Below are 109,719 nucleotides of genomic sequence, written 5' to 3' on the forward strand. Positions count from 1 at the left end.
TAAACGAATGTAATCCTTTTTGTCGACAGGCTGTAGCATAAAACATGTGAAATGTGAAGGCATTTACTGTAGCGATTGGAGATGTGACCATTATGGGACTGGGTAGTTTTTTAATCGGTTTTGTCCAGGACAAATCATATAAAGAAAATAACCCGATCTAAAGTCACTCTATTGTTTCTAACACTTGAGGTGCAGATTAATAAAAATGCTGTGGACTAAAGATATTGGTGTCCAAAGATTAAAAAAATATATCTCTATTTTGAAGTAGATATTAATCTTTAAGGCTTCATGACGCACCTAACAACTACAGCTTAGTATGAATATTTAATCATTCTAAGAGTTTAGACAGTTTAATAAAATAACTGATGTATGTAAAAAAGTTTCCCAATTTATCCCTACAATCACTATTTGACCACAGGTTGACAATAGAAGGTTATACATGAAGTTAATGTACATTGTCTGTCTTCATTAAAGACTTATCTTTATGAATGATCCAATTTTGGGGGGTTTAATTTACTCTAACCATTCCAAAAACACTTTGTACTCTATTAAAAGTAACTGCTAGGAAGGTGTGTGCAGCCATCTTGAGATCTCGACTAAAACTTGTACTGTAATACTTACGTCCTCCAACAGAGGGGAGAAGACAAGCATAGGATTTGCTACAGCCGTGCTTTTGAGAATTATTCATGTCATACATGGTACAGAAAAACAAGGTCAGGAAATATATTCCCTTGTAATGTAATCTGTTTCTCAGATTTCTGAAACGTTTACCTCCTCTATAAATTATGGTCTGCAGACTAATCGTACGACATCGCCAGTGAAAACCTGGATGTTGAGGATGTAGTCGTCCTCATAACATTTGATGCAGCAGCAGAGATAAAAAGAACATGTAATCTCAAACAGACTTTCCCTTTGTGTGGGACGCAGCATTAACCTGCCAATCAATCCCACATCCACAACCATGCTTGGCCCTCAGACACCAACCCACAGACACGTTACAACACTCCTGCCTTGCCACCCCCCGCCGTCACCCACCCCGAGGATTAGCCCCCTGCCCCCACATCTCTGGACACTACCTCTTGCCCTATTATCACATTTGATCCACACCTACCCCCCACCTCTGCCCCTTTGCTTATTCCTCCCTCCCACATGCACCACCAGCAAGGCATGCCCCCTTTTCTTTCACCACTCTCATGGAGAAGAAGAGGAGGATGAAGAGCCGGGGGCTTTCATGGGGAACAATCTGCCAGGGAGACGAAGAATGAGCGGGCACTCAATTAAGGGCTGCCCATTGAGCCTGCGGGGTGAGCCTGAATGTGGGCCCCTCCAAAGGAATGGAGTCCTATGAATAGATTGTGGGCCTTCATGAAATATTAAAGAGCGGACGGATTTCCCACAATATTTGTACACCTCGCTTTGTGGGGATTTCTCCCTCCATTGAGCCTGAAACTGTTAACACATCCGCTCTGAAGCCCAGTCCTCAGACTGAACTAAGGAGCACACGGTCCAGGCATCAAACGCTCCCCACCCTCTACTTACTCTTCTATCTCTTTCCTTTTGTCTTCCACTTTCTTCTCTGGCCTCTCTGCCCTTCGCATTGTCCTGGAGGGCTCTGCAGCAGTTTTAATGACCACCTGTTCATTCTCCAGCTCTGGCTGCCACCACTCGCCAGGCCAAGCTCTGCTATTGTTGGGTCAGGTCGGTAGCTGCTGAGACCTTATCTCCACTTTCATTAGCGCGTCGGCCAAAAGAACGTGGGCAGGTATAAAGCGCCATGACACAATTTTACTGGTTCCTAGAGTTCTTTTACTAAATGTTTACTCCATCTGAACATAAAATGCAGTTTTAAATTTTCTGCTATTTCTTGTTGGGTTATTTTGTAAGATGTTTGAATATTCGGTGTTACAGCAGCATGCCTGGGAAGACATCATTCATGAAATGTTTATGTTACTCCAGTGCTCTTTGCTCTTAATTTGTGTCACTTGAATTTTCTCTCATTTTGTTACACTGTGCCGATATTGCATTATTCGAATTAAGTTGTGAACAAATGTAAAGGAGCAATTGTTGAAGGAGAAGTGTTCAGTTTTCAAAAACTTGTAGAAAAGCAAATCTAGAAAAGTGCATCACGTATTTGTGTTCTTCCCCTTTTACTCTGATACTAAATTAAACCTTGTGCAACCAGATTTTACTAACTAAATAGAGTTTTCTCCAATGGTGGGTCTCAGTGTAAATGCATTTGTACCGTGAATGTGTCAGAGGTTTACTAGAGAACATTACTGAACCATCACATCTTAGGAGGGGGATTCTATCGACAACTATTAGTCCTAGTATTTATGAATGGCTGGCAAGATGAAAGCCACTATTGAAAGAAAGATATAAGTTCTGTTTGAAATTTGTCACAAACCACATTGGGGACACATCAAATATGTAGAAAAAGGAGCTTTTTAGCCTGTATACAATGTTCTATGTGTGTTCAAAAAATTTCCCACTGCACCCTGAATCATCATCTGGTTGGTGTAACATGGAGGTGACAGCATCATGCTGTGGGGATGTTTTCCCTCAGCAGGGACGGGGAAGCTGGTTAAAGTCAATGGAAAGATGGATGGAAGGAAAACTTGACAGAAGCTCCTAAGGTTTTGAGACTGTTGCTGATATTCACCCTCCATCACAACAGCATCAACATTAAACATGCAGCCAGGGCTTAGACCAAAGTCTGTTCCTGTTCTAGAGTGGCCTATTCAAAGTCCAAAGGCGAGAAACTGAGGAAGTGTAGTCAAACTTGAAAATCACTATCTGTCTGACTTCAGCTTCAGTTTTTATTCTGCAACAAAAATGGGAAGGTTTTTTATTTTTCAATATTTGCCAAAAAAAAATTACATCCTTTTATCAATTTCATCCCACACTACGACTTTGCACTATTTTATGTTCTCTGAGACTAAACATGGGAAGGTTGAAGGAGTGTGAAGACTTTGTTCATTTGACATAAAACACAGGAAACAGTCATTGAAGACAATAATATATTGTAATTAAACTGTTTTGTCTAATGTAACAGATTAAAGACTTCCTGTGTGCGCTGTGATCTGCAAATTATAACAATCCTTTTCCAACCATTATACAGTGAGCTCAGCTCATTGGTTTATTAGAAGCTAATCATTAACCTGATTGATTCGCTTCTAATCAATCAGGCTTTTTACGTTAAGACTGTTTATGCTAGTTTGCCCTTCACAGTTTCACAAAACTGGTGGTGGATTATCCAAAGATTTTATTTTATTTTTTTACTTGCCCCCAATAAAGCAAAAGACATCTGCAAGACCACAACCACATAAGTCCTGTCTTTACTGGCTTTACTGAGAATATTCAGAAATTCTAGTATCTAAATGGCTTCATATAGTCACAAGCAAGGTATTATCTTTCCTTTTTGGGATTTGAATTTCATAAATTGGATTTTTCTGTTTGTTTTGGGCTATATTTGGAGTTTAAGAGGGAGTCTGCAGTTTCGTATGAGGTGGCAGAATACCCTATGAGTCAATCCAGTTGACTTCCAGCTGGGCAGCACATTAAAGAGCGGGTCACTTGGCCTGTCCTCCGTATGTCATGGTCTGGGGTCCAGGTTGTCTGTGTAGTCCTAGCACATGAGGGCAGCAGGGTGGGGGGTTTGGAGACTCTTTAAGGGGTTGTGCAGCCAATACGTCAGCATTTTAGGAGGACGGGCCCTGGGATGAACACTGCAGGAGGAGCAGGGGGAAGATTCTCTAAAGAGAAATCAACTTTTCTCAGTGTTTTCTGACCTGTGCTGCATGTCTTCCCATCCTGATTACTCTCCCTCCTCTCTCCTGTCTCTGACAGATTGATTCGCTGGCTCAATTGTTGTTTTATGTCTAACCGCGGCATCTTTGTCCCACCCACTCATTTCACTACAACCTATTTTCTATTTGAACTCAATTGAGACTCGCCGCTTTGTTTTTCCGTCATCTTCTCCCCATCAAAGTCTCTCATGAAAAAAGTTGGTAAGGAGGACGAAGGGGCCGGGGACGAGACAAATCTGTTTGGCTTTTACCCCACACAATGCTTCTCATTTGAATTTCCCCATATATTGCTGGTCACCAGTCTGAATGGTGCCCCTGATGAAGTGTTGTTTTTGTGGCTCTTCACATGAATCCCAAAGACCCCTTGGTGACATTTTACTCCCGTCTTTGACTTCAAAGCTGTATGTTAGGGGACGCGATGGGATGGAGGGCCGAGATGTTACCAGGTCCACCGCTGGATGTTGTTTACCAAACCTGTCACACCCCCACCCGTTTAGGAGCATTTAAACTATGTAGTCCCCACAGCGCCAAACACAAAACATTTTTCAAGCACCAAAGTGCTTTCAGGGTAAGAAGATCCCTTTGTTTTGATGATCTTTATGATGGGATACTCCCTGCAGGGCATCAATCCCATAAAGGATCATTTTTAGTCATTGTGTTTGATGTCTGAGGTCATGGTATAAGGTCATGATCGGCATAAATCTACTCCAATTCCACATGAATGACAGTCCTTCTTGCATGCCTTTTTTCTGGCTCAGAGCAACTACATAAAGCACATTTGAAATAAAAATTGACGTTGGGCTTCAGATTACAAATGTAAAACAACTGAGTCAGTCATTTTGCATAGGATTTCAGATTTATTAAAAATAAAACTCTGTGAGATAAAACAATTCCCCAAGGAGCACTAAAACTAAAGTTATTTCTGCTCTAAGAGGTGATGTTAAGTTGCACTTTGCTGCCCCCTTCTGACAGAATTTTTAAAAACACTTTAGTAAAACTGCCTTTTATTATTGAAGACTTCTTGTCTGGAGAAAGTTAAAAAGTTAAGAAAAATGATTGTGTATTGTTATACATGCAACATAAAATCAAAAAATTTAAAAGAGGCTGCTGCTTTATAAGTCATTACGAAGTCAGAGTCGGGGATTATTTATGATTATGGGATTCAATATATTAATTTGATCTCAAATATTTAAAATTATAAGTTTGAAAACACAGAAGTATGATTTATTTTCCTCATGACGTCGAATGTCACGTCAGGAATACATATGTTAGTGGAGGGCATTGCTCATGTAATTAATTTGTGAATTTAACATCAATGTAATTGCGTGTCTATCGAATTCGACGCATTAAGTATTTTTTATGTAGTAAGGAACTGATGAACAGTCATGTGAACTTTTACTTTGCCTCCAGCACTGAGTTCTCATAATTATCTTGGCTGCTAAGAACATTCTGGCGCATTACCGCCACCTATCGGCGCAGAATGTAAATGCATCAATGTTACCGGTGTGCTAGAAATGAGGGAATCGAGAAAGGTTCTGAATACACAATTATTTCTGTAATTTACTAATTAGATAAAAAATTCAAGCCCTTACATATAGATTGATCAGGCACATCATTAGGAGCAGCTTTACAGCCTCACGTGCAATAAAGCAGCACTGATCTCTAGAAGAATTTGAACCACTAGCTTGTTTATTGGTTTCAAGAATTTCATGATGGACAAAACCTGTGAGGTCTCGCAAAATTTTTGGCTGTAAAAAACACCAAAATGGTTGCATAAGAATTTCTAAACTACCAAAGGTTTCACTGAGGACTGTAGGTGTCATAATCTGGGGGGTGGAAAGAAGAACTCATCATGCAACCCTCCCCCTGCAGAAGGAAAAGCATGTAAAAACCTGTTTAAAACGCTTAGACAATCTTGTGAAACACTAAGAACATAGTCTGGTAGATGAGGCTAAAGCTTTTTTGTGTGGGTGCAATGAAACAAGTCAGAGGTGGGAACATTAGAATGCACTGGGCCTGGTTTTCAGCATTTGTGTTTCACAAGTAAAATGACTTACTGATCAAAGTAGTTTTTTAATAATTTTCTAAAAGTATCTAAAGTATCCTATGTTCCAGAGGAATAAAAATGTGAACAAGGCCTTGAAGTTGGTTAGCCCAGTCTATTGAAGTGCTTCTGGCTCTAAGCCAGCGTTTTATATTCTCCTGCATCCATCCATCCATTGGCTGCACTCTCTTATCCTTGCAGGCTGGTGTGTGTAACAATGCTTTCTCTTTTTTTAACCCTAACTCCACAAGATGGCGGCAGAGAGCACCGGACGCTATTTGTGAGTTAAAGGTACACCAGTTATTTGGGGTCCAGGTGGAGAATTATGCATCACTGCAGCATTGCTGAGCACAACACTAACATGTAGAGTGCTTCATAACGCAGTGCATTGTTTATTTAAAAGATAGGTCAGATGTCTAATTTTTTGTCTTCATCAGGAAACAATCTGTTTATCTTGTGCATTTTTTCTGTTTCTTGAAAGCTATGCGGTTTGCCCTGGCGATAAACTCAGCATTAAGTGCCTACTTGTGTTTTTTGAAAGTTGGGGGGTGGAGACATTTTTAGTTTAATCTGATGGAAGCTGAAAATACTGCCAAGTAAAGTGAAATAAAATTTTGTAAAAGCCTGAGGCAACATGCATTTGTTTAGGCTTGAACCGTGTCTTTTGTTATCTTACAAATGCAATCTCACTTCAGTTGAGTGTGTCTCCTGACAAGTGGGAGAGGCTTTGAGTTAGAAATCATTTGTCAGTGTGCTGTCACAATCATTGCTGCTGGCTCAGGCTGGCCTCTGTATTCCCAGCTGTTCCGTGGAAAAGAGGTGAGAACGTACACGTAATGATCCGGCAGATCTTTGCATAGACAGCCTTAAAGTTGGGGCACGTATGTGGCAGCAGGCTGAACCTGCGAGAGCCAAACCAGGCAACCAGGGCACAATCATTTCCCCTGAGCAGCAGTAACAGGGTTCAAAATCCAAATCGGAAACTAGTTCTAGCATTCTGGGGAAAATATTATAATATTTAATATTTTGTTTGTTTTATTTTGATGAGACGATTTTAGCTTCTACACAGAAGGCTGCCTGAATTTTGCTTTCAAAATGTCAGTGGAAAAAACAAAGTGTAATCTTTGCAATCCATCACTCAGGAATCCATGTTGACTTTATCTTGGCAGAAAAGTTATTTTGAGAAACGACAACAGATTGACACAATGTTATTTTCGCCACAAACCCCATAAGCTGATATCTTTCTCAGCTGTAAAGGCCAACAAGACAAAACGCTCACTGGAGGAAAAGCTTGCAAGTAGAAGATAGACTGGAGGTATTTAGAGTGAACCATGAAATTAAACGGATTTACAATATGTGCTAAAAGTATTCATATTGCTTAAACTTTTACACATTTTGTCAAGCTACCACCATTTTTAAGTGATAGATCAGCATAATTATGCACCACAAAAGAACTGAAAATAACTGGTTTTCAATTTCACTTGTATGCAGCCACCTTTACTGAGATACCACTAGATAAAATCTAGGACAAACAACAGCGTCCATGAGTAAATAAAGGCACTTTCTGAGGAGTCTGATCTTCAGAAAGTGAAGATCAAACTTCACTTTTGGAAGAAAGTGAAGTGTCACTTTTATGCAAGAGTGACAAGAAGAAAGCCATTTCTTATTTTCTGTAAAGCCAAAAACAAATGTGTCTACAGTCCACAGACAGCAGTGAAGGGACAAAGCAAGGATGATGAAGAAGGCAGGATGACAATGGAACTTTCTGCTCCACAAGCAGTGAGTTATGTGGTGTTGAGGAAGACTATTACTAAGTTAGCTTAATTTGGAAAAAGCTTGGCTCTCTTCCTTATGGTCCCGGTTACCTGGCTCTTCCGGCAGGGCAGCGTGTGGCAGCAAGAACAACGATGCGTGATGACGTCACAGAATTACAAAGTTTAATCTCACAACAAGCAACGTATGAGTTAACAAGAAAACTGCAGAGTTACAGAGACATACATTCTTTACCTGAGACAAAAGAATTAAAAGAATAATGGACAAAGAGGGACAAAGACGCGTCTTTGGAGAAGGCTGATGCAAAACAGGACAGCTTTCTGACTTATTATCACTGCGTTCGATTTCTTATAGTAAAGGCGTTCCTCTCCTTGTTAATGTATTCAATCAAGGCGTAGCTCTGTATGACCAATTAGAAGTTACCTTGGAGGCTCATAAAAACTTAGAGCCTCCCTAATTTACGCAAAAGATCAAAGGCCATTTGGTCTCTAGAAGAACAATGGAGCAAGCAGCTGCGTCCTGGTCTTCCGTTCCCCCGGGCCATTTGGGCAAACAAAAGCATAAAACAAGACTTCACAGATACCTGTGAAATTCGGAGTGTCTCCTTCACAAAGTTAAGCTCAGTCAAAGATTATCTTCACAAACCTAATTCTGGTCTACAGCATTCAGCATTTTCCAAAGATTTAAGTCCTTGCTTTATCACATAAAATCAACAGCACAAAATGAGGTAAAATCCCTTTCTAACCCATACTAAACAACACATTTTCATTAAACACATTTTCAATGAAACGCTTTCCATTTGATTCAGATATTATCATAGACAGTACAATTTTCAAATACATTCAGCATTCACCATTCTAAACTTAGATAATACACTTTGGTTAAAAACTTGCTATTAATACTTAGAAAATTGTTAGTGATCTCAACATTCTATGTTGTATTTTAGTTCAAACCCTGCCAGATGTGGTTCTAAAAAACCTTTGATGTTCTGTGAACCATACAGGCTTCTGCCCTGCAATAGATGCTAATTTCGTGGCTTCCTGAGCCCTGATAACAATACTAAAAGATCTCCTTTGATCTGCATCTAGTTCCTGACCTTTGACATTTACTCTGGTGGATAATTTCCTGTAAATTCTTCACAGAACATCTGTTTAAAACTAAGAAATTTATACAACATAGAATGTTCAAGATACCTTTTACACATGAGATAAAATTAACTGTTTAAAGCATTAGAAATAATCATTTTTCTTAACAGTCCCCCTTTTGAGATCTTCAAAAAAGATCTCAACAAATAAATTCATCAAGGCTTCAAATAGAGGAACCAAAAACTATGTAGTAGTCGAACTTATATAGTACACTCAATTACATATCAGTAGCCAAATTATATAACAGTCCCCCTTTTTAAATAGAGCCTCCCAGCTCCACAACTCTCTCATCAGCAAGACCACAAAAAACATCTGATAAAGGGGAGGAGGAGGTGGGCCACTGCGTCTCTCCTCACTGAAACTGTAAGAAGACTTACACTGCCCATCCATGTGTCTGAAGCCGAACTCCATCATCCGAACCTGTCAAATGGAAACCTGTGCCAACCCACAATTTCAATACTTACCCGTTGAACCACAAAATTTCAACCAATTAAATCAAAGAGGAAAACATACCTATGAGTTTAAAAATATGACAAATCATAAAACTCCATAATCACCATAGAACTAAAACACAGTACAAACAACAGCTCAAAGCATAAAATGCAAAAATCATAAACACATAAAATTACAAAACACTTTTTCTTGTTCTTTTTATCACAATAAAATATCCTTCAATAGTCCGTGGAAAAATACGAATTCTTCGTCAAGAAATGACCAAAAATATGCGCAAAAAAACGAGAGTTCGCAATAAACAAGAAAACGCAAGAAAAATTAGTGAAGCTGATGATGATCCTCCTGTATCCATATCCGTCGTCTTCCCGTCGTAATACAGCTCAGTCGACTAACTGAGCGTCCGTTGCTCTACTGAAAATCGGATTATTATGCCTCATTTCAGTGAGATTCTTTTAAAAACAAAAGATGAAATCTCCTTTCCTTCGGACTTGCAAGACATTAGATCCGGATTATTATGCCTATTCCGAGCCCTTTAAGCCTCAGATCTCAGAAACATGAAGTGGTCGTGGCAGAACTCCCTGCTACACTTCTTCTCGGGACAGTAGATCCACGTCTGCTTCTGGCCGTGCCTGGCTGTGCTCCTCAACTGAATCTTGATGCTGCAGGTCCTCCTGTATCACTCGGAGCGCGCGTTGTGGCTCCTCGGCTGCCGTGCACTGACTCCAATGGAACCAGGTGTCTCCTTTCCCCCAGTCGATTCCTGGAACTGGACCTGAACCTGGACGTTCCTGTTTCGTCTGGTATTTCGCGAATTCCGCCGCCAAAATCTGTAACTCGGTAAAAAAAATCTTTATGAGACAAATGTGCAAGTTCACCTGTCCATCCGGGCACCCGAATCCCAGGTCCTGGAAAAATCCGGCCGGTCTGGAACTCGAATGGAGATAACCCTGTTGTTTGATTAATAGACATTCGAACAGACATCAAAGCAATAGGCAAAGCATCCACCCAGTTTGATTTAGTATGTGCACATACTTTGGCCAATTTCTGTTTAATAGTTTGGTGTAGTCTCTCAACTTGTCCTTGTGATTCGGGATGATATACTGTACCGAAAGAATGCTTCAATCCGAGCAGCTGCTCCACTTTCTGCAGATCATGGTTCCTAAAATGAGTGCCGTTATCTGATCTCACCTTCTCTGGAAATCCATGGGCGGAATGTAATGGTTGATCAGACACTTTATGACAGTTTTGCTGTCCTCCTTTTTTGCTGGCCACGCCTCAGGCCAGCCCGAGTATGCATCCACACACATTAATACATACCTGTATCCTCTAACGGGTGTTATCATGTCTGTAAAATCAATAATAATTTCCTTACCCGGTTGTGTAGTCCACGGGAAATGTCCCACTGGTGGCCTAATAGTTGGTTTTGCATTGTGTTGTCCACAAATTTCACATGTTTTCACATGATCCTTGACCATGTCCCTCAAAAATGGATGCCACCAGTGCTCTAGATTTTCCAACATCTGCGCAATACCTACATGTCCGAGTCCGTGAGCTTCCTGAAAAACCTAGATTCTCATATTTGGAGGGAGAATTACTTTACCATTTGGTCCCCGCCAGAGTCCTTCATTGCAGACGGCCCCTCTTGCATTCCAGACTGACTGTTCCTCAGGTGATGCGCCTTTCTGATGAGAAATAATTTTTTCAAGGTGATTTTGTTCGATCTGCTCAAGTTCACTACTCACCATCACAAGAGAAGACGGGTATCCAGCTGCCCTCTTAGCGGCCTCATCCGCTGCCGCATTTCCCGCTGCAACTCTGGTCTTACTCTGATCATGTCCTTTGCATTTAATCACAGCAACGGATCGAGGCAACAATAATGCCTCCGCCAATTCTTTCATTTCAGTTTCATGTTTTATGGGCTTTTGTGCTGCAGTTATAAATCCTGCTCTGAGCCACTGAGGGAGTTCCACATGTACAGCGCTAGCCACATAAGCTGAATCACTGTAAAGATTCACCCTCATTCCCTCAGCTAGTTTCAGAGCTTCAACCATTGCTTTCACTTCTGCTCTCTGTGCCGATTGGGCACCCTGCAGCTGTTCTGCCTTCAAAACACGAAACTCACTGCCCAAGTCTTCCACTATCGCATATGCTGCTCTCAATCCGTCTGTGTCATGTTTAAAACAGCAACCGTCTGTATAAAAGTTTTTCACATCCTCACCTCCTAAAGGAGAAGCTTGTAGGTCAGGTCTTATCTTTTCCTCCGTCTGTACTAATTCCTCACAGTTGTGTGGCTGTCCATCTTGCATTCTGTCAGCCATATTCACTCCACTGTGTACAAAAGTTATATTCGGTGATTCCAGAATTTTGCTCAATTTTTGTTGTCTCAATGTAGTTAATGTGAAATGTTGTGAATTCACATATGCCACCACACTGTGTGATGTCATAACCTGCAATGGATGACCCATCACAATGTGTGCTGTTTTTTGAATCATTTTTCCTACACCTGCTGCATGCCTTGTACATGCAGGATGTCTTTTCTCCATCGGATCCAACATTGCGCTGACATATTGGAGGATTCTTCTATCACCTCCAATTTTCTGAAACAAAACAGCATTTACCGTCAATGTTGTTACTGAAACATCCAAATAAAAAGGCGAAGCATAGTCTGGGATAGCCAACTGGGCAGCAGCAGCCAATTGTTGTTTCAGAGAGATAAAAGCATCTTCAGCCTCCACATTCCAAGTCAGAGCATTGTTGAGCTGACGAATCCCATGCTCCCTGACCAATGCCCGTAAAGGGTCTGTCAGACCAGTATAGTTAGGAACATAGTTCCTACTGTAACCAGTCAAACCAAGAAAGGACAACATTTCCTTCACTGTGCGTGGTTTAGGGTGAGCGAGAATAGCAGATTTGTGACTGGCAGACATCTGAGTGCCAGTCGCAGTGATAATCCGCCCCAAGAAAGAAACCTGCTTCCTAGCAATTTGCAATTTAGATCTACTCACTTTAAAACCCCTGTCAGCCAGGTGTGAGAGTAAACGCCGCGAAGCCTCAATACAAGACTCCAAGGACTGCGCCGCCAGCATGAGGTCATCCACATACTGAATCAAAGTCACACCGTCTGGTAACAAACAGTCTGCTAACTGCTGTTTCAAAACCTGATTAAAGAGCCCTGGGGAGAGAGCAAAACCCTGAGGCACACGCGTATATCTCAGCCGCTGACCCCTGTAGGTGAAGGAAAACACATCCCTGCATTCCTCAGCCAATGGGAGACAAAAGAAAGCGTTAGCAAGATCTACACAAGAGAACCAAGTCTGAGAGGGATCAAGGTTAGTTAGCGCAACATGGGGATTTGGTACTGGCACCGTAGGGGTCAATAAAACAGAATTAATTGCCCGGAGATCATGTGCCATGCGGTATTTACCCGTTCCTTTCTTTTCGACTGGTAAAATAGGAGTGTTCCAGGGAGAGGTGGAAGATTCTAACACACCAGCCTCCAGAAGACCCCTAATAGTTTCTGCTATTCCTTCCTCTGCCGCCCGCCTATGAGGATATTGCGACCTCCAAATAGGAGGGCCTGGTCGTAAATCAAAAGTGACAGGTGCAACATCAACAAGCCCCACATCCGTAGGACCTGTTGCCCACAAACATTCAGGGAGAGAAGCCAACATAGCAGCTGCAGTTGGATGATCAGTCAACTCCCTGCCATGGTGCCTAGGAAGTTGAAGATGTTGCAAAACTACAGAATCCACAGCCGAACACTTTATCCTGTAGGTGTTTGTAGAAGGAGAGAAAAAGAGGTCTGCACTAACAGTTGCCTGCCAATCAGAAACTGCCAGGGAGCGCTTTACCACTCCCCCTAATTCCATGGCCTGGTGGCCAGGATGGAGAGCCAAAGAAATATGTGGAACAGCTTCATCCTGCATTTTATACCAAAACAACTGATCATGAGTCAGATTAACAGCTGCAGCCACACCCTCCGGTGCCACATAAATGTCCTGTGAAAATACAGTCCAGTCTCTACCTGCTAAATGTGTCTCAAACTGCTCCTGAAACCATTCGGTCTGGTCTCGGTCATAAAACAAAGTAACATGGGGCAGATCAGGAGTGGGGCCATACGGAGCGAGTGCTTGAATCCAGGGCTTCCAAAGCAGAAAACAAGACAGGATCCCAGCATGGTCAGTCTTTTCCGGCTGTAAAAGGCCCCAGTATATGTCAGCCAGATGTTCCTCGGCTTGTTGTAGCAAAAACTGTCCATGGGTGTATACTGGAGAACAGGCATGGGAAGATCCATCAGGAAAAGTGACAAGTAATCCATCAGGTCCACACAAAATTGTCGCCCCCAGAGCAATCAACAAGTCCCTCCCTAATAAGTTCACGGGAGATGAGGGGGAGCACACAAATGGATGTGTCACTTTCTGTCTGCCCACAACCGTGTGCAGAGGCGTGGAGATTGGCAGAGTCTGTTTCACCCCAGAAAAACCAACCACTGATATTGTCCGATCAGAAAGTTTATGTGAAGGCATGACAGCATTCATGGTGGAATATGTTGCCCCTGTATCCACCAGAAATGGCAATGTTTGTCCATCAACTGTCACATCAATCAGAGGGTCTGCCAGCACCCCCTGACACAGGTTCCTCGCCGGGGTGTGTCAATATTGGCCAGCCTGAAAATATTGTCCAGGGGCTTGCGGAAGTAATGCAGCATTCGGAGGTTGTTGCAGGTCCGGGAACGCATCATCTGGTGCATAGTGAGGGCACTGTTGAACCCAGTGACCCCCTTCTCCACAATAAAAACACCTGTCTCTGCGACGTCCACCCCTTCCTCGCGCGCCCAACAACGCAGGCATTCCTCGTCTGCCCCCACGCCACCCTGGAGAACCAGACCGAAAACGTGGAGCTGACATATTGGGACCAGGATGTGACACCGGAACAGGAGCCCATGCAACAGCTGTTAACATAGCTTTAGCCTCCTGTCGTTCCTGTTTTGCAAGACTAAGCTTCTGTCTAGCTTCACCTAATTGAAGCTTCAATAATTGATTCTTAAGATCTTCCTGCTCCTTCTCCTTCTTCCTCTCCTCATCCTGAGAAATCTGCAAATTATGCAACAAATGCAGCTCCCACTTTGCATGGTCACAAGATCTTAACTCCGGGTTATTCCTCATTGAAGCAGCGACAGAGGTAGGGACACCATTTAAAACAGCTTGGCGGAAATGTTCCCTCAACAATGTATGAACAGCTGGATGAACCCCTGTTTGACGTCTCCAGATATCTATAGCTTTATCCAAAAATACTTTGGGGTGTTCTTTAGAATCCCATAAAAATTTAGGAATAGCTGAGAGAGACACAGGGGGAAATATATCCCTTAAGGCCGCACCCACACGAGTCAGAAGAGCTGAAAGAAGCGTGTCATCAGGGAAATCCACAGTACCAGCAGTCAGTTCGACGTCACGACAATTTGTTGTCGTTGTGGAACGACGTAAAATTGCTCTAAAATCTCCCAAGGCTAATGTTAACCCCCCTGTCAGTGAATCTAGTGCATGTAACCAAGGAGTAGCACCGTCCACCAAAGATGGTAACTTATCAACAAGGGTCTGTAGATCCCCAAAAGAGAACGGCTTATATTTATGACCCTGTGGAGAAACTACTAAAGGCATAATATTATGAGATGGGCTCACAGCACGTGCTGACCGAGCCCCCGAGTCAACCAATACTTCTGACAGGCGGTCATCATAATCGTCCACATCACATGGCACGTTATCCTCCAGTCGTGAAAGACGTTCCTTAAAAGCAGCAGCAACGGGAGGGACGTCCCTTGAGCGTGGTGCACTCACAGGAGAAGGGGACGGCCCAGTCCCCCTTTTCTGCACGTCAGATAGGTGACGCCCATCTCTATGCAGCCTCGGGGGGGAGGAAAACTTCACAGCATCTTTCAAATGTGGGGGAGAAATCAAAGAGTCATCCCCAATAAACGGGGCCGCCTCAACAAGACGGCCCACCAGTCTCAAATCCACATTTAGTTGTACCTCCCCCTTTTCCTCCTCCCCAGAGGCAGAGGCACCCGCAGAGGCGGGGCTGCTGGGTCGATGTGTAATTTGACCCACACTCGGAGAAGCCGCGTGAGGAGGGAGCGAAAAACAAAGTTTTTCACGCTGGACCCGATCAGCCATAGGAAGACTATCAGAAACAGAGCGAAAATCAACTCGGGATGGCGAAAGTGAAGTCATTAAATCGGGTGTCTCCTTTACCGCAGGAGCAATAGAACTTGGAGGAGGAGCTCTCCGAAGATCCCATTCCGCCATACCCATACGAACATCTAATACTGGATACAACCCCGAGGAAGAGGGATTGTCATCATTATAAGGGGGCGGAAGAGGAGGAACAGTTGGACAAAGTGGCTGTTTAGGCTGTTCAGAGCACACCTCCGGACAATCCACGTGTATGTGAAATGAGTCCGAAGGCTGTTTCACCGACCCCTTCTTAAAAAGATGATCGGTTCCTTGCCAACCCACGAGAAGTTTAGCCCACAACTGTCTGTTACGTTCCGCCTTCTCTAACTTTTTACGCAGTGATTTCCGGCGAAACAGATTAGCTACGTCCCTGTCTATACGCACCGCATCCCTGTCCGCCAAAGCTTGCTTCAAACAGGCATTCAAAATTAAACCCAACGGCTTCTCAGCAGTGAAAAGTTCATCCCGTTTACAGACTGCATGTTCCAACATGCTTTTCAATTCATCCGCCGTCACATCAAGCGAATTCAGACCAAGCTGTTGGTCATAGATAGTAATTAAGTCAGCAATCTGTTCCCGCAGAGTTTTCCACGGACCGGAACCGTAATGGCGAGCAGCGTCAACTCCTCGCAACGCCGTCTCCATAATAAGAATACAATACAATTCAACAAAAACCAACTCAAATCAGCACACACAGCGCCTTTCAAACACAGCGTTCCACACCGCTCACACCGCACAGCTGACCGAAACACGCACACATACACACACACACAGCTCAGCAGGCACACGCCACACTAAACAACAGCTTAGGTCCGAAATCACCACGGACAAACACAGAAAACACAAAACACACTGACAGACAAATTGAAAAGATAAAGAGGAAAGGAGAAAGAGAAAAAGAAAACTCAGGCGCCGGCAATCAGAATGTATTATTTTCCAAATCACAGTATGAGTCCATTAAAAGGCGATTCAGCCTATTTTATACTATAAGTCCTTAAAAGGCGATCCAACCTATTTTATACTATAAGTCCTTAAAAGGTGATTCAACCTATTCTATACTATAAGTCCACTGGAGACGAGTCTAAATCTCCGGGCCGATTCAGGCCCAAACTACATAATACACAACTTTCACAATTCTTTTCGGAGGCCCAGTCATTTATCCCCCAGGAAAAATTCACAGAAAACCTAGCCTTAAAAACAACAGAGGTAACGTTGGTCCAACTGCCTGGATCAGCCACGATCCACTGTAATGTGTATTTTATCCAAATCTATAAACAACAGACTAAATTTAGAGGTATCCCCACACGTCTGCAGTTTCCAATTCTATGAAGTCATACACAGAAAACAGCCGGCAACACGCGGCACTCAAAACAGAAACAATTAAAGTCTCTTACCAGACCGAAGCGTTCGGGCCGAACCGGGCCAGCGCGCGACACAGCCGCCCTGGAAGACTCCAGAACCTTACGAGCCCCCAAATGTTGAGGAAGACTATTACTAAGTTAGCTTAATTTGGAAAAAGCTTGGCTCTCTTCCTTATGGTCCCGGTTACCTGGCTCTTCCGGCAGGGCAGCGTGTGGCAGCAAGAACAACGATGCGTGATGACGTCACAGAATTACAAAGTTTAATCTCACAACAAGCAACGTATGAGTTAACAAGAAAACTGCAGAGTTACAGAGACATACATTCTTTACCTGAGACAAAAGAATTAAAGAATATAATAAGAGGACAAAGACGCGTCTTTGGAAGGCTGATCCAAAACAGGACAGCTTTCCCTCTTGTCCATTATTCTTTAATTCTTTTCGATTTCTTATAAAGAAAGGCGTTGTCCTCTCTCTTGTTAATGTATTCAATCAAGGCGTAGCTCTGTTGTGAGATTAAACTTTGTTACCTTGAGGCTCATAAAACTTGCCTTAATTTACATAAAGATCAAGAGCCATTTGGTTTCCGATAAGGAAGAGAGCCAAGCTTTTTCCAAATTAAGCTAACTTAGTAATAGTCTTCCTCAACAGTGGGAAGGAAAACTAGCTCCATCCCTCATCTGAACCTGATAGAAGTACAAAAACCCACACATGAACAAGAAATACGAAAGACTCATATTTTTGTACCACTGCTCAAAAAGGAGTAGGAAGAAGAAATTAAGTTATGAACTCCTACCCCATGAACTCATGCAACATATTCAGATGGACCCTCATTATTTAAAAAAAAAAAATTAAGAAAATGACATGTTAATTAATTTTCCATCTTATCAGGGTTTACAAGTCTAAATATATACATCCATACATCCATACCCATATGCCTCATTTTACATATACACATTAGGACTATCTCTCACCCATATGTCTGCATCTCGTGAAAATGACCGCCTTATATTTCCTTTTAAATTGTATTGAATTCTGATTTTGTTTTAACTCCTCATTTAACTTGCTCAATAATTTTGCACCATGAATTGAAATACAAAAGCTCTTTCTTGTTGTGCATATACTGCGAATCCTTAATTCTGACACAACATGGTGGAGGCATGTGTGTATGAACATGCATCAGGAAGTTTGCAGCTAAAGGTGTTTTTTTTTAATGAAGGCGTTCAGGCGGGACTGGACTGGTGCAAGACTGGTTGACAGTCAGTCACCGAGACCGCTGCAGAGTGAGTGACATGTTCTCAGAAGATGAACAGGTCAACCGGATTGTGACCTGATCATGACACTCATATTTTCATCGCGTGAGAGACAGCCACACCTAACAATGGGCAACAACCAGAGGCAGAGGAGAGAGAGAAAGAAAGAAAGAGAGAGAAAGAGAGAGATTTATCTTGTATAAGTCACTATTAAACTTACATGTAGTTAATTTGTAGTTTGGTTTACAGCCAAGCCTGTTTGGCTTGTCATTGTTTTTAATCTTGTGGATTAAGGAAGTCTGCTTCTTGAGCATGAAATGACTACGTTCGGCTGAGAACTACAAAACCCGCCGCTGTGCAGAACGAACCCCCATCGCTGGGCTTTCGTTCCCTTTCATCACTGCTTCAGCTTTGCAGGTGTCCTGGAGACGACTCAGGTTTCAGTGCGTGTTCATCCAAGAGCTGTTAGACGTGGGGTTTTTGTTTTGTAATTTCATTCAGAGATCGACTTCCACTGCTGATCTGAAAAGCCATGAGATGGAGGTGATTTGTATCGAATTGTTTGTTGCTCTATTTCATTATTTTTTTAAAAATGACAGGGGGGATTCAGTGAATTATTCATCTCGGTGATCTGAGGCTGATTGATTTCAATAAAATAAATTTAAAAACCATAATTATTTACTATTGTCAACACAGTCCAGCCAGATTCGGAGCAGATGACTTTATGTTTGACTCTTTAATACGACATACGGAATAGTTTGTGGTGAGCTATAAATCCTGCTAAACAAGCCAAGATTATCAGCATGTAAACATCAGGATAAATGTGTCTGATATGATATGTTTGGCTTATATGTAATACAATGTTCTCCCTTAATTTTAAACATCTCCTCTTTCTACATAAATACATTGGTCCACAAGTATTTTGTGTTGTTTAAATTCCTATTTTTGCTAAGCCTATCCTATGCTGCAAGATGCTATTTAAAGCGGACACCTGGTCCAGGTAATCCGTCCAAACAAGCCACCCTTGTTCTTTGTTTTTTTCCTCATTTAAATTTTATCTGTTTGACATTTAAAATGCAATCTGTAGTCTGGACAGTCTGAGAGGGACAGGGGTTCTTTGTTTTTGTTTGCAAGTTTACAAAATGCTGCCATTGACCTCAGGGTGACCTCAGGAGAACTCAGTGGAGTGAATTTATGCTCATGAATTCAGTTTCTTATTGGGATAGTTTTTTTTATTTGAGCTGCTGGTTTTTACTTAACAACATATTGGATAAACTAGCTAAAGGCAGGTAGTTTTTACAGCTGTGTTCTATGTTAAGGAGAAACCATAAGATAGCAATGTGACAACAGACCTGAGAAAATGGAAGTAGCGTAAAATTTTCAGGATTATAACTTTTGGACCTTTTTGGTCTTCAAACCACCGTCTGTCGGATTCTCCCTCCAAGAGTTGAACCACCTGGTCTCTTTAAGGGAGTTGGTGTTCTGGATTGCTGCAGCTCTAACCCGCAAAAGGTATTCTTGGTATGACAGCAGGAAATATCCTGGTTGAAGCAAGTGCAAGAAAAAGGTCAAAATCTTTCTCCTTGGAAACATAAAGGAGCTCAATGTAAAAATACTTCAGATCTACAGTGATTTGCTAAGGTGTTCATGCCCTTTGAACTTTTCCAAATTTTGCCATGTGGCACACTTCAAGACATTTTAATGGGTTTTTATGAAAAATACTGACACAAAGTACTGAAGTGGAAGGGAAACAATGCAGTTTTCGATTTGATTTCACAAATAGAAAATGCTAAAGAAAAGCATCCCCTCTAGCACCACCATATCTTACCAGTTGTTCACAAATTAGATGTACAATTCTTTGCTTATCCATGACAATTTCAGAACTTGTTTTGATTCCTGTAAGCAGACAAAATGTTTAAAACTTGAGGATCATCAGAGATCAGCTCTAAAACGGTTGCTTATCGGCTACAAAACAAGATGGAATCAGTCACTTCCCTTTTTCTTTTCATGGTTCAGTTGTTTACATTTGAAGTTTAAATATTAGCTACCGCTAAGTTCACCTGTAATCAGTTTGGAAGTTCTTCTTGGCTAGGATTCACATAGTCCAACTTTTAATTTTCTTCTTGCTGATAGAAGGTGGTTGTTGTCTTGTGGGACTGAAATCTCTCAATGACATGAGCGGGTCGGTGCACAACATGATCTCAAGCTGCAGTGACCACTTTTCCCCTTGTGAAACGTCTGACTGGACTGACTGATTATGCGATAGGAACACCTTTGACTTTAATTACTACACAGAGTTAAATTTGTCCACCTGGTCATATTATGTACATTACGTGAACTATTCTGTAGGGGCACATTACGTTTTTTTCCATCCAGTTTCATTATGATTCGGCTCTGTTTTCATTTGGTGTCTAACTTTGGGAATCTGTCTTTGGTTTCCTAAAGTTTGTTGTTTTATGTTCACACTTTGAATACAAATAAAAGCTTTGCATTGAGCAAACTCATAATCTGGACTGCAGCCGGCGTCCTGTGTATGGACGCGATTGGTCCTGGTAAAAATGATGAAGATTGGTAATATTCCTAATTCTGAACTACAACACTTCATCTTTTTATCCTACACAATCCACTTTTTGTTTGAACATGCGTTGCATGATTGTAATAAATGTGTTTTGCTCCAAAGATAATAATTTAAAAAATGCCCTATGACTGGGATCAGGGAGGTGTTTGTTTTTCACCTGGCTGCTCCCCAATAGATCATTTCAGACAGACAGACTGCCCGGGCAGAGCGGGCGATCACTATCTGCTTCCATCAGCATATCGACAGGCCCGCTGTTCATACCTCACCGTACGTGGGTGGGAAGTTGAGCGCTGATAACCTGAAAACCTGCTAACGTACTTCTCAGCATGTCCACGGAAAATCCCGGCAGCTTATTGCCACAGATATGTACTGTGTAAAAGAAAATCACCTGCATGGAAAAGAGGGGGGGCGGGAAGAGTCTTTGTGTGTCGTAATAGGTTATATTCATGGATATATTTAGAGTTCAAGACAAACAAAAAACAAAAAGACAACTTGGTCATATTAGAATTACACTTAACAGAGCTGAAACCAAGGCAGTAGTGAACTAAGCTGCCCTAAACTATTCCTCCCATAAAGGTCTAATGATAAATCTACACTTTTACAATTTTTTGTTGGTAAAGAGAATATTGGTAAAAAATGACACACTTTCAGCATAGATAAAATAAAGGCATTTAAACGGGTAAAAATTAAAATATAAAGGACTTGGCAAGTTTGCTCTTTAAAAGTGCTAAATGTCATCTTCACTGTTTGATTATTGTGTTACCATAGTTACAATCTGTTGCTCGAGTTTAATCCTTTCTTTGTGTTGGAGCTCGGTTTGATTACAAATTACACCTCAGCAAAAAATAACCTGTTATCAAAGCCAATTAAACTTGGTCCCCTCTCCCAGATTCTACCAAATCTGTAATCTGTTAGGGTTGATGATGAGCTAAACAGGACGACAGGCCCTAATCTAATTCTGTTTAAGGCCCCTACCTTGAATCTGCCTTGTTTTATAACTCAGTAGAATAGCCTGCTTCAGGCAGTGAACTGAAGCGCTGCTTAAGACCTCCAGGCCAGCAGGGGGCCTCGATGAGCCCCTCAGTTCCCACTCAGTATTCACCTCAGGCTAAATATTTTTATGTAATTCACATAAATGAATGCAAAATTTCATAAACTTAAGCTTGAAAAGAACTGACAATTGTCAGCACAAAGTAAAACTATAAAATTTATGTTCTCTACTATCAAAGTAAAATACAGACACAAACAAATGATGTGTCTATATTTAAATTATTTATCATACATTTGTCTGAAGCAAGATCAAATTTTACACTTGCTGATCTGTTTACAAAAAAATATCAACAGTTTCAGAAACATTTAAATGCTCAAATGTTTCTGAGCATTTACAAAATGCTCAGAAACACAAATGGTAAAATTAGCATTTTCTCTTTTTTGTCTTCATAAGTCAGAGAAATATCACAATATCCACAGCGGATTTTCTGCTTTTGCCTTTTAAGATACTTTGCTCAAATGCACTTTATTTAAATTAAGGAAGTCAAATTTTACGAAACATGATGAAAATCATAACTTCTAACGTTCAATCCATAACCTTAATATATTTCTTTACCACATGACACATAATTTATATGCATGTAATATGTAAAATTAGTACATACCTTCTTTCTTGTGTGTGAAATGTTTTATAAAACTGGTGTTTTTCTTACAGCTGGGCCGAGCTAAATTAACGTGAATTGCAAGCATCAATGAGCATGAAAAAACTGTACAGTTAAGAAAATGTATCTTTATAAATCACAATATGCCGACAGGTTGATTCTCTTCAATAATTCACTTCAAAATGGAAAACTATTACACTATATAGATACAATCATTACTGACAGTAAAATGTTCCAAGGCATCTCTTTTTCTTTTATTGTATATGTATGGCTTACAGCCAATTAAATACCATAATCAAATTTCTGAAAAAAATATACTTTTATATACTTAATATACGTTTAAATATTTACTTTTATATATAAAAGTAAGGTAATAAAATCGTCTGAAAAACTGAATATTGAGTTTTTATTTGCTGAAAGTCAAAATTGTAAACTATGAATTCAATCTGTCTACACATGCCATTCACGTGTTTAAGAAGCTATTCTCTGTGCTTTGTTTTATTTTATTTTATTTTTGGTGTATTTTGCACAAAGGTCATTTTGTGGATAAAGAAAATAAATGTGTGCTGACTGGTTTATCCCTTGAATTACTGAAATAGGTTAGTCTTTAAATGACATTCTAATGAATTAACGTGCCTCTAGTTTAAAAGAAATAAAGTTCAGGTTGCAAAAGTGTTGGAGATCAACAGGAACCACTGCAATAAAATGCAGTAAGTCCTTATTCAGATGGTCACATGCTCATTTCTTGGTCAGCGACATATATATTTTAAAAAATCCGATTTCAAACGAGAGGTATTGTTTCAAGAGTCGCTTCAAAGTCCGAAGTATGTATTTGATTAAAGCGCAATCCTTTGACCCAACCAAAAACATTCTTATTAGACTCACACTCGGGCATAAACAGCGTGAGAACCTGTGTGACATGAAAGAAGGTGCAGACACTCCGCCTACAGATCTGTGGGCGGAGTGTCTGCACCTGTGGACACTCACGCCACTCAAAACACTATTTCCATCAGAGGGATCCACAAGCGGACAGTCTAGCTGAGCCATGGCCGCAGAGGAGAAAACCCTCGGGACTCAGGAAATGCAGCTGCTGGATATCAGCTCCAGCTCTCCCCAAACAGAGTCCAAAGGTTCGGAGGAAACAGAGTATGAGGAGGAGACCGTCCAGCTGGAGAAGCCGCCGTATTCATACGTGGCTCTGATTGCGATGGCAATCAAAGACAGCCAGGATAAGAGAACGACTTTGAGCGGGATTTATGAATACATCATATCAAAGTTTCCATACTATGAGAAGAACAAGAAAGGATGGCAGAACAGCATTCGGCACAATTTGTCTCTTAATGAGTGCTTCATCAAGGTCCCCAGGGACAGCGGTGGGGACAGGAAGGGCAACTACTGGATGTTGGACCCGGCTTTTGAAGACATGTTCGAGAAAGGGAACTACCGGCGCCGGAGGAGGATGCGGAGACCCTATAGACCCGCCAGCCTGCCTTTTATGACAGGAAACCCTATGGAGTATCCAGAGTCTCTCTACCTTCAGCCGTATGTGAGCGGCACCTGGGCGAGTGGGTACCCTGTGCCCCAGGTCATTTCCGGATCCACCCGCGGACTGCCCATCGGCGGTTCTTACTGCCCGCCGCCACACTTCCATCCCTCCGTTTACGGGGCGTACCAACACCGCCACCCGCCCGTGCTGGTTCCACACAACGGGTACCCTTACGGAGGAGTGGCCCAGCCGGTGAGCCCGGACGGTGGCACTATGTCTGTGCCATGCCCGCAGTTCACTTCCTACTCACGGCAAGCGGAGTCGCCGCTGGTTTATTTCTCGGAGCAGTGAGGACTGCATGTTTTCTGACCGGTGGCCGCCTGTTCACAGACTCATGGTTCATTTGTGCCACTATTTCAGGTCAGCTGGCCGACGTCCATGGAGTTGTTGAGTTCACTATTTGATGGTTGAATTAATTAAATCGCACTTTGAAATGTTAGCTCTTACACATTTGTAAGATTTCGTTCTTTTTTGGGCGCAACGGCCCTGGTTTCAAAAAGACATTGAAGTTGTTCAAAATTAAATAGATTAAGCTGCCAGAACGACATGAGATAAATACACAGATTTTTATTTCCAAATATGTAAAGAAAATGGTGTCGACCTACATATTTTATTAACTTTTATTTTTGTATTCAGAAAACTCGGAAATAGGCTGTTTATGTACGTTATTTACTGATTTTTTTATTCTAATTCTTTGAGCTGCTACGTTATTGATGATACTGATGCACAGACTCGTTTATATTGTTTAAATTGTGACTGTTTAAATACCGTAAACATATATGACTGTTTAAATAAAAATATTTTTGCATATTTATTCATTGTCTCATTCCTTTGGGTTCTGAAAATATTGTTCAGTTACAGAATAAATGTGAATTTTTTTTCTAGAAAGCAAAAATATTTAAAGCAACTCAGGGAAGCATCTTTGACTTTAAATAATAAATTGTTGTTTCGAGGCTAAATGGGAAGTTTAGCTGAATGATGCTATTGCTTTCCGCGATTATAAAAATTGACTGAAGTTTCCTGGGAATTTCTTTGGAGATTTATTTGTAGGTTTTTGAAGAGAGCGAGATTTAATTCCAAACAACATGTAAAAAAAAATAGTGATAAATAAAAAATGTAAAAATAGCCATAATCTCAGATAAAGATTTTGGTGCTGCATTTGAGGTACCTCGGAAGTAGTAAATCTGGACGGGAAAAAAAGTAAACAGTTTGACAAAAATATAATGCGTTTATTGCCATTGCTTACCTTAACGGAAATTAGGTCAAACATACCACAATTTTGAATATGTGCCCCATTTACTGAAACTTTTGACTAAATGTTACCCCAGAGAATAGCGAATAAACTGAATGGAACTCATCCTGTAGTTTCTACGTACTTCCGCTTCCTGTAGAGGGGGCGTGAACAAAAGGAATTTTTTTACCGCGTGCGCCCTGGCGCTGTGTTTACCGCTACAGTTAAAACACTACGATAATATTTCATCTTAAAAATGGAGACATTTAACATGCTGCTGTTGGAGTACCCCCAGTTAATGTACGGCGGGGTTGGAGCTACGGCGTTTATTGCAGGCGGAGCGCTGATCTACAAACTAGCTTCTAGGTAAACGCTCCGCTTTTTCGGCCATCTAAAACAGTGTCCTATGGTTTATAACACGGTTAGGAAAAATGTTTTTGCGTTTAACTTGCTTTTAAATAACTGTTGCAACTGCGTAGATGAAGTGTTTATTTGTCAAGAATGCATACGTGCATTTGGTCTCGTGTTTAGTACTAGTCTGCGAACATACGCTAGCCTGTGTGCTAACGATGCTAATAGCTGTACTAACTTATTGTCAAACACTTCCATACAGCTATAATTTCTTCATGTTGCTCAAGTCTGATGCTATCCAGTGCAAGAACAAGGGTGATAAGGTGTTGTTCCTGGCCCATTTCGACCTCATGAGCTCCACAGCTGTCAAACCTGAGAGTTACTTTTTCCATATTTTGTAGCGGAACATGTAAATTAAGAAAATCAACCTTGATATTTGTAGTATTTTTTACTTGTTAAAAATAACGAATCTGGTTATGCATCATAGCTTGCACTCTCCAGCTTTGTCGGATTTCTATTAACATAAACATTAAAAATGGCTTTACATTACCTCTCTTGCTTGTATATATTTACTTATTGAGAATGATTGGAGTTCTTAGTTTTAATGCATTAAATTAACAGGGGAAAAATATCTTAATTTTCATGTTTAACCTGCTGACCAGAGATGACTCACTGAGAGGAAAATTATTCCCCTCTTGCCTGTTGACTGATGCATTTTTAATCCTAAATATGTAATGTTACTGAGGGTGATGAGTAGCTTTTTCCTCAGTTTACACACCATGACTGTCACAACTTTCCACAACTGGAGTTGTTGCCACTTACTCCACTACTTTTCTCTTGCATTTGCATATTTGACAAATATAACAGGTCTTGTTAGCGTAACCTTTTTAAAATGTCTGTAGAGTGTGTTCACATACACCCATGAGTTTATAATTCTTCCACACCTTCCGCTTGTAGCATGCTGCCTCTGGGGCGTAACATGATGGAATGTGCATCAGCATGTTTGGTAAAGAACAGAATCAACTAAAACTCGCTTATTGCTTACAGGAAGAAGCCCGCTCATGCAAATGTAAACTGCTGGTTCTGCAGTCAGAACACAGTGGTGCCTTATGGAAACAGGAACTGCTGGGATTGTCCTAACTGTGACCAGTACAATGGCTTCCAAGAGGTAATTTCCAAAATGTTTTTTTTTTTTTTTTTTTTTTTAGCTTTGGAATCTTTTTATATATATAACATAGATGCATTTTAATGTACTTCCTCTGTTTTCTGTTTTATCTTTATAAGAATGGAGATTACAACAAACCCATCCCAGCTCAGTACATGGAGCATCTTAACCATGGCGTATCTGGAAGCGTTCCTTCATCTGAGACACCGAAGACTCTGCAGTGGGTTAACTGTCAAATGCTGCTGTGCAGGAAGTGCAATAATAACCAGACTGTGAAAATCAAGCAGTTGGCTTCGTATGTTCCCAGGGATGACGTACGTAATCAGTTTGAATGTGCTCAAATTAAAATAAAGCATAAAATTTTCAAGGGGTAGGGGATTCCAAATCTGATCCTTTTTTTGGGGCTTTTCTAGGACAATTACGATGAGGAAATTGATGCCTACAAGCATCACCTGGAGCAGACTTTTAAGTTATGCAGACCATGTCAGACTGCGGTGGAATATTACATAAAATATCAAAACCGCCAGCTTCGTACGAGGCTCCTAACCCACCAGCTCCGGCGCTCCCGAGAATCGGACTCGGGGTTTGTGAAGGTGAGTGCAACCAAAAGTCTAAATAAATCAATGTAGCAAAATTTCTAAGCAAAAGATAAACATTATAAATGGGTGCATGACGGCAGCCGTGCAAATTATGTAGATAGATTTACTCTTGATTTCTCACAAACATACAAAGTTGTTGAAGTCTTATTTAGTCAATCTTTGCTTATGTTCCAATGATGCATTGTTGCTTGTTTTTCTTCAATGAAAGGAGTAGAAATGGAGCCATGTTTTCTCTCCCACAGAGCTCCCATTCTCTGTCCTCACCCACCGGAGTCGTGCTGTTACGGGCCCTGGCCTTCCTGATTTGTGCTTTCCTTCTCACTACGTTTGTCTATAAATTGCCAGAACAGCCTCTCTCTCCAAATGGGCCTCAGACCTTAAGTGGGGGCGTCGTTCCGCCAAAGCCAAAATCCAGCAATGAGTCCACTGCCAGCAACGCCACAGATTTGCCCGTGTGGCAGGGTCTGCTGGACTTCATCCCAGAAAAGGCTGTTGAAAACGCCAAGCTAGTCTGGCAGCACGGCAGGGACAACCAGCTGGCGATAGTGTCCGTGGGCCTGATGACTTGTCTCACGGCTATTTTCTTAGCCGGACCGATGCGGTAAGCGTCCACCACGTCTTTGTCCCATCTGTATAATATTTTAATTTATAATTCGTAACAAAAACAGCTCTGATGGTTTGAATTTCCAGGTTGAGGAGAATCGACGCTATGGCCTCTGTCCTGTGGTTTGTCGTCTTGTGCCTCTGCCTGGCTGAGAGCTACTTGACCGACACGCCGAGCTGGATGGACTCAGTGAAGCTTGTTAGCGTCTCCCTCTGTTGCCTCGTCGGCCTCGCTGCCGCCGCCGCGACTCACAAGCCACTGGGTCAGCGAAGAGCCAGATATCGAAGGTCAGATTCTGAGCAGTAATACATGTTCCCATTGTGTTTGAATGTTGAGAGTCTACATGTAGTCTTCTCTGGGTGGTTTGTGTAACAAGATCGAACGTAGCTGTGGTCGGATTTTCCTCAAATAAAAACCCGTACCTGACCCTTATTAGATAAATAGCTCTTTTAATTTATCAATCATGGTTAGAATAAGCTGTCATTTTCTTGCAGTGACTGTCAGACTGATCTCAGAACGAATGTTGGCATCTTTATTGGATAATGCAGCACTATAGAGCTTAACCTCAATCCAGTCGTGTAGAAGTGTTTTGAATGGCTTTGTTTTTATTTGAGGAAATCTATTTGTCGTTTCTCCCTATCTCACTGTCTATTTTTATTCTGTCCCTTTGCTATGCTGTTGTGAGAACCACTGATGACATTCAAATAGCAAACTCTTTTCTTAAGGACAGTGTAACAACTTACAATAGACACATGGTTTACCATAATAACTGAATCATGCAAGAAAAAGTTGAAGAGATCAACTTCAACCGATGAGGTACGATGATTTTAGAAAATGTTCTCCATGTTTCTCAAAGGTGGGACAAATATTTATATAATCCATCGTGTGAAACTAACATTTGTTTTACTAGTTTAGATTATTAACTATAAAAACCATTAACTAAATCACATTTAAGGTGATAGTGTTGAGGGACTGTAGTCACATTCCTATCAGTATTAACTACTGTATGTTTTTATCGTGCTAGGTTTTCTGTTTAAAAATGTCCTGAATGCACTAACCCTATATTAACACTACCTAGATGCTGTTGCATGAATTACTAATGTTAACTCTCAAAATGTGAACAAATCTTGGCCTGTATTCGTACGAATCACTCGCAGCTGCACAGAAGAAAAGTTTGACCTTGAGCGCATAAAGCAGCGACTTCTAAAGCTGGATGACGGTTTTGTTTCATACAGACACTCAGTACGTTAGCTTTGCTGCTTACGCAGTGTTGGTGTAGAAAAAAAAAAAGTTGCACATGTAACTTTGACTTTCGAAAAAGCTTTTACTTGTCATGATACTGAGCGCTGAAAAAAACCGGAAAACTTGGCAAGTACTTTGAACTAGCTGAATACTTAAAAAAAATATATATATACTAATGAAAAGCATGTAATCTTGTAGGTAGCATACTGTGGGGACAATGCCTGTTTCAGGCAGATCTTGTTACGTTACAGACAGTTATGTCATCTAAATATGTTACATTTCTAGATTCATTTCTTAAATTATGATATGGAAAGCATTTAAGATGGTTAATGTCGAATCAGGTTTGCTATTTAAATTTTAACCTTTTTCCTTTGCCGTAAGTTCTTGCGTTTGCCATTACAATGAACTGTGCATGGTCATAGTCTCCATGTGAATATTCTGACATTTTACTGTCTCCTCTCTTTTAAATTGATCCTCCATCTGTCTCCACCAAAACGCCTCTCAACACTGGAAAAACATTTGCTCTGTGCAAGTAGTTGAAATGCGATTTGTCCGTAGTGATCAACTGTATATGGTAGAAACGTAAAGCAGTATTAAGATTGTTTTTCATGGCTGCCTTTAGCCGTCTGGAAAAGTCTGGAATCCGGCTTCAGCTGTGTGTGTTTTCATTATCTCTTAGTAGAACAAACAGTAAAATCCAGCTAGGTGGCTATTCAGTTACTCAAGTGTCTAAACTGTAACAAATGGGATGGGATTATGGGACTATGTACACAGAAATGCTCTGAAAATGCAGTGCAATGATTACTACAATACTAATATTCCTCTAATCATCATTCTAATTTGTTGATACATTTGTACTAACTCTAACTTTGCATGAAGTTAACATGTCAAACCACACCAATTCTCAGTATTACTTTATCTAACTTCACTAAATGAAAATGGATAATAACAGATTCAAATGTGTTTCCAACTGCACAGATGTTTTTTCTTTCAGTGCAGTTATTAACTGTAGCGTTTCAAAGAAAATAAAAACACATTTCAGCGTTTGACAGGCTGTGAAAATCATAAGATGAGAAATGTAGTTTGCTTGTTTTTTTGGAAAAATATCGACTTTATTGTAGTTTTCTGTATTTATTGCTGTGAATTTACTTTTGGTTCTCCATAACTGTGGAACCCCTCATGTAAATTGGATGCTTTGAGGTGTTTTTAGAGTATGCTGGCATTTGATGCCACATCTGTTGATTATGAAATTTGCATTGCAGAAGCATTCGTGCTCCTTTGTTTTTCCCACATTGTCGCATAACAGCAACAAGCATCAGAGTGTTGGACTTTTATTTGGACTTTATATGACAGAGCAACACAAATTGCTTTGTATTTGTGAAGAAGAAGAACATGCTGCATGGTGTTTCTCGTTAATAAAATGCTAATATTTTGGTCTCCGTCTGTATTCAGCCTCCTCTACTGATGCTTTGAGTTAAAAGTCGCTTCATGTCCGTGGCCTTAATGACAGAAAGACACTTTGTGTTGTCACTTTTACCATTTAAGAATAGGATTTATTAACAATCTCACTCTAAATAATTACAAAAAAGTGTCCGTCTGCATCAGGTCCGTTGGCTGAAGGGTCAAATTTGTACTGTTACGGACCATTAGTTTTGTGCGGGGGGCCGCAAATGATCCGAGGCCACACATCGGACACCACTGGAGTAGTAGAGGGTGCTGAATTCAAATGCATGTCTCATTTTTCAGATTTCCATCTCTAAAATTTCTTTTGAATTTGTGATTTTTCCTTTCACTTCACAGTTGTGTGTTACACTAAGTCCTAGAGGAATATGTGAAATTTTGTGTTTGTAACAAGATGAATGTGGAAAGATTTCAAGTGCGTCTTACAGTCGTAGCAAACAGAAACCTTCCATACTGTAAGAATTGCAGTACTGAAGGAGAAATTTGCCTTTTTCAAAACCCATCAGACTGAAATTTGTTTCTTCAAATGCCAAATCGCTACTTCAGTAATTGTGTCTCACGTATTTATGTAAAAGCACAACTTGCCAAAGTTTTACATACTGTGCCCAAAACTGGCTATAAATATTTAGTTTGCCTGTTTCGCATGCTGTGATATTAATTATCCCCAGCCTCCACATTTATCTTTTTTTGCCTTTTGGGGTGAATTCCTGTATCAGTATAATAAGCTGTCTGAGTGTTAGTTTTTGCTAAGTAAACATTAAGCTGTAAAAGCACTGTATTAAAAACCTTATGGTAATTTTTATATATAAAGTACTATTTATGCGAACCGCAAACATATTTTTGTGTGGTTTAAATATTGATTGCTCCTTTTTAACAGCATAATGTCGATATTTTTCACCTTTTCTGTTATTGTGAATGTGTAGCATGTAGCTAATGTGATATTTCATACATGGATGTTGCAGGGATGTGAGGACCCCATAGACATAAAGGCTGGATTTTTTTTTTTTTTTTTTTTTTTAACAGATTATCGTATCTGTTTCCGACATTTTGTCCTCTATCAATCTGTTCTCTGGTTTCTGATCTGTAGCAGCCATGAAAAGGGAGCGTCATCACTGTTGAGAGATTTCTTGGAGTTTGCACATAGAAACATTGTATTATGGATACATCTTGATGTCTGGCTTTACTTTGCTGATTCTTTTTTTTCCCCTTTTTTATGTGCTTCCTGTTGTTGGCTTTAATAAACAAATAAATACAAAATTGACTTCTGGTATTTTATTTATCAACCATCATGTGACATCTGTGCTCATGTCTCTTTCTCCTCTTCCTTTCTCTGTGTATCTTGCACTATAAACACCTACCGCAGCATTTTATATCGTTTCTCCACCTTTTTTGCAAAGATCAGATCTCTGTTTTGTTGTGTTTTCTTAAGCGTTTCTTTCTTGTAAAGCCAATGCTGTGTGGTTGGTTTTCGTCTTCACATGCAGCATAAACGCACTTGAAGTTGCAACCCCGGCGTGGATGTCCCCCTGCAGTAATTTATTGTTTGAGGTAGTTGGGTCTGCTTGCTGTTTTTGGTCTCAACTATCTTGTCTGCATTCCAACAAACCCCAGCTGGTTTCAACGTTTATTGCTCCATCTAGTTTTCCACGCCGATTATTGATGCTGCCCAGAAATCATTTCTCAGCAACGGACCGGTTTGGTTCTGACCGTGTTTTCAGCCAGTAGACCATTACATTGCCTTTGTGTTGCAGATACCTTTCAGGCAGCTCTGCAGTCCCACCCTTCAGCAGCCAGCCTCCTCCCTTCCACCCACCCGACATGGCAGACGACTTCATCCTCACCCCACCCCCCAACATTTCTGAGCTTATCAGCCGCCAGCACGGACCTCGCGAGCGCAAAGCGTCCCCCTCCACTCTGCCCGGGCGCCTCAGCAGAGCCCTCTGCCTCGGGACGGTCCCCTCCCTCACAAGGACAGGTGACGTTGGAAATCTAAAATGGACTTTATGAAACCTTTTTTTTTTTTTTCTTTTCATTTTCAGCTTCTGGTAGGATTCAACTTGTAGGTTGGAGTTTGCTAGAGTTCCTTTTGAACAGATTTGAATTCTTCTTGCAATAGTGTGATCAACTCATTAACTTTAAAAAAAAAAAAGTAAGCGAAAGTTTGAAAGTGTCCAGTTTGAATGTTTTTATGAAAATGGTATGGCTTTTAAAACATGGAACAAAATGCTTCATTTTAAGTTAAGATTGAAACCTGGGGGTGGGACTTAAAAGGCGAAAACCTAAAAGAAAATTGCCGCCAATGCAGGATCAAGGGCATTTTTACACTTTCAGTGTTATAGTTATGTATATGTACATACACTATATAAATTGAAGTTAAATTTATTTGTGTAGCACATAATGCTTTACACCATAAAAGCAAAATATTGTTACCATTTACAAAACAAGCAATAAATACTACATTTTGTCAAACATCATGATCAAAATCATCAAGCAAATTTGTTCACGATTACTCAACCACCTGCTAAACAAAGGCAGCTCTGAACAGCTGGAGTTTTAGCCTCAGTGTTTCACCATCTTTGCAGTTTTCTGGAAGTGTGTTCCAGATTAGAGGAGCATAAAACTGAATCCTGCTTCTCCATGTTTGCTTCTGATCGTCATGGCAAAGAATAAAAACGTCCAATCTATAGCAATGTCATATCAAAATTTAGGGGTATTTTCTATTTAATGAAAAATGTATACATTTTGTGTTTTTCTCATCTTCAGGTTCTGGCTATCTTTTTAGTGGTAGTAGACCTGGCTCACAATACAAAGACTCACCATCATCAGGTACCAAACCCTCATGTTTTCTCTGATGCCACAGTACAGAATGAGGTTGTTTTTTTTGTTGTTTTTTTTCTCACCAGTTTGTTTTTCTCAGATTACTTTTCTCTGAAGTCCGGAAGCCGCCCATCATCCCCGGCCCCCTCTCCGACCCCCTCAGTGGCCGGGTCGGCCACGTCCAGTTCTGGTTCGGCCAGACAGCGCCGCCCCCTCATCAGTCCGGCTCGCCTCAACATCACCGGCCAGAAGCTCCGTCTTTTTTCCAGCGAAGCAGATCCGAAGCTCGTTTCCCCACCTTTGTCCTTGTTTCCTTTTTGCGTGGAGCCGACACCTTCAATTTACAGCGGCTGCTTCCCACGAGACGTCTCTCCTTTCCAAAGTCATAACGGTAAGAGTCTACGGCTGACCTGGACAGAGTAGTGTTTGGTGTAGGTTGGATGTAGCACCACTAGATGGCAGTGTGGAACATCGTCAAGACACATGACACACTCAGGCTTATGACATGGTTGAGATGCTTTAGCTGCTGGTTTTGGGTAATTCGACATGATTTGTGTTGTAGATTTAAGTTGCTTACTGAGAGATGGAAGTGTGATAGAAGAAGAGGAGAAGCAAAGCAGCTCCTCGGCGTCCTCCGCCTGCCAGGTTGGAACAACAAGTCCTGAGAGCTTCTCTCCTCAGAAAGGTAGGCATCCTATTTGTAAGTAGAAGCAAGAGTAACTCATTAAGTCAATAATTGCTGATCAAATATTTTATCCTACACTAATCTGTGCAGTATTTTGGGTCATTTTTATCAGTTTTATTCCCAGATTGAGGATGATGTTCAGTGCATGAATTCACAGACAAAAAAGCTGAAACAGTGACTACTTTTTTTTTTTTTTTTTTGTCATTGTGTCAGTGTTTGACTGCTTTTGTGTCAGTATTTGAAACATTCCCACCCAAAATGAATAACTGTATATAATTCTGTAGGATCAAATTGCCTGTTTTAATATATAAAATATAGCTATGTGAGAATATGTATTGGTGTATGTTGGCCAATGGAAAGCACAGTTACCTGTTTGCCATTTAATGCTGTTCACTCTCAAGGATGGACTAATTATTTGTAGACAAGATTTTCAGCTGCTTCCGTTCACTATGTTAGAGGCAGTTGTTTGACACCTGTGCAAATAATGGTAATATTTTTTACTCATAATAAGAACAGTCGAGTCTTAAGCAGAAATTGCAAGGTCTGTCTAAATGTTGCCATATTACATTTTTTTTAATTGTATTGTTTATGACAATCGGCCATATCAACGTGGCAGATTGGGTTTGACCACAGGACCGTTTGAATTCCTTGGTCAGGTGTCGGTTTCTAAAGTCTCCAAGCTGCAGCTGTCAAAACGCTGTTTCTACTGACTGTAGAAATATCTATAAAACTCTTCATTGTGTGGCTCACGATTGTCCTGGGGCCTCATGCATAAAAGAGTTTTCACACTAAAACTTGGTGTACAGAAAAATTTAGAAAAGTACGCCACACAAAATAAATCGGGAATTAAGATTAACCAGCAGGTTTGGGTTAATCTGCTGATCCGACCCCGTTTTCTTCTTTTAGTGAGAATGAAATGACCCCGCAAAAACTGAGGAAAAAGTGCTATTTGCATTCGAGCGAGGTTTTCCCATACTTTTATTTTTAGTGTCTTTATTTTGTGTGCGTGTTAGCTTATTGTCTGAGGATAAATGCGGTTCAGTTTCATCGTTTACGTTTAAACAATAAAATATTAAAATCATGAAAAACATCGGGTTTGATGCTTCTTGGTCTAAATAACGCCGAATGTAGTCAGATTTCAGGGTGTTGAGGTGAGTTTTGGACGCTTTGTAGTTTGATATTGTCCACAGAAAAAGTTTGTGTGGCTGCCGCTCATTGTCGCGCCAGCGAAAAAGTGTGCGTATATTTACTCAAACTTTGACGTAAAGTAAATTTTTACACATGCCGACTTGTGCGTAAAATATGCCGCTGCACATTTTTTGTGCGCATGCACGCTTTGTGCATGAGGCCCCAGGTGTTTTGTAATCAAGGCTGAGCTTTGTGAACTGTACATGAGGCGAGTCTGATGCAACCTTTGAGTGAGTTGTTGGCTGCTAAATGCTCCGTTTTGTTTTGTTTTGTTTTGTTTTGGGGGGTTTTTCCATTGTGAGCCTGAGCATCACTAAAAAGAAAAATCACAAAGTTTGCCCTTTAAATTGCTAAAGTTGGGAAACCATTTGGATGCACACGTCGTTTTTGCGGTAATGTTTTTCTGAAGCAGTATTATCCTGAGAGCTGTTCAGTCTTATGCAGATTTCCCCAGCAACAGAAAACCTGCAGCTGCATACTTAATTAATGTGATCTGTACTTATTTACCAATTCCCATCATCTCAAGGTCTATCTGGGTTTGCTGGTAAATGGGAGAACAGCAATATTTAAATATTTAGTGTTTGTTTTTTGTTTTTTTAACCTTGGTCTAGAAGAGTCCTGTTTCCGTTTTAATTGAAATGTTAAATGCTGACAACAAGCCGAAAAGTTCCTGTTGCCTAATTGAGATTCTTCTTCTTTTTTTTTTCTCCCCTCAGGTTTTGTGAAACACTTGATCTTACCCTCGGTGTTATTGACGAGCCTGACTGCCAACCTGTTGTTCGGCTGCTTCTATCTCTACCACAACTGGGGCTGAAGCCTCAGCGAGTCCGCTGCTGGTTTTCTCATGAACTTTACAGAGAGACTGAGCCTCTGGACCTGTTTTTTTTATGTCTCTGGCCTCCAATACCAGAACCCTCCCTCCACCCCACCATCTGCTGGCGTTTGACTTAAAAACACAGCAGATTTCAGCAAGACACGTTTCAGTTCGAGTAAGACCTCCTGTTTTGTCTAGATTGAAATAAGAGAGCAGGAACAAATTGGCCGACGGTGTGTCAGAACCCACATTTGGACGTGCGCTACATGCACGATTGAGCCGATGCTGATTGGCCGCCGAGGGGGTCACGTGTAGCCTGCTGGCCGTGATTGTGATCGGGTGTCTTTCATTAGCAGAAACTCTTTTCTGGTTCTCTGTCAAAATGAAGGGGCACGCTTTGTTCCTGAGATGAAACATGTTCTGTTTTGAAATGTGAAGATATGTGGTGTTGATGTGTGTTGTTGTGTACGTTCAGCTGCAAAACGGTTCACTGGTGCTCTGTCGTTAACTTTGCCTAATGCAAAGGTTGCATTTATTCACTACTGAAAAGGTTCTCAGAACAATAAAGTATCTTTGTTTATATTTATTTATCCAGTCAACCATTAGCACCATCAAGAAGAATATCTTTTTTATTATTATTAGTATTTAGTCATTGCAAGTTTGCTTGGACTGTTAGAGTTGACTATTTAGTTCTTGGACTTTGTGGGTTTAAAATCGTGTAACATGAGTGCAAGTGTTTTGGTAAACTTTGTGTGAATGTTGATTTGATGTAAGTTACACTTGTGAAAATTGTATAGGACATTTTTTGTTTTTTTGGTGTAAATCGGGACTATTTTGGTTTTATTTAATTTTTTGCTGTGACTTTTTTTTTTTAGACAAATGATGCTAATTAGAATTTTTAATTCATCCTTTTTTAAGTGATTTGTACCAATGTAAAACAAAAAACTGCTACTGTAAGGTCTCTGAATGTTTAATGACAGATGCATGAAGCTCTCATTGGGCAGCCTTTGGTTTTTCAACGTACTGTACACTGAGCGTAGCTACGCATTTATCCTTGAAGTGTGACGGGCTTACGTTTGAAATCATGGTTAAACAGAAATTAAATTTTCTACTCCAACAAGATTAACCTCACAGAGAAAAAAATAATAATTTTATTTGATTCAAAATGGGTTTTTTTTCCTAATTGGTAAAATGTTGTTTTCTTTGGACTTCACTAGTGCTAAATCAGAGACATTGATGAAATGAAGTTGTCTGTTTACATCAGTGGTTTGAAGGTTTGTGTTACTCTGGTATCATATTCATCGGTACCAGGGCTGTTTTTAAATAAATGTATTTTTTTGTAACTCAATTTGAGCTGTTATTCTACTTTTCTTCTTTAAAGACCAACAGATTTACTTTTTTCACACCGTTTTCTGCTTTAGGGTTTAGTATTTCTGTCAACCATTTTTGAAGCATACTGATGCTTCACGTTAAATAGGAAGATCCATCAAATATTTTAAGGTCTTTAATTTATCCTGCTGTGCTGGAGATCCTGGCTTACAGTGACGCACTCCTGCTTTTTAAAAGTTTGACCACAGGTCCTTGTCTGGGGAAATTCCTGATAACTGACGCAACGTTTCATTGTTTTTGACCTCTGAACCACTTAGTTTTTGCATGTACCAAATGACCTTATGTGCTCTTCCTTCGTGCTGGAAAAAACATTCGTCCTCCGACTCGAAATGGTTCACTGCATGCGTGAATATCTTATGCTAAACATAAGATGCGTTTCCAAATGGTCTGAAAAGAGGAAGAAACTCTAAAACATTCTATAAGTTGTTGAATCTTAATAGCCTCAACTTCCTGCCTGTGAAGCCAGTTTGATCCAAAGCAACGAAGACGACGTCTGTCCAAAGAAAAATGATCTGAACACTTTGCCTTACATTAACCACACTGATAAGACGCTGACGCGTCATGTCATGGCATCACTTCTACTGAAAGTTAATGTTTTATGGCTGAAGATGGTTTTTAATGAGCTTTCATTACTTTTGCATCCATTTGCCGTTCATCTAATCACTGCTCATGAGGAAACTACTCGATGGAAAAAGCCACCACCAAACCTAAAGCATCGAATTTGTTTATTGTTTTATGAATTTTATCATTCGTAGAACTATTGTTCCTAATTGTATTTCTGTGTTTTAGATGGATGTAAAATCTCTACTTTGTGTTCTTAAAAGCACATTCACCTGCATTCGTGGTTGTTTGTGTTAAACAGGATTCTTCTCTATGGCGTCTCAGTTTTTTTTTTTTTTTTTTTTTGGCTTCTTGTGTAAGCAGTCTTTCTGCTGACCCTGAAGCCTCTGAGAATAAAATGCGAGCAGATAAACTGCTGTGGCATCAGCTCAAAACCATAAATATGTAAATATTAAAATAAATATCTGGGTTCTGGATACAAACCTGTGTCATATCGCTTTTACATCCACAGATTTCCTCTAAAGCACATTTCTGAACGAAACATCACCGATAGGATAATGTGTCAGAGTGTAAGCTGTTGCACTCTGCTTTTAATCATTCAATTTTATTTGTTTTCATATTTTTCCTTCATTTCTAAATATCGCTCTCTGGCCGCTTTGTGCATTCACTTTGTTTTTTCCTTTTGTTCTAAATTAGTACATGCTTTGCTTCCTTTTTTTTTTTTACTTGTTTGATTTGGGCCCCCTTCTCTGTAACTCTCAGAATAACTTTTTCTCGGAACTGCCTCTCTTATTTAACCTTTCTGAACGACTGGTTTCAAAAGAGGAAGTTCGAGCCTTCGCTGCCTTTGCTTCACAGCAAAGCCGGGAGGTTAAAGGAATCCAGAAAGCAGCTGGTTTTTGGAAACGTAAATAAGTTTATTATTTTATGGATTGTATTGTCCAGAAAGGCCATTTCTGCAGCTTTGCTCACAACTTGAGGAGGCGGTCATTCTCTGGACTGCTAAGATAAGACATACGGTGGTATGAAGCATGTTGAAAAAGCAAAGATAATCTGATAAGCCTTATGATGCTAATTTTTATTAAGGCAAAAATCAGCCTGATCCCATATGAAAAAGTATTTGAGGAGAACTTGCTGGTGTGCTTTGCACCGTTTTAGAAATTACTTTGTAGCTTTAACCAAACTGAAATGTTGTGTCCAACCTGCTCTCGACATTCTTGAGATTCATGCGTTGCTTTGTGAGGTCCTTGAGCCCGCTTCGTGTTGTCAAGACAGATTGTATTACTAATTTCTTGGACCATTCTGTCCAACAACAAATGTGTTTTATTTCTAAACCATCCAATGTGCTCAAGTCTTTAGTTGTGTTTAGGATCACTCTGTGTTATTGAGCTTCGTCTCCTTTCCCATCGGCTCTGTTTCCATATGAGAAAATGTCTCCGTCACGATTCTTCCACCACCATGTTTCGCTACGCGGACGGTGCATTCAGGGTAACATGCAGAGTTTTGCATTCAGGCCAAGAAGTACATCTAAGGGTCTGACCAGAGCACAATTGTTCACGTTTGCCGCATGCCTTACATACAGTAGCTTATTGAAGTTTGCCACTCTTTTGTAAGTACTTCATATTTTAATTCTTGCACAACTTATTTGGGTTTTGTTTTGTTTTGTTTTTTAGCAGATTTCCCAGCAGTTCTGTTTTTTCTTTTTTATTCCTTTAATGTTCTCAAACACCACACCTCTGAGGCCTCATCAGGTGAGATGGATTTATACTGACATTAAATTACACTCAGGCAGACTGTTTAACAGTCAAGTGTCTCCTGAAATTAGTAATTGACCTGGATTTTCTTTGAGGTTATCACAGTAAGAGAGGCTCAATTCAAATGCACCCTGCATCTTTCAGATTTTTATTTCAAAAACAAAAAAGAAAGAGTGAGAAGCATGTTTCTTTCATACTAACAATTAGCTACACATTTTCTTGTACAAAACATTAATGTAAGATTTTTTATTATTATTATTGAGAGTTTTATTTTACTTTATTTTTTTAAATCAAAGTTTGGAGTTGTAATGCAAAAAAAATATGTGGAAGACTTTAGGTGAGTTGAATATTTTTCGTTAGACACCATGAGCACTCTAAAATCTAATACCTGGACACTATTTATGCTTTTATGCTTCAAGTGTCTCCTAAATTGTTTTCATCAATCCCATTTTTTTGTTTGTTTGTTTGTTTTGTTGGGGGGGAAAAAAACTATTAATATGCTTCAACCTGTGCTAACTATGTGTTGCAGTTCACATCCAGGAAGTAAAAGACCCTGTCGGGTCTCCGCCGCAGCGCTGCGGGTAGCTTCAGCTGAAAGACAGTAAGCAGGTCACCCATCTGAACGTCACATGGTTCAAACTATTATTGCGTGTTTGTTTATTGTGTGAAATGATCGTGTTGTTGCTCTGGAGGAGAATCATGGTAAAAGCTCGGTGTCGAAGCTGGTTTAAATCGACACCAGCAGAGATGCTTCCATCAAAGAAAGCAAAATTTAGCAATATGTCACGCAAAAGCTTGACCAGACCGGGGGATTATTTTTTTTCCAGTTTAGCAGTCGAAAATAGTTTACCGGCTCTGTAGAGGGAAGGGGTGGTAAACATGTTCATGCTTTCAGGTTGCCAAACTGGCCAAAAAGGTTTCTCTTCTGCACAGTCGTTTCCTGTTTCTTTATTTATTTAATTTTTTTTTTTTTACCAGCTGGTCTGAATTGAACTCACAAGTTCATGTTTCATTTTTTTCACAGCAATTGATAAGATCTACTAAAGCAGGTTTTATGTTCACAGGGAAAGCAGACTTCTGTGAAGTTCAACGGTAAACAAGAAGGGGGTTTTCAGAAGATGTGTAACACAGAGAAGCTGAAGCGAACTGAATAACTTCACCTGGACAACAGACAAGTTGTTTGTGTCTTGATTTAACTCTTGTATGTTTTAGTCAGAGTTATTCTATTAAATTCAGTTTGAAAAGAAGCCCTTTGCTTTGCAGATCGCTCCACTGTCACGCTGTTGACATTTCCTCTTTTTTACTGTACGGTTGTAGCTACTACTGTGGTTTATGTTGCACTTCCATGAACTCACTGTTTGTACTGCAGCAGAGCCGAAACGTAGTTGATTGTCATGTTCCCACAAAGAAGAAGAAGAAGAAAACAGAAAGGGAAATTCCCATAGAGTTTATTCACAGTGAAGGCTTTTTAGCTTGAAATGCTCTGTAGAAATTTATTTACTTTCATTCAGATTTCACTGGCGATCTTAAATTTGTGAATTCATTGAAATGTCTGCCTTGCACACGGATGTGGGGACTCGATCTTTGAGTGAATTACAGAAAAGCAGGCTGACATCCACAGAAACACTGGCACTGAGATGAGAACATCTCAATTAGGATACTTGCAGTGAAAATGAAACTGGCTATTTATCTGCTAATAAATAACCAGCAAATCTTGTTGAAAGCTTTGTGCTTCATGTGCTTCAATCACCATGCAAGAAAAGACATATAGCCACGCAACAGCAGCATTAGTTTCCCTTTTATTAATGAATACAAATTGTTTTTACATGTGAGGATTACACCGATGGCTACGATGAGCAGGGCACACCGCCTGGAAAGTCATTGATTTTCATTCATTCATTTTTGTAATAACTTCATGGTGATTATTTTAAGATTCTTTTGCTTTCCTTTTTTAGCTTTTGTCACAGATTAATGACCCTTAACCTAAACTAGTGTCACATATTAGGGTTGTAAAATCACACTTATGTTAGCGAGGGCTAAAAAAAGCAGGTGGCAACAAATCAATACATTGGACTTTTAAATCCATTTGAAAACATGAATTTTTAGACTTAGCTGTTTTGCACTGTTTACTCAGTGTGTATTTAAATATTAAAACATTGACTAAGCTGCCTCATAGACGTCTTTGCTAAAATTTGGTCTAAAACAGAACCTTTTTCCACGTAGTAATAATTTAATTTACATGCTTCTTAGAAATGCAAACCTATTTCAACAAAGTCAGACAACCAAAAAGAAAACATCAGAATTACCGGGGTTCAAACTCATGATCACTTTCTCACCCAATATCTTTTTACCTGATGATTGTGCTTCGATACTCTTCACCTTAGCTGGATAATATTTAGGTCTAGAGTTTTAGAAGTGGGCATTTCATATGAAAACTAATTCCTTTCTATGTGCACGCACAGGTTCAACTCTGTTCCTCATCTGTCATGTTCTTGTCAGTATCACGTCCTCTGTGTCTCTGAACAACTCAGCCACAAAAGTGGAAGTCTAGTAGTTCTGACGGGAAATTAATGTTTGTGCTGAACATTTTTGGACATTTTTTATGAAAAGGAAAAAAACTGACACACACATTGATGTTGTCGCCTCCTCTGGAACAAAGATAACATTGGTTCAAATAAAGCTATCTGTGTTATGGTTCATTCTTTCTGGTATTATTGATATTTTTTGTGGACCTTATAGTTATTTGATTCAAAGTCTGAGCACACATCCCTTTTAGATCAGGCAGTTTGTTTGGACAAACCTTAATGGAAAAAATACATAGGGCTGAATCTGGGCACTTTTTTAAAAAACAAAATCTTCTTTTTTTTCATATTTGTTAAAACTATCATCATGTTGTGACAGCACAATATAAAACAGATAATCTGTGAAAATATCGAGCTTCCACCAAGTGTTACTACTGGTGTCAGCAGAAATGCACCGCTCCCTGTCAAAGCCAACCAATCAGAGCCAAGAGTGGCTTAGCGCTGTCAATCAATCCTGTGTATGCGCTGCTAAGTATGATAATGGCAAAGAAAAAACTTACCGCTCCAGAAAAATTGTTTACCTGTCATTGTCAGTAGCTATGCTAACTAGACTGAATGTTCGTAGCAGTTTAGTTATGATGCATGGTGCGGTGAACCAGCTGTGAATCCTCTTTCTCTCTAATGTAGCAGAGAGAAAGGGCGATGGTGGGATGAGGATGATTGACAGCACTGAGACCTTCCTCCTGCCTCTGATTGGTTGTTTCTGACAAGCAGTGAATATCTGCAAATGGCAGCTGGACTGCAGGGAGAAAGCAGAGGGGCTTGGGTTTTTTTCATTAATTATTTGTCTCATATTATACTGTCAAGACATAATGACAGTTTTAGCAAATATGTAAAAAAATAAATTAAATTCAATATTTTCTTCCAAAGGAGTGCCATACTGCAGCTTTAACTCAGCGCTATGGTGTGCGACAGGAACCCAAAGGAAGATTAAGATTCTTTAAAAAAAATAAAAAATCGGACCTACATTTTAGGTTTCTTCATAACAAATCAAATTAAAATGAGTAAAACCTGAGTTTTAGTCATTTTAATTTGCCGTGCCCCGTTCACAAAACTTTCTGGAGGACCCCCTTGCATTTTAATCAGCTTCAGAAAAGATAAACAAAAACCAAACAGGTTCTACGGCTTCCTTTAACTACATGTTTACTGATGCTAAACTAACGGAGCTTATCTTACAGCGTAACCTCTGAGGAAGAGGAAGAGGAGGAGGAGGAGGAGGAGGAGGAGGAGGCGTTTCTGCAGCGTCTCTTTGCGGACGGTCCCTTGGCCCCGCAGCGCAGCAGCGCAACAGCGTCACCGCATGAATGACAGCGCATCGCGTCGAAGCAGGGAGACACTTTACCGCCGCCGTCGCCGCCTCGCAGGAGCTGCTGGAGCCGCGCAAGACGCCCGCAGCCCGGCCCGAGCAGGTGGATTTCCGAGCAGCGGCCAGATTCGTCGGGATGCTCCAGCTTCCATGTTCGCCGCGGTGAGACCATGAGGAGATGACCGGGCTGTGGCGCTGACTGGCAAGGAATGTGCGCCAACAGGTTGGCAAAGCTTTTCGCCATCATGTCAACTGGACCCGAGTTGCTGAATGTTTCAATATAGGCTTTTTTTTTTTTTTTTTACCTCTCTCCCACTCGCCCTCCCCTCCTTTCGTGTTTTTTTTATTTTTATTTAATATTTCCCAGCACCAGCGCAGTAAATATACGAATACGGAATCATAGATTGAAGTGAGACGCGTTTTTTGTTTTAAGCCAGCTCTGATCGGCGGAGACAGAGAGAGGGGGGGAGAGAGAGAGAGAGAAAGAGAGAGAGAGAGAGAGAGCGGCTCTCAGCGCACGTTTCCTCTTAGTAAAATCAAACATGGTGTTTGAGTTCAAGGCAAACCGTCAAACTGCTCAGTGGGGTTTGTGGGAAGCAGAAGCAGCTTTCAAGACTGTATGCACTGTATGGTTTAGCTCAGTTGAACTGAAGTTTACGTGTTGTTTGTCCTGACTTTATTTGTCCTCTGAGTATTTCTGTCGGTGGAAATACGGACCTTAGAGCAGTTATTAAAAAAAACAAAACATAAAAAATCGAAGCCAGTGGCATCCAACTGAGAGCAGCATGCACAGAAAAATGTATGATATTCACTAGAAATCTGTTATTGTAGAACAAACCTGACGAGAATAAGAAGCGAGACCCGCTTTGCTGTCGTACTTCATGTCATTCATTGGCTTGACACTTGAACTACACATCCCCCTCCTCCATCAGATGAGCTGGGACGGTTTTGCTTAGTGCTCATATGTTAATCGTGGGCCTATCATGTTGAGCTTGGCCGCCACTTCCTCTGACTGGCTTGTTGTTTTCCGGCCAGCAGCAGGGGAGCTGACGGTAAATGAGAGGCCATCACCATGCCCCCGGGGAAGTATGGGACGCTGGAGGAGTGGGAGCAGGACGGAGACCAGGAGATCTTCATGGACTTCCTGCTGCCCACCGGGATCTTCCTGAATTTCCCCGTGTCTCGAAACGACACCATCAGAAACATCAAGAAAGTATGTCTCCACACTTCAGTTCACCTCTCTTGGTTCAATATTGGTGTTTTCTGTTTTGTTTTTTGTTTTTTTTGCTTTGTTATATCCAACATTGTTCACAGATCATAAGATGCCCCTGCATCATGAATGGGCTTTAATCAATTGACTGCAGATATGCTCTGTGGCTCAGATGACAGCACAGACGCAACCATAGCTGTTTGTCATCACTCACAATGCATCCTTTTAAGTTACTTTTAAAGTAATTCTCTGGCTTAAGATGTGGCTCAAATATTAAACTAATAAGAAAAAAATTAAATAAAATAAGCAGCGCTCGCTGGTTCTCATCCAGCGATTCGAGAGGGAGCTGCAGAAATGCTTCCCAGAGCGAACACGGCCAGATCTGCTGCGAAGTGTGAGTGTGCCAACAGTTCTGCCACTTCATGCTGCTTCATTCAGCCGCGTTGGGTAATGATTCTCTCTCTGAGGCCCCGGGAAGATTATTGAAAGACGAAATCCCTTCCTTGTCAAAAGGGAACTCAGTGGTTTTATTGGAATAACTCTGTATGTGATCAGCAGATTTCGCCAAGTGTTACTGGTTTCTGCAACAGAGAGCTCTGAGTTTTGTTGTTTTCTTCTTTATTTTATTTTATTTTTTGCATGTGCATCAGATGGTTTGGAAAAACGCCAGCCGCGAGGCCCTGTTCAGTGCACTGGGTGATCCAGACCTGTACGTCTTCACCTGCATCAACCAGACGGCAGAGCGGGAGGAGCTGGAGGAAGAGTCGAGGAGGATCAGCGACGTGCGGCCTTTCATGTGTGTTTTGAGGCTGGTGGCGAGGGAGGGCGACCGCGGCGAGAAGCTCACCAACGCCCAGATCAGTCTGCTCATTGGCAAAGGTTAGTCCGTCTCCCACGGGCCGCCACGGTTCTGTTGGAGCGCTTTGTCACTGGCATGACCTGCTCTGAGGTTATGAGAGGTCAGAGTGTTACCTGAACTAGAAAACCCCAGTCATCTAATACAATGGTGCATTCTCTTTGTGCCTGGAAGTCGGATTTTCTGAGTTTCCGGTTTGAAATGGAGCAAGAAAATCCCCTGAAGTCTGAGTGGGAACGCTGAAGGTTGTAGAGAACCTGTAGAGAGTCGCTATTCCTAGGCCTGGGAATTCTGAATGGATTCAAAAATGCTCAAAAATCGATGTTAGTCCACTTAATTGTTTTTGTAGAAATATGTTTTGAATCATTCTTTAATATTTTTTCTTTTATTTAAGGAAAAGCAAGTTAGACTTAGCCAATGCTCACATTTCTATTTTATTTTGAATTTTATGCACAAATCTATTTTTGTTCAAATATAAACTGATGGGAGTTGATACTGTATGTCACAGTAGAGAATTACTTTAAATAAATGTAAAAAAAAAAAATAATAATTCTGAATCAAAAATAATTTCCGAATTGACCATGAAAATTGCAATCGGATTGCTAGACACTGAAAGATTTGCATCTCTGGAAAGTTGCAGAGCAACATCAAATATGGCTGCTTCAGAAGTTGCAGAACTTGTCTATTTATTATCACTTCTTACTGTTTGAATCACTTTAACATAGTGGCACAGATAGTTCTCTACCACCTCTGTATGTGATCATGTTCCTTTTATTGTTTGAACCACATTTTAAAATCTCCTATCTGTCCCTTTATAGCCTTCAATGTTGCACACATTGATGCATTTGGGAAGAAAAACTGAATTATTCTCTTTTGCGTACTTCTTTGTCAGATAGGGGAAATAAGAACCTCAGAAAGTGCTTTAGCAGATATGTGCGAATAAACTAAAGTAGTCGTTAGCAGAATTTGTTCAGCTTTTTTTTCCCCCAAAGAAAATTAAGAAATTTCTTGCATAAAGCAGGAATTTAGCAAGAGTTGCTCTTAATAAAATCTATCTATCTATCTATCTATCTATCTATCTATCTATCTATCTATCTATCTATCTATCTATCTATCTATCTATCTATCTATCTATCTATCTATCTATCTATCTATCTATCTATCTATCTATCTATCTATCTATCTATCTATCTATCTATCTATCTATCATCTATCTATCATCTATCTATCATCTATCTATCATCTATCTATCTATCTATCTATCTATCTATCTATCTATCTATCTATCTATCTATCTATCTATCTATCTATCTATCTATCTATCTATATCTATCTATAGATATAGATATCTATATCTATATCTATATATCTAATGTATCTATCTATCTATCTATCTATCTATCTATCTATCTATCTATCTATCTATCTATCTATCTATCTATCTATCTATCTATCTATATCAGTAAATTCACACCACAGAAAACAGGATTAAAATAATCTAATGAATTAATGAAAATTTTTAAAAATCATTCATCTCCCCCAGGCAGGGTCTTTTGATTGTTTATTTATTGTTTTTCATCACTTTGCGAAAAAGTGAAGCTTAATTTCCGCCAGAGAGATTGGTTGTTGTGTTTGCAACGTCGCACGTCTAAAACGTTTTCCTTTACAAACCGCCAGGTCTTCACGAGTTCGAAGCCCAGAAGAACCACGAGGTGGACGAGTTTCGAACCAAGATGCGGACGTTTTGCGAGGAGAAGTCCCTGGAGCGGCAGAATTTGCCGTGGCAACGGTGGATGGAGTACAGCTTCCCGTGCGAGCTTGAGCCGTGCAGCTCCCCGGCGACCGGCGGGAGCTCCAAATCAAAGCACAGCAAAAAGCTCTTCGTCAATGTCAAGTTTGAGTCAAGCGATGTGAGTCGTCCTGCTGTTTTGCTGGGTTATGAGTCAACTTGGCAAACGCTCGTTGATCTCACAAAGAGCGCTGTTGCTTTGATTGGAAAAACAACGGTTCCGACTTGAGTCGATTTAATGTGGGGGTTGATTTCTTTTTTTTTAAGGCAGCATTAAGATAATTTGGAAATCCCCCACCCACTGCATCAACCCAGCCTTCTAAACATCTTTCAAAAAAAAAAAAAACAAGCTCGACGGCTACTTACTTTAAAGTTGACACCTAAAATTTGTCTTTTTTTCTGTTTTTTTTTTTACGTTTGGCTCTTGCAGGAAAGCTTCATGCTGCAGCAGGACGCCCAGGATCTCCCTGTGGCTCTGATGAAGAGCGCTCTGAAAAAGAAGGCCACCGTCTTCCGCTCGGTTCGACAGGAACCCCAGGACTACACCCTGCAGGTCAACGGGAGATGGGAGTTCATCTATGGCCAACACCCGCTGGGCCAGTTCAAGGTGAGGAAAAACACACCTGGTCAATGTTGTTTATGTTCAATGTTTAAGCTAAAACTGCACCCAACCCAACACGTTAACATATGAATCTCCATAAACATGCAATTTATGATAAATTGAAAGTTGTAATCTTTGAAAACAGCTGCTGCTGTCACGATCAGTCCCTTTAAGCTTTCCAGAGGCAAGAATAAAACATGATGGCTTTAGGTTAGAGTGGAAATGTGGATTCTATCTTTTTGCGCCAAGACTTTTTGCAGAAAGAAATCTGAACTGAATGAAAACATCATTCTGCTTTCAGAATATTCCAGCTCTCGGCACAATTATAACTCTGTAAAGAGATGTCGGCCTTGACCTTGAGCGCGCAGTCAGACACACGACTGTACGCCGATGAAAGTCATTTTTATTTCATGTTTCAGTTTCTGTTTATGTGACGTGGGGGGCTTGAATAGAGATGCACTGATCGATTGGCTACTGGTGGGAATTCTTTCCCTGCCACTTTCTTTTTTCTGTTCATTAAATGTATAGAAAACTAAAAACACTCACAAAACTATTGCTTCTATTAAAAGCTGCTGCACATTTTTCCTCTTTTATGTTTTATGATCCTTGGAAAAAGGTCTGATTTAACAGGCCAGTCCTCAAAATAAAACCTATAATCGGTATTGACCGAGAAAAGACACCTGATTGGTTTGTCTCCAGTTTTAAGCGTTAGCAGTCATAACTATTCCTGCTTTTTATCACCTGGACCAAACATCGTGTCGTCTGTCTCCCTGCTCTCGTCCTTGTCTGTTTCATGTCACAAAACCTCAAATTATATATCGTAACAATGTTTTTAATACTTAAAGACCAACCTCTGCCGTTTGCTCAGCTTGGCTGAAGCTTCGTGTCAACTTCTCATAGCTTTCCGTTATCATTCTGCAAGGAAATATGTTATCTTAAGGAGCTATTTTTAGATTTTTCAGCTATCATTTTCCATTAATCGGCTTTCACTTGAGAATTTACCAGTAAGAGAGAAGCGATGTTATCAACGCGGCAATACTATGTTAATTTCTAAATGATGTTGCAGTGGGATAGCTGAATGAGGATGAAACGCCACCCACTCCACTGCTGCTGCAGCTCCTACACCCTCTCCTTAGCCTGAAAATATTGTCCAAATTTTATGAGATACTATTCAGTGTCCAAAACTAATGGCATACAATGCAATGCAATGCAATACATTTAGTTTTGTATTACTATTTCTATTTTCTTGTAACCCCAAGAATTTCAGAAAACCCAGCTCCCTGCTTCAGCTTGTAGATTTGCTTTTGCGCATTGTAACTGATTTTATCTATTTTTCTTGGGGACTGTGACACAAAAATGAGCAAAAACCTGCTGCAGGTAAGAGCTAGGAGTTTTGAATACTTTGGAGGAAAAACAGAAGAAAGAAATTACAGGATAATTCCCAAGTTGTCCTTCAAGGGTAATCAGAAAGTTGTGAGCCTAATATGAGCTTCAGTCTGCGGCCACATGTCAGTGTATCCATGGGAAAGGCGCCAGGTCTGTCACAATAAGCAATAAATTTAATCGCATAAGTTAGAACAAAAATTTTAAATTTTTCTCTTTTCTTTCTCTCTTTTTACCAAAAACTGGATGTCAAAAGTCTCCAGAATGCATTTGTGCATTATTATACCATTACCATTATATATTACTTACAAAATGGTCTCAAAGCAACAATATTATCGTTTATCGCGATAACTTCTGGGACAATTTATTATCCTGGAAAATTTGACATATGTTCTTGACCTTCACCTTATTTTATTGAACTCAAAAAAGTGCATCAGAGTCTATGCAGTCAATTTATGGTTTATAACCTGGAACTGCTTTTTTAGTTTGAAGATATTCAATAATTAGGGGGAAAATGTAATGTTTTTAAATGTCTGAACAAGCAATGAACAGAGAATTGACTAATTTCAACTTCTGGCTAATCTTTAGTTTCCTTTAGTCTTTAATTTTGGTATATGATGGCTTTTCTGACAACAATTTTTTTTTTGGTTTGTTTGCTATTTATTCCTTTTTCAATAAACCTTTTGGATAAATCCACAGATCAATTAGATTGGACTGCTTTTTGGTGAGGGGGATCCTTAAAGTGACAGGAACAAAACATTTTTGCTCTGCAGAAATGTGCCGTATTGAAAAATTAAGTGTTTGTTAAACTACAAATGCTGTTTGTAAATAAATATCCAAAATAGTGTAGATAGTTTAAAGATAAATTTTTCTCACTTTCATGTAACAGTGAAAGTTACTGCCAATATTCTTCACATGGATGCTGGGTGTCTAAATGAGGAAATCAGTTTGTTCTGGACTCAAATATTGTTGCCTTCCTGGTTGAGTTTTGTGTTTCTGAAGCAACGTTTCCCAAACTGTAGTTTCATTCAGACCAAATCAGATATTTTTATAGTTTGCTGTATTTGTTCCTACGCTCTCAAGCCTTCTGGACCTGCTGCAGAGAGGCGCTTAGCACAGATGTCACAGTAATTCCTCCAACAGGCTGTCTCTCTCTCTCTCTCTCTCTCTCTCTTTTTCTCTCTCTCTCGTTCTTGCTCTCCTTCTCTCTCTTTCCATGAATAAATGTCTTGCAGAGCTGCCAGCAACCTCGCATCATTTATGTCCTTCTTATACAGGGATTCAAAGCAAATATACACGCCTGTAGCTAATTTTAAGCTGTCACTTAAAAAAAATTAAAAAAAACAAGCAAAAAAAAAAACACACTTATGCAGACAGTTGTAACAAAAAGTGAAAATGTCCATAATCAGTTGGTTTCATTTCAGATCTGCAGTTTGGGCTTAAGGAAAAACTGTAGCAGCTGAAAGCGTGTTCATTCACACGTCTGTATGTTAGTTTGGACCCGTGTGGGTGGTCCGACACAGAGGCGGCTGTCGCATCAGACGCGGCTTGAGTTGAGACATTTGGTGGCAGGAGGCTCCCCTGTTGATTTTGAAACCCCAGCTACCTGATGGGAGTGACTCATATCTGTCCGGCAGTGCTGCAGAGAGGAACTGCTTCCATCCACACATAATGAGATTTTCACTGCATTAACTTACAACAAATGAACAGCCTTCAGGAGTTTAACCAGTGCCATCAGGGCGCTGGGAAATATCTGTGGCTGCTGAGCTGACTGATTGCTCTACCGGTAAACAAAAAACAGAACAAAACAAAAAGTCCTCTTGTCGCTTTTGTTTTCTCCCCAGTACATTTTCTCCTGTTTGAGGAATGGTCAGAACCCCCAGCTTACCATGGTGCACCACTGCACCATCAGCAAATACCAGGAGGATCAGGGCAGAGTGTGCAGCCAGATGTACAAGACCCGCTCCCTGTCCAGACCGCCCCCTCTGCCCCTGAAGAAGGTAAGGAGTCGTCGCCCATTAACCCAGCAGCGCTCTCTGTTTCCAGTTAATCCTCCACCAGCCTGTGAACTTTAGCATGCTTACAACTACAGTGCAAAATGACGCACATCAGACGGAGCGTCTCAATAAATGCAAAATTATCCAAAGGTTGAGCAGGGGTTAGACTTTACCAGTTTTCTGGTAAAGTCATTGAATTAAAGCGAATGTTTACTTTCACTAAAATTTAAGGAAAAGATAAAAATGCCAAAATTGTAACAATTTTATTCACTGATTAAAAGGCTACTCGGAGGTTAAAAATTTCAGGTTTGAAGTTGGTAGAAATTAGCAGAACGTCGTAATCCTTTCAAGGTTTTGCACCAACCGTGTCCAAACATCCAACATGGCTGCCTTGCACATAATTCTTAGTGGTAGTTGCAGTAAATAGTTTAGGCTTGATTTCTGTCAGCATGTCTCAGTAAGTCTGTTGCGCACACTGAGCTGATTCATTTAGGAAACGAGTGTGAAAGTGGAAAAAGCAGAGAAATGTGTTGTTAGCTTGTATGTTTGTATCAGAGATGATCACAAGTCTTTTTTTTTCTGATTCAGTCTTTTTCGCCCAAAGTCAGAGTCCTCAATTCTTTAACCCTGCATCATCATCGGTTAAGGACTCTTATAATTATGCTATAATAATTAATAAAACATTGTTAATTATCTTTCAATTTTGAATATTTATTAACAGTCGTCCTTTATCAATTTCTCATTGAGTTTAGTCTCCTGAAGTCTTCCTCATGTTATATTGAAAATTTTATCAAATGTAATATGAAATATTTATATTAAATTTTGAGTTCCTGTGTAGAAATGAAATAAGTTTTGAACATCTGAACGATTGGAACCGGAAGTGCTTTTAGTTTTAGGATTTCAGACAGAAACGAGATAATGTAGGAAGTTATGGTTAAGTGTATTTTGTTATGAAATTCTCCAAAGTCATTCCTTTGGAGAACCATTCATGTGGTGATTATTATGATTGTTACGAGCCATTAACGTCCCATAATTCACAAATGCCACTGATAGGCCGGTCACAATAATCAACAGATGAGTCAATCGCATGATAAGTTAAAACAAACTCAGTAATTTCCATTTGGCATGATTTATCGTTTATCTATTTTTTTTCTCCCTCTTTCTACCAAAAACCAGAAGATAAAATTCTTCAGTTTTGGTCTAAACCAGCCCTTTGTATGAAGAATAATTTTGTTTACAAAATTCAATTTATTTGCTGTGTTGTTTATTTATTTTGGATATTTAAAATGTCTTCCAGTTCCAGTGTCAAATGTTTGTTATAATTTTAAGTTTACTGACCTTTGAGAATGTGTTCTTGCATTATTATTTTTGCCATTACCGTTATATTGCTCAAAAATGGTCTCAAAACAACAATGTTATCGTTTATCGCGATAACTTCTGGAACAATTTATCGTCCAGCAAAATGTCTTATCGTGACAGGCCCAGCCACTGACTAATAATCAAGCGCATTCTTTCTGAGTAAAACATACGCTGCGGTGCATCACCTATCAGAGGGATCTGTTGCTCACTTAGTTCCTTCCTTTTTTTCTTTATACATGTAAATAATATTTGAGTCTTAAACTAGGACTCAAAGTCAAGTCTCACGTCTTCAGGGCACAAGTCTAGGTCAAGTCTGAAGGTCTTTATTTGTGTAATTCAATTTGAGTTTTAGTCTTGCACTCAAATCACCGTCTCTAAAGCCATCCAGAGGCACATATGCAACACAGTTTTAGAAGCCTTTCACCTTAGCAAACGAAGTAGGTAGCTTACTTTCACTTGCTGTAATTAAATATAAAGGAATCCAACCGTTATTCAAACCAGAAGAAATTAACTTAGGCTACTTTTTGTAGAGAGCTTCTTGTTCTCTCTTTTTTTTTTTGACAGCTCAGAACTGCAGTGGTGTTTTGTTTGCTTACTTTTGAAAGAGTAAGTTTGTTGTGCACTTTGAACATGTTGCCAAACAGGAAACTGCGCCAAGAGCTTCACCACTTAGATTACACAGAAGGCAGAGAATGCAAATTTATTTTTAGGTAAATAGAGAAAAAAAAAAAGAGAGAGAGAATAATCTATCCTCCTCTTTCTCTTTCTCTCTCCTGCAGCAGAACACCTCCTCCCTCTGGTCCATAAATGAGCCCTTCTACATTCACCTCCTTCAGGGGAGCAGAGTCAATGCAGACGAGGGAATGAAGGTCGGTGTGGTTTCATGGAGGTTTTCTCTCACTCTGCTGCTCATTGAAATGTGGCATTCGCTTGTTTACCAATATCTCAACTTCAGTTGTAGGAACTGTCAGGTTGACATGCAAATGGCAAAAAGGGGGGGCACGTCGATGGGGGTGGGGGACGGGGGTTGGGTCACATGTCCAAACCGCACGTTTCCCATAATTCATCAAGTCGGTTGGTTAAAACTTCAAAACAGGAAGTGGGGAGGGCCTATCTGGCTTTTTCTGTCTCACTCTGAGGCCTAAATTCTAAGAAAAAAGGCGGGCTTCGTGCTCTTTCCCCTTCTCTTGCTCTCAGATGCGCTTCTTTATATGGCTGTTCGTCGCACGCGTTTCGTTACCCTTCGCGTGTCGGCCTGATCTGCAAAAAATATCCTCCTCCTTCTTTTGTGTTTTGTGTTTCCACTCCATGACAAACTGCGTAACTACCTACACGTTTTATTGTCAAGAGTGTGAACTTCGTGACTCATGCCAAAGTTAGCATGCTGCCTTCCTTTGGGCCACTGGCATATAGAGACGTTAACAATTACAAAATATAGATTAAGATTTTCCTAATTTAGGATGAACATATTGTTTGTTCAATTGTAATACTATGCTTTGTGTGACGCTTCCTGGACTGAGTCACAGCAACCTGTTTACATTAAGAGCGTCGACCCTTTGACTCATAACTCCAGTGACACAGGAAGCTCTGAATCATCTATCGCCAATTCTGTGAATCTTCCAAAAACAATCATCCTCACGCAACAGCTAAGCGACGCAGCATCCAGACTGCAGCTGGCGGCCTTGTTCTAATCACCCCCGCAAATGTGTAAATGTGCGTCTGCTTGTTTTTGCTCCAATGCAGCTCGTGGTGCAGGCGGGCCTCTTCCACGGCAGCGAGCTCCTGTGCAAGATGATGACGAGCGCGGAGGTCACGGTGTGCTCCGAGCCGTCGTGGGACCAGAGGCTGGAGTTCGACATAAACGTGTCCGACCTGCCGCGCATGAGCCGCCTTTGCTTCGCGCTCTACGCCGTCATCGAGAAGACCAAGAAACCCCGCGGCACGAAGAAGAAGAACAAGAAAGCAGTAAGTGGCCCGTCGGGGTTTGGGATTTAGCAGGCTGATGCTCAGGCTGACGGGTGTAAAATGAATTGGCAGGTGCACACTCTCTGCTTGTGTTTTGGTGGGTATTGTCTGTGTGTGCTCTGTGGGTGTGTTCTGCTGCTGCGTCTGGTTGTGCAAGTGTGTTCAGTGGCAAGGCTGCGGTTAGCGTCTCATCCGCTTTTGCTCTTTTATCTGCACATTAGTCCAAGGAAGGAAGGAATTCTAAATACATACTCACAGTTGATACCCACACACTTAAAGCTGGACTTTTTATTCATTGCTAGACATTGGAGCTTACGCTGCGACGGCCTATAGTAGCTCAAAGCAAATCGTTCCCACTGTGGAACCATTTTTTTATTATTCTGTGTAAATCTGCACGTCAGTTTTCGTTGAAAACATTAGATTCAGAAATCAAGATACCAGTTACTGGTTGATTCTGATTTCTGAGTCATTTGTACTTTGGATGGAATCCTTTTTATCTAATCTAGTTATTTCATATTTCAGTCCCAGCACACTCCTTTATATCCACAAACAGCATGAAGATCAAATGACACACAAGAGCCTTGCTTAATTCTTTAAACCCATTGAAATTTGTCACGTTTTGTCACATTTCAACCACAAACCACATTGTATTTTATTGATATTTTATGTGACGGACCAACATAATGTAGTGAAGCAGAAGGAAAATGATCTGGTAAAAAGTCTTCACCAGTAAAAATGGGAAACGTCTAGATTGTATTTGTATTTTGGCCCATTTTACTTTGCAAAATTGTCCAACCCCGTCATGTTGGATGGAGAGTGTGTGTACGACATTGATTTTTAAGTTTTTCCACAGATTCCACTACTGTGTTGGGGATTCTGTGAAATGCATAGAAAAAACTGCTAATATTTCATTCCCTTTGTACAAATTACAAATCAGAAGAGTAGTTTATGGTTGCAAATGAAATTTAAAGATCAGAAATGATTGAGACAAAGTTATGTGGCGCTTTTCATCAAGATTGATATTATGTAAAAAAAAAAAAAAAACTTGATCAGTTTTGATTAATGACAGATTTAGATAAGGTCTAAAAATTATCATTTAGAAGGGACATGATTCTCTCTCTGTTTCTTCACATCTAGAAACATTCAATGTAAAGAAAGCATGACTCGGAGAATCAGAACAGAAACTTGGATGATTTCAAATCCTCTCGCATACAGAGCACCATGGTGCCGTCTCATTCGTTTAAGGACAAACGGAGGTTTTAGTTCAAGATGTAGCGCACCGTCTGAAACTAGTCGTCAACACCTGCTTTGCAATGAAACAAAGCTGAAGGACGGTAACCGCTATCTTCTTATTTCACGAACCAGTCCCCCTGCGACTAACCAGTTCTATCAAAGTGAACAGTTTTCTCCTCTGTCCATTTGTCAAGCTGATGCTTTCCGCACTAAACTGTGAAACCAGTGTGAAAGGTAAAGAAGCTTCCCCACACCCACTTGGTGAGCAACAAATTCCCCTTTTTTCTGCAGCTGTGGTCTGAGCATCTTTTGTTATGACAGCGCTGCAGCAGCTGCTGGCAGCATGTTTGGGTGCGCCTCCCTGAACAAGTTGCCCAGGTGTGTTTCCCGGGTACCGAAGCCGCTTCTGCTTTCGTAGCCACTTCTCTTTTCTGATGTCCGGAGGAGAAGCCCTGCAGCCAGACGGCAGACGGAAGTGCGGCTATTTTAGCTCGACTTGTTTGTGCCTCTGTTTTTATCTGCGCGCATCTCGACTCGGATATATTTGCGTTTTTTGAGAAATGATGAACTAACGAAAGTTGTTGTTTCTAAGGCCTGCCTGGAGTTTAGTTCCTTTTATCTGTCATGATAGAAATGACAACCAGAAAATGTTTTTGTTAAAGCTGCAAAGGTTTTGTGTCCATATCGTATAATTAGCACAAGCTGAACAAAATAAAGGCAGTGCTATGAGAAAACGCTATTAATCCAACATGGATAAACAAAGGATTCTTGCTTTTTTTTGTCAGTTCACTAAACATATTACACGACTTAATACAAAAGTATGCTCAAACTATTAGTATTTTTTGTTAAGGTATTCTTTACGTTGAAAAAGTAAATACTCCCTAAATCTTGGCAGCAACATCTTCCATTAAGAGTTTTCCATAAGTTGCGACCTCTTAAATCAATATGGAAGAATATTTCCGCACTCTTCTTTGCAGAAAGGTTTTCCTGCATGAACGGCCTGTTCAAGTTAATACAATACCATGTCAATGGGACAAGACCAGCCTTTGACTAGGCCACTCCAAAGCCTTTAGTTTGGTTTATATATTGCCATTCTAAGGTGGATTTACTGACTGACCCAATTGTGCATGAGTTTAAACGCAAAGGGTAGGCATATATTCACCATCAGATCAGGATGTCCTGTCAAAAAACAGAATTACTTGAAAAAAGTTTGAATGAGTAAAAGGTTTTTGTTTTATTTTTAGGTAAATTTAAAAAGCCATCACCCAATCCTGTTCGCTGTATTTCTCATATGCTGTGACTACTTGTTTATCGCTGAAACCTAACCACCGCTGCATGTTTCCAGGACTGTCCGATTGCCTGGGTAAACACCATGGTGTTCGACTACAAGGACCAGCTGAAGACCGGGGAGTTCCTCTTATCCATGTGGCCATCTGTACCTGGTACTTCCTGTTCAGTCTCACATTTCCCTATCTCTAAAAACACTTGACATGATCGCAGCATCTTTCACCGACACCCAGGAGCAAATGATGCCATCAGAAATACCCATAGTGGGAAGCGATGCAAAATAAACCCAGCGTATTTACACACGTTCTGTGTTGTCAGTTGCTGACAGACAAGCTGTTTGGTAGATTCAGAGGTATTTAAAATGCAGTCGCTTCTTGTTGTGTAGATACTGTTTTCATGTTCAGTCTGAGGGTTATTCGCAGATAACATTTTTTTTCTCATGACATGTTTACCTTCATTGCAAAAATGTTTTAACGCACAATTTTGTTCACCGCAGATGACAAAAATGACCTGCTGAACCCGATGGGAACGGTCGAGAAGAATCCCAACGTAGACAGCGCCGCCGGACTCCTCATTCGCTTCCCTAACATCCGGCCTCATCCGCTCTACTATCCTCCCCTTGACAAGGTCGTTTTATCCTAAATGTATATGGGCAGCCTTATAATTCTTATTTTTATTGTTATTATTCCAAGATGTCACATCAGGTTTACACCCCCTAAAAGCAGGAAGTAGTGTATAGCAATTTCAAAGTTACCAGATCCACTGGACATCTCTGAAGTTTGAAGTAATTCTTCCTCAAGCAGCGATTTTTGTACTAGATAAATGTCCTCAAAATAACAAATCACAATCAGCGACATTCGCCCACATTATCGCTGTTTGCACAAGCAATTAATTTGACTTCAACTTTTCAAGGTGTGCAGACATGAAGTATTAATATTTAACTGTATATTAAGTACAATTTTGAGAAAAGAACAACATGCCCAAATTTTACAGACAATATATTGTTTGGTTAGGTTTGATTGTTTGGAAAGGACGGATTATTCATAAATATTCTCTGTAATTTTGCACCATTGCAGCAATGAAAGAAATGTTTTATTTTTATTTTCATTTTTAGCATATTTACGTGGCTGCCACGTTTTTGCCACAAAAAAAAACAAAAATTGATGTTAACTGGTTATTGAAATAGATTTTTTTTTCCTGTTTCCAACCCATTTCAGACGATCGAGCCAGAAATGAACGGCAACACTGTTTTTCCCTCCAAAGACGAGGTAAAGCAATAAAATCCTGACACACTTCTAAAACCTGAACGCTGTTACAGTAAAATGAAACTAAGCGTGTCTTGCCGAGTGATTTGCCTGCTGCTCCTTTGTCTTTTTGTAGTACTTGAAACTAAAAGAAATCATGGACAACAAAAACTACACCGAGTGTTTTGAGGATGAGAAAGAGCTCCTGTGGAAGCTCCGAGCCGAGGTCCGCGACTATTTCCCCGAGTGCCTGTCCAAGCTGCTTCTCATCACTAAGTGGAATAAGCGTGAGGACGTAGCTCAGGTGTGGAGAAAGTTAAATTTTTTTGTTTGTTTGTTTTGTTTATTGACTCAAATCGTGCAGCTTACTCGTATACCACAATCTACATTAGTTTTAAATGGGTCGTTTTCTTGATTTTTATTTTACTTTCAACTTGAACACCTCAACACCAACTATAAAAGTCTCAAAAAATGCAAACATTTTAAAAAGTAGCTAGTTTACTGAAATGGTAGCTTTATCGGTAATTAAAGTAAAAATTGTCTTCTTGAACTTGTCAGATGGTGGGTTTGCTGAAAAGCTGGCCTGAACTCCCTGCCATCCACGCACTGGAGCTGTTGGACTACAGCTTTCCTGATCCAGCAGTCCGGTGCTTCACTATCAGATGCCTCAAGAAGCTCAGGTACATCGACTAGCAGAAAACAGCCTTGAATATTTCTATGTATGAATATCAGCATTGATTAAAGAAATGTTTTTTGTTTTTGTTTTTTGACTTCCACAGTGACGATGAGCTGCTGCAGTACTTGATCCAGCTGGTCCAGGTCCTAAAGTACGAGTCCTACCTGGACTGCGACCTCACCACCTTCCTGCTGGAGAGGGCGCTGTCCAACAGGAGGATAGGACACTTTCTGTTTTGGCATCTTAAGTAAAACATAGTCTTATCTCATAATAGTATTTATTTATATATATTTTTTAAAAGATGCAAGATAATTTTTTTTTTCTTGACATTTTTTGCTGTTTATTGTAGATCTGAGATTCACGTGGCATCAGTCAGTTTACGTTTTGGCTTGATTCTGGAGGCTTACTGCAGGGGGAACATCCACCACATCAAGCTTTTGTCCAGACAGGTAACACGCCGCTCATTTAGTCAGACATTTGACTCCCACGTTAAACGTATCCGCTATTCTAAAACCCAACCTGCGCCACCCAGAACGAGGCTCTGGGTAAAATGAAGGCCCTGAGCGACATCGTCAAGACGGGCTCCCAGAAAATGACAGTGGACGACCTGAAGCTGTGCATCAGGCAGGAGTCGTACCTGGAGGCGCTGTCGGACCTGCTGTCGCCGCTCAACCCCAGCGTCATCCTGTTTGAGATCTGGTTAGCGTTACACACACATACGCACAGCGGTTTATGCCCTCTGAAGATTAATTACCAAAGTCTTAATGTTAATCCACAATAAGAAATGCCTCCACCTTTATTTACTCTCTCTAAAATCCTACAAGTTTTGCTTTATGAATAGTTGCTTATGATAAATAATGATCAGTATAAATGTATATTTTAAAAGGTATTTTATATATAAATTTTTAGGGGAAATATAAGAAAACTAACTCTGAGACTAATTTAAAAGGTGGCATGATTGACATGAGCTTTTTATTTTCACAGCGCTGACAAGTGCAGGTTTATGGATTCAAAGATGAAGCCGCTCTGGCTGATGTACAAGAACCCTTTGGAACAAGCAGACATGGTCGGCATCATGTTCAAAAATGGAGACGGTGAGAATGAGACGAAGCTAAAACGTCCCCTCACACATAAAATCTTGACCTTCGTTAACTTAGAAAGTAAACGTGATTTTAATTTAACAAAAGGTGAAAAAGAAACTCCAACCTGTAGATAAAAGATAAACATACCTCTGTTTTTGAAAGCTTTTAACCTGAAATATAACAAACTAAATCTAACTACTCTGCCTGAGAAAAGTATTCACACTACGTCTGTTGCAATAAGCAATAAATCACATAATATTTATTATTACATAATAAATTTAAACTCAATAATTCCTATTTGAATATTTTATAATTTTTTTCTGTCTTTTTCCACCAAACCTGGATGACAAAAATCTTCAGTCTGGTGCTTTGGTTTGAACTAACCCCTTTTTTGAAGGACAGTTTTGTTTATAGAGACTTTATTATTCATTTAATTTGTTGTTTTGTTGTTTATTTTTGGATATTTAAAATATCTTCCAGCTACAGTGTTACATGCTCATTAGAGTTTAACATGTACTTATCTTTGAGAAGGTGTTCTTGCATTATTATTATTATTATTATTATTATTATTATTATTATTATTATTATTATTATTATTATTATTATTATTATTATTATGCCATTACCATTAAATATTACTTAAAAACCGTCTCAAACAACAATACTGTCATTCATCCCAATAACATCTGTGGACAATTTATTGTCCAGCAAACTTTCTTTTCCGCATGTTATAACGTTACCACCAAACGTCTCTTTGTGCTTCTTTGGGTTTTTATGCGTGTGACTTACACAAAGCAGCACATAATTGTTAACGGTAAAGAAAAAAATAATGTGTTGTTTTTACATTTGTTAAGGAAGAGTGAATCCTGCAAGTCCACATCTCAACGCAATCTGCTGGGTTTCCTTTGACAGGAAACGTTAATTTGAATAAGAAACCAACACAGGGTCAAGTGGAATTTATGTGGAACTCAATTAACACTGCAAATGATCCTGAACGCACAGTTGTCATAGTAACATGTGGTGATAGCAGCATCATGCTGCAGGGAAGTTTTCTTCAGCCGGATCAAGGAAGGCGGTCAGAGTTTGTGGGAGGAAGTAAATCTGTTTGAGACTCCAAAAGTTGAGGCAAAGCATTAATATTGTGGAGCATTTCTCCATCCAGTTTTACTTGGCTTTTTCGCAAAGAGGAAGTGAATTTTTTTTATTATTTTTTTTTATCCTTAATATGAATGAAACCGGAATCCTAAATAACTTCTTTGCAACAGATAGTAGTTAGACAAAGTATTGACTCAGAGCTGCTAAATATAAATGCAAAGCAAACAGTTCTGTTCATGCTGAAATTAAAATACAGACTTTATTTACCATTGATGTTACTTAAAATATTTTTTTGCTTTCAATTTATTTAGGTGTTGCAGAATAAAGGGGGTTAAATCCAAATATAGGCCCCATTGTTATGTTTTTTTTTGTGTAAAAATGTTTAAAGTGTGACTGTAATTATAATAACGCCATCAAAAAAATAAGAAATGCATTGACATTTTTGTTTGAAATATGGCAAAATGCATAACAGGTGAAGGGGCATGAATACTTTTTGACTCCAATGTAAATTTTACGATATTTTTGGTCTCATTTTTAAATTTTGTCACTTGTTTTCTTGCTTTGTTTTCCCAGATCTCCGGCAGGACATGTTAACCCTGCAGACGATCCGGCTCATGGAGAACCTGTGGAAGAAGGAAGGCCTGGATCTCAGGTGGGATCCGCTTTTCTCATCCTGCTTGATGCTTTGGAAACGAGACGAACTCGTTTTAAACTAAACCCCGCCGATTCCGCCCCGCGCTGTCAGGATGATCCCGTACGGCTGCCTGTCCACCGGGAACAAAACGGGGCTCATCGAGATCGTGAAGAGCTCCGACACGATCGCCAACATCCAGAGGAACAGCAGCAACAGCGCGGCCACCGCTGCCTTCAACAAGGACGCCTTGCTCAACTGGCTTAAGTCCAAGAATCCAGGGTGAGTAGAGTCGATGGTAACAATGTGAATTAGACCATCTCAGTACATTATCATTCGATCTGGAAGGCGCAATTGCCTCGTATTTCAAAAACGGCATTATGTGCATTATGTTTTCGCCGAAGGACTATTTTAAGCTTCTAAGAAGCCACATAGGATCAGTGGGGTTTGTTTATGTAGAATTTCTACTATCAAATGGCCCCAGTTCCACACAGGGGCCTCCCCAGTGCTCCCAGGACGGCTTCATCATAAGGCCCGTCCCAGTTGTGAATGTGAAAGTGCCGTCTTTCTGCATGAGCTGGGAAATAATAATTCACATCTCAAGGAGGCAGACAAGATGTTATTTCCAATTTTTGTCTGTTAATAAGCTAAGATGAAAATACTAAAATGTTAAGGTGGTGTTATGTTACAACTTTATTTTAGCACAAAATTGTAAACGGTACACTGTGACGTAGTGTGGCAGCCTTACTGCTGGATGTGTAAAAATCACTTTCTGACACTTTTTGTGGACTAATATTAACATCAGTCAGATCAACTCTAATGCTATAACATATTCATCTTAATAATCTGCAATGCCACAGCAGTGGAGCAATGGATCCAGTGCTGGAATAGAGGGGAAGAAAATTGGTTAAAATCTCAAAAATGTTGAGGAGGATTTCAAATAATTAGGATTCTTTTTTTTTTTTTTTTTTTTTTTAGAAGACGACATGTGTTGCTAGATCAAGGAGTTTTCTTAATACGGTCAATGGAAATGAATATGTGCATATTTTTGGCTACGTAATATAATTTAAAACTGCTGGTCTGAATTTGTGGACAGTCTCTGCTAAAGATGGTTCACAAAGGCTGGCTTCTGCTCGGTGAAATTTAAATTAGATTACTATAATATATAACGATGGGTTAAATCAGAAGTTGACATGTCAGTCATTACCTGTCTTTTTCAAATGGTTTCCAGCTGAGGCCAGAACAATTTGATAACATCTTTTCATGGAACAAAGTGAAGGTCGGGCAACTTCACCAGATTTACAAAAGCATCAAAGAACTCATTAATCAGTAAAGATATTATAATAATCTCAGAGATGTATGTAGGCTTCTCTCCTAAGAGGCACCCATTTATGGCAATTCAAATGTTTGAAGCACTTAAAGTAAACCATGACATACATTTATACATATGACTTTTCCACCTGCAATTATTATTATTTATTTATTTATTTATCTCTCATGAAATTACAAATTCAACCACTAGTTGGCAGCAGAACTTGCACTCCTCTACCATATTGTTGTGCATTGCTGCAACACAAGCCCTATGCAATCTAGGCACTCCAGTCTGCACTCCGTAAATTATATTTAGCATTTTTTCTTGATAAAGTAGGAGTTGCTATTATGACAGAAAAAAATTTAAGGAAAAAAAATCTAAAATTTGTATAGTTCTATTTAGACCTGAAGCTGAAGAAAGACTTCGGTATTAAAAGTGGGGGGAAAAAATATGTTTTTTTTTTTTTTTTTTTATCACCGTTTTTTTTTGTTTTGTTTGTTTGTTTACAGGGACCTATTTGGTTTCCATGTGTCCTCAATGGGAGTTTTACCCTTATTATTATTAAAATTTAGTTAAAAGAGTTTTTCCCACAGCCTCCATCTTTTTCTGGACCTAAGCAGATTGTGAACAAAGCTATGATCCAAACTCAAACCTAATATAATCCATAATATATTTCCTCCTCAACACAAATATGTTAGTCATATAGTCCATATGGGCTTCACGTTTACTCTCTGTAGCATGGTGGTGTCATTTTCCAGAAAAGAAATTTAATTCTTATAGCCCCCTGTGAAATATTTGTTTTTACTTCTACTAACCAGCTGCCATTTAAAGAGGCCATTCATTGGCTATATTTAAAGAATGGCCTCTTTAAATATCTATCATTTAATAAGGCCATTCTGTTTCCTGCCTCTCAAAGTTCTTTGTGTGACTGGAATATTTAATTTACAACCTTTGCGTCGAAGTTTCAGCCAAAAGCTGCAACATGTACGGTTGGTGGATTCCCATTCATCTTGCTGCTTTTCTGAGCTGTGTTTCAACGCTGCAGCAGGACGGAACGAAGTGCACCGGCAGCTCCTTGAACAATAAACAAGAGTACATTTCATGTTTGGTGCCAAACCGTCTGAAGGTCTCGTATTTTCTAAAAGCTCGTTGAAGAAATGGGACTGTTGGAGGAAATGAAAAAAGGCGTTGTACGTCACTCTGCAGCACAGGCGCAGCTGACCGCACGGCAGAACAGAAAGGTGATTATCTTAAACGCTGCAGAGACCAAAGAAGAGCGGGGGAAATTAGCAAGAACTTAACACAGCGGAGTCCATACTCATCTAAACTGAAAGGATCGTTATGCTGCCACAGGATCTCCTCTGTGAATACTTTACGCATTGTGTGTAACAGTAGGGAAAAACTGGAAAAGTAGGAATGTGCTGCATGAATAAAACCCATTTATTCTGTCTTTCTTTTCTTCTCTGACTTCATGTTTCTCCAGGGACAAACTCGATCAAGCGATAGAGGACTTCACTCTCTCCTGTGCTGGCTACTGTGTAGCTACTTACGTGCTGGGGATTGCAGATCGCCACAATGACAACATCATGATCAAGGAAACTGGACAGGTCAGATTTAACTCACTCACATGAATCAATATTATTTTTCTGCTGCGTTATTTAGCCTGAATATTCTGGCCCTGATAAAAGGCCTCCACATATTCTCCACGAGCAGCAGATTTCAGAAAGAGGAGCAAAGTAGGTTTCAGATGTTACAAGAAACGTAATTCCTGGAAGTCTTCATGAAACATCTGAAGCATTGCAGCATATTTAAGACTAGTAATCACACCCACTTCAAATTTCGGAGTAATAACGCAGCAGTTCTTCAGACGCCGTCGAAAACATCCAAACCGGAGGGCAGATCAGGTTTGGTCAAGTCCCACTCTTGCATTCATGGGAGAGATAATATCTGTTCTCTTGGATTATGTGCAGGTCTTAAACTTTATACGACAGTGAAAAGTCTAGTTAAACGAGGCGGACCTGCAAAGCAAAATATTCAACAAATTCTATCCATTGCGAATCTTTCTAACGGAGACAATAATCTTTCATATTTAGCTGTTTCACATTGACTTCGGACACATCCTGGGAAACTTCAAGCGGAAACTCGGGATCAACAGGGAGCGTGTGCCTTTTATCCTGACGTACGACTTTGTCCATGTGATCCAGCAAGGCAGGACGAACAACAGTGAGAAGTTTGAAAGGTACTATAATGCGTAATGCATTTACCAAGGGGCTCTGGGGACGTCTTTAAATACTTACAGCGATTGTCTGCTTTGTCAGGTTCAGGGAATACTGCGAGAGGGCCTACAAGATCCTGTGTCGAAACGGGACGCTGTTTGTCAACCTCTTCGCCATGATGAAGGCAGCGGGGCTGCCCGAGCTCTCCTCCTCCAAAGATATCCAGTATTTAAAGGTACTAAACTCAGATGGTTTTGCATGAGTCTGTATATGATTAGGATTGTGATAACCTTCATCGAAAGCACTACATCTTATCTGCTCTGTGATTTTATAAAATAAAGCTTCCTGGGACATTTTTTTCTTAAAGGACTGTAATGAATCTCAATGACTGTACATTCCATAATTATGTTAAATACATTATTTGTTGGATTTTCTATCATTGTCAATGCGAGATAATTTTACTGCAATAGGACTAGGTATTTCCTTCAGGATGTTGCAATGTTTTTTTTGTGAGTATTGCAGCTGACACTTGCTGATTTTATGGCACCTTTTTCAAGAAGTTGTGGTCAAAGTAGCAAATTTTTCCCATAACATTGTTTTACCAAAAAGTTTAAATTGCTACACGTAGCATTCTTTAACAAGATAATAACTATCTTGTTAAGTAATAACAAGAGTTATTATCAACTATAATAATAGTTGAATAGCTATTATTTAACTATCTTATTAAATAATAACAAGATAGTTATTATTTAAAGGATCTTCTTGAAATAACACCCTTAAAACAAATAAAGACCTGTCCTGAGTAGCAAAAAAGTAATTCCTTATTGGCTGTTCAAGTTAACATTAAAATGTTTACACATTGTGAATACATTTTAAAAGAGGCAGATGTTACCATCACATGGTTTCATCTTGGAGGTTCGACGATCGAGACGTTGTGAAACAGGAAAATAAATTAGAAGAGGTCAAAGGTGATTGGTCAAAATTCAACCTAGTTACAGTGACTGGTCAGAAAAGAAGGAAGTACAGAAAACATTAAGGTTCAGATTTGCCTGAAAAATTGTGATGGCTGGTAAAAATTGCAAGTTTGCACAGAATTGCAACTGACAATAAAATTTACTTCAATAGTTGCGATCGCAACACCATAACTTCGTGGAGTTTTCCTTCTTTGCCCACATAGCCGACTGACAGCCTACAGTCTCTCACATCTGGAGAGGTGGGAGCTGTGCTATCTGGCATGTTATCAAAAGAGCTTCATGAGGGCCTGCGCCCCCAGTAAAACAGGCTATTTGCCCTGAAGGCAGCCCTCTAGGGTTCGACTGCTAATATCAGGACCTCTCCTGTCTGAGCACTTTGAGTCCTGCCACTTCCACCACAAAAACAAACTGAGATGTAAAATTTTAACGTCTTTTAAAAAAAAAAAGGGTGATTTTTCTTTTCTTATATAGTGGTATCCTGAAAAAAGACTTGTACGCCTTTTAGTTACAGTGGTTTAGTGACAATGAGAATCATGTCTCCGTTTGCGTCTCGTTGTCTACAGGATTCTTTAGCTCTGGGCAAATCGGAGGACGAAGCACTGAAGAATTTCAAAGTGAAGTTCAACGAAGCTTTGCGGGAGAGCTGGAAGACGAAGGTCAACTGGATGATGCACTCCCTAACCAAAGACAACAGGCCATGAAAGAGCACCGCACCGGTGAAACCTGCCAAAAATTATAACTTTTAACTTTTTGACGAAAAAAAACAAAAAAAAACAAATGAGGGATCTAAATTTATTTGACACATGGCATTCAAACACAGACAGTAGTAAATGTTTACATGCCGGCGGCTGAGAAACAACTAAACGGAGGCATCCAGCAGTCCTTTCAACACAGGCCTTTTCAAAGTCAAGGACATTTGCTCCTGTTATCTTTCTTCCATCTACAAAATGAACTGTCTTACCCAAGCAAGACCATAAATGTATATTGGATTTAGTGAAATTGGTACTTGAAAACCATCTGCTCCTGCAAAGCGCATCACCGAAACAGGAAGTTCATCTCAGCAACTGCATTACTCAGCAGAGAGCGAGCTGCAGACAGCCTGTGGGATGACTTTAGATGTCGCTCACCGGGGGGAGACGGCAACGCACCGGATGGCAACGGATCCGTCACATATTGTCTTGAACTGCCTCTCTCCGACAGTGTTGTGTATTTTTATAATGTGCTTTATTTAACTAGATTGGTGTAGAGAACTTGTAAATTCATGATGTTTATTTTAAATTAATTTACCGTTGTTGTGTCATTGGCCTTTAAGCTTTACTGAGTGCCAGTATACGTTAAACCTAATGCGAGGCACAAAGTTTCTCATTTCTGTTTTCATGAAGTCACCAGAAGACCAGAATCTAGCTATAGAGTCATTTTTGCATTAAAGCTTTTAATGCCATTGTTAGTGGGGTTTTTTTTTCTTTAAATAAAAAAGAAAAGATTAGCTTAAGTTTGAGTGTGATGCAGGAGGAAACAACATGTTGCAGGCTAACCTGGCATCTGCCTACGTACTACTCTAGATTTCACAATCTGTCGGGTATTCAGCACAAGAGTTGCTTGTAGAGAGAAACACAGTCAGACTCATTTGTTTACCTCATTTTTTTTTCTTATGCAAAACATAGCAACTTGCTCTAGTGTTGGTGGTAATAAACCATCCTGAAAGTGTGCTTCGTGTAAAACTGATGGATTTTATTTGAAATGCCTTAACTCAGCTTTTAAAGAGGCATGCCACTGGCAGTCAGTAGGAAGGAAACTCAAGATGCTCTTAAGCAAAGATATCTTGTGAAGAAAGAGGAAAAATGCTGAGGGTTGCTTCTTGAGACAATCGGTTGAAAGAAAAGAAAAAAAGCCATTTACTTATGGATGTGCTTGTCATACTGTGATTTTGGTCACACTGTAGATGTCAGAGGTCAGCGTGGACAATGCAGACTCTCTAAGAGTGTTCACTGTGTTTGTGAGTTTGTGTGTGTTGTGATATTTAAGTTTTGCACTTCCATTGACATTCTTGTCAAATGTGCCAGGTAACATGAAAATATTTCATGCTTTTAAGGTCAATCACTGTCATAATTTAACTGCAGCACAAAGTGCTTTTTGTCAGCTTAAGTGGGGCTGTGTACTGTTTGATTTTATTTCCAGACTGTTTTTTTTAATATTGTTATTACTTTACGTGCTGCATACCCCACTGTATGTCCTGAAAGGACTGCTTGCCTTTTTAAAAATATAGATTGTTAAACAGTCTCTTCTTATTATGAGTCTCTGTGCAATCATGACAAGAAGAAGAGCAAGTGTAGCTGTAGATCTAACAGCAGTGAAATTTACAGGAGGAATTCTTTTTTTTTTTTTTATTTTTTTATTTAGAAATATTTTGTATTTTCAAACAATGTCCTGGTCAAATCTGTTGACAGCTCAGATTTCAAAGAGATGATTTTGAACTTGCAATAAAATGTAAAAGGACCCAACTTTCTAGATTTTGCGACATGAATTCTGTAAATCGGACAACTCTCTCTTTTACATTAAATTATTTGACATCAGAAGAATTGCTCAAAAAGGCAACAAAATTAAATTTCATTAGAATGTCTGCACAGTGAGTTTCAGGAGGAATTTGCCTTGCAGCAAGAAGGTCCTGGATGTTTCTTTGCCGGGAGTCTTTCTGCATGGAGTTTGCATGTTCTCCTGTTCTTTTTTATTTTTTTTTTAGAAATATTCCCACAGTCCAAACAATGACTGTCAAATTAATTGGTTTCTCTAAAGCTCAGGTGTGAGTGTGTGTGTGATGTCTTGAACTATGTCTTTGTGTTGCCTGGACAGACTGGCGACCTGTCCAGGAATTCTGTAAATCGGACAACTCTCTGAGATAGATTAGACATCAGACCCCATTTAGGGAAGAAGGGTGTAAAGAAAATGGATGGATGGATGGATAGGAAATGTCACTTTCAGTGTTGGGAAAGTGGTGTCCCAATACGGATACGGTTATCGGTATCGGGACACCACTACTTCTCCCTCTGTCTTTGACAGCTTTTTTAACCCCTAGTTCAGAGAGTCTTGACAACTTCTGGTCACTTCACTTTGAAAAATGTTCTCTGATTTCAAAACTTGTCACTGCAGATAAAAAGTTAAATATATTCATTACATTCGTCTGCTTGATGTCTGATGAGGTGTGAATTCTCTGTTTAGCTTGTTGAATATTTTTTAAATTGGATGAAAATTAAATGCAATTGAATTTGTCAATATCATTTTAAAAATGGACAGGTAGATATAGGTTATACTAGAATTTCTTTGATAACAAATGACAATGAAATTTTAGTCCATAATTTGTCTAAGCAGTGTTACTTCTCCCTTTTTTAGATACTATTTAACAGCTTTGAGCTCCATTTTGTTGCTGCTAGTTGCAACCGCAGCATGAGTCAAGTGCAAATCATCTGGGATGGGTGAGTGATAAGAGCAGAGCAGGTTAGTTTATTGTGCAGTGCTCTGTGCTCTTGTGATGGTTTATGAACATCTGTACCTTCTTTTCTTTCCTTCCTCAGCAGGGTAAGTTGCCTTCTCTTCTATTTAGACTGCAATACGTAGATCAACAGAACGTTTTATTATGCATTCTCACTTGGTTTTCTCTGTGCTGTATCTATTGTGGGCTTCCTAAACATGCCACGACACAACCTGTTCACTAAGCTAATCATTTGAATAGAATAGTTTTGTGCAAATTCTATTATTTTAAAAACTAAAACAAAAATAATAATACAAATAAATTACATAATTGTAAAATAATGAATTTGGTATTCTAAATATATTTTTCCAATCTAAAACCTATTCAGCTATCACTTACACTAGGTAATGTATAGTAGAACAGGTTAAAATACTTCCAGTGACAATTTAGTGCTTACTCTTCTGGTACATCAGTCTCAGCAGATTTTTTTTTTAAAAAAACACTGATTAAAAAAAATTGTTTTTGTGACGTCTCGTATTTTTCACAGGCTGTTTGTCTGGTGAAACATGTTTGTTAATCATTTTAGTGAAGTCACGTGGAGTATCCAGAAACGTTACGCAAGTAGTGATACATATATTGAAAAGTAAAAAGTGCAGTGAAGAAAAGCTCCTAAAACTGTTCTTTTTCTTTTCCACTTGAGTAAATGTAGCTTGTTACCGCCCACCTCTGTTTAAATAATTAAAAAATAATAATAATGAATTAAAAACCATAAACAAATGACTGTAATAATGGGGGAAAGTTTAATTCAACCTTAGGCGCAATTAAGAACATCCTCAGCTTGATCGTGAGCGCCCCCTGCGGCATGCAGCGGTACTGTAGCTCCAGCCGCGGTCTCTGCTGGTTGATTCAGTCCGCCGTAGCTCTGCCGACTGGAGGGATGTGACCCCGGAAAAGGACGCCCTGCTAATACAACAACACCCCATTCAAACAGATCACACAAGAAAGTAAAGCTGGACCAGGAGGGGTGAGCTGTCGTTTACTTGACGGGTATTAGTTTGTCAGTAGGGTTATTTTTTTTTTCTAGTTTGAACCGCGGTGCTCCGACGTGTAGTGGCGGCACCTGGATGCTGTTTCCCTTCGCTGGAACTTCATTCAGGCTTTTGTTTGTGGCATGCTAGGCGAGCTAGCTTGGTCGGTTAGCTCTGCGGCTCGCCTTTGGTTCCCTCAATTAAAATGTCAGTTCATATTAAAACATAGAGGTCTTATAACTGGTTAGGACTCGTGCTTATATGCGTTACAACAACGGCTATAGCTCTGAAGCGGTTCGGGGATATCGGTAAAAGGTTTGTTGCTTGCTAATAGAGCTACAGTGTAAACTGTCTACGTCCCGCAACATGATTTCTGAGCAGTACTAATATGCTACTGAAGCAATTTAGGCTTCCTTGAAGCTGCGACGTTTCCTTTTCTGTCCACAAATATTAATAGAAAGTAAATTTTCTCTAAATTATATTAGATTTCAATTGACAGTAACTGCAATATACATTATGAATTCCTACATGTTATAACAGATATCCACAAGACAACCATGATATTGTAGATACAACTTAATATTCAATGGGGGTTTTTACCCTTAAGTTAGTGCCACAAATACCCCCTTTTTAAGAGGTTTTCTATTTTTAATGCAGCCAGAGATCCATTGTGCTGCCTTGCCTTTTAGAGTGTCTGCTGCACCCCCACTCCCTGGTATTTGACAGCCCTTTTAGTGGCAAAGCTGGCTCCCTGTTGGCAGCAGGACATTGATGAGTGCTGCAGCCAGCAGGTGTCAGGCCTTGGTCATGGGCAAACACACAGAATCCCCCTGGCAACTGGCACACTTGGTCGTGTACCACAGCATGTTAAGCCTCTCTTAGTTTGCACGTTCTCTTAGCTGTTTAGATTTTTGCGGAAAGATTAGGACCACTTGCCTCCTTATACTCCCTGAGGGGTCATCATCAGCTGCCTGCATGCAGCCGATACCGGAAGGGGAACGTCTGGTTAATCTCCGCAATCACTTGCTCCGTTACTGGTCCTAGTCTTGGCACCCAGATCCAGCGTGTCATCATCTCACGCTTGATGTTTTCACAAAATCACTTACAAATCTTTTAAATAATTTTTTTAATCAGTCACTCTCATATTTGTTTTCTCCTCTTTTCTCATTTCCAGATATCTTTGTTTCTTTGTCTCCTATTCACAACCACTTGCAATAAATTGTTCCCAGAACATAGCACATATATTTAGCTGTTTGTAATCAGAATTTGCTGCCTGGCTTTGATGCTGGCACTTTTGAAAATCGTGCTGCTGCACCCCCAAGGGACCAGCTTAAGGCAGCAGCTTCTGTTTCAGGTCCTTTGAGGGACCCTGAGGAGTGAGAATAGATGCTCTGTGATCATAGACCAGATGAGATGTTCTTTTCTTTTTTTTCCCCACTGGGTTTCAATGGAGTCTGAAAATGTATGGAAATAATCTAGAATTTTAATTAAGCACTAGCTATTTTCGGGGTCTGAGTAAGTACGGAAATGGTATCTTCATCTTAGGCATCTGTCAACGTATCTATTCAAGTTTGTTGAGTTCTGCCAAATTATTTGAGTTCACGCATCACATGACGACGACAAAACATGACCCACTTGTCACCGATGTTTTCACAATCTAGTTCATCTCCATTGTCCCAAATACTGTCACTATTGTTGTAAGGCCCCTGTATGAGCAGAGATGCCTGCAGTACAACCAGCAGGCCCTTGTCGGACCTTTTCTAGCCTCTGGTGTCTGCTTGGCACGCTCATGGTGTTGGAAGACCAAAACTGGTTTGACCTCCAGGAAGTGTGTGTGTGTGTGTGTGTGTGTGTGTGTGTGTGTGTGTCAAGTGACGGGTTTATGATTTACTACCTGGGCATAACTTGTTTTGTCTTGACTTGATGTGAATGTTCAGATGAGAATTTAATCAAAGAAGGAACGAGTGCTTGGGTCTGGAGGAGGGCTGGAGAATCCGCGCTTTCTGATTGGCTACCTGTCGCATTCAACAGGCTGCGTTAACGTTCCCAGTCGGGGAAAACCCCTGATTTAGATCCGAGTTGCCACGGCGATCTACCGTAACACACCACACAATCGTTCTAAGATTATCGTGAGGGGAAAATGTAGGTGTGAACTAACGTGTAGTGTGAACTATTGCATCAGGTAGTCGATGTGCCCATCTTTAAATCTAATGATTACTGAAGGGCAATATGGTACACAGACTTCATAATCTGCACTCTTTTGGTTAAATCCAGTATTTATTTACACTTTGGTGTTTTTATTCACGTACACTTTTGTTAATGGAGACTGAGAATCCATTTTATTTTTGTTTTTGGTTGTTTTGTTTATTTTATCAGTTCCAGTGTTAAGTGTTCTTTTGAAAATAAAGTGTATCTATCTTTGGCAGTAAATCACATGCATTATTACGTCATTTCCATTAAATCAGTGTACAAAGGTCTTCAAACAATACTATTGTCTATCGCAATAGTTTTTGAGACAATTAATCGCTCAGCAAAATTTGCTTTCGTGACGGGACTAATTGTCATAATAAGAATTTTGATTCGTCATTGCATTGATGAATACCAATTAGTGATGTTAAAGTTAAACAAAACCTGACAGTTTTATGGGTTATTGTTCCTATTTTCTTCACTGTTTATCCTACTGGAGCATCAATAAATGTCACTAAAATATGGTTAAATGCTGTTTTTGTGGAGTTTAGTGATGTATACAAATCACACTTTTTCTAAGCAAGTGGCATCCTGAAAAAGCCAAATTTAAATAGGAACGTTTTTCAAGGGCCGTATTTGTGTTTGTGGCACTATGAATACTGTGCCATAAAATTACTTAACTTATCACCATCTTTATTTGTTTCACATTAATGCTATAAAATATTGTGATAAAATTCTCGTTCCATATCACCCACACTTAGTCTAGAGATTATTATAATAGTTTTTTTTTTTTTTTTTGGAAGAGGGATAAGGAATTCATTGCTCTAAAGTAATTGACGTAAGAAATCCAAATGTTTCATCCCTTAAATTTTATGTTGTGTTGTTGGCAAATATGAATATGTGCTTCAGGGAAATATTTTTGTCATGTATTTAGTCTTAGATAGTTCATATTTTAAATTATTATTTTAAATATACTTGCATACTTATTAGTTCATAAAGACACAGACTGTGCCAGTTTTTTCCCTCTAATTTCTGTTTGTTCATGAACAGCTGATTGCACAAACACCGCCTGTATTTAGAAGATGAAGATTCTTGTCGGAGATTTTGTGGCACATGTTGTCCGGAGGCCCCTAAAAGCAATTAAGTCTTTCCCCACCCTTAACGGAAAAAAACGGCTCCACGGCATAGAGTTTCAATCTCCATGCCTGACTGTGGGGATTATGATCGGGTCGGGTGAATGTAGACGAGCTCCAATGCATCCCCTTCTGTCCACAAGACATTCTCCCAAAATGAATCATTCAGATCTTCACTGGTGAATTTAAGACGGACCTGAACAGGGGAGGGTGGCATCTTTAATTCATTTGAAGATTTCAAAACCATTATGTTTCACTGTTCCTGTGGCCTGGAGTAGTATGACATTTGATGAAATCATTTTTCCAGCTCGGGATCAGTTTGGAAAAAGAAATGGTGTAAAAATTGACATCTGCAGTTCAACTCTATGTCTAGTTTAGTTCTCTGTCTGTAACTGTCTATCGCTCTATCATTTATCTATCTATATCCGTCTGCCATTTCTTTCTTTTTTCCAAATGTTGCTCCAGAAATGATTAAGAATCGATTCTGTAGGCAGGTGTGCTTTGCACAAAAACAGGTGAGTTTGAGAGAATTACTGATTGACTCGTTGATTGTGATCTGTGGCAGCCAGAAATTTAAGCTGTTCTATGATTCAAATGATGCTTTAAGTTCAGTAAAAATAATAAAAGAGTCTTCACAAATGAAGGTCTCAATAAGAACAAATTAACTTAAACTAGATTTAACAGTATGAAACAATCAGGCTTGTGATACAAATCAGTATCAATGATGCTTGCTGTTGAAAATGTATTGACTGATTTTACATGTTAAATGTTTTATTAATAAAACCATTGACTGAAAAGTGAGCAAGACTTGACAAGATGTTGGTAGAGTGTGTGTATGCGTGTGTTTGCACACGTGCGCGTGTGTGTGTACCTGCAGTGGCACAGCTGCTCTGCAGAACCAGGGCAGGCTGATCAGCTGGCAGCCACATCAGCCTCATGGCCTACTAATGTTTCTCACACATTTGCTCAGGACGTTGGAGCAGCTCATGATTGAACTCAGGTTATTTTTTGCTCTCAGTTTTTTCCTATCTGTTCAAGCCATCAAACCGTTCGAGTCGTATTGCAGGACTCATGCTTGCTTGCAGGAATGTGATTTGTAAACCGGATGTTTCGCGTCGTACGAGCATCATGCAGCGAACCGGGGTGGGCGCGACTGTTTCTGTGCTCTCCTACGGGCTCTGGCCTTCTTGACCTCCCGTGAACGTGTGAGCATATCCCGTTGCATAACGTGCACCCTTGTGGCACTTTGTGGCGTGTCTGGAATCTGAAATGTTTTTGAGAAATGATGCTTGTTTGTCCCTTTTCAGAAATGACAATTGGTACTTTTTGGTAATGGATGGACCATTTGATTGTTCGGTTGCCAGAACTGGACGTCCTTCAAATAAGGAGAACCAAAAATCATGTGCTGCTGTTAAAGCAGCCAGTAATTGTTCTAAACAGCACATCTTTACTGTGAAAAGTTTTCAAAGTTATGATTAAGGATGACTCGCATAAAACTTTTATTTTTGCTTTAACAGTAAAAAGCCCTTTTGGCTACGCTGTTCATAAGTCAGAGCCCCATAAACAGAAGTACTGCTGTAGTTAGAATGATTCAAAGTTTTCTACTTTTACTGTCAGTAAGATGTTTAGGAGAAAATCGAAGGAGGCAAAGACAATTGGGAATGCTATTTTCTCCAGTCTCTTATCAATGTTGAACGCCACCTCTGTGTAACTTCTCTGATTGCGTTTCGGGTTTTAACTTGGTATGGTCCGGGTATCCGCGTCAAAACAGTGAGGTTTTAAAAAGCTACAGTTTCAGAACCGCTCTAAGCTTCTTTCATGGAGTTACTTTGGTTTAAAGTCCTTTATAATTTTTTTGCTGGAAAAAACTCGAAGTGAGCAGCATTTTGTTTGCACACATCTCCTCACACAGTCCTGCCCTCACCCCCACATGTTGCTGCACATTACCAGAATTGTAGCTCAATTAGCTATCGTTTAAGGTAGTGCTGTGCAAATAACAAAATGTACTATGTAATTTTGAATCTGGCTCCAAAAGATCACAAATATAACATTTTGTGCAAAACTCGGTCATTGGATTTTATGTCATTATTTTGGCCACTTTCGAAGACTGGACCCATGTGCTTCAGGCGGTTGTGTTTTTGAATCGTCAGTATGAGTATATGTGGCTGTAAAGACAGAAAAACAAGAGGAACAACAGATCAAAACTGTAAAGGTACAAAAGTGTCTAATGACCAGTAGTTGCTCTGACGGTAGAGTTGTTTAGCCAACAATAAAAGAAAGCAAAGGGTCACTTCTTTCAAGGTTTCCGCCAGAAGACTTGCTAAGCTTTGTGGTTGGGTGTCAGGGCAGTCATTCATCCCTGAATGAAAATATCTCAGGGATGAGTGAAAATATCACTTAATCATGTGTTATTGGAAGATTAACAACAACTATAAAGCTTTAAGAAATGCAAATATTTCAAAAAAGACTTGAATAAATAAGCAATGCTTAGCCTGGTGGGGGCACAAGTAAAGCCTGATGGCCCGCCAGGCTTATAATACACTGAGGGAAACCTTGTCTTTGGTAACACCCTGGATTCATATGCGGACTCAGATCATCAACACCCGATGTGCTAGATTCGGTGTTTAATGGCATATGCAATAACACAAATCTGTTCAACCTCATCTAATTTGAAATGAAACTCTAGTTATCCGACCTGGAGATGACTGGATTCGATGGAACATATTATGCCTAATTTTATATGTATGTATGGTATATATATTTTTTCAGTAAATCTGGGCTACTGCAAATATTGCTCAGGCCTTCTTTCAACCAGTCTGCCATAGAGTGTAATGGATTTGGAAAAAATTTTGAGCCAAGGGAGGCTATATTTAGCATGTAGGAGAAGGATCTTTAATTAAAAGTTGGCGAGGTCCACTCTTGGGGCATTAACATGCATGTGTAGTTAAACTGCTCTGTGTAGTTACGTCAAAATGAACGATACATCAGTCTAACTCCCGTAGTACCCATAGAATTAGGGCGTTATCCTTTTAAGCCACAAATCTGTGCTTTAAATCGTCAAATGCTGACATTCATTAAAGCGAAGGAAGAAAAATGAAAAGGTCTGTCATTAATAATACGAAGTAAATTGCTAAAAAAATTTGTCATTTTTAGGACGAAATCATAATTGTTACATTCCTTAAGATTAGATTAAAAGAATTGTATTATTACAATTCTTAGCCTTGTTTAGCAGCCCCTGATATTCTAACTGATTGATATAAACATCACAACTCTTAACAAGAGCCCAGCGCTGGTACAGAGAAAGCGAGGAGGGGTGTGTCTCAGGGGGATTAGACCTGGATCAGCATTAAAGAAAGCCTTTGATTATGTCTGGAATATTACCCGGTTTGAGTCGAGGCAGACCGAGTGTCCCTCGAGGGATTAGTGCACTGCTACATGCTAACCTCGGGAACACACAAAGGAATCTGACAGATTGGATACTTGGAGGGTTGGAAGACATGGAATACAGTACCAAGTTCCTGGAAGGCTACACGGCCTGTGGTTTGGGTTTAAATGTTGCTCTTAAATTTGTACAAAGTAACTTATCAACTCTGACTAAAATGGTAAATCTGCAATTATTTTAAATTTGCACACCTCTCAGTTTGTATAATCCGGGTTTTTATATGTGCATGTAAATCATTATTCACTATGGATTTGATTTGATAGGGCTGTTTAGATCATAATTACAGTCTTTGTCAATTTTGTAATGAAATTTCTTATTTTGCAGTTATAAAATCAACTTTATTTGAAGGGCAGGGCATAATATTGACACGGCTCTGCCATAACTTTGACCCAACGCTTGTCATGATCATGGACTCTCCACAAATGTTTATGACTGATATTAAGAATTAAAGTCAGTAACTAATAACACATTTAATGCAAAGTGACAACTTGGTATTAACAAAGGCAAATATTTATTTGTAAGGACAAATGGATGTTAACCAAGAAATCATAAATGTGTCATAGCAAGTATTGATTATGGTCTCATGACAGCCAAAGTTAATACTAATAACAAATGACAGGGTAATGCAATATCAACACAAAAAGCTAGGTACATAATTTTTTTAAGTTATTAATACCTGTTAGGAGTAGGCCTGTCATAGTAATACATTTTGCTGGATGATAAATGGTCCCAGTAATGTTGTTTTTGAGACTGTTTTCTATATCATTACATTAACAATGATAATTTTATTAGCATTGTTGATTATGGTTGTAATTATTTATAGGTCTTAAATAAATAAACCTTTTGCAGAGCACACTTAACATCTAACTGGAAGATATTTTAAATATCCAAAATAAAACATAGCAACCAAAAACCAATAAATAAAACATAAATAAAACCTGGAATCATAAATAAAATTGAATTATAATGTCTCTGCAAACAAAATTGCCCTTTATATAATGTTAATTATAAGAATGAAAAGTATCAAGCTCATTTTAGTTTACTATGTAATTGATTGATTACCGGTAGATGCTTATTGTAAGAGGCTTAAATAAAATGTTACCCACTTATATCCTCAAATAGGGACAGTCGGGACAGAAATGGTTAAAGTAAAAATAATTCAGGCTTATTTATTTGGAGGAAACATTTTCTAAAGGGAGTGTTTCTTTCAATAGATGAGCAAATGATGCCAGTCCCCTGCTCATTTGCATCAGTAGCTCAGAACAAGACGTAACGTATAAAAACTTTAAATAAAAATACTTGGAGCGGAGTTTATTCTCCATCGCATCAGGGAAAGAGGCATCTTTCTTGTCTTATTTGTGTTTGCGGTACTCATCACGTCTCTGATGACGCGTCTCCACAATCATGCAGTACTTCTATTTTTGAGCCAACATTCTCATATTGAGCTTTTGTAGCCCTTGTTTTATTTACAAGGCTACAAGCAGGACACACGTTTTTGTGCATTGCTGTGAAAGGATGACACTTTTAGGGTTGGTGGAAAATAAAACCTGAAGCACTCAAAGCAGAGTCCTGCGTGGATGCGATGCTAAATATGGATTTTCAAGCTTCAAAAGCAAACCTCCGTGGATTTGTGAAGCCTTGTCATAAAATCAATATGTTTATTTATACTGCCAGTCATTTTGTAATGAAGTGCTCCCGGGTTCAAACAAACTCCTAGAAATCATTGTCAAGACAGGAAAATATTTATTATAAATATCAGCTGGTATCCTTGGTAAAGATGTGTGAAAAGCCTTAAATTCAGCTTATTATTGCAGCAGCACCGTGTAACAGAAACATTTAAAATCCAGACTTTTTTCCTGTATATTCAGTTCTGCATATATATAGTATATTCTGCAGCATGTCCGCAGAATATACCGAATGGTCTGCAGATATTAAGTTGGAAAAAAAAATCAGTGAAAGAAATATCTACTTATTTTTCTTAAATCAGACTAAAATACTTTGTACAAAATGCTTTTGTCAACTAGACAGCACTTTGTTTGCACCTGAAACCTTTCACAAGATTGACAACATGGAGTCGAACTGTTGTGACGATAAAAAGTACTAACATTCGTCAGTCTGTCACTGCACCCAGTCAAAGCTGCCCAAAAACTAACATTACTGTAATTATCACAGGGATTGAATTGCTGGACACTTTACTGCTGAACTGCCCCGTCGATACATTTGAGCTTGAACTGTAAAAAATAAAACAGTGAAAAATCTGTTCAAACATCTAAAGTAACAATGCCGGTCAGTTTTTGTGTTTCGCAAAATATTATCATTTTAGGTTTTTTTTATCAAAAAGGGGTTGATTTTATTTCCATAATCATTTGAAATGTTGCACAACACATGGAAAATGTGTAGCCTTCAACATTTTAGGTGAATGCTGCAATGACTGACTTGGTGTCAGATGGGGAGCATTCAAACCAGATTCTGGAGAAAAATATAATTCATGTTTTTCCCAGACTCTGATCATCCTAAAAAAAAGTGAAGTCTAATTAGGAAAGACTTTAGTTGCATTTATTTTATAGGAATTGTACAAATGTGCCAGCAAGTGTAACAAAACAAATTTTTTTTAAAACTTCATTTCCCACTGCTGATTTTTATTTTTATTTTTTTATCCCATTGAATAAATGTCTTCAAATTCCAAGTTGTACCACTAGAATGAATTCTAAATATGATTTAAGAGTTTTTATAAGAAGTCAATAAATGTGATGGGTATTGTAAAAATCACCTTTCTAAAGATCTTATCTCAAGACGGCTCCTTTGGCTAAGTGACCACAGTCTCCGCTCATCTTTTGTCCCGTTATTTGAAGTGACCGTTTGATTCGAGCCTCTGAGGAAGACGTATTGATGCTCCTGAGTTTCACTCCGTCTCCACGCTGCACATCTCTTTGCTCGGCATGCGAGCTCTCCAATTCATCTGAAGCTCAGAGACCTGATCAAAAGCGTCACGGAGGCTGATCTAAAGACGCTGCCGCCACCAGACCCCCTCCCTACACAATCCGCCAGCATCCTCCCTTCATCTCTACCCCCCGCCCAAACTCGTTCACCCACCGCCACCGGTCCCCTGAAGGTTTCCTGAGCAGCTAAACTGACGTCAGAGAGCTCTCCATCTTTTTATGTCTGTCTCTCTGTCTTTGAGTCTTCAGCAGGTCTCCAAATAAAATAAAAAAAAAAAAAACGTGATCAACCTCAAGGTTGAGGCGAATAAGCGCCTCTGTTGGTTGCTCCAGTTACAGACGTTGTAGCTGGCAGCATGAGCTCCAGCTGCTCTGATCTGGGTGATTTCACTGCCACACTTTGACAACTAAGTGGCCAGCAGGACCCCCACTCTTTCTCTCTCTCTGGTGGGTTCTGGAAAAGAGGACTGATCAGCCGGCTCCTCAATTAACTATAACCCAACATCAAACGACCTGTCAGCACGTTAGCGACCCTTTGTTCAGATAAGAGGCCAAAATAAATTGCCAGAACTATCATCATTTTCTGTGGTTTGCTCAGGCTTTTTATACGAGATATTCTTTGGGGAGAGAAAATCCTGACATGCATAGTGATGTGCTCTCTTTCTACATCATTTTTGTATTAAATGGGTTTATTTATTTGGGTTTTCAATTAGCAGATTTAAGCTGGATATCCAGGAGCGCTCATTGTTGGTGCATTGTGAGATTTAATGCGACAGCGACCGACCTTGATGCGTACACGCGATCACAGCATAACTTCTCCCTTTTTTTTTTTCATCACCCACATTAGATTTGGCAGCTCCGTTTTATCTTTCACCTCCTCCCTCCTTTTTTTTTCTTCTCGCCACTCCTTTTTCCCTATATTCTGCATCTCTGCAGGCTGGCTGTGAAAATAGGTCAGAGGCAGAAGTGAGATCTGTGCGAAAACTACCTCGCAATATTAATGAAGTGGTGAGGTGCCAAACCTGCACTGCACTGTGACCGTACTGAAAGATAAAGAGTCCGTCCAAAGAGGTCAGACAGGATGTATGCAGAGGCTTTCATGTGGTCACACTCCACTTTATGCATCCATGTGTGCGGACTTTGGCTTTTTTTTTTTTCAATAATTCTTTTGTCCAGCCCCTATAAATCAGGATTTAAAACGAAACGTGTTTAAAAAAAAAAAAAAAAAATCGAGAAAGGTGAGTTAGAACCACCAGACCTAAAATATTATCTACAGCAAATGAACAGTTGCCGAAAGTTGTGATCTCATCTTATCTTGCCTAATGTAGCCTGACTTTGTGGCTGGAAAAGACCCACAATTTCTTATTTTGAACTCGCACCGTTCATGTACATTAGACGTGTTGCAGAATTTGTGTAACGCTGCCGGGTTTTGTGTCACCAGAGCCACAGGAGCAGAGGGGATGAACCGCGAGGAGGCGCCGGGGAAGTCTCCTGAAGACATGTACATCCAGCATAAAGTGCGGGTCCTGCTCATGCTTAAGAAAATGGGTTCAAATGTAAGTATGGCGACCGGCCCAGCAGGCTGGTTTTCACATTTTAGGTGTTGGATAAGGACAAATGGGTTTCTGTTCCTCTGCCATATACTGGCATTTAGTATCTCATTAAGTATTCGTAGCGTTTTCTTTACTTTTGTCACATTTTATTCACAAATTTGTGGGGATTTTACATCTGACAAACAAAAACTAGTGTGGAAGGAAAATGATAAATAATTTTATCAAAATTATTTACCAGTAAAAATCTAAAAAGTGTGATGTGCATTTGGAGAAGTCACCTAAAGGTCTAGCTACATCTAATTTAATCTCAGTATAAATCCAAATGTTCTGTGAAAGCTTCAGGTCTTTGTTAGAGATCGAAAAGCATCACAGAGACCGATGAACACGGCAGACAGGTCAGGAAGAAAAATGTAGAGAAGTTTAAAGCTATTAAGCTATAAAACTGTTTGCCATAAGTCTATCGTAGAATCCTGTTCAAACCATCCATCATCATATGAAAACAAAGAGAATAGTGAAACAACCTACAAAAACATGGCCAGGTAAGGGTAGCATTATTCAGAAATGCAGCTAAAACATTTGATATCAGCTCTGGAGGAGCTGCAGAAACCTGCGGTTCAGGTGGGAAAGTCTGTATTAGAAATATAAATTATACATGCCATAAATCTGGTCATTATGGAAGAAGAGCAGCAGGAAAATCACTGTTCAAAGAAAGCCGCATGGTAAACGCATGGAAGAAGCGTTTCGTCTCCTGCAAGCAAAAATACTTTGTGTGTTGAAAACTACAACTGGCACACCACCCTAACATCATTTCATGATGGGACACGGTGGTGGCAGCATCATGATATTTGTATAAGCTGGTTAGAGTTAAAGGAAAGATGGATGAAGCTAAATACTGGAAAATCTTGAAAATGACAGATTGAAAGTGGCAAAAGATTTGACTGGTTGTGATCGTAATTAAATGTCAATAAATGTCATCGAAATGCACTGAAATGTGACAGAATGTGAAAAGACTCTAGGGATTTGAATACTTAAGGATGCTGTATTTCCAGCCTTGCATGGCACACACCCACAGAAACCTCTTTAACTCGGTGACACAAAGAAACGTGACTGCAGAGTGAAAATACATGCAAATGTTTCTGACTATGAAATGTCTGAAGAAAAGAAAGAGGCAGAGCAAAATAATTTTATTGAGAAAATTGGTTTTCAAAATTGTTATAGAATTATTCTTATTGAGCATAGCGGCAGGATGCAGGTCAGTGGGATCAGAGTTTCTGCCTGTTTGTTCTTGTTATAGGCTTCATAAAATGGCTCTGTTTACTCTTTCACAGCTTACACAGAGTGAAGAAGCTTTTCTCCGGAGTTACGCAGGAGTGGTTCACAGTCAGATGAGCCAGCTACCACAGCACAATATAGACCAGGGTAAGGCTGGAACACACACACACTTTATAAAGTCACTAATAATTGTGTTAGAAGGCGTTTTCTTTGTAAATGTTTATGTTTTGGGATGCTGCATGCTGACATGCTGCAGAGCTGCTGCTCTGGTTCATCTAAAAACAAGGGAAAATCCCTCTACACACCTCATTCTCAAAGAGTGCACAGCACAGCAGACCAGACGCGTTCCCTGACTGTGCATGGGAACCATCCAGCCGCCCACCAAGCTTCGAGATTACTCACCCAGCAAACGGCGCGCATCACTGGAATACAAGCGACTCACTTTCAGCAAGAGCGAAACACTCGCCGCCGCCATTTCTCTCTTTCTCCATCAGAAAGTGTTTTACTCTGTAAACCAAGTCAGCACTCCAGTCTTCTGTTTTGCTTCATGAACATTCATTCTTTTTCAGAGGAGTCCACTAGAGTGCGCTGTTGAGCTTTTTCTCCCACCCATTGGTTGCTTGATGTTGAACCACAAGATGGCGCTGCATTAAGCAACAGTGTAAGTGCAGCGGCACTGCAGTCGTCCAGCAGATAAGTGTAGATATTTTTGTTCTGCTGGATTTCCAGTCCAGTAATCGTGTATTAGGCAGTGGCCTGCTGTGTCTCAGGTCCTGCTTTCCTGTTCGTGACGTTCACACCTTCAGGGGGCGTTGGAAACACAAAACCGCCTACAACATCTCAAAGTGTTACGTTGGTGTCCTTGCCTGTGTCCTTTCTCTGTAATAAAACAATCAGTGCCAGAAAGAAGTGGAGATAATCTCTCTTTTTTTTCATACTCCTATAAGAGATGCAGTTAAGAATGTGCAGGTTTCATTACAGCCTCACGTTTCTTCATTAACCAGCAGAACATAAAGCATGGCACCATTTAAGGAGGTTTATAGCATCTATAAAAGTCTCATCAGTGATAAGTTCACAGATGTTCTGCCGTCTTTGCTTTGTCAATACAGTGGGATGACTTCTTATAAGTCATGGAGTGATGGAAGAGGTGAAAGATGCTCTTTTCTTCATACATTAGAGAACAGATGCATTGAATGTCCTCCGTGCGCCCATGAATTATTCGCGGTACAGAACTGGTCCGAGGTATTGTGATTAGGTATTACACACACGCTGGAGAGATAATCCGTTTCTAAATATTCAAGGCTGCACAAAGGACGAGGTGTTTCGGTGTGTGTTGGCAAGCCTGAGTGTATTTGATGGCATTTGATATTTAATGTCTGGTAACCTTGTTTCTTCCATTTACACTTTAATAATAATAGTATGATAAACTTTAAACTGCACTTTACTGATGAGTTTAAACGTTAGATGGAACGAACCATTCTGTCCCGATTTTAGTTTCTGGTGTTGGTTCATGTTGTCATATGCAGCAGCTGCTCCATCAATATGCTTCTGCTTCAGTCCAGCAGCAGGGCGTTTTGTTTCTGATGGTGCATCAGTGGTCTGTCAGAAAATAAGAAGGCTATTAGAGCGGCCAGATGTTGTCCCGTGTTGTGGACAAAAATGTTTGGTGTTAAAATAGACTGATAGTTTTGACGTGAAATTGGTTGTTGTTTTTTTTACCTGAGATGCTTGAACTCTCCGTTTGTCATTCTGATGGGATTAATGGCCGTCGTTTTGGGGAGTGAGCAGCTGCAGTCTCCCCCGCCCCCCGAGTGAACTTCGACCTCTCCTTAAATCTTTAAGGAGAGATTTTAACTACTCCATAGACAAAATGAAAAGCAATTGAGGGCAAGGCTGTTGCACATCTCTAACTTCTTTCATTCTGACTCTTTTTTTTTTTTGCATTGTTACACTAACAGCACAAGCATCTGTTGCTGCAGTGAGTGACGGTTAATCAGCTAATTTTAATGAAATCCATACTTAATTTAAAAAGCAAATAATCTTCACAGCACTTTTAAGGTAATTCAGAATGTCGCTGATCCAACTGGCCAAGCTGATGTATATAATTAAAGAATCAGTTTCTACAGCTGAAGAAGAGAGATGAGACTTTGTGTTACAGTAACAAAATTGTTGTCAGCACCAATATTGTTTGTTATAAAGCAAAAATAATGTTTTGTTTTCACCTCGCTCTCCGTTAGCAGCCTAACCACGTCAAAACAATCATGGTGGATAAATTATCTGCTGCAGTGACGGAAGTTTGTCGAGGTTTAAAACGTCTTTTCAAAGATGAGTCTTTCCAGCTTGGTGGTGATGAACAGAAGGTTTACGGTTTCACATAGAAGCACATTGTGATGCTTGAATGTCAGACATGAATTTATTTTAAGCTGCTGAAGGCACTTGGTGAAACTAAGCACATCTGTCTGCCAGGAGAAAAAAAATGTTTGAGGGAACATTTAGACGAGAAGCTCAGCTCATGTTTGATTACTTTAACACTTTGCAGTTGTGTGTTAAACCGCTACAGAGCATATCGGTTTCCCAGCTGCCTATTTTTGGTACAGTAGAATAGAAACATGCATTGTTGTCAATTGGGTGTCACAGCAAGAACTTAAGGTAAGTGGGAGCATTAATATTGACATAAAAGTCCAACAGTATAGAAATAGGAATAAGACTGTGCTGCACGGAGAAATTCACAACACAAGAAAAATGATACTGCCAAGTAAAAGAAAAAAAATTAAAATTGGCATAGTCAGATTAATAGTGATGTGCAGCTGAGTAAAGTAATTTGGAGAAGAAAATACTATAGTATTTACAAGAAGTGGAAAAACTGCAAATCACTGAAACAATGTCATTTGAAACGAGAAAACTGCAATAAATTGCAACCCAGACTCAAAACGCATTTAATAAATACATTTAATTTGAATGATACATGGACATGTTGCTGTATCTAGCACTTCATTTCAGCAGGATTTAATATTGTAACAATTGTTTTATTGTTTCAAGTCAATCTAAAGCAGTAGCAAAATGATTATTTTAAATTCCAGTTTTGTATGATTTTCACTCATTTCAACAGTTTTTGTTTTTTTTAACTTTCCAATTTATCTCAGGGATTTTTTCAGATGCAGTGAATGGCAGCCTTATTATCCTATAAAAATAAACTAAAATGCAATTATCTTTAGATGTTATAAAATACGTTATTCTGATACATTACACTTCCACTAATAACATTAGTTGATTGAGAAGATCAGTTAACAGTTTTAATATCGATTAATGGATCTGAACTAGTTCATGTTGGTCCCTGTCGGGTCTGAGGAGCTGAAGCTTGTTTCAGTGCACAGCAGTGAGATGGAGAGTTAAAGAAAAATATGAACGTGTTGAGACAGGATCCCCTCTTATCAGCACAGTCAAGGAGTCCCAGGAATAATCTGATGATTGATTAAAATTCACAATTGAGGAAAATGTGATGAGAGTATTTGCTTGTATTTTCTTAATCTGTGCAGAAATTTAATTTCTGCCCCGTTCCAATCAGTCATTCCCTCACTGATTAAAAGTCAGCTGTCATTCTGTTTATGGGTCACTTCATTTGCATCTTGGATTGTTTTAATTGGCTCATTAGCATAAAGGCAAAAAGTGAGGGGAAAAAAAAAATTGTTTGGCAGATTTTAATTAAAGCCAAGGAGGATTTACCAGCTAAGGCGCCAGCACTGAGATTTTCTTTATTCAGCTGTCTTGTTCTGAATTCTTAATGTTTTGGCCTTGCAGGACCCCATAGTCTTTGTATGAACACTGTCATTATGTTGGGAAGAGCACGAACCCATTAAGTGAGGCTTGTTTTAGTGTAAATTAGTTTATTCTTGACTCATGTGACTGTGTTGTTTTTTTGTTTTGTTTTTTAAGTGGATTAAGACACAAAGAAACAGAAATTCTGTTACGCAGTGGTGACTGCGTTTCCTTTGTAATCTGGCTGCTGGTGCTCTTAATTAACCGTTTTAATTACGGCTTTGCGGTATTTACATTTCATTTAAACACACACAGGCAACAGTTGGTAGAATTACAGAACGAGGCCACTGGTTTCTCTCTTAAGGAAACCAGTTGCCTCCAGTGGAGGGCTTCGGCGAATGAGAGGCGAGGAAATGTTGCCAGAGAAACCTCAGTTATCCATGGAAACCAGAGTTTCCTTCAGGGATTCGAGGTTGCTCTATAAACTGAGAGAATGCTAATTGTTGTCAGACTACACTGCTAAATCTTTAGTGTAAGATGATTTCATGTGTGGTGGTTTCACTGAATTTAATAATTTCAGCAAGTTTTTGATCTTAAATGTAAAATGTGTATGAAAAAAATAAATAAATAATTCCCTTCTCACCCACCGCGGGTGGTGATTCTTCTTCCTCTTAGCTCGGGTCCTCTACCAGAGGCCTGGGAGCTTGAGGGTTCTGCGCAGTATCTTGGCTGTGCCTAGGACTGCACATTTCTGGACTGAGATGTCTGATGTTGTTCCTGGGATCTGTTGTAGCCACTGTTCCAGTTTGGGGGTGACTGCCCCGAGGGTCCCGATGACCACAGGCACCACTGTGGTCTTCACCTTCCAGGCCCTCTCCAGTTCCTCCCTTAGGCCCTGGTATTTCTCTAGTTTCTCATGCTCCTTTTTCCTGATGTTGCAGTCACTTGGTATTGCCACATCCACCACAACGGCTTTCCTCTGTTGTTTATCCACCACGACTATGTCTGGTTGGTTCGCCCTCACCATTTTGTCTGTCTGGATCTGGAAGTCCCACAGGATCTTAGCTCGGTCATTCTCCACTACCTTCGGGGGTGTTTCCCACTCTGATCTTGGGGGTTCCAGTCCATATTCTGCACAGATATTTCTGTACACTATGCCTGCCACTTGGTTGTGTCGTTCCATGTATTCTTTCCCTGCCAGTATCTTGCACCCTGCTGTTATGTGTTGGACTGTCTCAGGGGCCTCCTTGCACAACCTACACCTTGGGTCTTGTCTGGTGTGGTAGATCTGGGCCTCAATTGCTCTGGTGTTTAGGGCCTGTTCCTGGGCGGCCATGATGAGGGCCTCTGTGCTGTCCTTCAGTCCAGCTTTTTCCAGCCATTGGTAGGACTTTCTGATGTCAGCCACTTGAGTTGTTGCGGTGGTACATCCCATGCAGGGGCTTGTCCTCCCATGATGGTTCCTCCGGCACCTCAGCTTCTGTTCCCCATTGTTTGAGACATTCACTGAGCACATTGTCTGTTGAGGCTTTGTCCCTGATGTATCTATGGATCTTGGATGTCTCGTCTTGGATAGTGGTTCTCACACTCACTAGTCCTCTGCCTCCTTCTTTGCGGTTCGTGTAGAGTCTCAGGGTCTGCATATATTTACAGTTTTGGCTTAATTACTGCTTTGTGTTCATTCAAACACTTTTTGGCCTTTTTTTCTGAGTTTGTTACTCCAACTATCAATTAATCAGTTACTAAATTAGTTTGCGATATTTATTTATTTTTTTTCAATTATCGATTAATTGTTTTCAGCCCAAACCTTTGGAAATTGAGTGTTGAACCTCACATAACCCGCCTCTGTTCTCAGCACCTTTATGACCTTAAATGTTGTTGGTGCTGCACCACTGCAACACCAGAGCCGTCAATCCAGACGCTTCTCTGCTTTTTTTTTTTTTCGTCTAGAAAGACGGGCAGAAAGCGCTTCATTCCTCTCACTTCAAACAGGCTCCCTTTGAGCTTAATAAAAGATTTCTTCTCCTCGGAGGTTTCGCCAAGGCTTTCATGTTGCTTTTTTTTTTTTTTTAATTTCAAGCAAGCCAAATATTGATTTATGCTGCCTCAGAAGTGTAGAGGAGGACTGCGTGTTCAGGTTGCTCCTGACGATGCTACCCTGAAGCAGGGATATTCGGTAAAAATGATCCACTCTTTGCTCTTTTAGTTCATTTTCCTTGATAGAAAATGCAAGAATTCAAATTCTTTAGCAGTATATTTCTTTTTAAATATCTGGTTTAGTGAACAAGACTATTCAGCTCTAGATGCTGATAGAAATTTGCCCAATCAAAATAATGATTCCTATAATGACTCTTGGTCATTTGTTTTCTTCTACAGAGGGATTTGTAGAGGACATATCAGGCAAAAACATAGTGCTGCTATTTTTTTTTTTTTTTTTTTTTGAGCATGTCGACCCTCGCAGGTCGTTGTGTGTTCACCTCTGTCTGGGAGGCGGCGGTAAGGAGCGGTTCAGCCTGGAGGCAGATGGGAAGGCGAGAGAACGTCTGGGAGCAGAGCTGCATCAAAGCTCACCAAAAGCCGCCCGCTCGTGCGCAGCGGCTCCGGCGCGGCCCGATTCTTATCTGCTGCTAGGCAACAGCGTTGAGGGACCTGACGTTTCCATCTCGTCGGCTACAGCTTGTTGCTGTGTGTGTTCTCTGAGAGCGTGTGTTGGTATCAGGGCGAGGTCCGAACATGACTCTCGGGCGCTGTGCTCAGATTTAGCTCGGCCTCTGGGAGTATTTTGAGAGAATATCTGTTGGTTTCTGGCTCGCGCTGCTCTGTGCCCTTGGCCTGAACTGTCTGTTGCGGGGAGGAGAAATCTTTCACGCAAACACCGTGAAATTCAGATGGTGCTTATTTCCGTCAATCTGCGGCGTTCCTACGGCGACTGGAACTTGGTTTCTGTATATTTCAGGACTGGAGAAGGTTGGAAAAAGAAAATAAGGATTCAGGAAAAGTTCTAGTTTTCCAGGCTTTATGCCCTTTCCCATCATTTAATGTCTATAATTTTTGTGCCCTTCCTTTTGTTTATCCCTCTATATTCCCTTCCTTGTCTCCATCCTTTCTTGGTTCCTTCCGTAGTCCCTCTCTTCTTCTGTTCTTTCTTTATAATGTTCCTTTTCCTTCCCTTCTCCTGTCCTCCCTACTGGTTATCCTAACTTGCTTCTTTGTGTCGTACCTCCATTCCCTCTTTCCTTTCTGTCCTTGCGTCCTCCAGTTCTTCCTTCTTTCCTTGGCCTAATATTGGTAGCTGTGCTGCAGCATGACCTTGTCGGAGCTGTTTTTAGTTGTGCAGCAGTGAAGGTGACGGATGTGTCCAGGTGCAAAATTGTCTCCATTTTGAATTGTTCCACATTAAAGTCTTTCAAAAGAAAACAATTTGATGCACAATAACACACAAAACTAGTCTAGTCTTGTAGACTCTGTCTGTTCCTCCTTTATTTACCTGCGTCGTTTCCAGTCAAAAGAGAAAAAGACATCCTCCACCTATAGATTTAACCTTGCTGCTGTTCTAAAATGTACTGAAGGTATCCTAGGATAAATGTTCTCTGAAAGGGATACCCAAGTGAAACACAAACTTGTTGGTAGGATCTGTTATGTCTAATGAAGATGATCCTCTCTTTGTGTCAAAGACAGGATCGAGGCTCACAGTCTCTTGGCCTACTTTCATATCTCTAGTGATTAAACCCAACAGGCACTCCTCATAGCTGCTGTGAAAGTGTATTTTTATGAAGCAAGCAAAAAAACGGTTGCTGTCAGAACGGCTTCCTAGCCTTTTGAAAAGGTGCTGATCTTTGTGTTAAACTGTAAGGTGTGTTTTTACAGCACAGGATGGTGGTGACAGTAGACTATCGCACTCAAGCAGGATTTCTCCTTCATTGTATTCCTTTTAATGACCAGAACCACATGATACCTGTGTTCTTTTTATTCAGATACTGAACCAGGTGGTAAAAAGTATCTAAGCAGTTTTCTTTTCTGTTTTCAAAGGATTTTGAAACCACTCATTTCTCCTGAGTGTCTAGATCAAGGGTCTGCAAACTTTACACTCCAAAGAGCAATTTTTGCCCTCAGTCCAGCAGCTACAGCTCAATGAAACTGTTGAAAACGTGACTTATAATTTCTGATACTGGAAATGTTTCCTTTTTTTTTTTTTTTTTTTTAAGAACCACCTTTTATTTCTAGTTTTATGTTACCAAAGTAAAGACGGATAATAATTTTATAAATAGTGGATTGAGATATTTTCTTCAATAGCATGCTATTTTATTAAAATCGTGTAAATTAAAGAAAACATATAGGAAAAAAAACTACTGTGTCCTGCGGTTATGTAAATTTAATTATTATGGTAAAAACTCTCCTTGTTTATATATATATATATTTTGTTCTTGTTTGTTTTTTTTCCAGAGTTATTCAGAGTCATTGTGGAAGAGCCAACGAGCCATTTGTGGCCCCAGAGCCGCAGGTTGTGGACCCCTGGTCTAGACACAGAAGAGCTGAAATCGACTATTATTTGATTGTGATATGAAGGAATAGCTGCACATTTAGCTGCTAATTCAATGTTATGTGTTTTAAATCCTGGTATTTAAACACTTTCTGGAGACGAAAGCTGCTTAAACAGGTCTGCTGTACTCCATATAAATAGTTTCATAAGTTGACTAACTACTAATGAATCACTTGTTTCCAAATAAAAGCCAGCAGACAGGTTTTATTGTGTATTTGACAGAATAATAAACATAAACACCTAGGAGGCTGTAATTGTAAACTACCATGGCACAAAAGGAACAGGGAGGAAATACAAGCATGTCATGTTTGCGAGTCGACTTTAAATGATGCTTAATGGTGATAATATGGGCTGATTTTGGTGTCAAGCAGCCTTACGCCTCCGGTTGCCTCAGTGGATGGCAGTGAAGCTTCAGATCTGGAGGTTGTTCAGGATACCGCTGTCAGCAGCCCACTCAGAGCGTCGCCACGTCTCTGTCAGACGGCCGAGCGGCTTTTTACGCTGCAGGTGTATCCGGCAAGGGAAGAGTTTACCTTTCGCCCACCAAGCCGACGTTCACAGTGGGACGTTTCCTCCAGCTTCACCGTTCACAGCTGACTGGATTCATAAGAACCCACGTTTCACGTGTCGAACTAGAGTTGGTGTTTGAGCCGTGGGTGTCAGAATGGAAAAAGAAAGAGGAAAAAAACAACAACAAAAAAAACGCTTGAGCTTCTTCACATAATGCTACAAAATGTTGTACAATCACTCTGTTCCCTCTGTGAACATTTTAGATTTAAAATGTTCTTTCAAGTGACACCCACCTTCTTTAGAGTAGACAGGTTTTAGTTTTCACTGGTATTTTGGGAGTCGTAGGGCTGTTTTATTTAATCAAATAAATATTTTTGGCCCGCAATGTCCATGTTTGAAGGACTACAGTGTTTTTGGGCAACGTAACTTTAAACGATTCATGGAAAATTTGCCTATTCATAGATGTTTTTGTTAAACGTATCTAAAATGTTTAAAAGAAAATGCAGCTTTGGAAGCCGAAATATTCAGCTGCTATGCTACTTAACACTTAACACAGTCCAGACGCCTCACTCGTTTTCCTCGACATTCATTGGCCGAACCTTCAAGAGCAAAACTAAGCACAACCTTAGATATTAGACTGTTTCTAATTTGAGTGCTAATTGTGTTAGAACTACTAAATTAGGCAGTTACAAGGACTGTCGATCAGGTCTCAAGTATTGGTGATTTTCAGTGTGTACCTGAGAGAGGCTTCGGAAGTATATGCATATATGAATCATTTAGAAAATTTGACACATTTTCATTTTACTGCACCTAGAACAGCGTGTCATGAATGCTCAGGTTAGTTAGCATAGCCACCGATGACGGCAGATGAACAGTTTTTCTGTACCAGTATGTCGTTTCTCCACCATTAGCACCGGGAGTACATGAGTGATTGACAGCGCTAAGACACTCCTCCGGACTGTGATTGGTTGTTTTTGACTGAGAGCTGTGCAGATCTTCACGTGTCAATACAAGACAAGGAAAAAGGTGGAGGAGATTGATTGATCTTTTCACAGATTATGTCTGACTACACCGTCACGGCACTTTTAACCAATTTTTTTTTTTTTTATTGTTTTTTTAAACTTATTTTTCTTTTAAAGAAACGTTACGTACTGCAGCTTTAAGCCAAATAAAATCTAAAATACTGCAGCTTAAACAAGAAGAAGAAGAATATATGATGGAACTGCACCAGTCGTTGCATTTTACAGATGCTCGTTTTAAAGTAGAAGGTCTGTTACATTTCACTCGGCTGTGAAGGTCAAAGTCTCTGATCGACACACTGGGAAACGAGAGGGAATCACTTCCTCTCTGAGTCATTAATCTATTATTACAAAAGGAAACTCTCCAACCTCCTTTAAATGCTTTACTCATTTTCTCTGAACACGTTTCATTTTCTTTCTCTTTTTTTTTTTTTTCTCCCCGTATCCCAGGTCCAGAGGACGTGGTGATGGCGTTCTCACGGTCAGAGACAGAAGACCGACGACAGTGACCCAGGCCTCTCTCCACCTCTCCCCAAACAAAACCCACCCGCTGTCCCGCCCTGTGCATGATTCACATCCAACATCCAACTCCACAAACAAACACAACACCGATGAGCTCAGGAGAAGAGAGGCGCCTGCAGGAGGCGGAGGAGGAGCAGACGCGGCGTTCGCCTCCTACATCCTGCCCCTTCCTCACCTACTGACGGCGCCTGGGATGCACCCGAGCGGGTCACTGTGGGCCGCGGCCTTGGCAATAAGGCAATCTGTGAACACACTCACAAATTGGGTAATTGTCGGTTTTGGTTTTGGTTTTATTTTCTGTGGCGGCTTCGAGGGTTGATTTTGTTTTTTTAGGTTCTGTCCGCGTCGAGGTGTCGGGCGGCGTCACGTCTGCTGCGGTCGCCGAGGCGGACCTTTTCGACCGCCGACCCGCAGCGAAGAGAAGCGATAATTAATCGTGTTAGAGGAGACAGTTGATGAGTATTTCTGCTTTTAAAAGCCCCTGCCGTTAGTTTCGGGTTTTAGCTGTTGTGCGTTCTTTTGTTAACGAGGGGCCTCGTTTTGTAAAAAAAATTAAAAAAATTTAATTTTAGCACATTTAAAGTCACAACCGTGTCTCAGGATCCGGTAGAAAGTCTCCCCGGTGGAGTCCAGCTTTAGTATCTACCACTTCTTCATCTCATTCGGTCACTCATAAGAAGAAGCTGGTGTGAAATCATTCATTTAGGAGTAACTACTCAGAAACAGCAGCATATGACCGCATCAGTGTTTGAAGACATTTCCTGCTTCCCGTTTGGATGGTTTTAAATTGAATTAACTCTCCACATCGGACTGTGGCCGGATTAATGAGGCTCACATTTTAGTTGCCGGACTCAGATAAACTCATTTAGCGACGCATCGATCCCTGACCCCCGTCTGCCGCTTAAGGTCGTCTTCAGCCGTGCCCTGCAGCGACGGGCGCAGCTGGATCTCGTTCGTTTTCTAATTGGAAGTCGCACAGGAGCAAAAACGGTGACGCTTTACTGAATCATGGTATGAACCGCAGGATTCCCGACAAGGTATCGACAGGCCGGTTGAGCAGAGTGCGAGTATCAATCGTTCATGTTTAGTTCACGGCTTAACAAGTCCTGGATCAATCGACGCTATTTATGAAGGAGAAATGCCTGGAGGTCTTTGTTTAAATCTGGACATGTTGTGCGTGAGGCCCCATTTATTATTCATCTTTCTGCTGCTTTCTTTATTCCTGTCAGTGTTTATTTTTTAATCATGAGCAATTGATCAGAAATTAGAGACACTACCAGATGTTATCGAATCAAACATGAAACACAGGCGTAAACATCCTTTCTGCTTGTTTTTTTTTTTTTTTTTCTCCACTCATTGTGACGAGTAAAACTTTAATTTTTTTTTTTTTATTATTGTACGTTTAGCTGGAAACTAGGAAGAATGAATTCCACGTGCCAATTTAAACAAAAAACAAGCTGTGGGTGTAATTTACTGTTTCCTGAATTGACAATATTGTTTTCACTAAATCAGGAATTAATTTAACCAGCAAGCAGTGACTCTTTTACACTAAATTCACACAAACTCTAACTTTTAACTACCTGTAATCGAACCCATAACGCCAAACATTACAACTGTGTGCTGTTATTTTTTTGTTTTGTTTGTTTGTTTGTTTGTTTTTAACTGTACTGTATCTGTTGCACTATTATCAGCGGGATATTTGTTTTTAAAAACAGAAAATAAGAAAAACGTTTTAATATCTAGAACAAAGATTATTTGTTTGATTCACTGCGGGGTGAAAAATATGTTTGTAAATGTGTTTTTATTTGTCATTTACAAAAATAAAGGAAAGCAAGTTAAATCTTTAATCGATGCAGCTGGACTTTGAAAAAAAAAAAAAAAAGAATTTTTGTGTCTCAACAGGCATATTTCTTAACAACGTGCTGATTTATTTAATTTTGTTTTAAGATGTTTTAAAGCCAAGCATGTCTGCTTTGTGGTTTCTCATGTTTATTCAGCCTTGTCACAATGACCATTGTTTGTACATTGTCGGTATTTGTGGAAGCTATTAGCTTCTTAGAAATGCTTATTTTGTTGTTGTTGTTGTTGGCGGTAAGTTCAGAGTGAATGTTTCCAACAATCATCGCAATGTAAACAGCCAACAGGTCTGTCTGTATTTTATGTTTACTTTATTTGCCTCTATGCATTTTTTTTTCTAAGGTGTTTTACTGTACATTGTACCCATCAGGGCTGGACTGCAGCCTTGGATCAAGTTGTGAATGTGTGTGTGTGTGTGTGTGTGTGTGTGTGTGTGAGAGAGAGAGAGATCCTCATTGAACTTAAAATCTCCCTGTTTTCATTTTCAGCATGCTGTTAAGTTGAAGGCAGGATTGTGTATCTTCTTACTGTGACCGGATGTTGCTTAATTGTTTTTTTTTTTTTTCCTTCTACTTTTTATTTTGTTGCCTTATATTTTATTTTTCTTCCCAGTCTACATTGATTAGTTGATTTCTTTTTGGTTTCGTATGGCTGCTGACCATACTGCCCTAATGCTTCCAAATCCAACTGAACCATTAAAGAACTTTAAAAAAAAAAAAGCAAAACTTTCACTTTCTTTATTTTCACTCTTAAGAAAACAAGCTTTTAGGGTGGAAAAAGTATTAAAAATAACCAGAGACTTTTCACCACAAACATTTCTTTTAACGAGGAGTTCAGGTATAAGCAAAAACTACTTTGTCCCAAAGGGAAATAAAATTTAGTTGTAACTCACAGCATCCAAGTATCTTCAAAGAGTCGTGGTTTTATGGGCAGATTGTTGGTAGCAGTCAATCTTGCAACAAATCTGAAGAAGCCTCTGACTAAAGACACCATTTCTGTACGACAGTTTCATTACATGCTAACAGCTTGACAATATTAAACAAAAGCTAATCTGTCTCATTTGCTTTTGCTGCTTTTCTTTAAATCTCTGTAATAGTTGCGCTTTGGAGATGCCAATCGGCTCCCCCGAGTTGAAGAAAAAAAAAAGAAGATTTGTTGCAGCAGTTACAAAAAAAAAAACTAAGAGCAAAAATCCTTGCAGCTTCACGGCGTCCAAAACCAGAAGGAGTAATTGTACAAACATGCAGATTCCGCTACTAAAAAGTGATGAATGTTTTCAAAAAAAAGTTGGAACCAAGAAAGTGGAAGGACACGTTAGATTGGTCCAAACTGATGGGTAAATTAATGGAGCAACTTATGCAAGAGTCCTGGAGGAAACCCTGATGGAGGAAGTAAAAGCTGAGCCTGGGGCGGTGATTCATCTTTCAGCAGGACAGTGACCCCAAGCACACAGCCAGAGCTGCAAGTTTACATCAAAGCATATTCGTGCATCAGAATGGCCTAGTCAAAGTTCTGGTCAGAACCCAATTTAGAACCTGTGGCTACTTGACAGTAAAGTCGAGGCTCATTTTATGCTTACAGAAAATAACAAAACGCCGGATCTGTGGATGAGCAGAAGTAAATATTTTTTTTATGAAATATGAAATTTAAAGAGACAGCAAAAGAAACGCTGAGCTCTTATTAGTGTGAAACCAAAATTTCTTACATTTAGTTCATAACTTACGTGATAAATCATTACATTTTGTTGGAAACATGTTGATAGATAACCCCATGGTAGAAGAATGAAAGCACCGTAAACCAACAGCAGCAGTAGCATACATTTTCAGAGAAATTTGTTTTTAAGCATATATATATATATGTGTGTGTGTGTATATATATATATAGAAAGAGAGAGATTTTTTTTTTTAAAGCTGCCATTTGCAGTCAGAGGCTCGTTGCCTCCCGTCCAACCTGGCACATCTTCACACGTTTTTTACTCAGCCGCTAATTGAGTCAGATCTCTAGATAGGATGCTACTTAGCCACTCTACTTGGGGGGAGGAAAGAGGGAATCCGTGCTTCTTTCTGCTAATTATGAACATCTGTTCACTGTTCCTGTACCTTCTTTCACAAATGGAGAAAAAGAAATAATTGTTCAATTATGAGCCAACAAGCTTGGGGAAAATACAAACAAGCAGACAGCCAGTATTTCAGCATCCCTGCCACAACTTACACAAGAACACACACACACACACACACACACACACACACACACACACACACACACACACACACACACACACATACGGGTTTTGGTGGTTTAGAGGGACAATTTTTTCAAACCAGTTTTTTGCAACACTAAACAGTCACCCCTTTCCACTTGTGCTAGAAAGACCTAGTAAGTTGTCAAAAATCTTGTTTGAGCTACACAACATAGATCTCACTTGAAAACTTCAATACACACATCAGAACTCAAAATACAAGAACCTGATGCAATGCTGTATTAGAAGGACAGACGATAATGAGGTGCTTGGCTCCGCCCATGATACCAACAGTAATTGTCAGGGCCAATTTTATTTATCAGGACCACAGCATACACAAACATGAAATATATATGTATTAAGTCCAAACATGGAAATATGGAATATGGCTACACAGAAAGTGGACTTTATTTACAGCACCTTCACTAAGAACTAGAGCAACAATTCTGTTTGTGAACATAAAGGAAAATCTGTGAATGGCAAAGTTAAATGAATTACGGGTCTATTGTTAAATCAAAAAGATAATGCTGGCATTCTATTATAGTGGCCAGTTGTCCTTTCTTGATGTGTTCGCCAAAGTGCCTCATGACCGCAGCAATCTCCAGGGAGATCATGGATGCTTTTTTGCTCTCCTAGCACTTTCCATAGATGCTAGAAAAAAGAAATAATTCATTAGTGAAAACCAACTCCAATTGTTAATTTTTCTTGGTTATAAATTATGTAATGCCTGTTTTCAAATAAGCATTCATAAAGAACATACATTAGTGGGAGAAGCTACAGAAATGAGCATGTAGGTTGCATCGATGAAAATTAATTTCTGCAAATGCCAAACAGGTTAACACTTGGTATGGTTGCTTGGTATGTATGATTAATTATTTGAGGGAATTCTAGAAATTTTTATTTTTTTTTCCATAATTTAAAATTGCATTTGTTTGACAAACAGGCCTCAGCAGCTGGTGAAGAACCATCCAAAGCCAAAAGACTTGTTCCTCCTTCTAATGCTGGTGCCTAGTCTTTTTTCCAGTGAAGGAGATCCCACTCTGAACCATCTCACTGACTCCACCAAAATACAGGTTCTGTACAGGTGCAGCATCAGCAAAGGGCCATTTATTGAGATCTCTGGTTTCCTAAAACCAGAGATTAATCAAATTTAAGATGTTAAATTTGGTTAATATCTTAAAATTAACCAAATTTAAAGATATACTCTGATTACTTTGCTTATTAGTTTTGTGGTGCTTTGATATTTTGAAAAAAATATAAATATGTGAATGTATTTCAGATTAAGATTGGGATAGAGAAAGTAGTATAAACAGTCCCATTACTGATCACCAAATTAGATTTTCTAGCATCTGAACATTGGCTGTGTGAAAGTTTATCATTTTAATACAAGGCACAGTTAAATGGTATGTGTGTGGTAATTTAAGCCAGATGACATATTGGATAATGTCTGCTCAAAATATCATGCATAAAGAAGAACATGGTCACCCTATTGCCTTTCAGTGGTGTAGATCATTACTTTTGACCATGCTTCAGTTGTGCTTTTGAGCTTAACTAGCTTGGTGTTTCAAGACTTGTGTAGGTGTGGTGATTTACCAGAATTTTTATTTGTGTTCCTTTTTCTGCAGGGCTCTATGTCCTTCTGTTTTAGTTTTCTGTTGAGCTCTTTCCCCTTACCATCTGTGTTTACTTTGTGCTGAAAAGAACATATAAAAAATATGGGGTTAATCAACTGAAAAGTAAAGAACACTTGCTTAAGGTGAGTCTCTTCCCAATGTAGAAAACAGTTCTCCATATTCCTGCACATTACATGTTGAATATTACACAAGACCTGTGTGTCTGTGCACTTCTACATGTAACTTTCAATTTTTTGTAACTTCAAAACTCAGTCCTCTATATACCTGCATCTTACATGATGAATATTACACAAGACCTGTTTGTTTGAACAGTAGTTAATACCATTTTAATGACTTCATTTAGAAAATAAGTTGGTCTATGGAGACCAATAGTACCTCAGGAGGGTTGGTTAAAAGGATCCCCATGCATCCACGTCACCAGCCTGATACGGTTCCTTTTTGGAAATCTGAAATGTAAAGAACACTCATTGAATGCGAGTTTGTTCCCAATGTAGAAAACAGTCCTCCTTATTCAGGGACCTTACATTTTGAGTATTACACAGGACCTGCGTGTATAGGCGTTTCTACATGTCACTTTCATTCTTTCAAAACTATGTCCTCCTTATTCTGGCACCTTACATGATGAGTATTACACAGGACCTTTGTGTATGGGCGTTTTACATGTAACTTTCATTCTTTTGTACTTGTAATTTCAAACCTCTGTCCTCCCTTTTAATGCAGCTTTACATATCAAGTTCTAGACAATACCTGTGTGTTTGAACAGTACTTAATAACATTTCAATGACTTAGTTTTAGAAAATATGTTGGTTGTTGGACACCAAAATTACCTCTGGAGGGTTGGTTGAACAGGATCTGCATGTTTCCACATCACCAGCCTGACACAATTCATCTTTGGAAATCTGAAATGTAAAGAACACTCATTGAATCCAAGTTTGTTCCCAATGTAGAAAACAGTCCTCCTTATTCAGGGACCTTACATTTTGAGTATTACACAGGACCTGCGTGTATTGGCGTTTCTACATGTCACTTTCATTCTTTCAAAACTATGTCCTCCTTATTCTGGCACCTTACATGATGAGTATTACACAGGACCTTTGTGTATGGGCGTTTTTACATGTAACTTTCATTCTTTTGTACTTGTAATTTCAAACCTCTGTCCTCCCTTTTAATGCAGCTTTACATATCAAGTTCTAGACAATACCTGTGTGTTTGAACAGTACTTAATAACATTTCAATGACTTAGTTTTAGAAAATATGTTGGTTGTTGGACACCAAAATTACCTCTGGAGGGTTGGTTGAACAGGATCCGCATGTTTCCACATCACCAGCCTGACACAATTCATCTTTGGAAATCTGAAATGTAAAGAACACTCATTGAATGTGAGTTTGTTCCCAATGTAGAAAACAGTCCTCCTTATTCAGGGACCTTACATTTTGAGTATTACACAGGACCTGTGTATATAGGCGTTTCTACATGTCACTTTCATTCATCTGTATTTGTAATTTTAAAGCTATGTCCTCCTTATTCTGGCACCTTACATGATGAGTATTACACAGGACCTTTGTGTATGGGCGTTTTTACATGTAACTTTCATTCTTTTGTACTTGTAATTTCAAACCTCTGTCCTCCCTTTTAATGCAGCTTTACATATCAAGTTCTAGACAATACCTGTGTGTTTGAACAGTACTTAATAACATTTCAATGACTTAGTTTTAGAAAATATGTTGGTTGTTGGACACCAAAATTACCTCTGGAGGGTTGGTTGAACAGGATCTGCATGTTTCCACATCACCAGCCTGACACAATTCATCTTTGGAAATCTGAAATGTAAAGAACACTCATTGAATGTGAGTTTGTTCCCAATGTAGTAAACAGTCCTCCTTATTCAGGGACCTTACATTTTGAGTATTACACAGGACCTGTGTATAGGCATTTCTACATGTCACTTTCATTCTTTCAAATCTATGTCCTCCTTATTCTGGCACCTTACATGATGAGTATTACACAGGACCTCTGTGTATGGGCGTTCTACATGTAACTTTCATTCTTTTGTACTTGTAATTTCAAACCTCTGTCCTCCCTTTTAATGCAGCTTTACATATCAAGTTCTAGACAATACCTGTGTGTTTGAACAGTACTTAATATCATTTCAATGACTTAGTTTTAGATAATATGTTGGTCGTTGGACACCAAAATTACCTCTGGAGGGTTGGTTGAACAGGATCCGCATGTTTCCACATCACCAGCCTGACACAATTCATCTTTGGAAATCTGAAATGAAGAGATGTATACTGAATGAGTCCATAGAAAAATAAAATCCACCTATTTAATGAACCTGTCCAGCTGATTGTTAAACAGACATTTTATGTATTGACACTGCAAAATATGTCTCCTGCTATAAAATGTTCATTAATATAAGGTCAAAATATATTAATTTACATATGACAGTTTCTAGCATTTTGGATAGCACTGAAAAAGTTGAAATAGTGGTCTGGTTAAGTCTTTCACCAAAATCTGGTTTTTAGGCACTCTGCTAATCACTTCTTGTTTTCAACTATAATGAAACTCTGTACTACAACTTGACATTTCCTTCAAAAATATTTTCAATGCTAGTAGAATGACTTGTGATAGTATTTTCACACTTACTAGTACCCTTCTTCTCCATAGCCAGTCAGAATCACTACAATTATAAGTCATTTCTTCCCCTGGACCAATATCTTTGAGTGCAAACAAACAGAGATGACGTCTTCCATCCACCCTTGTAACTTTCATTTTGTTGTTTGTGTTCATCTCTTCATCATTTACCAGCCTCCCCAATGATCCATGTTCTCTGGCAGCATCAACACTAAAATATTAAGTATGCTATAAGAATAATTATACCATGCAAGGGAAATGATTTTGCATATTTGGTGTTTGCATGTCAGAAGAATATTCCTCCTCCAACTAAAACTACTTTTACTGATGAAGCTGAAAATGTTTACATCACTTTGATTAAATATAAAATAAAAAACAACATTAAAACAGTCACATACCAAAGCTGTTGTCCATTGAACTTGAAATCAAACATAAAAGCCTGGAGTGCATCATGGTAAATTTTCAATCGGTTTTCTTGTTCCTTCCTACTTATGACTTCCCCTCTGCACTCAATAAGGAAATCTCCTTTTTGAAAGCACTGGCAGCTGAACACACCCCGACCTGCAGGTAAACATAATGAGTAAGGTTGAATAAACTTTAAACAATGCATATCTTTCAAATAGTAGCAAATGAGATTATTAAAATTTTTTCAAAATCAGTTAATTGATCTAATTTGAGGTCTTTCTGTGTTACTTGAACATTTGTTTGTCAGCTGAGTGGTGCTTCTAAATGTCACTCATTCTTTTATACTTGGAATTTCAAAACACAGTCCTCCTTTATACATATACATATATATATATATATACACATATACATATATATATATATACACATATATATATATATATATATATATATATATATATATATATATATATATATATATATATATATATATGATCTATGCTAATGTGCAGATTAAAATTAGTTTTAAAGTCAAAAAGCAAGACAAAAGTAAACAAAAACAATCCTTTAATAAACTCTGGAATCCTGTACGTAAAAAAGTCACAACTCACCTTTAAATGAATTGATGTATTTTACATCAAATCCCTCTTTATCTTCACCCAAGGAGAATAATAGCTGGCATCATGTTTGGGATTTCTTTTTGCTCTCTGAGACCTTGTTGCTGACATCTCCTGCAAAGATCAGAGTAATTTGTTGTTGAGTAACAACATGATGCTGTACATCAGGAGTGTCAAACTCCAGGCATCGAGGGGCAGTGTACTGCAACTTTTAGATGTTCCTCTGGTCCAAAACACCTGAATTATATGACTGAATTAGCTAATCTAAGTGCAGTCAAGTTGATGACCTGCTGATGACCACCTCATTTGATCCAGCCATGTGGCATCACAGACACATCTAAAAGTTATTGTATACAAGCCCTCAAGACCTTGAGTTTGACACCTCTGCTGTACACAATATGATTTGATTTTATTGTATGCAAAAAACCTGTACTGAAGTACACAGTATTACATAATTGACTTTCTATTGACAGGTTCTCAAAACCTTCAAATATTAAAACATTATCTTAATAGTAATGATTATTACAAAGGATAATTTGTGCCTGTGAAAGAATATCACTCACTGATGCACAGAAAATGTCCAAATACAGTTTTGTCTAATTCTGGAGTGAGCCACCTTCCCTTTAAACTCTGGTACACTGACTAAGATGGTTGGTGATAACTAGCTAAACTGAAGCAAATCAGACGCTTTGGTGCATCCAAACATCAAGTAACCTACAACATTCTTCAGAATTACAAATCAATATGTACTTAAATGTCTTAAGAGATTCTGTATGAGTCTTACCTCTTCTTCCACGCAAAAGAAGTTCAATTAATACTAATGGCTTGCACCTGGCCTTGATGGACTGTACCATGTTGATAGAGTAGGAGGGGTACAACAAAAGGAGAAATCCATTTTGTTTCTGAAGCACACAAGGTCAGACTTTTTTTCAGAAACAAGAAAACAAATTTATTTGAGTTATATTTTGTAACTTTCATTCAATATTTCAAAGTTAAATAGTTTATCATACATCTTTCTTTAATTAGGAAACAACAGTAAGATGGTATCTCTCACCAGCAATGTTTAATCTTTTATCAGGAAGGTCACTTCTTTTAATCATTTCTGTTCAATCAATTATTTAAGTTTACTTCTATAGCACATTTCAACACACACACATATATATATATATATATATATATACACACTAGATCACTTTATGATATAAAGTGTTCAAAACACTTTAAATCATAAAAACAAAACTGTTGTCTAATGGCAGACAACACCAGCAGAAAAAGGTTGTCTTATGTACCTGCCTACAGACAAATTAGACTACCTAGACAATCTGCATGTATGCAGAGTAGTGACATTGAGATAATGACAAAATATCAATCTAAAGTTTTGTGCTAACAGTAACATAAGTAATCATAATATTTTTGGCACTTTAAATATTTTTAAATAAATGCTTTTTATATTTATATTTGTAATTCTGTATTACTCCATGAGTGGTTATCCCTTCTTTCAAATTCAAAAATACTTTATTGATCCTAAAAAGGAAATTAAATTTAAAAATAGCTTGGGTCCTCTACCACAGGCCTTGGAGTGTGAGTGGTCTTCAGTATATTAACAGTTCCCAAAGGTGTGCTTCTCTGTATCAAGAGGTCTGATGATGTATTGTTTGAGCCACTCTTCCAGTTTAGGGTCATTACCCCAAGGGTTTCAGTGACCACAGGCACTACTGTTGCCCACACCTTCCACACTCTTTTTAACCTTTTGCATGGCATGCATTATTAATTCATCTTTAATATTGGGGCTGATTGGGCCCTAATGATTCCAAAAACAAAGAGTTATCTTTTTACATGATATGTGGACATAATTCTTCTCAGAAAAATATTTATTCCTTTTAAATCACCATGTTTAGCACCATGGTAAATCTCTACAGTTGCCAACTTTTGTAAACTTACACCACAACAATAAACACTGAACATCTTGGGTCTAGCCTGTAATATGTAATAATCTTCCACTACCACTAAGTCATAAAATAATGACCTAACATATGGACACCCAATCCCATGTAGAGCTAAATTTATTATTGTGGGCTAGACAGCCCAAAATAAGTCATCCACTAATGTGGATTGGCCTCTATTGCTACGGTACTAGGCACCTGCTTGTGTGCCACCATAAATACCACCTCTGTGCTGTGTTTCAGTCTAAGCCTTTTTGTCCATTGGTAGTATTGTTTGCTCGCTATTGTAAAACACCCTGTTGTTATGATTATGCATCATAACAAAATAGCAAAATATAAAAATATTTACAAAATCAGTCCAAATACACAGTATCCAAAACAAGAAGGAACTTTTGTCCAAACAAAAGCTATATTTCCCCAGAAAGGCAGGAATGAAAGTTTAAAAGTTAAATTCTCAATGAAAGAACAGGGCTACTCCAATGTGCTACAACCTTGAGGCACAATTTTCCATTCATCATCAGCATTTGAATTCTTATATCAGTGGACTGAGTTTCCTCCCTTTTCCATCTTATCATTCCAGCATGGTATTTGATAACTGTCAATGCATAGCTGTTGATTGCTGGACCTTGTTTCTCTCATTGGACTTGCCTTACTTATTGTAGGTACAGTAGTTTGCAAAAGTATCCATAGCCCTTGAACTTTTCCATATTTTCTGACATTACAACCGCAAACATATTTTTACAGAATTTTATGGGAAAGACAAACACAAAGTGGCATATAGTTGTGGAGTAGAAACAAAACTATACATGATTCAAAACATTTTCTGCAAATAAAAGCTGAAAAGTGCAGTGTACAAAATCTTCAGCCCCCTTTCCCTAAGTGCGACCAATTGCCTTCAGAAGTTGCCTGATGACTGCTAATGACTAAATAGTCCACCTGTGTGTAATCTAATCTCAGTATAAGTTCAACTCCTCTAAGACTGCCTCAAAGGTTAGTTAAGAGAATATTGGGAAGCAAACAGCATCACAAAGTCCAAGGGACACACCAGACAACTCAGGGACAAAGTTGTGGAGAAGCTTAAAGCAGGCTTAGGTTATAAACAGGTTCCACGAATCATCTGGAAATGGAAAGAGAATGGCACAGCTGTGAACCTACCAAGACAAGGCCATCCACCTAAACATAAAAAAGTCCCATTTGCAATTTGCCAGAAGCCATGTTGGGATACAGCAAAAAACAATAAGACGAGACCAAAATTGAACTTTTTGGCAAAAGCATAAAGCATTACTTGTGGTGGAGAATGGACACTGCACATCACTCTGAACACACCTTCCCCACTGACAAACATTTCTTTTCTTCATTCTTGATTGTAAGATGGATTGAGCCAAATACAGGTCAATCTTGGAAGAAAACCTGCCGGAGTCTGCAAACGACTTGAGGCTGGGGCGGAGGTTCACTTTCCAGCAAGACAATGACCCTAAACATTAAGCCAGATCTACAATGGAACGGTTTAAAAAACATTCATGTTAGAGTGGCAAGGTCAAAGTCTAGACATAAATTCAACAGAGAATCTTTGGCAAGATCTGAAAACTGCTGTCAAGTCAAGTTTATTTGTATAGCACATTTCAGCTGGAAGGCAGTTGAAAGTGCTTTACATCAAAGAAACACAGAACTAAGAAGTCATACAAGTAACATACACTGTGTTCCAAATTATTATGTAACTGATATCTTCTCAGATTGTATTAAATGGTCAATGGAAATGATGGTCAGTATGATTGTCAAGTCAAGAACTACTACAGTATAAATAAAATTTTACTGAACAAAGCTCCCAAGGAGAACAGTATTTTTTCAAAAAGAAACTCAAAATGCACTGTTCCAAATTAATATGCACAGCAGATTTTCTAAACATTTTATGGATTATAAAGAACTGCAAACAGTTCTCTGAACTAATCAATATTTGAATGTGCAGCATCACAAGTACTAAAATCAAAACCTAATTCAATCAAAAACCTCTTAATAGACTGAGTTACGTGTTCACATAGGACCCCTTCTTTGATATCACCATCACAATTCTTGCATTCATTGAACTTGTGAGCTTGTGGATAGTTTCTGCTTGAATTTCATTGCAGGATGTCAGAATACCTTCCCAGAGTTGCTGTTTTGATATCAACTGCATCCCACCCTTAGATCTTCTGTTTGAGGAAACTCCAAAGGTTCTCAGTAGGGTTGAGGTCAGAGATCAGAGGAGGATGGTGACCTCACCATGAGTTTTTCCCCTTTCATGCCTATACACAGTGGCCTTGCAGCATAAGATGATGCATTGTCATGCATGGAGATGATTTTGGTATGGAAGGTATGGCTCTTCTTTCTGAACCATGAAAGAAAGTGATCAGTCAGAAAGTCCATATACTTTGCTGAGGTCATTTTCAAGCCTTCAGGGACTCTGAAGGGGCTGACCAGCTCTCTCCACATGATTTCAGCCTCCACTACCTCCTTGTTGATGTCACAGCTGTTTTGGAATTTGGTGGCCATCCATCATCAATCCACTACTGCGAACATCTGGACTATCCAGGGTTGCACATCAGTCATCAGTGAACTAATCTGTTTGAAAATCAATCTTCATGTACAGTTGGGCCCACTGCGACCAGTTCTGCTTGTGAGCTCTGGTTAGGAGCTGCCAAATAGTAGATTCATGCACTGCAAGCCTCTGGAGGACCCTTCACCTTGTGGTTCCAGCTTCAAGTAACTGCTTGCTGCTATGTAAGGGCATTTTAACAGCTGCTCTCTTAATTTGATGAATTTGTCTAATAGAAACCTTCCTCATTCTGCCTTTATCTATACAAACCCATCTTTGTTCTAAATCAGCCACAAATCTCTTCACAGTACAATAATGCTTCAGTTTCAGTTAAAATATTTGATGTTTTCATATCTTGTCATATAGCACTACACTATCTGATGATTTTGGTCAGCAAAGAGATCCTTTCTCTTTCCCATATTGCTTGAAAGCTGTGGCCTGCTTAATAATGTGGAACATCCTTCTTAAGTAGATTTCCTTTAATTAAGCTCACCAGACAAACTAATCCGAAATTAATTATAGTGATTAAAAGAGCCCTGACACACAATACCATCTATAAATTTAATAGCACAACAAAAAATGTAATCTTTATAACAGTTAAATCCAATTTGCATAATAATTTAGAACATGGTGTGCATTCAAAAACAAAGAAATTAAATTCAAAGTAAAATCAAAATTAAAATCATATACATCAAATATAATGATACATGTACCTTTGATTAAGATTCAGAAACAATTGTAAATAGTTGTGTTTTTGCCTTGATTTAAAGGAATTCATTGTTTCAGCTGTTTTCAAGCTTTATTCAAGATTTGTGGTGCATTGAAGCTAAATTCTGCTTCAAAATGCTTGGTTCTGGTTCTATGGATGCAGAGCAAGCCAGAATCAACAAAATGTTAGCAGTGGAGTGTATAAATAGTTTGGTGAAAAATGGCTCTCTTATGGTTTATATTTCTTTTAATCCATGCACTTATGTCACACATTTATTAGTCATAATATTTTAAATAAACAATATTTGACCAAAATATATATTCATTTCTGTATCTTATAGCACAGAATAATCATATTGCCAACTCATCCCCAGTGTAAATTGCAAGACGTGAATTAGAAGGACACTGTAATAATTAGCAGGACCTTCCGGTAAACAACCAATCAGATTAAGACCTTGTGTGAATATTCATGAGGTCCTGCTATTACACAAACCTGCCATAGGGGGCACTGTGGTGATACACAGATTATACACAAAATCAGGTTTATGTGTATTAAGCGGACATCTCGTTTTTTTTGCATTTTTGGGGTTAATAGACCAATAGAAACCTTTCTACGTTTTTAGATTTTTCTCTGTTTTAGCAGGACACCGCTCCTGTCCTGCTAATTCAAAATGTCCTTCTAGTGTGGTGTGTATTCTGACGAAATGTCCTGCTAAATCACATATACCAACGCACACACACACACACACTCTGTGGGACCTGTTTCTCGTTTTGTCAACGTTTTGGTGTTTAATTTTTTGATTAATGTTTGGAATAATTAATTTCTCAAAGTTTGGTAACAGATGTTCACAAGATCCAATCATAGCAGATTAGCATGCTTTAATCAGAACGGTTTCTGTATTGTTTCAGTCGCACGTGACTTCCCGTTTCCTTCAATACGACTCAGGTCTATTATTACAACTCTACAAAAATGGAAAGACAAGAGGACATCCCTTTCTCACTCGTGAGTGGGAAAATCCTTTTTGAGAAAATGTCTCTCCTAGACTTGCTAATTCAAAAATACATCTTTGAATTGAATTGGATACACAGGTATCCTCCCACTGTCCAAAACGTGACGGCCAATTGAGCTGGTCTCTCGATGTGTGAGTGTGTGCGTGGTGGTTTGTCCTGTAGGTGTCTCTTGCTGCCACCTGTCCAGAGTGTACACCCTGCCTCTAGACCTAATGGCTGCAGGAGATAGACACC

At 39.5% G+C, this 109,719-nt stretch overlaps 5 protein-coding genes and 2 long non-coding RNA genes across 13 annotated transcripts; 4 read left to right on the forward strand and 3 right to left on the reverse strand.

Moving 5' to 3' along the window:
* Nucleotides 1-10,786: 10,786 nt before the first annotated feature.
* LOC122834334 lies at nucleotides 10,787-13,759 on the reverse strand. The gene has a single exon (XM_044122689.1). The coding sequence runs from the start codon at nucleotides 13,757-13,759 to the stop codon at nucleotides 10,787-10,789; it is 2,973 nt and encodes a 990-aa protein (XP_043978624.1).
* A 9,492-nt stretch (nucleotides 13,760-23,251) lies between these two features.
* Nucleotides 23,252-24,652, forward strand: foxl2l (forkhead box L2-like). Its single transcript, XM_044122712.1, has one exon. The coding sequence runs from the start codon at nucleotides 23,338-23,340 to the stop codon at nucleotides 24,127-24,129; it is 792 nt and encodes a 263-aa protein (XP_043978647.1). The 5' UTR covers nucleotides 23,252-23,337; the 3' UTR covers nucleotides 24,130-24,652.
* A 560-nt stretch (nucleotides 24,653-25,212) lies between these two features.
* On the forward strand, nucleotides 25,213-37,343 carry tmem201 (transmembrane protein 201). Its single transcript, XM_044122725.1, has 11 exons — nucleotides 25,213-25,435; nucleotides 26,468-26,588; nucleotides 26,705-26,899; nucleotides 26,999-27,178; nucleotides 27,427-27,785; nucleotides 27,875-28,075; nucleotides 32,243-32,466; nucleotides 33,255-33,317; nucleotides 33,409-33,699; nucleotides 33,871-33,993; nucleotides 35,898-37,343. The coding sequence occupies exons 1-11, from the start codon at nucleotides 25,326-25,328 to the stop codon at nucleotides 35,993-35,995; spliced, it is 1,965 nt and encodes a 654-aa protein (XP_043978660.1). The 5' UTR covers nucleotides 25,213-25,325; the 3' UTR covers nucleotides 35,996-37,343.
* Nucleotides 37,344-43,492: 6,149 nt separating this feature from the next.
* pik3cd (phosphatidylinositol-4,5-bisphosphate 3-kinase, catalytic subunit delta) lies at nucleotides 43,493-68,845 on the forward strand. 5 transcript variants are annotated; one of them, XM_044122736.1, is made up of 23 exons: nucleotides 43,493-43,810; nucleotides 44,626-44,800; nucleotides 45,448-45,676; nucleotides 47,331-47,563; nucleotides 47,873-48,049; nucleotides 51,271-51,426; nucleotides 53,562-53,651; nucleotides 54,526-54,747; nucleotides 57,326-57,422; nucleotides 57,764-57,894; nucleotides 58,485-58,535; nucleotides 58,648-58,815; nucleotides 59,070-59,191; nucleotides 59,291-59,434; nucleotides 59,537-59,636; nucleotides 59,720-59,886; nucleotides 60,172-60,281; nucleotides 61,938-62,016; nucleotides 62,110-62,277; nucleotides 64,791-64,914; nucleotides 65,401-65,546; nucleotides 65,626-65,758; nucleotides 67,061-68,845. In XM_044122736.1, the coding sequence occupies exons 2-23, from the start codon at nucleotides 44,660-44,662 to the stop codon at nucleotides 67,196-67,198; spliced, it is 3,126 nt and encodes a 1,041-aa protein (XP_043978671.1). In that variant the 5' UTR covers nucleotides 43,493-43,810; nucleotides 44,626-44,659; the 3' UTR covers nucleotides 67,199-68,845. The 5 variants fall into 5 exon arrangements, with proteins under 5 accessions (XP_043978671.1, XP_043978679.1, XP_043978697.1 ...); XM_044122744.1 differs by having other exon boundaries at nucleotides 43,494-43,810; nucleotides 44,623-44,800; XM_044122762.1 differs by having other exon boundaries at nucleotides 43,518-43,810; nucleotides 53,565-53,651.
* A 1,989-nt stretch (nucleotides 68,846-70,834) lies between these two features.
* ctnnbip1 (catenin, beta interacting protein 1) lies at nucleotides 70,835-96,440 on the forward strand. Its single transcript, XM_044122783.1, has 4 exons — nucleotides 70,835-70,987; nucleotides 82,134-82,248; nucleotides 83,574-83,664; nucleotides 93,793-96,440. Exons 2-4 carry the CDS (start codon nucleotides 82,153-82,155, stop codon nucleotides 93,849-93,851), a joined length of 246 nt encoding a protein of 81 aa, XP_043978718.1. The 5' UTR covers nucleotides 70,835-70,987; nucleotides 82,134-82,152; the 3' UTR covers nucleotides 93,852-96,440.
* Nucleotides 96,441-98,177: 1,737 nt separating this feature from the next.
* Nucleotides 98,178-99,583, reverse strand: LOC122834388. Its single transcript, XR_006371188.1, has 2 exons — nucleotides 99,554-99,583; nucleotides 98,178-98,611 (listed from the first exon to the last, which is right to left on the reverse strand). It is a non-coding gene; the product is annotated as an uncharacterized LOC122834388 (long non-coding RNA).
* Nucleotides 99,584-101,806: 2,223 nt separating this feature from the next.
* Nucleotides 101,807-103,307, reverse strand: LOC122834394. Of its 3 annotated transcripts, XR_006371197.1 has the most exons (4): nucleotides 103,246-103,307; nucleotides 102,628-102,790; nucleotides 102,242-102,440; nucleotides 101,830-101,866 (listed from the first exon to the last, which is right to left on the reverse strand). It is a non-coding gene; the product is annotated as an uncharacterized LOC122834394 (long non-coding RNA). The 3 variants fall into 3 exon arrangements; XR_006371190.1 differs by lacking the exon at nucleotides 102,242-102,440 and having other exon boundaries at nucleotides 101,807-101,866; XR_006371189.1 differs by lacking the exon at nucleotides 101,830-101,866 and having other exon boundaries at nucleotides 101,958-102,440.
* Between the last annotated feature and the right edge of the window lie 6,412 nt (nucleotides 103,308-109,719).

The sequence above is a fragment of the Gambusia affinis genome, linkage group LG01 (genome assembly GCF_019740435.1).
Source record: "Gambusia affinis linkage group LG01, SWU_Gaff_1.0, whole genome shotgun sequence".
Classification (NCBI taxonomy): domain Eukaryota; kingdom Metazoa; phylum Chordata; class Actinopteri; order Cyprinodontiformes; family Poeciliidae; genus Gambusia; species Gambusia affinis.

Bases quoted from the DNA above. Each gene is read 5' to 3' on its own strand.
- LOC122834334 (XM_044122689.1), bottom strand. From the start codon at position 13,759: ATGAATGCTGTCATGCCTTCACATAAACTTTCTGATCGGACAATATCA.
- foxl2l (XM_044122712.1), top strand. From the start codon at position 23,338: ATGGCCGCAGAGGAGAAAACCCTCGGGACTCAGGAAATGCAGCTGCTG.
- tmem201 (XM_044122725.1), top strand. From the start codon at position 25,326: ATGGAGACATTTAACATGCTGCTGTTGGAGTACCCCCAGTTAATGTAC. The intron at 32,467-33,254 runs GTGACGTTGGAA...TCTCATCTTCAG, and splicing joins CCCCTCCCTCACAAGGACAG to GTTCTGGCTATCTTTTTAGT. The intron at 33,318-33,408 runs GTACCAAACCCT...TGTTTTTCTCAG, and splicing joins CAAAGACTCACCATCATCAG to ATTACTTTTCTCTGAAGTCC.
- pik3cd (XM_044122736.1), top strand. From the start codon at position 44,660: ATGCCCCCGGGGAAGTATGGGACGCTGGAGGAGTGGGAGCAGGACGGA. The intron at 54,748-57,325 runs GTAAGTGGCCCG...GCATGTTTCCAG, and splicing joins AGAAGAAGAACAAGAAAGCA to GACTGTCCGATTGCCTGGGT. The intron at 59,192-59,290 runs GTACATCGACTA...TGACTTCCACAG, and splicing joins AGATGCCTCAAGAAGCTCAG to TGACGATGAGCTGCTGCAGT.
- ctnnbip1 (XM_044122783.1), top strand. From the start codon at position 82,153: ATGAACCGCGAGGAGGCGCCGGGGAAGTCTCCTGAAGACATGTACATC. The intron at 82,249-83,573 runs GTAAGTATGGCG...ACTCTTTCACAG, and splicing joins TTAAGAAAATGGGTTCAAAT to CTTACACAGAGTGAAGAAGC. The intron at 83,665-93,792 runs GTAAGGCTGGAA...CCCGTATCCCAG, and splicing joins ACAGCACAATATAGACCAGG to GTCCAGAGGACGTGGTGATG.